The sequence below is a fragment of the Homarus americanus genome, unplaced genomic scaffold (genome assembly GCF_018991925.1).
Source record: "Homarus americanus isolate GMGI-L3 unplaced genomic scaffold, GMGI_Hamer_2.0 scaffold23458, whole genome shotgun sequence".
NCBI classification, from domain to species: domain Eukaryota; kingdom Metazoa; phylum Arthropoda; class Malacostraca; order Decapoda; family Nephropidae; genus Homarus; species Homarus americanus.
The window spans coordinates 62,430-190,000 of record NW_024726569.1 but is presented as its reverse complement, the minus strand read 5'-3'; the positions used below and the strand labels follow the sequence as shown (position 1 = coordinate 190,000).

The following is a 127,571-nucleotide window of genomic DNA, read 5'->3' as shown; positions in this document are numbered from 1 at the left end:
CTAAAAATAAATAAACTCTCGTCAGGCGTAGCGGGTCATTGTAGAGTGGAGGGGAAGGCTAAGTATGGTAGATCACCCACACTGGTCTTGTATCAATGGCGTGGGTCGAAACTTCTTCCTTCGGCTACAACACCATCATCCTTAACTTATTCTGACATGTTTGGTGTCACGTTAATGCGGGTTAGGAACTTTCAAGGTGTGTTTTGACGGTCGGAGGGGGAACGTTAAGTACTGTTGATCGCCCCAGCTTATGTTACTGTTCGACACCATTCTAACCTAGCCTAACATCTTGAGCATTACTTTACTTTGAGTCAGATTGATATATTACTGTTTTTATGCGTACAGGATGTCAAGGAAGTTACATTCTGAGCCTCTCTGTAGGGTGGAGATCCCTTTCCAAGCCGAGGTGTTGTAAGATCTGTACCCACAACCTTAGACGCTCACAGATTTTGCCATTTCACGATGCTTTTCTACATTATGACATTCTTTCTTCGTATTTTTTGGGAGGTTAGCTATTGTGTTTTGTACTGAGAAGCTTTTCCAAGTATGAAATCTTTAGAATGAATATAACTTTTTCTTGAAACTTTGGTATCCTATTATCCTTTGTATTGAAAAGGAGTTTGGGGAGTATTTACAAACTTTCCGGTCATGATGGCACAAGTTTCTGAGAACTACAACAGTGAGAACAACTGACTGTGTTCTTAGATTTTTCGCCCCAGATAAAAAACGAAACTTTGTATCTGAACTGAGAGAAAGAAGGAGAAAGAGAAGGGGGAGAGAAACTAAGGTAGAGAGAATAGAGAGAGAGAGAGAAAAAAAACAGACGTCTACTTAAAACCACCAAAGCGTCTTAGAATTTTCGCCAAAGGAGAAAGAAGGAGAGGGAAACAGAGAAGGAAAGTGAGACCATTACAGAAGAAAAGGCAAAGATAAAGATGGTCCAGTCTCTTACTTGGCTCGCAGGTGTAAGAGAGAATCACCTCTTAACTAACACACTAACAAGAGCAAATAATTAAATCGATATGAATTATAAAGTTAATCACCTGAAGGATTGACACTTTTAATTTATTTTACCTGAAGATTAACCTCCCTAACATTTCCTGGAGTGGGGCGTGGGGTAGGGTAGGTTAAGGTAGATTAAGTTAAGTTGTGATCCTGTGAGGTCAGGTTAGGTTAAGGATGAGTTAAAGGGTAGGTGAGGTTAGAGTAGTTTAAGTTAGGTTCCTGTCATTGAAACTGTGTATAAATGTGACTCCCCCCCCCCTCCCCCCCACATCCTGAAGTACTCACTCTAGCTGGTACTCCGAAAATATAGCCGTTTTAGCACGACTCACAGCTAAGTAAAGTATAGCTTCAGAGGTTCACGACTGTGCTGAAAAGAGCAGCTTCTCGCGGAACGTGTGAATAGTCGTGTCTCCCGTGTCATCATTTCCACAGCTTTTGGTAATTAGTTGAATTTGCATAAAACACGGATTACAAACTTCGTTTTTTTATTGTTGCGTTTTATTGATGTTGGTGAAAGGCGCAGCTGAAAACATGTCATATTATTATTATTACTATTTTTATTATTATTATTATTTTATTATTATTATTATTATTATTATTATTATTATTATTATTATTATTATTATTATTATTATTATTATTATTATTATTATTATTATTATTTTACTATAGTGTTATCATTATTATCATTATTATCATTATTATTATTATTATTATTATTATTATTATTATTATTATTATTGAGGTTATTATAATTTATATCAGAAGGGTCAAAGTCAACCTTAATAATCCCCAAAAGAGAATTAAAAAGAATAAATCATCGCTTTGATTTGGTATTTTTAGTCGAAGAAGATATTTTATATTTTGTGGATATTTCGAGACCAACTTATTAGTAAAACTGGCAGCTGAAATTGATGACTGTACAGCAGCATAATGAGAAATACTTGATCAGCAAACTAAAGCGAAAATGAGGAAGTTTTATATTCTAAGATTAATTAATTCTTTTGATTCCGTTTTAACGTTTCTAAAAATATCAGTAATCAATCCTCCATCTTTCGTATTCTGAATATGTCGTTAGTGTTTTGTTTTCCCTTTGTTTTTATTTTTGTTTACATCAAGTGACAAGATTTACAGGGGGTAATTTTCACTCTCATACACCCCAACCTGAGGGAGGGTGAACAAGAAGAACAACAGAACATTAAATGGATGTAACTCTTTAAGTCCTCAGGTTAGGTTAGGTGTGTGTTGACGATGGTGTTGGCCTCTGATTGCTCACAGTTGCTGGGAATATTAACACAGAAGGAGAATTACAAGTAAATATTGTTGACAGACAAAAGATATTGACATTTTATTTAGTGTTTTGATCACATTATAGTGTATTACTGTTATGATGATGATGATGATGATGATGTAGTATTGCACAGCGTCATCGTCAGATCTCTCAACAAAACTGCAAACAATGAAGCTTAGACTCACATTCAGAGCCAGGTCCTACTTAGCCCCTGAACAGATGGCAACCACTTCTGTAAGCCAGGTGCAGTGCCAGATGAAATACTCCTATCATCATGTGTGCTGGGTGTAATACTGTAACACACTATACCTCCGACTAGGTGCAGGAAAAACCACCCAAAACCACCAATAATGACCTTGCCAGAAGAGTTTCCAATGTTGTGACGAGTACCACCACGAAGACATCTTGGAGGGCATTTTTGTTACTATTGTATTTTGTCGAACTTCTGCCTGCCTATAGCTGAAACTAGCATTGTGTGAGGCTCCCTATAGCTGAAACTAGCAGTGTGTGAGGCTACCTTTAGCTGAAACTAACAGTGTGTGAGGCTCCCTACAGCTGAAACTAGCAGTGTGTGAGGCTACCTATAGCTGAAACTAGCAGTGTGTGAGGCTCCCTATAACTGAAACTAGCAGTGTGTGAGGCTTCCTATGGCTGAAACTAGCAGGTGTGTGAGGCTACCTATAGCTGAAACTAGCAGTGTGTGAGGCTCCCTATAGCTGAAACAAGCAGTGTGTGAGGCTTCCTATAGCTGAAACTAGCAGTGTGTGAGGCTCCCTATAGCTGAAACTAGCAGTGTGTGAGGCTTCCTATAGCTGAAACTAACAGTGTGTGAAGCTCCCTATAGCTGAAACTAGCAGTGTGTGAGGCTCCCTATAGCTGAAACTAGCAGTGTGTGAGGCTACCTATAGCTGAAACTAACAGTGTGTGAGGCTACCTATAGCTGAAACTAGCAGTGTGTGAGGCTCCCTATAGCTGAAACAAGCAGTGTGTGAGGCTTCCTATAGCTGAAACTAGCAGTGTGTGAGGCTCCCTATAGCTGAAACTAGCAGTGTGTGAGGCTTCCTATAGCTGAAACTAACAGTGTGTGAAGCTCCCTATAGCTGAAACTAGCAGTGTGTGAGGCTCCCTATAGCTGAAACTAACAGTGTGTGAGGCTCCCTATAGCTGAGTGTTATTCCCATATATAACCTCCAATAGTTCAAAACACATTTTGATTCATATTATCTTCCATCTTTGGTAAGGGAATGACGCCTTGGTTTAGTGATGATGTTTTAATAATTTGTGCTGTGGAAAATGTCAGGGTTACCATTTCTGACAGACGTCTCTCACTGTTTGCTGCAGTGGTGAGGAAAACAGACAAACAGTGTAATGTAACTTAGATATAGAATTAATTGTGTATGTGTTGGCATTTCCTTGATGTATACACCTAACATACACCCGCTGAAACTCATACACTTTATATAACGTACACTCCAGTAGGTAAGAATTTTCGTACACACACACACACACACACACACACACACACACGTTAAATGGCAACACAGTACACAGTTACCTGGATGTGATGTAAGAGTTAAATGGCACCATGGCGGAAAGTTGCCCGGGTATGGCAGGTAGGGCCATGAGGGTGCTAGGTCCAGGTCGCACAGTGTGGGTCGAGGAGGTAAATACTCTCCTGCCGCTCGTTGTGAACCTCTGCCTGCCATAACCCGGAGTTAGTGCACCACGCTGATAGCATTGGACTTCCTCCTTCTCCTCCTATTTCCTCCTCCTCCTCCTCCTATTTCCTCCGTCTCCTCTTCCTATTTCTGCCTCCTCTTCCCTCTTTTCCTCCTATGGCTCTTCCTCTCTCCTTCTCTTCTTTCACCTATTTCTCCACCTCTTCTTACCCTCACGCAGGTAGGGCCATGAGGGTGCTAGGTCCAGGTCGCACAGTGTGGGTCGAGGAGGTAAATACTCTCCTGCCGCTCGTTGTGAACCTCTGCCTGCCATAACCCGGAGTTAGTGCACCACGCTGATAGCATTGGACTTCCTCCTTCTCCTCCTATTTCCTCCTCCTCCTCCTCCTATTTCCTCCGTCTCCTCTTCCTATTTCTGCCTCCTCTTCCCTCTTTTCCTCCTATGGCTCTTCCTCTCTCCTTCTCTTCTTTCACCTATTTCTCCACCTCTTCTTACCCTCACGTCTACACCCATCGCCACGCCCTACGCCACACCCATCGCCACGCCCTTCCTACGCCCATCACCACGCCCTTCCTACGCCCATCGCCACGCCCTTCCTACACCCATCCTCACACCAATCGCACGCCTCCTCCTACGCCCATAACGCCCTTCCCACGCCCATCTCCTCAGCTACTGATTCGAGGGAGGTGGCGTGTGATCTGGGATTTAAAGTTGGGTTGTGTATCTGAGAGAGAGGATTATCAAGGGAAAGGGTGAAACTGTGGCAGGAGTGTTGAGGGAAGGTGAGGGGTAGGAGGTGTCAGGTGGTAAAGATAAGGTAGAAAGTGTTCAGTTGTAGGAATGAAGAGGAAAAGTGTGTGTGTGTGTGTGTGTGTGTGTGTGTGTGTGTGTGTGTGTGTGTGTGTGTGTCATCTTCAGTATGTAGGAAACGCCATATGTTACTGTGACTTAGGGAGCCACGGCGTCAGAGGAGGAGGCGGTAAAGGTATAAGGAAACATAGCACACCTGACTCACTACCTTATACTCTACGCCAACTACGCCAACTACGCCAACTACGCCAACTCTCATTATATCTTGATTTATTTACCAATTTCCACAATTTCCACAGTCTGTTTTTTTGTTCTCTGGTCCCATAAATTCCACGCAAATCCCAATCCAGTTTAGTGGCATTTTAGGGAAATATTTCAAAGCAATTACATCCTCCATTAACCCCGGAAATGAGCCCAAAGAGAACAGATTGACAATTAGCCATGAAAATCGCCCTGAGATTAAATTTGCAAAGATTTCAGAGAATCGATTTCTGCTCTTCTACACAACGCGGCCAGACGACCTCCCGCCCTATACTACATCTCAGGATCTGAACTTAAAGCCACGTTAGTATATGTATAGGTTAAAACCCCTCTAACTGCCACACTAGGAGGGAGGCTGTCCTTCGTCCACCCTCCATAATATACTCTTTTATGTAAGACCTGAATAAAACTTCTATGATGATCACTGACACTGTATAGATGGGTTTAGATACCCTGAACTCGTCCTAAGGGAAGGTTTGAATCCCAATGAAGTATATAGGTGTTTAGATTCGAATCCCCTATACAGAAGAGTGTTGAGTCGATTTTTTTTATCATCGGTAAGGGATGGAAGAGGATCTGCCGGTGGATGAATATAAGGAATACTACTTAATAAGTATTGTGAATAATGAGATGCAGATCCTTTCTCCGGCGTCGTAGAGGCCTTCTGATCCTCCATATAAAGGGTTAGAGATAATGAGATCCCATATTCAGCGAGAGATAGAGATTCAAATTTTTTACTGAGATTCGATATATATTTAGATTTCATCAGATTTTCCTCATAAATAATGCATTAAGAATACATAAGCAGATCTTGAACCGCTTTTTTATAATTATCCGTTTTGTTTGTGTTTTATACAGTACACACACACACACACACACACACACACACACACACACACACACACACACTTTCTTGTCCTACCCTCATGCTTAAAACATTCTTCCTTAATCCCAAATTTCTAGACTGTCTTCCATCCATCTTCTTCTCATTTTGTCTCTAATTCTTTACTCTTATCTTGTATCTTCTTTTCCGTCTCCACTTCTTCTGTCCTTTTACCCGTTGATCTATCCTCACCATCTTTCTCATTTTATCTCTCTCCCTTACACAACATATTTTATCTTCTCCACTCCCCTGCCATCCTAGAATCCTTCCCACTGCCATCCTTGAATCCTTTCCACTGCCATCCTCCACTACCCTGCCACCCAAAAATCCTTCCCACTGCCCTCCTTCACTTCCCTGCCACCCAAGAATCCTTTCCTTCCCATCCTCCACTACCCTGCCACCCAAGAATCCTTTCCTTCCCATCCTCCGTCCCGCCCTGAGCCAGATACCTACTTGCCTGCCATCACAGAGAGACAGTACATATAACCTCCCGGGTGAATGTAATCAAAAGATCATTTAGTGACTTGAAGACTAAACGGGCGGACGTAAATCTCCCTTCACATCTTGGTGGAGTTATAAAGGCAAGTCGAGGAAGCTGTGTGAGTGTGTGTTTGTGATGCTCTTTTGTCTGACTAGATTAATTTTTGGTCTCCAGCGTGACAAAGTATGTACGTTTAGGACGGCGCTTGTAAGGGAGTTGGATTATGGGGGATGAGATTTTAAAGGGTTTCATGGCTTCGGGGGAGTGCGAGTTTATAGTTTAGTTGTGGCTTGACTGTGAGAAATGGTCCAAGCTCTGTGAGAGAGAGAGAGAGAGAGAGAGAGAGAGAGAGAGAGAGAGAGAGAGAGAAAGAGAGAGAGAGAGAGATTAGCTGGAGAACAAGAGAAATAAGAAATATAGAGAATGACGTTTGAATAATAAATAAAAAAATAATGAGTAGTATAAAGTAGATGATCTTACCGAGTAAATATTCAAGGGGAGGTGAACAGAACACCCTTACTACCACCGCCACCACGCCTCACCATTTCCAATTCTATCACCACACCTCACTATATCTTCCCCCAATAACACTACCGTCACCACCATTTACACCACCACCACCACCATCACCACCATCACCAACACCAACACCACCAACACAACCAAACACCGTCGGGTCTCACCATCTCCTAATACCCAACATGTAATTCCGGCTTAAACCCGCCCACCCACATCCTACCTCCTGACTCCCTGGAGATATTTTGGCACTTCAAACATCATTTTTGACATGTGGTATTCCAGAAAAGTTGAGGGAGACATCAGGTTGATTTGAAACTCCCATTTCATCGTCCCCGAAGCGTGCAGCGCCGCCCTGGAAGTTTGGGTATTGGGACATGTAGGAGAGGAGGCTGTAAGGCGAGGCAGGATATTTGGGTGCACTGATCTCTGAGCTCTCAATAATCTCCCCTTGATCAAAGTCTGGCTCTCTGGAGGTCGTGCAACGGGCTTATCTTACGGTCCATTTGCGATATATATATATATATATATATATATATATATATATATATATATATATATATATATATATATATATATATATATATATATATATATTCTAGTTGTGTCCGTGTATATTGATGAGAGCATGAAATTGTAGTTGTACGTGATATGCATAAGCACAAACAATTTAAAATGCTTTATTTGGTCGTTTGCTTTAAAGCATAGTTTTACACACACATACACACACACACACACACACACACACACATCCTCCTAGTATTATTGTTATAGGTGCAGTCTTCAGGGTTCTCAAAGCCCTTGGAGAGTGGGAAATAATTTTCCACCTTGGAGCTCCTTCCCTCCTCTCACATCACCAGTATGGCTTCCCGAGGACACGATCGACAAGTAATCTTTTTCCTCTCTTTCACGTCTGGTCGTTCTTAACTGCCAACCTTGGGTGAATCTTTTGCCATCTCTCCTCTCGTTTCTATAACCATTGACAGAGTCTGACATGAGGCTTTGGTCTCTAAGCTATTTTCATTTGGTAGTTCTCTCCGTGTTGTAACATAGATTAGTTCTTTATTTATAACTCTTCCATCTCTGTTGTTTATTAAGGATGTGCCTCTTCAATTTTTTAGATCAAACTTGGTCTTCTGGAGATTTTACTATTACTACTAACACAATTATTTTAGGCTTTTTCTCTTACCTTTTATATTATATCTTTAATTTTCTTACTGATCAACTTTGGTATATCTCACAGACTCCACATCATCCTTATTATACCCTCTTCTGTTTCATTTATTCCCTCATCAAGGTTGGTGTTCCGCTGGGTTCTGTTCCACCACCATCTCTATTTTGAACTAATTTCCTTCCCTGGCAGTATTATATGTATATGTCCTCGTAACTACATTTTGATGGGGATAATGTTTTTGTTTAATAATATTCTTCTCCGGTATGCCCTTGAGGTAATTAAAAACTTAGGTACTTAAAACAGAAACTCCATATAGGCGTACCGTAACCGTAAGTAGCAGTAGCAGTAATAGTAGGTGCGTTTGTTAGTAATAGTACGAACAATAGCAGTAGTTTCCAATTTGCTGACTTTGTTGTTGTTTTGTTTTTGGTTTTAGTGTTGTTGTTATCGTCGTTGCCTTCACTCTACGGCGATGATGATAGCGTTCACCAATGACGTTGTTTGTGATGGTAGAGTGTAATAATACCATCAAAAAGAAGAACATCAGTAGCAGGATTATATATACCACCTACCACTACCCTCTACCACCACAACCACTACTCCCCTACCACCAACCATTACCCCCCCTATACTACCACCAGTACCACCAACCATTCCCACTATTACCTCGACCACCACCACATCTACTACCACCACTACCTCTACCACCACCACTACCTCTACTTCCCCCAGCACCACAACCACCATCTCTACCACCACCACAACTACATCTACCACCTTTACCACCATCGTCATAATTTACGCAAGGGTCAACAAAATACCAGTATCATCATAAATCAACCTCACAAACAGAGCCATAATCCGCTTACAGTAGAAGCACAGTATTGCACCACTCACCTTCCCCCACGGGCGTAAACATGAAGCCGTGATTTTCTGGCATTCACCTCACTTCCTCAAAATTCACTAATTCTGCCAAAACTGCGGAATGTAATCTGTGTTCTGTGTAGCAGGTAAATTCTAACCACAGTAGCCTTATTAGTGCTAAATCTCCACCCCCCGAAAGGTATCCCAGGTGTGTGTGTGTGTGTGTGTGTGTGTGTGTGTGTGTGTGTGTGTGTGTGTGTGTGTGTGTGTGTGTGTGTGTGTGTGTGTGTGTTTAGTCATTATCCTTATCTAATCGATTTACTTTCCATCTATTCGTCTGTCTGTTAGTCTTCCGTCCAATGTTTTCTCTGTCCGTCCGTCATAGTGGAGGAAAAAATATGGCGAGATCTTTCCTGGTATTGGAGACGTGTTGGCTCTCTCTAATCCCATTAAACATTTACCTGGCCACTGAACAAGAATTTTAAAGACCTAATTAATGTTTTAGTTCATTTTATTTTATCGTTTAGTTTATGTATATTACAACACAATTAATTTACAGCTGTAAAAACTTAATGTCTTCTCATGAATTAAGTTCCACATACATTAAATTTTGATCATGTGCACTTTAAACCCATCGAAGTAGCTCTGGATATTATACACACACACACACACACACACACACACACACACACACACACACACACACACACACACACACACACACACACACACACCAGAGGGGGGGGAGGAGGATCTGTTGGGGAAGTTTCCAAATATCATTCACCAAACTTTACAAACTCAACGGGAAACATAGGGTGACGGCGCGCCACTCCTGCCTTCTCTTTGTCCCTCCCCTACACCCTCTCTCTCTTACCCTTTCCTCTCCCTCCTCTCTATTCTACCACCTCTCTCTCTCCTCTTTATTCTACCCCTCTCTTTCCTCCTCCCCTTCTCCTCTCCCTCTCTCTCCTCCACCCCCTCTTCTCTCCCCCTCTCTCTCTTGCCTATTATACTGATACTGTTCTATACGCCCCTTTCTATGCCACTCCCTTACACACACAAACACACACATATACATTTAAGCACACACACGTTAGCACAGGCGCCTTACATACATACATACATACATACATACATACATACATACATACATACATACATACATACATACATACATACATACATACATACATACATACATACATACATACATACATACATACATACATACATAGCTACAAAGAATACACCCCCTCTATATCTGTACATGATACACCACTCAGTGTTACTCTCACACCCGGTTTATTTTTCTACACGATTCTAAAAAATTAGACACAAGGCGTGAGGAATCATATAGGAACAGAGGATAAAAGACAATAAAGAAGATGAAGAGAAATAGATAGAAAGAATTAAGATTTTTTTTTTTAAATGTTTCAGGAAATAAATATAGAGGAAAAAGATTAAGAAAGATGAGAAAGAAAATAGAAATATAAAAGAAAATAAGAGAGACATAAAACAGTTTGAGAAAAAGTGAAAAAAGACAGATAAATAGACAAAATGAAAGTGTAAAGATAACGTGGGCATAAAACTTTTTACATATTTTTAATTAAATTTCAGCAACACAATTATCATAATAACAGTAACACATAAACATATCTTCTGTATATTAATGATCATGGAACACTACAATAGCACTGAAATAACTGTCTAGTTTGTCTAACATTAATAATTATTTTATAGAATATATTATAATTTTTTTGTCTAATATGTTATGATTTTATATACATCCAGTATTTAATTATTCAGTAACTGCAGCTCAGTAGAGAGAGTAAACTGACACATGCAGAATATTATTTCAAAAAGTTAATCACGAAAGTAGGTATAAAACTAGTATTAATAATTTTTTTAAATGCAAAACTACGAAGAATTATGAAACGAGATCTAGGAAAAGTGTCAATAAATACAACAAACAGGTAGATAATGGAAAGAAATTATCATAAAAATAAAGTATTGCAAAAGTGTCAATGAATGCAATATAAATATGCAGTTCAAAAGTTAACTATTAAACGAGGTACAGCAGCAATACTGGAGTAAATACGGCTTTTGAAAGTTAACAATAAAAAAAAAAGGTATTGCAAATTGGACGATAAATTCCTTTCACACGCGCTGTCAGGCATTTTCTCATCTTTCTTGGTCAACCTTTTCAGCGTGGAGAGTTTGAGTGTGTTGGGGCGGTTCACTGGCCGTAACTCGTGTCTTTGTATGTAAGACTGAAATATGAACAGTGATATATATCTATTTTAGTGAAAGTAGTTAATAGGGGAACATGGTGGTGCCTAGCGGGAAGAGCTGACTTGCCTAGGATACTTAAAATTACTGTACATGAAGGCTGTCAAGAGTTTTTAGCTGAAGTAACGCGTTCTGGAAAATTGGTGGTAGTATGAGTGGCCGTGAGATAATTAGATGAGTGTGTGATGTTATGTAGATAATTTAATGTCTTTTTAGGTGAAGTAATGCTGGAAACTAAAGTACGAGAGGATGATTTGTGAAAAATTTATTTGTGGGGAAGTTAAAGTTTAGATTTCATAAAGTTTAGGCATCTTGGGGACCACCGGGAGCTCAAATTTCAGACGGATTAAGCTGGGTGTGTGGATCTTCACGTGAGTACTGAGGTCCACCGTCACGTTATTATTCAGGCAGACACCAACATGGACTTTTGTAACATAAAATAAATTCTAAAACTTGCCATAGCCAGAGGAACTGAACGATGCATATTAAAAATAAGAATAGCTATGTATTGAAATGCCAGACTAAAGACTATCAGAAGTACACACTACCCAGCTTCGATAAGGAGTGCAAAACATTATTCCTTGTCCCATGTGTCACTTCAGAAATAGGTCCATATAATACACCCGTGGAGCAGCAGCCGTCATGTAAACATTTCCTGAAAACGATGATTGACTGCTCTATTTTTTCTCCCTCGGGAAGTGTGCACTGGGCATTTTCAACTAAATCCAATGCAACTCGGCAGCGGTCCCGGGATTTTTGTGGAAATGGATGAATCTTGTTTTTCTTATAAACACACTGGGGACGACCACCACACACTCTTCAGCATACATTACCTACAGTACATTGAAATATCCAATGTAATAATATCTCTTTAACTTAATGTACACACTTTTCTATTTTTGTAACCTTAGTGTGTATTTTTTGGGGTTCACGTGAAGATTAGACACACTGGGTAGCGATGGGGTGTTTAAACTTCAAGTGGGTTACGCTGGGGTGCCGAATCTTCAGGTGGATTCATTGGGGTGTTCAAACTTCATGTGATTCTAACTTTTTTTTCCCAAGCTCTTTGAGAGAATTACTGTCTGACGTCGAGAAGCTTGTGTGTTCCGAGACTACGGTGGAGTGAAGGAATGAAAGAAATAAAGGTAGAGGGAGAAAGAGAATACAAGGAAATGGAAGAAACAGAGGAGAGAGCATGAGGGAAAGAAAGGAGAGAAGGAAGGGATTAACATATATAAATTTACGAGTCATATATACACACACACACACACACACACACACACACACACACACACACACACACACACACACACACACACAACACACACACACACACACACTTCCGAAGACACAATGGAAAGCAAAATTACGGAGGTAACTAAATTATACATATATCACATAACACAATATACAAACACTATGTTTTTGTATTTCATTAATCTGTCGAACTCAGTAGAGAAACAAAAACATATAACGCCTCAAATGTATAAAAAGAAAGAAAGAAAGAAATATATATCCAGCAAGGACTGAGAGACATATGTGAAAAAAAAATTACTCAGTAGTGGGTAAAACAAATTTTTAAAATATCAATTCCCCAAAAAAGTTATATTACAAATAAAAAAAAAATGAATATACAGTTGAGAATTGGGAACCATATATGAAAAAAAAGTTCTACTATGAAAGTATAATTTTTTGAAAGTATTAAAAAAAAAGGTTTATGTCAGCACAGCGATATGCATGTGAGGAGACCGCGTCTATAAAGAGTTAAATAAAAGATTGAAATGATATATATATATATATATATATATATATATATATATATATATATATATATATTCCTATGTATTTAAACACGTGTTGTGGAACAGTGATCAAAGACTTGTATCGTGTAGGGAGAGTCAGACAGAGGTGATGAACTTTGTATATAAAATAATCCAGACAGGGAGAGCTATGATTTCAAAGAGTGAATTTGAAAACATGGGAGTGAATTTTATTGAATGGTAATTGAACTGTATGTTGTGTGTGTGTGTGTGTGTGTGTGTGTGTGTGTGTGTGTGTGTGTGTGTGTCGCGTATTTATTTATCTGCATCAGTCTCTCTCTCTTTAGGCTGGGTGTGGTCTTGAGTCACCAGATTAAATTATGTTGTTTCAAATATCTTCAGCAGTGTATTATTATTATTATTATTATTATTATTATTATTATTATTATTATTATTATTATTATTATTATTATTATTATTATTATTATTATTAGTTATTTATTCATTTTTTTATTACCCCACATAACATGATTTGAGTTGAAAAAAAAATCAGTAAAATTAACTTTATAAATTCATATCGTCTCATTAACACTTAGGATATTTAGAGGACTAATTACACCCAGAAAGAATAACCAAACTACCAAATGGTCATTATAATTATCCTCATCATACATCAGAAGACACTCAGAACATTTACCCGGACTGAATGTACAATGATAAATTTAACCGACCCCTAATTACACTCAAAATAATTCTTCCTAATACATTGAAAGTCTTTGAAATATTCTTTGGAAAGTTACCACACCTTGCAACACACGTTAATTATTTAAGCGATGTGAAATTTCATAATATAACCACGAAGAGATTTTCATGTGCTTCGATTCGCTTAACAACTGTGTAAGGGGATTAGTTATATTCAGGGGTGATTCATTATAATATACATCATTGTAATTAATATCATCATATATGGACCCACACACCCTTGTTCCTCTACGAATTTGATCCGGTACACATAAAATAACATACACACATGATATTACATACACAGTAACACGCACAATACATACAACGTAACTTCTACAATACACACACACACACACACACACAATCAGTCAACTTATCAATACTAGATGAGACTTAATGTATCTTACTTGTTTAATCGCGAATCAAGAGCACAGCCGCTATACAAATGGAAAGGGACAATCCCCCTTTCCATCCCTTCCTCCCTTCCTCCCTTTTCCTTCCTTCTCCTCTCTCTCTCTTCGTGTCAAACAGTTCCTTATCTTCTAATCTCCTTCCTTCCTCTTCCCAATTTTCAACTTCCCCTTTTCTCCTTTTTTCTTTCTATTTACTTCCCTTCCTTCCCCCCTCTCTTGCTCCTCCCTCTTTCACATCCCATTTTCTTTCCTCTCTTCTCTCCTTTTCCTTCTTTTTCTACTTTTCTTATTCCTTGTCAGTCTCTTCCCTCCCTATCTCCCCTAATACGTCTTTCTCCTCATTTCCTCGTCCACTTTTCTTTCCGACTCCCTCCCTCCTTCCCTCCTCCTTCTCATATCCCTTTCTTCTTCTCCTCTCTCATCTTTCTCCCTCCCTTTCTCCCTCTTTCTCTCTTTTCTCTCATATCCAGCTCCCTTCCCTCCCCCTCTACAAAGTGTGTGGGGGGGGAGAGAAGGGGAAATGGTATACAGGATTAGTGTAAATTATCTATGCAGCTGAGTGAGTTAAGTGGTTGGAATTTAGGGAGGAACCAAGAACTAATTTATGATCGTCACCCATTTAGAGAAGTGGCGGGGGGCGTGGGTTGATCTGGAGGTGGGTGTGGGTAGATGTGGGCGTGGGTAGATATGGTGGTGAGCGTGGGTAGATGTGGTAAGAGAAACTACAAGTGATAGTGGAACGAGATACAAATAATACTGGATGGAGCTATATAGCAGTCCTGGGAGGAGTCACAAATGGTACTGGGAGGGATAAGCACCTTTGAAGGACTCTAGTATAATTTGCATCATCGTGTTGCTGTATCTGTGCATTAGCTGACCATGTATTATTCTGTCTGTCTGTATCTCAGTCTATGTTGCATTATATATCTGTTGCGTTTCTAGTCGCCACGTCTGTTTATAATTCTCCTGTTGATTAATGCTTTTCGTTGATTCAATCTTTTTCATCTTGTACACCTCAGAGTATATTTAACTCCCCTTTATAAAACCTTCTTCTAATTGTGACAAGAGCAATTAGATTATTAGACAGACCAGGCTGCTGACCGTGACCAATATCAGGTTTGGAGCTGTCAGGTATTGTCTAATGAACAGCCACCAAGGTGTTTAAGTAATCAGGGGACCATTATCCTCTAGAAAGGCTGATATTTGGAAGTTTTTAAGCTATCTCTTATTTGTGATATATATCATTGGGTCTTAATTTACGAAGATATATTTATATCTAGTTAAGACATTGCAGTTACAGTCAGACTATATTGCCTGGTAAATATTTAAAAACAGCAGAAGTATTATATATTCTAAAGTCACCTTAGTTCCCTGGTATTATAACCTTAGGTGACAAACAATACGAGACACCCACTCACTCACCTGCCGTCACCTGCTTACTCAGCCACCTCGCCAAGCTCAAGGTGAACAATACAATTATAGTGACGCCAAGGGAACCTGAATACCCGAGAGGGAGGGGAGCATAATTCAATTATTAGCCTCTGTTGTAGAGCTTCACTGCTCAAATGTATAATGACGTAGTGGAGACGGTAGGTGAGAATTTAAACACACTGTGACAATATGGAGGAAGGTGTTAGTATACTGTGTGACACCTGCATTGAAAATACAAACTATGCTTAATTGTATAGCGCTAATGGTGTTACTATAACGTATACCGATATACTTTAATTTGTGTATGAGCTACAATATATCCTGCCATAGAGAATAGCTGTAACTGTATTACGTGATGCCAGAAATGGTGTGCTAGGTTGAGTACCGACGTAATGGAGGTTGACTGTGATAAATGTACAGTGTTGAGTGTACAGTGTTGAGTGACAGTGTTGACTGTACAGTGTATATAGTGTTGAGTAACAGTGTTGAGTGTACAGTGTTGAGTGTACAGTGTTGAGTGTACAGTGTTGAGTGTACAGTGTATACACTGTTGAGTAACAGTGTTGAGTGTACAGTGTTGAGTGTACAGTGTTGAGTGACAGTGTTGAGTGTACAGTGTATACAGTGTTGAGTAACAGTGTTGAGTGTACAGTGTTGAGTGTACAGTGTATACAGTGTTGAGTAACAGTGTTGAGTGTACAGTGTTGAGTGTACAGTGTATACAGTGTTGAGTAACAGTGTTGAGTGTACAGTGTTGAGTGACAGTGTTGAGTGTACAGTGTTGAGTGACAGTGTTGAGTGACAGTGTTGGACTTGAGATAGACTCACAAACACATCTTACTTAGATTTACGATGCTGTCAAAGAGATTGTACGAAATATAATGACTTATTGACGTTGTATAAAGAGAGATGAAATTTTAATACATTCCACCAGAGCCTTGAAATTGCACTACAAACATCTGGCCTTACATGTATAAGTATAATGAAAGAATGAAGCTTACGAATAATTCAATATAATCCATAACTAATATAGCAGTTGAGAATTATGTTATAGATATTATACAAATATATGATATATAATTTACGAGTGACACAGCTGGGTATTGAGTGTTGAGAGTGAGGTAACGAAAATTTGATTACACAGGTAGATCACATCACCTGAGTCGCTTTTATTATTGATACGAGAAAATTAGGTGTGAATGTTGATGATGTATGTGTGTATGTGTGTTAAGTTTCGCTGTATTTTAAGGCTTTCATATTTTTTTTAAACTTGTGTCTTATCTTTTGTTTTTAAGGATATTGTACTGTTTTTGAGATTAGTTAGATAAAAGATACCATTGTGCTCTCTCTCTCTCTCTCTCGTCTGTGTTCTGTAAATTATTCTTGGCAGGAGTTGCATACGATCCATTGTCCCACCCCAGCCCATCCCCCCCAACCCACTGCCTAGTCACGCCCACGATGAGTAGGAGGAGGGAAGGGGAGAGTCAGTGAGGAGGGAAAGAGAGGATGGTAGGGAAGGGAAAGTGAGGAGGTTCGTAAGGGAAAGGAGGGAGGGAGAGGGAGGAATCAGGAGAGAGAATGAGAGAGTAGAGCAAGGGTGGTGGAAGAGGAAAGAATATAGTTGGGGAGGTAAGAGGAAGTAGGAAAGAGACGGGGAGGAAGAGGGGAAGGGAGACGTTAGTAGGGTGTAGGGAGAACCAGGGAACCTATGTGACAGAGAGACAGACAGACTAAAAATGAAATCGAAAGAGAATGAGAGATAGAATGACAGCTGGAAAAAAGAGTGACAGAGAAGAGAGGAAAAACAATTTTATGATACACGACTGACAGATTGTGTTTATTTTTCCCCATAACAAAACAAACACGATTTTTTTTACATTACAATATCCACACACACACACACACACACACACACACACACACACACACACACACACACACACACAAATCCCAGTAGCTGAAGCAATGGCTGAGGAAGAAGGTGATTGCCTCCTCTACACTGTTCACCTGCGTCCCAATGATCATTATAGGCTAAGTTCATCTCTGGGATACTTAACATATAATTTTACTGCATTCCTTTCCATGTACAGTCAACCACTAAAGTCCGCTCGCCTCTCCCCCTGAACTACGAACCCCGAGAGATTCAGAATCGTGAACCCAAAGCAGTAGATTGATCAATTATTCTGTCCATAAATGCTTCAGATTCATGAGTCTGATGAATCTCGGGGTTCGTTGTTCAAGAGGAGAGGCGAACGGACTTAAATGGTTGACTAAACTGTAACTTAGTTCCTTCTAGTGCTCTTGATGGAGTAATAAGTGTGGAGTGGTGGAGTGAAGAGTGTGGAGTGGTGGAGTGAAGAGTGTGGAGTGGTGGAGTGAAGGGTGTGGAGTGGTGGAGTGAAGAGTGTGGTGTGTAAATCCGAGGCAAAATTAGAAGCCAAACTAGAAAGCAAAGAACAAGAGAATCACTCCCTAAAACAAGTTCATCTTAGAGGAGAAAGGAAAGCAAACAACTGGACGAGCGAGATGCAAGGAAATGGAAGGAAAGGCAAAGTGTGGCGGATCTCCCGAACTTGTGTGGAAAATATTTCCTGGGTGAGATTACAGCGAGATTTGAGAAACGAGGGTTCCCGCCGCATTAACCATAAGATGTTACGCTGACTGGCTTCTGCTGCTCTGTTGTTGGGAGGTGGCCGGGAGGACTAGGAGGAGAAGGTGAGGCAAGGATAGGAAGTAGGAAGAGTTGGAGGAGAAGGTGAGGCAAGGACAGGATAGGAAGTAGGAAGAGGTGAGGCAAGTAAAGGATAGGAAGTAGGAAGAGTTGGAGGAAGAGGTGAGGTGAGGAGAGAAAAGGAAAGTAAGCGGGAAGAGTTGAAGGAAGATGAAATGACCGGGAGGATTGGGAGGAGGAGGAAGAACAGGGGGAGAACGTGAAATGAGGGAAGATGGTAAATTAGAAGGAATTGAAGGAAGAGGAGGAAGAGATGAAATGAAGAAAGGAGAAGAAGCAAGAACAACGTGAATGGAAAGGGAAATGGGAAAGTGGTAACGGAACATAAGAGAGGGAGGGAGAAAATGAAAAGGATATGAAGAGAAAGGCGAAGAGGAGGATGTAATTGGACTACTGGAAGGGAGAAAGGCAGACACAGAAAGAGAATGAGATAGAGAGAGAAAATGTGAGATATGAAATCTGAACCTCACTTAGTATATTATATAATCATGTTTCATACGGAGAGCGATGAATGTTTTAATAATTGCATAAAGAGGAATATGGATGAGCGAGGGAGAGAAGAGAAAAGAATATGAGAAAGAAATATAGGTATTAAAACACACACACACACACACACACACACACACGAGGTAAAAATACGAGGGACATAAAACACCTTAACATTTTACGCTTACCAGAATAAACTCATCACTTTCCACCTTGTTATAAATCTGTCACTGCATACAAGGAGATTATCTCTCTCTCTCTCTCTCTCTCTCTCTCTCTCTCTCTCTCTCTCTCTCTCTCTCTCTCTCTTGGTTCTATTACGACATTCAACTCTTACTAATTAACAAATGCTTTCAGTTTCGTCTTGTTATTTTTTGTTCTTCATAACATTTATGGCCGTGAACAAAAGACAAGTGTTATTGGCGGACGCACAGATGATAGTGCTGACAGCTGTAACATCTGCTGGCTTGATAGCGCTTGCAGGAAAATAAATGCTTGCAATATGACGGTAACATGGGAAGCAGGGAATATATGGTATTATATTCTCTAATATTTGACGCCATAACACGGGAGGCTCTGCAACATTCACACGGGAGGCTCTGCAACATTCACACGGGAGGCTCTGCAACATTGATACGGGAAGCTCTGCAACATTGATACAGGAGGCTCTGCATTATTGACACGGGAAGCTCTGCAACATTGACACGGGAGACTCTGCATTATTGACACGGGAAGCTCTGCAACATTGACACGGGAGGCTCTGCAACATTGACACGGGAGGCTCTACATTATTGACACAAGAGGCTTCGCAACATTGACACGGGAAGCTCTGTAACATTGACACGGGAAGTTCTGCATTATTGACACGGGAGGTTTTGCAACATTCACACGGGAGGCTCTGCAACATTGGCTTCAGATCCTCAAAGGTTCGACGATGAATATTCTCCATAGATAAAGACGTATAAAGGTAGGAGGTAGCTACCAAACAGGGAGGTACTACCGCCTGGGAAGATATTGGAAGCATAATGTGTTGTCTAATGGTAGACCCTGCTGCCATATGGCATCACGAAAATTGTGACCAAGTCCCAAGTTGCTGATCTGACTTTCTCCCTCATTTACACACAATTGTAGGGTCTCAATTGTTTCTCTTACTTTGATAACACACCATATTTATCTTTTCTCATCCTCGGTCTGTTTTATTCATTTTTGTATTTATTAATAGTGTATTTTTCTCTTCGGCCCCAAGCCTCAATGTGGGTCAGTTACCTAAGGCTGGGTGGTCTAATCCCCTTAAAAACATAAAATATTGATTGATATAATTTTAAATAGAAAAATTAAATATAAAATTAGTCAAAATTCTCTCTTGAGATTTACCTTAACTAGATTACGTAAAATTGATATCAATTAGGAGACAAAAGCAAGGTTAAGAATCTTAAAAAAAAAAAGTCTATCTCAATTTCGTCTCTGAACTGATGGTAATTAACCGTGATGATATTGTCTGAGTCTATGTCCCGACTGCTCCGTTATCACCTACCGTTGTCTCGTTTCTGCATGATTCATACTTTAAAAGCGTTATTATATCCAGTATTTATTGTTATTATTCATATTAGAATGTATTTATGTGTAATTGGACAGAGTGTGTAAAATGTTCATGATGCAGGTATTAACATTTAATTGGAGATAATGTTTATAATGTGTCTGATACATATGGAGTTAGAAAAGCAGAGAGTTTAATATAATGAATTCTCTGCTTATTAACAAAATGAAATGAAATCCTCGTACAAGAACAAAAGAACAAATTTACTTTGTACACAGACCAAAATTTACTTTGTACACAGACCAAAAATTAAATAAATTTCCCTTTCATCCTTAATTAGATATTCTGACTAAAAAAAATACAACACAAGAAAAAAAAAATATATAATGTAACATCCTCTAATACAAGGAGAGTGGAGAGACACCAATTTATTTCACTCTCGTCTTTTACTTTCTCGTACTTGAATATTCGAAATAAATTATATGCAAGGAATGATGATCGTGGCTACATCTGTGCGTCGCGTCATAACAGTCTCTCGGGTGTAAAGGAGAGAGAGATACAATACTTTGATCTCTCATGTCTCTTAGAATTGCCTCTCTCTGGGTGTGAGGGCGTGTGATCCTCCTCCCTCTGTGTGTGCATCACTGAGACAAGTACCGTTCAACATCAACTCGATACCTCCCAAACTAGAGAAGAACCTCATGAACAATATCTCTCTTAGTCTCTGCCAAACAACCTGCCATTGAGATCTTTGTGTAGAGTCATACGACGAATAATTAACCGGTATTCATTAAAATACACGAGTGGATGGGATCGGCTAATGGGTCGCTTTGTGCGGGTGAATGGGCGGCCCGAAAGTAAACAGCGGGGGGGAAGGGAGGCTCAATCACCGGCACCCGGGGGAGACTCGTGGGTTAAAGGCCAGTAGCTCAGAGGTAAACACGCGGGGGATACGGGCGCAGTCTGCCGGGGTTTGTTGAAGTCTTTTGTTGTTGCCTCGAAAGGAGTAGTGAGGATGAGCCCCGGTGTTTAAGAGAGTACGAGGAAACAACACCATGGCTGGAGGGCCTTCACGGTACTTAAAATTACCAAAGGATTTGTGTAAAGTATTATGAAAGGTAGGTGGCTAAATGGGCCCCAGCCAAGATTGTTACAAGTGCTGATACGCCCCACCCCCCACCCCCCAACCTAGCCTAGTTTCATAGGTCCCAGATTATCCTTTATAATTAATTAGATCTCTGTATAAACCTAACTATTCGGATGGGGCCCAGTTAGAGTAGATTATGTTGGGGCCTGTTAGTACTGGGGCCTATTTGACATATAACCTCATATAATATGCTATTGTCGAAATAATACGTGCTTAATAAAATGTTTTACAGGTAACTTGTCATATTATATCATAATACAATGACTGACTACATTTGCATTGTAAATATACACCCTATTTGGGCTGATATGACCAGTGTGTTAATGCAGAGTAATATTCATTCCAAATGGCACTGTTATTAGTGATGATAATAATAATATATTTTTATAATCGTTATTATTATTATTATTATTATTATTATTATTATTATTATTATTATTATTATTATTATTATTATTATTATTATTATTATTATTATTATTATTATTATTATTATTATTATTGGTTTATCTCCAGGTGGACAAGTTCACCTGAAACACAGCATCTGAAACATTATTATCTTATTAATAGAATAGTTATGGCAGCTTTGTCTAAGAAAGTACATTATAAACAGTATTAGTAAAGTGTTTAGTGATAAAGTATATACAGTTTAACTCTAAACTTTCAACACGATGTATAAATTCTACTACAAATTTACAGTGAACAACATAAAATTCAAGTTCAAATTTCCCATAATTGTTTGTAATTTAACTACAGAAATTAAAAAAAAAATCAAAACAAAATGGAATTCACTTTATGTTATAAACAACTTGTCGATACTTTCTGTCCCTCAAAAAGTGGAACTCGTGGGCGGAACAATTTCTTGATATATTCCCCACAGGTGAATCAAATCAACGAGTCGAGTTTGCATCAGCCTTTTGTGTTACTCTCCTTTGATGTCGTATATGTAGTTATGTCTCCATCATGTGGGTAGAGAGAGAGAGAGAGAGAGAGAGAGAGAGAGAGAGAGAGAGAGAGAGAGAGAGAGGAATACCCTTCATTTATAATACTGTCACTAATAACTAGGACTATCCTCTGCCTCTAGGATTGCCACTTAGCAAGGTGATTTAGTTCAAAGTATCGTTTACAAGATAGTTAGTCGGAAGAGGAGAAAACACGAGGTCTCTATCTATATTGACTACAGCATATGGAGAGTTAGATAAGACACAACAGAGCATCATGGAGGTGTTAAAATTACATGAAATAAGAATGTTGGAAAAGTTTGATTTCTTCTTACCACCATTTTGTTTTCTCTCCATTATCGAAAGAAAACTACAAAATATTCAGTTTATTAATTACAACCAATCCAGATTATTCACCTGCAAAATTAAGACAGTTCTAATTAGGCAGCGGCAAACTGCGCTGGAAGTACTATTCAACGACCATGCAATCATCATTATTTAATACTTATTCATAAAGCTTCAGTACGAGGAGGAGAGTGAAAGCTTTCAGCCTTATTGGAAATTTGAATATAGTGTTTTAGTCTCACTCTATGAGAATAACTCTTAGTGCAGGGAGCGTGTGGTCTTTACCGGGTCTGTTTACATGGCTGGCGGAGAGGAAGGTAGAGGAACAGTAAGGAAGGGGAGGAAAGAAACAGTGGATGAGAGAAGAGAGAGAGAGAGAGATGGGATCGAAGAGAAGGTAGAGAGGCGGAGGAAGAGGTGAGGGTGAAAAAGAAGGAAGATAGAGAATGAGATAAAGGAAGCAAGAGAATAAACTAATGGGGGAGAGGGGATAGATGGTTAAGGGACCATCACCACCACACAGGACCTCCCGGCTGACATTTGTGTTTCAAGCAACAACAGAAAAAAACACAAGAGGCGATACCGTGACTGGCGGAGCTCCCCTTCCGCCAGTCTTTGTAAACGTCACTTAGGGAACATCAGCCTCGGCTATTCTTGGCGTCACAGAGCCAGACTTCACCCGTCACAGCCTTCACCCATCACAGAGCCAGCCTTCACCCGGCCTCCACCATTTGTCGCACCAATACTTAAGTCACTCATCATCTGTCTTATTTACATTATCTCCACGAAATCAATCAATGAGGTCAATACAAACACGTCCATTACCACCCCCCCTCCCGACACCCTGATGACGTCACTCACCAATAACGGGTTGCAGTACATTGTTATTTCATACCTATTTTTTTATCATATTATTTATTTATTAGTTAGTTTATTTTATATTAGTTATTTTTTTATGATTATTTACTCATGAATATATTTTTATTATATATTATTTTGCATCATTGGTTAGTCAATAAAACCTAAGTTGGGTGGACGTATAAACCACTTGACTCTCCAACACTGTGACTCTCCAACACGATGACTCTCCAACACTGTGACTCTCCAACACTGTGACTCACCAACACGATGACTCTCCAACACTGTGATTCTCCAACACTGTGACTCTCCAACACTGTGATTCTCCAACACTGTGACTCTCCGACATGATGACTCTCCAACACTGTGACTCTCCAACACTGTGACTCTCCAACACGATGACTCTTCAACACTGGTTAACTTGTCAATTAAATAAGTCTCCTCCTTAATTCAGCTTCCTGTTACTCTCCTCCTCCTCCATCTCCTCCTCCTCCTCCTCTTCTTCCTCCTCCTCCTCCTACTCCTCCTCCTCCTCCTCCGCCTCCTCCTCCTCCAGGCAACCCTCTTTCTCCTCATTTCTTATTGTCACTTTCCCCCTCCTCCCCTTTCGCACCTCTACCTTCCTTTTCACCTTTATCCCAATTTGCCTCTTCTCATTTCCTTCACACTTTCCACCGTTCTATTTTATCCACACCCTCTTTTCCTACCCTCTCTTCTTCCTTCTTCTTTCCCTCCTCCTCAACCCTTTCCCTTCCCTCCCTTTCCTTTCCCACACTCTCTCTCCCTTTCATCCAGGTCCAACGTCTGCAACATTGACTCAGATCTTTAATTCCTACACAATGGAAGCTGATCGTCCAAGTGAGAGAGAGAGAGAGAGAGAGAGAGAGAGAGAGAGAGAGAGAGAGAGAGGTGTAAGAAGTAAATCCTCTTTGGCGAAATTTAACTCTAACTCTTCCTCTCTCTATCTCAACTCAACATTTTAGGTCTAATAGTTTTTCCTTCGTCTCTTAGATTATTAAAATTCGCTCTTACTTATCCTACATTTCGTCTTCTTCTTTTCTTCTTCTTCTTCTTCTTTCTTCTTTTTTCTTCTTTCTTCTTCTTCTTCGTCCTATTCTTCTTCTTTCTTCTTCTTCTTCTTCTTCTTTCTTCTTTCTTCTTTTACATTCAAAATAAGACGAAATGATTGAGGTCATCTTGCTCTTTTTTTTTTGCCTATATTTTTTCAACATATTCTCCTCCCTCTCCCTCTTCCCCCTCAAAAAAGAAGGATAAAAAAAAAAGTCTGAACGAAACTATTTTGCTTCTTTTTTTTTTTTTGAGTGTGGGAATTGAATTACTTTCTCTGAAGCTGGGAAACGTTCTCTACTCTTTTATTTCAGGAAAGTAATGTATTTCGAAATGTCTCTTTTGTTTCATGGCGTTGCAGACTTTTGTGTTTTTTTTTCTCTTTTTTTATATACTTTTTTTTTGCTTCTGTTTTTTTTTTTTTTTTTTTTTTTTTTTTTTTTTTTTTTTTTTTTTTTTTTTTTTTTTTTTTTTTTTTTTTTTTTTTTTTTTTTTTTTTTTTTTTTTTTTTTTTTTTTTTTTTTTTTTTTTTTTTTTTTTTTTTTTTTTTTTTTTTTTTTTTTTTTTTTTTGGGGGGCTCTGGGGTGGGGAGGAGGTGGGGATTTTTTTTAGGCGTGATTATTGTGAGTATATTACCATTTAGCTGTCCATCGTAACATAGGGCTGTCTAACTGTATCTCTGGGTGTCACTTTTTTTTTAGTTTTATTCTTTCTAGGATTTTTTGTGAGTTTTCCAGTGAATTGGTTTACAAGAATCATTATTTTACGAATATGAGAGAGATTTAATTTTGTTTTGGATATGTGAGAGGTATTATCGCGATTCACTTACTCGAAAAACTGCTTAATCGAAGTAAATAAAGTTCTGTATTCTGACAAATTACTCGGATGTTTATTGCTATCAACAGCATTGTTTTGCATAATTAATCATATATTGAATGCGTGATACAAACAATTAATATTCTTTATATAATTAATGGTCATTTGAATGTGATTAGTATAATTAGCTAGTGTGAGGACAGATGTAATGGCGTCATCAAAGGGGCCATGACATAACGAGTTGGGTCTCTCACACCGTATGTAAAAAAAAAACATCAAAACACCATAGTTAATTTATCTCCTATGGTTTTATTATTGTTGAGTGATAAATACATATGATTTCAAGAGCCATTTTGTAAGTAAATATTTAGTGATGAATACGTGTTAACTTATGACTTATGACGTGTTAACTTATGACTTATGACGTGTTAACTTATAACGTGTTAACTCATGACGTGTTAATTTATGACATATTTGCTACTCGTAAATGTTTGTTTTTAAATATTACTAGTTTATTATTTTTTTTTCAGTTGTTATTGTAGTTGCACTTACTGTTTTATTATAATACTACTAATAATAATGTAATTCTTATTGTTATTCGTATTATTATTATTATTATTATTGGAAACTTCGACCATTTTGACAGCTATGAACTCTTCTTCTCAACAACACACGTCAATCATCCATTTACCGATGACATTCCTGAGTAGTGAGGCGAAAACCACCATTATGATAATCACACACACACACACACACACACACACACACATACACACACACACACACACATACACACACACACACACACACACACACACACACACACACACACACACACACACACACACACACACACACACACACACACACACACACACACACACACACACACACACACACACACACACACACACACACACACACACACACACACACACTGGTATATATAATCAATCACATAACTACTGACAGGAAAGTAGTACAATATAGATGTAATAATTTCATTTTATTTATTACTGTCAATATAAGTGAGTCTCTTATCTTACTCAGTGTGGGGGCAATATGTCTACCTTACACAGTGTGGGAGCAATATGTCTACCTTACACAGTGTGGGAGCAATATGTCTATCTCGCACAGTGTGGGAGCAATATGTCTATCTCGCACAGTGTGGGGGCAATATGTCTACCTTACACAGTGTGGGGGCAATATGTCTACCTCGCACAGTGTGGAGGCAATATGTCTACCTTACACAGTGTGGAGGCAATATGTCTACCTTACACAGTGTGGGGGCAATATATCTACCTTACACAGTGTGGGGGCAATATGTCTATCTCGCACAGTGTGGGGGCAATATGTCTATCTTACACAGTGTGGGGGCAATATGTCTACCTTACACAGTGTGGGGGCGCCATTTCCACGGTCAAAATACAGTCACAGAGAAACACATAAATTAAAAAATTATTGTCCACTGGCTCGTGTGATTCACTTATAAAATGAAATTATTCTGTTTCAATAAAATCAACAGCAAAAATTACGCGATTTAGACATTTTCAATCAGTTAAATAACAGGTTTTGTCAATAGCGTTTTTTATTCTTTTAATCAATACGACTAAAAAGACAATTTTCTGCATATTTGAACACATTTAGAGATTAATTCAAATCTCGGTAATAAAAACAGTCATTATGTAGGAGTACTGAGGTAAATAATGTCTTTTTTGCCTCATTAGTGTTCAATACCTTTTATGTCTCCAGCAGTAAAAGTGAGTTTAAGTTGGTAGGTCTTGTTCGGTATTCATTAATGTAAGATATTCATTAAATTTGTGTCGAGTAGCAGGGTGGTTTCTCTCTCTCTCTCTCTCTCTCTCTCTCTCTCTCTCTCTCTCTCTCTCTCTCTCTCTCTCTCTCTCTCTCTCTCTCTCTCTCTCTCTCTCTCTCTCTCTCTCTCTCACACACACACACACCCACTTTCCCTTTCCTCCACCTTCTGTTCCTGCTGTCACCTCGTCCCGTCTCCCTCATTCTTCGTCTCTCCTGACCTACATCTCACTCTCTTACTTTTCCCTTTCTCCCCCTTTCTTCTCTCATCTTCCCTTATCTCTCTTCCCTCACACCTATCCCCTCCAGACCTTCTCACCCTTTCTGCTCTCTCCATCAGGTTCTTTCTCTTCTCCTTATTCTCCCCTCACACCTGTCACCTTCTTCCCTTTCCCCTTACACCTCTCTCCCTCCCTCCCTCTCTCTTCTTTCTTCCCTCACCTCACCTATCCTTACACTCTCTCCCCTCATGCTCTCCAGTCCTTTCCCCCTCCACCTTCCCCTTTCCATTCCCCATCTTCCTCCCTCAACCTCCCCCTCCTCCCACCCTTGCCTCCTTACCTCTTCCTTTTTCTCCCCCCCCCACCCATTTCCTTGCCTCCACCCCCTGCTGCGTTATGGCATCCATATAACCGAGAGCCCATCCGTTCATCTGTAGAGTGCCAATCAAGTGCCACATCAGCATCAGTGCCGCCTTGTGGACGGACAGCCTGATAAGTTTGGAGATAAATACAGCCCAGGCGTCACTGTGAGAGCCTCTGTTGCCGGGATCTGTTGCAAAGGAGGGGGAGCAAAGGGGAGAGGGAACGGGGGAGAAAGGGAGACGGAAAGAAAGAAAGGAGGGGTGGGGAGAGAAGGGAGAAGAGGGTACGGGGGGGAGTAGGGGGAGTAGAGTCATAAGGGGTGGAAGAGGGGTAAGATAAAGACTCATGATTAGAAAAGGGGAAAGAGAGGAGAGGAAAGTAAGAATTAAGGGTCACTACTCGGAATGAGAGAGACTAAAGTGGAGGGGAGAGATAAAATGAAGAAAGAATAAAATTATTAAATGAGGTGAAAGAAAAATAACAGAAAAACACAGATAAGAGGAAAAATAGTGTAAAAAATGAAGGAAAGACGCAAACAGGTAGAAAATATAAAAATAGTTTCCCTCACCACAAAAAAATAGAAATTTCAGACAGACGAAAAATAGAAAGACAAAGTTCATATAACATTATTGTATTTATGGTTCAATGATCTCAAGTCAACACTGATTTTGAGAGTCTCCAGCTGACGACTTATTGTTTACATTTAATTTGTTGATCTGTAGCGTGAGTGGTCGAGTAGCCCCCCCCCACCCCCTTCCACCACCACCCCTGGCTCCGTAACAGTAAGATGTGTGGTTTAAAAGCAGGATATCGTTACAGGTGCTAAGATGATTTTGTATCTTTTCTTTATACAGGTAGTAATGCTCTCCTTAAAACGCCAGAATTATCTATGTATAAGCCACATTATCGAAAATACCAGAATTACTCAGAAATCCCATATAGAAATGCCATAGTTAATGATAAATGCCACATTGTGTTAAAATATACATATAATATTCCAAGGACAAATATATAGTGTTCCTAGACGCGTCAACTCACCGCCATAACACACCACCAATACCGCAGTCCATCTCTAAAAACCGACCTCGCCTGAGCCACCAGCGCCAGCACATGTCCACAAACCCACGAGTCAAATATCCACCAACACCAACCATCAAAATGTCGACGGAATATCAGATGACAGTGGCAGAGGAGAAGGGAGGCATTTTGGGTATTGGTTGTGGGGCCGTCGAGCACCACTCTGCCGATGAGCGGCGGCGGGGAAGAGTGAAGCCCTAATTGACTCCCCGACTGACACCGCTTCGTCTGTCACTCCTGCCGTGACGTCAGAAATACCTCACATTTTCGCCCTTAATGTGGGAATAATCCGTCACAAACTTTTCGCTTTATACCGAAGAATACTTGTAGATGATGTCCCAGGGGAAATGTTGCGTAATGTTTCATTGGGACGAAAATATCTCCGTTGGGGAATCCATGGTTTGGTTCGGTTCGAAACTTCATTCGAGCATAACTCCACTACATCGACTAATGGAAAACAATACTAGTAAGGTTGAATATGCAATATGTTTTACATTTTCCAGAAGCATCAACCGAAACACAAAGTAGATAACAAAAATCAATAATAAAAGGTGATGAAGAAAGTGAGAGATAATACATATGATAACAAAGTAATTTATAATGAATATAATGAAAGTTTTTGAGGGCAAGAATGATTCAGTATTACATTAATGACAAAGACAACAATAACACACAATGATAACAGTAATGGACTTAGTGAGGACCAACAACAATAATATATAATCAACAAGGCACTTTGGTAGTTTAATAAGTGTTAATATTCATACATCGCATCTCTCCTCCTCCTCATCCTCATCCTCCTCCTCATCCTCCTCATCCTCCTCCTCATCCTCCTCCTCCTCCTCCTCATCCTCCTCCTCATCCTCATCCTCCATATCTTTATACTATTTGTTGCTTATTTATCTCCTTATCTTTTTTATTTATTTTTTTAATTCTTACATTCGTGTTTTGAGTCCGCCCATGTACCAGAACGCCAGGCTTAGTTCTTGCGTTTCGTGTAGTCCAGTGTTTATATACCTGCACTGTATGTAGACATTGTTTCTTTACCTGCAATGTCTGTCTACACTGTTTGTATACCTTCATTGTTTATGTACATTTTTTTTTTATTGTATACCTGCATTGTCTATGTATATGGTGAATCATTATATGTTTGTATTACAATTTTACTATCTTTCTGTCTATCTGTCTGTCTGTCTGTCTGTCTGTCTGTCTGTTAACAACGGTGGGAATGAGTATGTAAACACCATCACCACGTTTTGGAAGCCTCAGTCAGAATGGAGAAAGTTCTGTTTGTGTTGAGTCTTAGTACATGTGGCTCTCTTGGCCTTTCTGCCCCTTTCGAATCTGGAATAATTACCACGATCGGTCCCCCTAAATCACCAGACATCAGTTCCTCATTAATACCACACATTCCAGAGATCTTTTTAAACTATGCCACATCCTCTCTCTCTCTCTCTCTCTCTCTCTCTCTCTCTCTCTCTCTCTCTCTCTCTCTCTCTCTCTCTCTCTCTCTCTCTCTCTCTCTCTCTCTCTCTCTCTCTCTCTCTCTCTCTCTCTCTCTCTCTCTCTCTCTCCTCCTAGACGAGGATATAGACCATCTCCGGTGTAATTGGGTTGTTAACATAGACACCCAGACATTGGTGGGTTACAGATACTAAAGAGACGATCATCCAAGTGGGAGAAACTGGGAACAAATTTGGGGGATATGTTATTATTACTCAATATACCTGACGTAAGACTTACATCAGGTGGATAGGTAATTAAGGTGATCGGAATTGACAGAGAGTAGTGTTGTATCTAATTTTCTTCTTAGTGTGTGTGTGTGTATGTGTGTCCCAGGCTCTGTATCAACTATTCCCTAACTTCACAGACACTTTAAAACATTATTACTGTATCGACAAAAACCTCCAGGATAGGATAAGCGAATTCTGTCCCTCATTCATGTAAGCGGCTTTTTAGAAATGACTTCGGGGACTTGTCTGCCCCCCCCTCCCCGGATTATCTCCCGACTATTCTAGCCTGATATAGAAGCAGCGGTGATTTTCCCTGCACAATGGGGTAAAATAGGAGTGCGGACTATTTCATCCTAATAGTGGAATTTCTCTAAGGAAGTGGTATGATGGGTTGTGTGGTTAATTTCGCGAAGGCTAAAGGTAGTGTCCAGGCAATATGCGGAACTGCGCCAAAATTATCGCCAAATATTGCGGTGTGAGAGGATAGAAGGAGCATTAATAGGACGCAGCATTGTTGCTGGCGAGTTGCTGATGCCTGCTGCCGACACCAATACACTGTGTGATGAAAGTTACTCCTATCTGTACACTTAAGTTTCCGAATGTCGTAAATTAAAGACTCGTCAGCAGTTAATATCCCATATGAAGGCCTTGATAACATGATATTATCAGTTAATTTATAAATATTTCCAAGATATTAAAAGAACACAAATTAGTATATATATATATATATATATATATATATATATATATATATATATATATATATATATATATATATATATATATATATATATATATAAACTTATCTTATAAGAGAAAAGGAGAAGACGAATGAGAGTGCCAAAAAATATCTCGCCAAGGTTCCTCTAATAACCAAAATATACGGCTAAGGACTTGCTATAATGTGGATAATATACAGCCTGTGAGTTCCTTTTATTATGAGAAAGTTATAGATATGACTGTCGACGCTGGAACACTGAAGATAGCTTAAGACGTGTTGTGAGGGAGATGACGGGTGGTGGGGAAGAGCTGTTATAGTGGAGATGAACGGGGCGAGACCGCGAGGGGGAGAAAGGGGGGAGAAGAGACCCAGTGATAAAAGAAATAGTGAAAAATCTTGATAAATAACTCAAAACAAACACTGACAAGGAACGGAAAACAGATAATTGGTTGATAGTAAACAGGAGACCAGGTGTAAAAATTAGACAGGAGATCAGGTGTAAAAATTAGACACAAGACAAGGTGTAAAAATTAGACAGGAGATCAGGTGTAAAAAAATAATAATAACAAAAATAAAAATAAAATCCCAAAGAGGCGTGGAAAAAGAGAAGCGCAAATTCTTGATAAACACGTCGAAAATATAGAGCGGTAAGGACAGGGGAAGGAATCCAAGGAAGAAATAAGAGGCAGGAGGAAGGAAAAACATAAATAAAAGATAAAACATACTAAAAATAAACAGAGCGGCAACTGGCATCTCCGTGCAATGTGCTTATATTTGTGTGACTTTTATTGAGGTTTTTCTCATCTCCTGTGTTTGACCGGAGTCGTGCTTGGAGGTAAGAAGTGCTTGGAGGTAAAGTAAGTGTTTGGAGGTGAGGTGAGTGCTTGGAGGTGAGGTGAGTGCTTGGAAGTAAAGTAAGTGTTTGGAGGTGAGGTGAGTGCTTGGAGGTGAGGTGAGGTGAGTGCTTGGAGGTGAGGTGAGTGCTTGGAAGTAAAGTAAGTATTTGGAGGTAAGAAGTGGTTGGAGGTAAAGTAATTGCTTGGAGGTAAGAAGTGGTTGGAGGTAAAGTAAGTAAGTGCTTGGAGTTAAATTAAGTGCTTGAAGGTGCAGTAAGTGGTTGGCAGTACGAGTAGTGTATCAGTACAAGGAAAGCTTTAAATGTTCTCTGGTGAAAGAGAATGTTAGGTGGTGGGAGGGTAAGGCAGCGATTCCTACTGTATATTGAAATAGGGTCTCAAGGGTACGTCTACAGCAGGGTTAGTTCTTGGTGGTATTCCAATGGTACTAACGTGCTTGGCAAAGAAACAGATACAGATAGCATTTTGAAATGTTTTGTAGGTTGCTTTTGTGAGCTTGGAGGTTAGGTTATTTTCCGTGTGTGGATACAAGGTAGTTTCAACTGCCTGGTACATTAGCGTGTGGTACTCACAACAAGTGGCTTTATACCTGTAATGTAAAGGAAGTCCAACAGGTGTGAGCACGAGAAAAAACAATGCTAACATTTCCAGTCTGATTGTCCTTCAGTTGTATATACCACGAGATACTCTTGTAGTTCTGGAGGCATATCTTTGATGTTTCTTCCGTGCTTTTACATCAAGATATGTTTGTTTCATGCGTGGCTGCTCCTCCCCGTCGTTGAAGCTGCAATACCCAAAAAGATGGCCAACTCGAGGACGAAATCGGATGTCTGGGTAACCGTGTGCCAGTCCATGACAAGAACAAAGACGCCTAGCCAGAAGGTGAAGACAAAAGCCAGGTCACGAATATCATGAAAGGAAACAAGATCCAGATGTGTAAATATATATGAGACCAAAACTTTACCAAGGACGATACTCAAATATAAAATTAATTCATGAAAACGAATTAAACTAGAAGTATTGAATCATAGAATGGACTAAAAGTTCAGGAGTTCAGCGTCAGGATAATTTGGGCAGGTATCTTATAGTATAGGGGTAGATTAAGGTAACTTGACCAGTAAGAAGGGCAAAGCCAGGAGACGGTTGATTGGTCGGATGCTAAGCCTCTGGACAAGAATGAACGACAACCTACGGAGAAAACGAGGCGCTAAAGAACTGTCGGAGGCTGAGGACGACCAATAATGGCATCCGTGGTACAACATCAATGGCCAGAGAGACAGAGGCGTCTCCTGAAAAGAGCGTCTCGCCTGTTACAGATTTCCGATAACAGAAAGGAATCCTTGCACGATATATACGAATGTGGAAGGCGACGCTCATCGATTCATGGCTCGCTGAATACTGGTGGCACTGCTCGCCTGGCTGGTTATGAAGTACTGGGGGGAGCATGTTTACCTCTATACCTTATTCTGTGTTTTTTGTTGGGGATCTTCGTAAGGTCTTCAAGGGCTGGTGTGATGCTCTCTTGTCATCTGTCGTCAGTATCGTCTAGTCGTAATTTTTCTTTCCTTCTGTGTTGCGTATACTTGGAAGTTCTCCTGCTGGCTGATCACAATACACTTTTACCGAATCCATCCTCTCTCTCTCTCTCTCTCTCTCTCTCTCTCTCTCTCTCTCTCTCTCTCTCTCTCTCTCTCTCTCTCTCTCTCTCTCTCTCTCTCTCTCTCTCTCTCTCTCTCTCTCTCTCTCTCTCTCTCTCTCTCTCTCTCTCTCTCTCTCTCTCTCTCTCTCTCTCTCTCTCTCTCTCGACGCCCGGTCCCTCACTACACATCTCTCAACTCATAACAAATACAGAAAAAAACTTTACTAATGATGCTTCTACTTGTCACTGAACGACTCTCTGCACTTACAGCCCCCTGCAGGGGACGCACTCCACTAATTTGCAACGTATCATCCACCGCGTCCTTGGGCTCTTCCATGACCTCCTTCGTGAGCGAGAGGCCCTGGATATCTTCCCTCTTGCTGCCTCTCCCGGTCCTTTTACCAAGGTCCAGATTCTCAGACTTTCATATGTTACATTTTCCCCATAACCGAGGATAAGAAACACCATCTAGTTACTATTAAGTCTCGGTACAATTTGGAAATTATTTGTCCGTCATGTTGGTGTCGTGGCTCAGATAAGATGTATTCTTATTTCTTCAGGTAGACAAGACATTTTACGGGCGAGCCTTTGAGAGTGCGGACCCTGTGGCTTTCCCAGCCTGGATTATACTTAAAATGAATCCCAGTAATATTTTTTTCGCTCCTTAAGTCCTCTAGTGTCGCAGATTCCTGTCGTGTTTCGGAGTCGTGTGCCCGTCGGCGACTCTGTCTTGTTGGAGTATCAGGAAGACTCTCCACCCTCTGCTACTCCCTCAGGCAGTTGTGAACGTGTCCTGGCCAAGCTAACACAACACGTCCCTGAACGAGGCCTGCTAAGACCGTGCCTCTCCCTCCCCTCCCCTCCCCCTTTCCTACCTCCTAGACACCATCCCCTCAACTCTCTCTTTGCCTCCCCCCCTCTGCCTTCAGGACACAGTACCTACCTCCTCTTCCCTACTGCCTTAGGGACACAGTGCCTTCCTCCTCTCCCCTACTCCCTCCTGCCTCCCGGAAACAGGGCAACGCCCCATCTCCTTTGCCCCCCCCTTACCTTCCTCTCCTTGTCTTCTTAACAGGTACCCTCCCCTCTCCCCCCTGCTTTTTCCTCCTTTCCTTCCATACCTTTCCCTCCCTGTCTTCACTGCTTTCCTCTCCTGTGTCCCCTGCATTCTCTCCTCTCTCTCTCCCGCCTTCCCTACCCCCCCGCCTCCCCTACCTTCCATCCCTACTTCTCCTATCCAACTGCCCCCCCTCCCCCCCCCGCTCCCCGGACACGGTACCCTACTTCTTTAGGAAGCTTCGTTCCCTCCAGGCCCTCTCATTCCCATTTCGGTATCTCTCTCTCTCACCGTCTTCCTCCCCGTTACCGTTACCTTCTTCCTAGATGAAAACACACATCTCCCCTCTCGCTTCTCCCCCCTGCTCTCTCCCCTTCCTATCCTCCCTCACTTCCTTACACTGCTCCTTTCCACACACACACACATCCTCCGTCACCGGAAAATTAGCGAGGTTAGCGGCCAGGTCCACGTCACGGTACATCCCCAGACAGGAAGGGCGGAAGGAACCCGTTAATGAGGAGTATGTCTCCTCAGGCTGTATGTGAGACCAACACTGCATATGTGACCGCCAGCTGAACATGTCGTAGTGTTGTCCAAGCCTTTAGCAGTTCCAGGGGGAGGTGAGGTGGTAAACTGAGCTCCTCTTCAGCAGTTTTACAGTCGCACATATTATACATAAATTACCATACAAATGGTAGGATATTATACTACATTTGTTATATTATTGTACCTTGAAATGTAATTGTGAAATGCAGATTATTACTATATATGAGTTGCTCTGTACTGTACATCCCCTACACTGTACCTGTAACCCGGTCTCTCAACTATTCTGTACCATCTGCTGTAATCTTATATCATTATGCTTTAGCTAGATCCGTCACTGGTTCGAACATGTCTCAGTGTTGGTCGAATATAGAAACATTAAATCGAAAATATCCAGATGTTTTATTGCCTCATCATCTCGGATACAAATTGCACGTTGGCGTGGATGTTTTTATTTATATACCGAATGATCATCCCAACTAGAGGTGGTCACGCCGTGGAAAGGTCAGTGGCTTGTGGAGGATCCTTTCATTGTTCTTGATAGTCTTGTTAAGTATAGTTATATCCAGTACTGAACTTAGAGGCAACTTTCACGAAATAAACTGTTAAATATTACCTTTTATTTACAGCAGGTTTTCTTTTGTCTGACGAATTACAAAGATATAAATACGGTTTCTTCTCTGTTACTTTGTTGTGGCCTTCAGTGTCTTGTAATCATGGGTGTAAATCCACATAGAATTGTTGGGGGGTCCATTTGGGAATTACATCCTCCCGAGGTTGAGATTTTCAAATTTCAATACTAAATAAACAAGTTTGGGGGACATCTGCAGTTTGAATTTAGTATTTGAAGTATAAGAATTAGGGTGATCGTGTATCATTTATAAGAAATATTAAAAAGGTGTTTTCAACTTCAATCCTCGTCCAAGTGTTCAAGAGAATGTTAAAGGCCGAGCAAGCAGGTCTACCATGTGAACACCTGGCTATTTCCTGCTGTGGCTCCTTAACATGTCACTAATTACCTGGTGGTTCCCTGTAATTACACAACAAGATATTTACCACCGTTAGTGTAGTAGCTAATAGACTTAATAATATCCTAATAAGGGTACAAATAGTATCAACTGAACCCTTAAGGAAATGAACACACACACACGCATTGTTGAATAAAACATTCGTGAAGTAGAGAGCAAATACATTTTTTCTCTCTCTCTCTCTCTCTCTCTCTCTCTCTCTCTCTCTCTCTCTCTCTCTCTCTCTCTCTCTCTCTCTCTCTCTCTCTCACGTATGAACCTCACATATTTGTCATACATAAACATGGTAACGACTAGAATACATAAGCCTATTGACCGAAGTTATGATTCTTTTTTTCATCATCAGCTGTAGTTTTTATGTCGAATTTGTCGTAGTGTTATTTTATAAGTTGATTCTACCAATGATAAGATATTGATGATGATCCTCTACGTATGCCACATTACTCCTCTACTCCTCACCACTTGAACACAAGAAATAAATCAGTGACAAAAACACCGTATTTTGGTTATTGAATTTCTATTATGGTTACAAACGAGTCTTTACCACCCATTTCACTGTTCTATAAACTAAATTTCTCCATTAATATTTAAGCCAAAAACATATAATTTCTTATCACATCGAAGGGGATATATAAAGATCCCTATAATAAATGAGTTAGTCACAATATTTTTTCATTTTCTGTATTTACTGTCAGACAGAAAATAAAAATGTTGGGTAAACTATTTTATATGAATTTAATACAAAGGCGACTGTATTTACTTATTTTTGCTTTGCTATTTTCACCACTATTCGGCCTGTTAGCAGCTTAGACAGTCATCAATTTCCATGCTATGCAATATTTACAAGTATTGAGCATTTACTAGCTTCAGAATGTATTTGAACCTACACCCGCCCTGAGTGCTGTTCAAGTCTGGTCTGAAATTAAACTGTAATTGGTTATGTATAGCAGCCAATAAATGCACAGTACTTGCAAATATTCACAAATTTGAAATGACTGACCTTCAACGTGGTTAACAGACCGATTAGTGTCGAAATGGATAAGTGAAAGTAACTATTGTATACGGTAACTTTTGTAATAAATTCATATAAAATAGTATCCCACTAAATGTTTTTATTTTCTGTTTTAAACTAAATACAGAAAATGGAAATAAATGACTAACTCATCTATTCTTGGAATGCTTATAGAGTAATAATGATAATAATATTTATTCAGTAACGTTGTCATGCAGGTCAACATGAGTATAGACAATGCAGAAGTAGACCGTGGGCGTTTACAGTTTTCTATGTGCCTAGACAGTGCAAGTATCAGTAAATAAGTATAAAATGCTTCATATTATTTTACTTATTACAGCGTTATGAACTTAGACGCCCCAGAAAATAAAAAAAAATAAAATTGATGTTCTACATATTGACCTATATAAGAGACGGGGAGGGGCAGTGGGAGTGTACAGTAAAAAGATGAGGACTCAGGTATGGCACCTCAGTATCTCCCTATCTCCACTTTCTACCTCTCAGAAACGGTAAAAAACACAGTGGTTTATGGGCAAAAAATGTAAAGTTTGATTTGAAATGCATCGTAGCGGAGACAATAAAAGAAACAAATCCAACCATAACGAAAGTCTTGTCCTACTTTCCCTTTCCTGACCTACTTTACATTTTCTGTTGGCCTGGTAATGGCGCGGAGGACTCAAGTGGCAGTACAATAAGTTTACATGGTCGCTTATTGTCGATAATAATTGGTCAAATGGCTCGACTGTGGACACCCTCGACATTTTTGTTACATGATGAAGATTGACTGATAAATATCTATCTTCCCTTTCAATCATACGTAGCGTTAAATGAAATAATAATCCAGTAGGAATAACAGTAACTCAGTAAATTATTATCTTGAATTTCCCTACGTGTAAGTGACTGTCGTCTTAGTGGTATAAAGGGCATAAAAGTGCGTATCCTCTGTCTCTAAGTGCCATAAACATAACGGTACCTGACCTCCCGTTTTTTTTTTGGTGGGGTTTAATAACAAGTGAACGAGAGAACGAGGCTCCTTCCCACAGTGATGAACGGATCCCCAAAACTGAGTGAGAGCTGTAGTCTTTCTTTTATTTAACTTAGATCACTTGAAAATTAACCCCTTTCCCCCAAGCTTATTTCACCTAAAGAATAACCACCCTAATGATAACTTAACATAATCTAACGTAACATAACCGAACCTAACGCTAATTTAACCTAACATAATCTGACTTAACATAATCTAACTGACCATAACCTAACCTAATGCTAACTTTAACATAATTTAACATTTACATTCAGAAACAGTTGTTATGCTAAACACTGACCAAATACAGTACAATACAATACATGAACTTTGTATTTTAGCAGATAATGTTTAGAAAAATATATCATTTGTGTGTTGCGTCTGTGTATGAATGTATTTGTGCGCATCTGTGTATAAGTGTATTTCTATGTGGCGTCTGTGTATGAATGTATTTGTATGTTTATGTATCAACACTTATATATCTGCCTCTTAGTGGATATACAGTACAGTATATGAGTATAATTGTACATACTCAATTGTAAGGCAGAAGGTAACTGAGAGGTATGTGAGAATGATATGAGAGGGAGATACAGGTGTTTGAGAATGATATGAGAGGGAGATACAGGTGTTTGAGAATGATATGAGAGGGAGATACAGGTGTTTGAGAATGATATGAGAGGGAGATACAGGTGTTTGAGAATGATATGAGAGGGAGATACAGGTGTTTGAGAATGATATGGATGACAAACACCACAAGAGAATAAAAGAAGAAGATTCAGTGAAGAACAACAATAATTAAGCATGAAAGAGTGATGAGTATACAGCAGGTGGCCAGAAAGAGGAAGAAGCAGCAACCAGCACGCTGCAGGAGGGAGGGACAGCTGTAAGCAGAGTATCGCCGGAACCACGCCACCACCATCAACAGGGGGACATAAGGGAGTGACTTAGGTAGATAACCTCTCTCACCCTCGCCAGCCTAATGGCACTCAGAAATTAACAGGTGGTAGCAGTTACCGGAAGGAAGCAGGAGGAGGCAGCAATCAGTAGTAGGAGACAGCAGTAAGCAGAAAGAGGCAACAGTCAGTAGTAGGAGGCAGCAGTCAGTAATAGGAGGCAGCAGTCAGCAGGAAGAGGCAGCAGTCAGTATAGTCAGCACCTCCGCACTGCTAACATCGTATAGGTGAACAAGGGCGCCATGTTTATATTGTGTGTATAAATTGACGCTAACTATAAGTATCTAGTTTAAGGTCGAGTCTCAGCTTAATTTCGAAGCCATTTTTGGTCGTTTTAGATTGTGCATTTTTACAACTTCATTTAGGAGGAATATTATCGTAAGAATATTAGAGAAACTGGTCCAAGGCGGCGTCCCACATCATCCTTAACCCGGTGACGCCATCAGATAAGACCTCCTCCGTTTTAGCACTATCCTTATCGTCTACGCTGAGCCCTACACGCCGCGGCACAGTTCACCGACTTCCCTGATGGAGATTACTCAGGTGCTAATGCTTGCGGTCGGTGAGCTGCCGGGCTGAACAACTGTCTAGAATTAATTTCATGTGAATATTAGTAGAAGAATGAGGTGATGTATTAGGAAGTTGAGTGACTAATAGGGGAAGACAGCAAGATTCGGATACTTAAAACCTCTCACGTCGAAAGTATATTTTATCGAAGAATTAGTTTCAGTTAAGGCGCTGTAATAGAATCCATGAAATCTATTAACGGAAAACAGAATCGAGACTTATATGAGAATCGGGGCATTCTCTCACCCTCTTTCGCTCTCTCTCTTACTCTCTATCTCTCTCCAGGCGATTAGTCACACGGGCATCTGGGAACCAAGGTACAATGAAAAAAACCTATTCCATATTTTATGTTCTGGGCGAAGTCTGTCCATATGCATAAATATAATTTCCTTCTTGAATAAATTATAATTCTCAGGGATCGTGGAAAACTGACGGTGTGTAACTGGATGTTGAAACACTTTATTAAGCAATTGGGTGGGGGGGGGGGGTTAGTTAATAGGAGCTTATTCTTTTATGTTGTGTTGTGTTGTGTTGTGTTGTGTTAATTTATGTTATGTTGTGTTGTTATTTAAGGTAGCTTAAGCACTCTGCCACACGTCTTATGGGGAAAGGAATGGTTGTCCAAACTTTATAAACCGAAGAGATGTGCCTCTTATTTCTAGTTAGTGTCTGGTGTTAGGTGTTATTGGTGTCTGGTGTCTGTTGTAGAGACTAAGACCTCGTGATCACAACCCTGCCAGTTGAACTACTTAGATCAACATTACTAATAGTTACATCTTGCTGACTTGTCTTGCTGAGATCCCTGTAATGTGTTAAAGAATTCAGAAGCTCGCGTAAATCAAGACATAATTAAATTTATAAACAATGTTGGACGGCAGTGCACTAAGGATTAAGTACGTCACACATTTATCAAAATATAATTAAAGTATTTTCATCAGTGGAAGCAGTTCAAGTCATCAATGGCATCGAACAATCAGTCTGTTTTGACAAGAAACTCCCATTGCAGTTTCTCAGCGATCACTCACCGACTCGCTGTCAACCCCATGTACTGAGCACGTTTTACCTTGGGTTTGCCGCGAGCGTAGGAGCATAACCAATGCTCAGTGACCAGAAAGAAACGTGTCAGCGGTGGCTGCCTTGGGCGTTTATGGCCGGGCGCCGCCACAGGACGGTAGCCGAGTCTCATAATCGCTTTTACACACCATAACAAAAGGGGGGACACCCGAGCCTCCTTGTTGCTTAGTAACACCGACCGTCGACCGTCGCCTGCCATTAAAAGAGTTCCTATGTCTATATAGCAGGTGTCTGGGAACTGTCCCGTTGCTTCTTGAAGACAACCACATCTGTTCGAATGTCTTTCGTCAGCAACATGTGTGTGTCTGTATACAAACACAGGCCTTCTTCTGTTCATCTGAGGCTGTGGCTGGCATGTGTCTAGGTCCTCTAGGAAGCGTCTGTCTGTTAGAAAGGGAAGGCACTTTTATTTGGATGTCTCATGTCGATAAAGTCTTCATGTGGAGGTAAGACGAGCCAGTTAGTACAAGTTGTATTGTCCCCATATGCAGGTAGGTGACCTTGCGTGTTGAGTCGTCTCTCTGGAAGATTTTTTTCTCTTTTGAATATTTGCTAAAAACGGAGAAAGTAATACAGGGAAAAAATTATGAAGAAAAAGAGGAAGAAAAAGGGAGAAAGCACAAGAACCTGCGACTTATGATCTCAACCATAAACTAATACAAATCTATTTTCATCTCCCGCGTGTGGGTTGAGGTGGAGTCCCGCAGCAGCGAACTCTTCTGGTCAGGGAAGGAGGAAAACCTGGCCAGTAAAACAATAAATTACTTATGCCTCGTGATGTCCTGGGCTGAGAGCTTAACCTTCCACCACCGCAACCTAAACTGTCTCTCTCAGCCCTACCACCCCCCCTCCACCCCCTCCTCTGTCACCTGGCTGTGTTGACCTCTTTTGCTGCTGAGACTGATAGTGATAATGATGGTGATGAAGATTTGTAGCTACTGGTGATGGTGATAGTGACGGTGATGGTACTGATGGTGATGGTAATGGTACTGATGGTAATGGTACTGATGATGATGATGGTGAATTTATGTAACTGATGGTGATGGTGATAGTGACGGTGATGGTACTGATGGTGATGGTAATGGTACTGATGATGATGATGGTGAATTTATGTAACTGATGGTGATGGTGATAGTGACGGTGATTGTACTGATGGTGATGGTGAATTTATGTAACTACAGCTGATGGTGGTGATGGTGATGGTGATGGTCAAACTATCTGACTCCTTCTGGTGATGCCCCTTTTGTTTTCCTCCGAATTATCGTCTGTGTGTTTCCTCTCCCTTCCTCCCTCCATATTTTCCTCTCTCATCTTCCCTCTTTCCTTCCCTCTGCTCCCTTCCTCCTTCTCTCACGTAAATAACATTAGTCCCTCGCTTATCCTTATACATAGTCTCTTCATCTTTCCTTCTCTCTCTCTCTCTCTCTCTCTCTCTTTCTCCTATTCGTTTATATTCTTTCTTTCTTTTCCTCAGTTCATTCCTTTCCTCCCCTTCGTCTGTACATTCTTTCTCCTCCTTTTTTCTATACATCCCTTCTCTCCGTTCCGCTGTTAACTCCCTTCTCTCTCCTTCCTGTTTAGTGTGTCTCAAAGTTCCGGTGTTGGAAGATAAGCGACCACATAGCTCCCCTCTCACCCCCTGCTCGAAGGTCAACACATTCTGAGTAAATATACCACTTCTCTCTCTCTCTCTCTCAGCGTCCTAGGAGCACCAGAGTATAGGGTCGACATATGGGCAATCTCCACCCATTATGATAAGGGGAGGAGGGCGGTAGATAGACCCTCAAGGGGGGAGAAGCAGCATCATATCACCATCACTGTTAAGGGGCGCGAGGCTGAGGGGTTGGATGGTGACGCTAGTGTGAATATCTTTTTAACTGATGGTCAATGGTCCCTCAGTTCCTGTAGTAGCCTTTAACTCGACTTGTCCCTGTCAGACTAAATTGTTTAGGATTTGAACTCATCAGTTATGAGTATTTTTGTTTACACACATACACACACACACACACACACACACACACGCACACACACACACACACACACACACACACACACACACATACGGACATCCACCTAAAAAAAACGTGATAAGATGACTTTGGGCGGATCGTCGAACCAATCGAGAACTTTTAGCATTTACCTGAAAATAAAAAGGCTATACTTATATAACCTTAGATCTGAAAACCCTACCCTGGAGCTTCTTAATTACGCTCTTAGTGGTTTTATCATAAGAGAGTTCTCCTTCCCCGAGATGCTGGTGTTGGATGGGATGAATAAGGTCCTTCAGTGTTGTCGGCGAGGATGAAGAAGGAGTTATGCTTCGCGCCAGCCAATTACGATAAGGTGGAGTGCCGACTGATACAGCGGCATTATCGACCCTCTGGCCTATTTGGGGCCCTGTCGTGGCAACTCAAGGAGGGAGATATACTGAACAGCCTGTTTAGAAGGTAATGCTGGCGGGACCTCTTGTATGTGGTGGCTCTAATATGTTACTGTCCTCTGGTGATTACTTTCCTAGTTCACATTTGCTCGAGAGTTTGTGGCGTAAGAAGCAAAGGAATGTTGTTTTAAGACTCAAGTACAGAAAATAATGTTAAGTCTTCAAAAAAAAAATACTATTGATTGAGAAATGTGTTGGATATGATCATAATTCTCAAGGTTATTATTTCTGGTGTTCTGTTTCGTTCTATTTCTGATGGTTAATATTCGGTCCTTCTACTGTATACTATCAAAGTTTTAACATTCTGTCCATTAACAAAAATACATTCTATATTAATCATCAGTTGTTGTTTTAACGTTGATTTTATTCTACCATAAGATGATCATTAACCTTGACTCTACCTCCAGATGATCATTAACCTTGACTCTACCTCCAGATGATCATTAACCTTGACTCTACCTCCAGATGATCATTAACCTTGACTCTACCTCCAGATGATCATTAACCTTGACTCTACCTCCAGATGACATTGCCGAGTAGTACAGAGGATCCTTCACCAGTCACCACCTTAACCTCTTGATCTTTGTATCCTCTTCAGCATTAACTTTTACCTCATTAACTTACATGAGTTAAGAAAAATCACTAGAAATCCTGATGTTTAAGAGACTACATAACTACATAACACACGTGATGGAATAAATTGTATCTCAAGCGCCTTATTTAGTCAGTGTAGAATAATCATCAATAGCCTTTCCTTTAGACGTTTTAGTAGCAGGGGGGGGAATTAAGTTTACAGACCACTCGTTTCGTTCTAGTTTACTTTTAGTTTACGTAAAAAAAAATGTAAGTTAACCTCTACGGAATTCTTTGGTACATACCTAAATTGACTTGTACTTGTCCGCCCTTAGTATGGAGGTAATCATATCAATACAATGTTATATACTAGGCCTCAGCTGAGCGTTAAATCGCCCGTCGAATTCACTCACTAGATGTCGTTGGCAGATAATATATATAAAATACTACTTGGTAACTCTTCAAGACTAAGGCATTATCATTTACTCCGGCAGACTATCTCACCTGATTTAATATTGATAAATGAGAGACGTTTTCCGTGTTTAAATCTCAAGTTGAAAAGAGAGTTGTGTGTGTTCTGTTCGCTTGTGTCTCGTGTATCGTGTGGGTCAAAAATTTTGTAAGGCGTAAGTTTAGAGGATCTGGATTGGGGTTGAGTGAGTTCTCTGATATATTAGTACCATGCTTGTACCGAGTTACATCCCCCAAACACCTCACACGAAGGTCAGTTGAAGCGAACACCGAAAGACAATTATCTTGAGTTGGTTAGTGAGAATGATCGCCTGGGATGAGTCATTTACGAAACTACTTACAACCTTCCTCTAGTATACTATTATCATCTCTATGGTAAATGGTGTCTTCTGTGCACTGCTCCACCAGTCACCACTGTACTACACTCACATCATCCACAGGTAGAGGTGATATATATATATATATATATATATATATATATATATATATATATATATATATATATATATATATATATATATATATATTAGTTTTCCTGGTATTGTTAATCAATTCTTGAAGGAATCGTCGCCCGGTGCAATAGGAAGTGAACCGTGACACTGTGGTGGATCAGGCGGTAATTCTGTCATTCCGAGAGCAAGAGAGAGAGAGAGAGAGAGAGAGAGAGAGAGAGAGAGTCTCAGGAGAATGATAACTATAATTAGCACTACCCGGGTACTTCATCACGCTAGCTGGTCATTACCGAGGCATCACAACCCATAAATACCACGGTGGTAGTAATGTTTCCCTCCCTCACCTATCTCTACCCCTTACCCATGTTTCCCCCTCACCTATGTTTCCCCCTACCCACATTTCCCCTAACCATCTTCCGTCAACCATCTTCCCCATCACCCTTCCACCCATTTTTTATTTCTTACCTATCATCCTTATTTCCTTCATCTGATTTCCTTTCCCTCCTCCTTTCCTTCATCTTAGTTTGTTCCCTCTTCCTCCGTCCCTTCATTCTGTTCCCTTCCTCTCAGTGTTCACATCCAGAACCAAATAAACACACACTCTCGTATCACAACAACTAATATTAAACTCAGTGGTTAAATACCCTACTCCAGTGTGTGTGTGTGTGTGTGTACGCGTGCGCGCGTGCGTGTCTTCCATTCATCACTCCAGAATCAGCGGCGGCAGTAATGGGTTCTGATCCCCTTATGGTGGCCAGGGAGTGTCGGGTTAGTGTGAATTAGTTTATTGCTCTCATGGGGAATCGAAACCTAAAGGAGAGACCTGGACTTAAATTCTCTGAGCTTCGTAAGTCGATTCTTTTGAAAAACTCGGGATCAGCTGCGATAACGCCCACACGTGGTGTTAATGTCGGTCGTCATTTGTTTTATAGATGCCGAAAGAAGAGACAAAGGCGATCGAATCCCATATTTGGTCATATGGGAGTTGATTTACGATGTTTTGTAAATGGAATCGAATTAGATCCCCTGTTTAGTGTTTTGTAGGCTATGGCATCTATACTTACATTTACAGAAAGGTAAATTTGATCGTCACATTATGCCTATTTAAGGGATATTTAAGTTATTTCACTTCCTGGGGTCAAGATATAGCGTTTCAATATCTCAGTATGGACGTGTAGGGCTCTTTAAAGTTTGCATTAGTATTTAAATGTGAACAGGAAGATAAAAATTAAATTATATAATGATAAATTAACATAAGTTTTACACTGTTAATTTTACCGTATGTTTAATCCTCTGAAGCTCGATACATATTTTAACATTAACTTGAAGTAGAGAGGTAAAATAGTTGTGGCCTCCTTATATATACTAATTTAACTGTTAAACTGAGATTATCAATGAATAATATTAAATTTGAGGTCGCTGATACCATAGAAAAGGAGTTGCTGATGGTAGAGGTTTGAGTTGTATCCATAGCAAAGACACGAAAGATTACACCAACACCGAAAGGAAGTATAATCGCTAACTCATGAACATCTTGAGTGTATGTCAGTCAACACCACTGTCAGCAGGAATAGAGAACAGTCGGTAATGTGTGTCAGTGTTAATCGGATTTTTTTCTTTCTTCATATCAGATTCGAGAGAGAGAGAGAGAGAGAGAGAGAGAGAGAGAGAGAGAGAGAGAGAGAGAGAGAGCCTCCAGTAGCTGTTACAGGAGGTTGATGGGTGGCGTCTCGTGCCGGGTGGATGGGTGGGTGGGTACACTCCTGTGGGACCAATAACACCCTCGTCATGACCGCTCCGCCCACACTACCCTACAGGTCAACTCCCTCGAGACTACCACCATCACATTTGTGTTCGCTGGGTCACGAGATTCACCCAGCCAGCTTATTTCACCTAATGAATTAACACCCTATCACTAAAATACCTTGGGGTTAGGTTAGGTTAGGTTAGATTAGAAAAGATTAGGTTAGGTTAGGTTAGTGTTAAGGTGTTTAATCATCAGGTGAAATCAGTTGGGGAAGCTATAATCTACAACTAATCCAACTAATTCAACTCTAACTATAATATCGGTAACTCAGATTACTTAGTTCGGTATCTTATATATTTGAAAGTTTTTTTTTTTTTTTGTTGCCGAATGTGACTTCTCAATATTTATGTGACAGACGTAAAATCTCCGTCACTATATACTGAGCGTCTATCGTGATTCAGCAGCTTGTTTTGCTTAGAGAGAGAGAGAGAGAGAGAGAGAGTCAGAGTCTTCAGGTCACACAGCCTCTATTAGACCTTGGTGGCTGGGCTGTGAGTGTCGGTCTCCTTTTGAGCTGCGATCTCCAACTAAACTTCTTTAAACTATACAGTACCGGGAACTAGATCATCGCGCTAAGAAGACACACCCTTACAAGCATAGTTTTTAGTCATACACAGATCAAAAGCATCTTGGGTGATTTTTATAATGAGTCGTGTGTTTTCTTCTGTTTTTTTTTGTATATAAGACATTAGGGATACACATAATGATCTACAGTATAGTCAGTGAATTTTAGTTTGATATAGTACCGTGCATGGAGGACGGTAGGCCTATCTTTGTGTTATTACTCAGAGGGTCAAATAGCTCCTGCCACCTCTTCTGTTCCCTCTATACCCCCTCGCCACACCTCTACTCTTTTGCCTCACCTCTACTCCCTCGCCACACCTCTACTCCCTTGCCTCATCTCTATTCCCTCGCCACACTTTTACTCGCTCGCCTCACCTCTACTCCCTCATCTCCCCTCCCTCGCCTCATCTCCCCTCCCTCGCCACATCTCCCCTCCCTCGCCACACCTTCACCACCTCGTCACTATCTCACTCCATGTCGGGTTTCACTGAACGCAGGCAATAATCCTCGCTGATGGTAGGAGGGCGACGGCGAGGTGGCGGGGGAGAGTGGCGACGTAAAAGCGCCATCACTCACAAGGGAGAGTCAACCACGCCATATTCTCTCTCTCTCTCTCTCTCTCTCTCTCTCTCTCTCTCTCTCTCTCTCTCTCTCTCTCTCTCTCTGTACCTAAGTTCTTCCCGTCGCTTCAAGACCTCGCTCACAATTGCCTCCCCGACACTCATCTCGACTCCCAATCGACTTCTGGTTCACCTTCTCTCTGTCAAGCCAAATTCTTCATCGACAAAATGGTGCAGTCGACATCCCGATCCTTGGAAGGTAGTTTGGGTTTATTATTGACTATCAGGGAACTGTTCGGATGATTACCTAACCTAACCTAACCTAATTTCATGCTAACGCGATATTCTGGGTCAGATACACAGTTGTTCAGATCAAGAGCGAGGAGAAGTTTAATCAGAATAGTCCTATGTTATGGAAGGGGCGGCTAAGGGGGTATAAAGCTCGTCTCTTGTGCTAAAGTAAGTCAAGGTGCAAATTGGTACCTTATTTTACAGTTGGGTAAATGATGGCGGTCGAGTGCAGTCGTGGCTGGGTAGTTTCTTTGTGTACTGAAGGTTTAGTGTACAGTTCACTTATGCAACCCGCTTTTATAGGCTGATGTTAAACAGTATGAGTCCATTACTAGACAAGATGTCGTTTTAATAGAGGTTAGTGACTAGCCTAATCTCCACATAATCCTTTCTCATATAAATTATAAAAAATAATATTGTCAGCGCCGCCTGGTGGAAGCAAACGTCGTTCACCAACATCACAACCCGGATACACCTCACTCTGGCGGAAGTGTGTGAACCAGGCTGTTTTTGTATGTCACTCGGGAACTGCTTGAAAACTGAGCTTTTTTATCATTTAGAACACAGCAAAGGATAACTCCAACTGAATTGTTTGTATAGTTTATCTCACGCATGTTAGGAAGAAGTAAAAGTATAAACTATTTTGGAATTGTTTGCTGTTGATTTTCCTGATCTATTTATTGATCACGTGTGGAATGACACACATTGTTACTCATCGAAAATTATGATGAGTCACAAAATAAGAAACACTGAACCTAGAGACAAATATACTATAGATATTTAATCTCACACCTTCAGTAACTAATTCAGAAGGTCTCGAGTTACCTGTCTGTTTTATATTTCATATTCATTTACATTTAAGTAACACAATACCGTTTTTATGGCTTGGGTCCTCGAGGTGAGAGAATCTGACACGTACGTTATAATGACCATTGGCTACTACCAGAAGAGGTTTAATGACCCTCCTCCACGAACTCTTGACCTGACCCTCCAGGTAGCCCACACACCTGTACTTTACCCTGTGCCGGGTTGAGGTGTGGCGCAGCCCTAGATTTTATTTGTATTTCCTTCTGACGCAAGAATGTGATTGTAAAGTCAGTGTTTCTTGGTGTTCACAGATGTTCAATACGGACAAACCTCCCACTATGACCCCTGCACAACTCTCCATTTAAAACAGTCCCATATATTATTTTTTCTTGGGACAAAATTATTCCAGATATGATTACGCTGGACAGAATACCATGACACTGGACAAAATACAATTATAATTCTGTTACTTAAGATCTTGAAGAGTTAGATAGATCAGCCCACATTAGCTTTACTCTCGTGTTAATATTGGTTCTACTTTGACTCATGGATGATGCATAGACAGACTGTGATGAAGGTTGATGTGACATTGGTGTAAAAATTTTCTCTAGTTATTTTTTTTATTTTCATTTTAATTATGTTTGTGGGAGTTCTTTGGAGATATTTTACAGCTTTTGAAGACATACCATACATAATAAAGGAGGTAATTATGCCCTTATACTGATGTTTGTCATTTATGATATCTAATGTCTTATAAAAGTATGAAACATGAGAAACTTAATATTTTGTGTTCAGAGGATAAGAAAATTTCACCCAAGACTATCGGTGAAGGAGGAACAAAACAAGATATATCAACAATAAAATTTTTATTCATAAGTATATAAATAAGTTCATAATAAAATATAAAGCACTGCACAGCACATCACAGGTGACAAACAAAGATAATATAGAAACCACACAATGAGACAAGTTCTAAACTCTAGCTAAAGGTTCATCATCGTAAGGCTTAAAGAGTCTGGGTGTGGTGGTGGAGGGGGAGTTGTTCTTGGTGAAGGTGGGTGTAGGGGAGGCTTCTTGCCTTGGGCTGTTGCTGCTACTGCATGATACTGGGGTGCAGGAACTGGGAGATGAGAGCGGGGAATTTGTTTTGTGAGTCGTCATAGATAGGTTGGGGCAAGAGAGAGGCATGTGGTGGCCTAGGTTCTGTGTTAGACTAGGGTACATGAAACCACAGAGGCAGGCGTCCTTAGGGGAGGTATAGGCTGGACAAGCAGACAGGTGTCCGTGACACATGGATGGGCGTGGGAGGACGGGTGTGGGGGTGGGTAATGTGGGAGACCGTGGATGAGGAGCGTGGAGGTCGGCAGGCATGGTGTACGGTGGGGACAGCATGGGCGGCTGCGGGCGGGGATATGGAGCAAATCGGCTGAGTGAAGGCGGCTGTGATGGAGGTGTGTAGGTCATGTGTGGAGCGGTGTAGGAGAGATGCGGCGTGGGTCCCACACTTGGTGGCCCTACCCAAGGGCTGTCGGACATGGGCGAGGGTGGTAGGTAGGGAGGGTAGGCTCCTGTAGCAGCTGCGGCGTGTAACAAGTAAGCGGCGAGGGTCGGGTCAGCATAGGGCCAAGCCACGGCCATCCTCTGTCGTTTGTCCTTCATGCGTCGGTTCTGAAACCACACCTGCGGAGGAGATACAATAATTTAGTCTTCTTCGTCACACCGATGTTTGAGTTACATTATTGCAGAAGGTGAGTTCATACACTGACAACTATAAAGTTTATTCACTATCTTGACACACATACTATAATAATGGCCATTACCTTGATGGTAGCTTCTGAGAGTCCCAGCTCCTTGGCCAGCTCACAGCGTCGCGGGCGGCTGACATAGTTCTCCCTCAGGAATTCCTTCTCCAGGCGTGTGATCTGCTCCCTGGTAAAGGCTGTCCTATACCGTCTCAGCTCCGCCGAGGGCTGGCTGGCCGCCGTACCCTTTGGAGGCGGTGTTGAGGTAGCTGCCGGAGCCTCCAAGGCCTTCTCAGTGACTGCAAGAAAAATATAATTGTTAACCCAAAAAATCTCACATCAACTTGTAGACAAATGTGATGTAGGCCTATAGTTTGAAGACAATGATCGGTGATGTAGTTCAACTTAATATATAAATCCAACCAAAAATCTTTGAAAAGAAACAGATGTACTGTATGTATGTATTGCACATCATATCACCTCAACACTGTTTCTTCATATACTGTTAATGTGCAAATTACATGAATGTCTTAATTCTATTACTGCATCCCTTAAACAATATTAGTAATGTACTCACCAGAATCGCCGTCCTTGGTCTCTGTGCTATGGTGGTGGGGTGAGGGTGGCGTCAGGCTGCCTGAAGAAGGGCTGCAGGGGGGGCTGACGGGCACCTGTTGCCCCACCAAGAAAGAGAGACGCTCCTCCAATCCGCCCATCATCTCTGATTCCACACGGGAAGACGTAATTTTCTTCAACAGAATCCTCGAGTTTAACTGGATGGTTCAGGTCCTCAACATGACACACAAGACAGCGTGATGATGTGGAATGACTGCTGAAAATCAGCGCCATCAGTTTATGAGCCTTTCGGGTGGCGCGTCGCAGGAGCGTGATTGGCTTACAAGCCAGGTAGGCGGAGCTAAGGAGCAGTAGCACTCTTCTTGTGACCAATCAGAGAGCAGTGTCATATCGCCCTACCTACCTTATGGAAATAATTGTTTTATAAACAAATTCATTAAGTAATATCAGTGTTTGTGTATCAAATGATCTTCAATCGTAAACTATTATTTTCTTGGCAGTATTTCACAAATTAAGAAACATCCCGATAAAATGTTCATAACAGTTTTCAGCTGTATACCAAGAAACTAACATTATATACATATTCAGTAATTATTATCACTACTATGTAATATTTTGACCTTTTGGGAACAATTTCATTTTAGAAAAACACCAAATAAGACTTAAAGATGCTGTGTAAACTTGGCATCACCACGTGGTCGAAGGAAGACTGGACCTGAGAACCCGAGGGAGGGATGGAGACGATACAAGAATATTCTGATAAACAGTTTAAGAAGAGAACCGAGAGAGCAGAAGAACGTGGGAGTTAGACCACAGAATAATAACAAGGATGGAGAGAAAATAGAGGAAGCTAGATAACTAAACAGAAGGATAAAGTGAGATGAAAGAGAAAGAGGAAGCACACACACACACACACACACACACACACACGTCTAAAAGGTTGTATATTAACATTAAAAGTTTGTTGGTCAATTTAACAGTTGAAATAATCTATTTTTTTTATCTGTGTATATATCTATAAATCTATTCGTTCATATATGGGTGTATGTCTCTCTGTCCCTCCATATCTGGTTAGGTTAGGTTAGGTTAGTCTCTTGCTTCGTTATGGCAGTCTTGGTCACTCACAACAGGCGAGTGAGTGATCTTTATGGCCTCTCCCTACGCTACAAAACCTTAAGATGGCCTTCAACACCACTATGGTCACCAGTAGTCCCACTCATTTACATTCCTCTGAATACGTAATGAACTTTATATTCTAATCTACACCGAAGTTCTATGAATTTTCTTTGGTCTCCTCATACTTGGCCGTAATGTATGCTGACGGACGTGACGGTATATTAATAAACTACGGTGGTTGGTGTGGTACGTACGTCTTGGTAAGGGTATTTACGTATGCTGATTAAAAATAGTTATAGTGTGGTGTGAATCATCCATCAGTTACCAGATAAATCATAGAACGTACAGTGTGTTTGGTGATGACGACGATGATGTAAACCCTATAATGCAGGGGAGATAACAGGGAGCGACACACCGCATACATATAGGTAATAAAGTACTGCAGTGGTGTAGTATTTTCGACAATGTTTACACTGAAATACGGGGAAATATTGGGTCTTGTTTTTGTTTGTTTTTTGTTCTGCCCCCTGTAGCACCTCCCTCAGGACCCCCCCTTCCTACTAGACTTCCACTCCTCCTTGAACCCTCTCCATCCTCTCCCTAGGAATCCCCTAACTCACTGGGACTTTTCCTTTCGTCAGGGCTCTCCTTCCCCCTAAGACTTCCCCTTCCCCAAAACTCCCACCCCCATTATTTAGGACTTCCCCTCCTCCAGGAATCCTCTCTCCCAAGGGCTCCCGCCCCCCTTGGATTCCCCCTCTTTCAGGACTCCCTCTCCCTTGGAATCCTGTCCCCTAGGACCCTCTCCCCCTCCCATGGACTCTGGACTCCCCTTCCTCCAGGACTCCCCAACCCCGCCCTCCGCCCTATGTTTAGCTCTTCTCGCCCAGTAGTCTTCCCTCTGACACCAACTTCTCCTCAGCCTCTTGGTGTTTGACAGGAAATAGATGTGTTGACCCGACCGGTACCTGCTTTTATTGTACCATCAAAACTGTTTTATCAGAAATTATCATGTAAATAGATAAGAAATTACCATTGCAATAAACATATTTGCCAACTTGACATAATCCTGACAGCTCTGTCCTCTTGTTCAACCTTAATACTGTACAACCCATGTTGTACTGCTCCCCCATTATACTTATGTTTTTAAATTCTACTGTAATTTGTGCATATATTTATAATATGAATACAAAAAATTAACTAAAAACAAATAAATAAATAAATAAATACAATAAATAAATAAATATTGATGTGATGACCGTGGTAACATTATGAGATGTTCTTATTACCACCATGCTATTGTACTATTCCAGATGATACTAAATGTTACATAATACTTCCTTGAAATAAATGTATAGTATATATCAGGTGCCTAAAAGAGAGCTCAGGTTCTCAACTGGCTCAGCCATGTTAATATTGTTATTATTATCCACTCTGTATCTGTGTTTTTCTGGTTAAATAAACTGTTTCAATTCAATTCAATTCAATATCAGTAATAAAAGAGAAGGTAAATTTATATAAAAAATAACAATAAATGGGACTCAAAAAACAGGTGAATAATAAGACAATATGTAATAAGCGACCAAACAATAGTAGAGAGAGAGAGAGAGAGAGAGAGAGACTCCACTCAAGGTAACAGAGACTCTATGAACAAGTGGTCATGAGAGACTCTGTTAGATGTTTGTCTCCCACGGTGAGGGGAGGGGAGGGAGGGAGAGGGGAGACTGACACTCATACAGTCGTCGTCAATAACATCCGTAGGTACAAACATCCCCCATAAGTCACCAGACACATGAATATATTAGCGAGAGGTGACCACACAGGAACCGGTGGCGACGGCGGCTTCTCCTACAGATACCCAGATGGCGGCGGTGGTCAGTGAGGGAAGGAAGGAGGAGCCGCTATCACAAAGGTCACAAAGGGAGCCGCACCTTAAGCGATTTGTCATGAGAATTGACTTACTCTCTAGTGTGGAGACGAGATGTCGCTAGTGTGTATGTGTGTGTGTGTGTACTACCAAGTCTGACATATCAACCCAAGTTGTTCCTTGAGTACGTGCCAAGAACATAAGAATGGAGGAAACTACAGCGGGTATATTGGTCCATAATGGGCAGGCCCGTTTACACCCAACCCCTATTGCTCATATATCCAGCCAGCCTATGTTTGAAGTTATCCAGCGTATTCGAGTTAATGATGATATTTGGGGGAGAGAAGGATGATTAAAGAACCAGACGGAGAGATGGAGTGAGAGGAGAAGATAATAAGGAGAGATGAGAAAATAAGAGAAGCTAAGAGAGAGGAGAGGAGAGAGATGGAGGAAAGGGAGGTGAAGGAAAGTGAGAGGAGGAGAGGGAAGAATAAGGGGAACGGGGGTGAGGAGAGGGAAGGCGAGATGAGGAGACAGGAATGGAAGGGAGGGAGTAGAAAGGAGAGGAAGGGAGTGAAAAGAGGGAATGGTAGAGGCAAGGAAGGGAGGTGAGGAGAAGGCATAGAGGTGCCAAGGCAGGTAAGGGGTTAAGGAAGCCAGGTATAATGGGCGGTGATGGCTACTTGCTCAGCTAATCACCTGGTAGAGAAAGGTGAACGACCTCGCACCAGCCTGCCAAAACACCACTCAGGGCCCACCAGACCCTCTCATGGGTACTGACGAGTGTGTCAAGTGGGTGTTTTGTGTGTGTGTGTGTGTGTGTGTGTGTGTGTGTGTGTGTGTGTGTGTGTGTGTGAGAGATTCATATCACATGTAGATTAGGCACTCCAAAATGTTCACCCAGGGTGTTTAATCTTCATGTGATCCTAAAGTAATTCTCAATCAAGTTATTAAGATAGTAAGGCTACAAAAATACAGGTGAATACACAATAAGTTCAAGAAGTATTATTACACTGAAATTGTTTAAGTTATCTGGTTACAAAAAATAATAATCTGGGCATAACGATCGGGCTACATATATTCCTGTAGGTAAAAATCGTTTAGTTGTAGCTTTTACGTACTCACCGGCAATATCGCCCTCCAGGTCAAGAAGAGGTCAGGGTTGAGCCTCAGTACCCACCTGAAGTCAAAGCATTTCTAAGGTATCCTGGTTAAGATCTTTATATTCTATACAGAAGTTTTTTGGGTATTATAAAGTGTACACGTAAAACAAGTTTCGTTTTAATTACATGTTCTTAAATTTAATTTTCTCATTCCCCAGCCAAGAAAAGTTATTTTACTAAAACGGAGAAGCCGATACGGTATACTACTACAAACAAACAAACAAATAATAAAAAACGAGGGAATAAAAGTTTCTCTAACAATATTTTGTGGGTTGTAGTCTGTGTGTAGTATTTCACTAATAATAATAATAATAATAATAATAATAATAATAATAATAATAATAATAATGCTTCTAATGGAACAATATAATAAAACTCATAAAAGGTGATATCTAAATATATATATATATATATATATATATATATATATATATATATATATATATATATATATATATATATATATATATATATATATATATATATATATATATATATATAAACCAGTTAGGTTTGGCTGGGCTGGGTAGGTGAGACAGGTGGGGGTCACACGAGATCACAGGAGGTGGCGACAGCACGTCAAAGATCTAACGCGAGGGCTGGGCCCCTGACGAGCTCATGATTGGTAACACTTGCCTACCTTGGCGGTGACCTGATCCTACCCACCGCCCTAATGAAACCAGGTGGAGGCTGGGAGGTCAAAGAAACAGATAGCAATGAGAAAATTAATGATACCGTAATTTACAATTCAGAATGGAAGAATGCAGCTAAATATGTAGTTTGAGTCTCAGTATGGGAGATGTGTTATACTTAAGTTCAGTTTTTATCTATTGTGTTTATTGTTGCGTACAAATAGATAATTGGTAGACTGATAGATAACGCGGTACAGCAGCTGGGAGGAGGACTGGTACAAGGTCTGCGGCTCACACGTACCTGTTCATGAGATCATTCTACTTTGACACTTTTCACAATGATCCTTAATGAGTTAGCGGCCGAGTGGGAGGTACAGGTAATGTCTTGGAGGCCATGTGAAGGGCGGAGGTCAGGTCACGTAAGGTGTGACCAGGTAAGACAGATTGACCTCGCCTCTAGAGGACCGGGTCGCAGCCAAGGGTCAAAGGTTATCAGGTTTCATTTGAGGGGTGACTTAGCGGGTGAATAAACCGGTCATTCAAGAAGTATTTAACTACGGTTTAAAGGTTTCACGAGTGAGTTTTTGGAGACATTATCTTGACCATTAGTGATTTTCGCCTCCTACTGGATTACTCGAGGCTTGTGAGTCCCTAAACTAGTGTGTCTTTCCATATACATCCTTTTCTGCACAATAGAATGATGTTTTGGTTGGGTTTTTTTCGCATAAAAAATCTACGAGGAAAGTTAACACAAGAAAGTACATGAATTACTATCAGTTTGTTATGTGGTTCCTCATTACCTCTACATTTTTACTCTTCATTCGATTCTTTCCCCCAGTGTGTATGAATGTATGATCCATCAATATGTATTGCTGTAGGACCCATATGACTGTAGGACCCCTTCGGTGTGTATGACTGTAGGACCCACCATTGATCGCTCCACATTCTTCCCTTCACCTCAAATCCTCCGCCGTCCTTGCCAATCCCGTCTACCAATGTCGTGTTGTGACAGACGGAGATTAGAAGAGACTTTGGGGGATTCACACCCATAACTCGATGGCGATTCGGGCAGACAAGATTAGCAGAGATTAGAGGCTACTTAACTCCACTACACATACCAGGAGTCGTGACCGTCTCAATACCTCAACACTCCAATGCTCCCACGTCTAGGTCCTGCACCATAAAAAAAACCCACTCCAGTATGAGCAAATCACAGCGCCAGGCATTCACTCACCTCACAACGACTGGCTATTTGTAGTCTCCTTCTGTGTGCAGTGACGCTCTTTACGGTACAAATATAACTCTGCCGACCGCTCAGCAGTACGAGGAATGGCCTTAAAACCATTGATTATTGTACAGGGTAGGCAGCTAACTTGATAGCCAGATCTTAACCACCTACATTACAGTATCAGTTTAGCGCGTCAGTACAGTAGCAAGTCCACCAGCACCCTTTTGACCACTCATCTTCTTCCTCCATTTTCTCTGCGAAGAAAGCATCCAATCTCCTCGGCGCCTCTGCTGTTCTTTTCTCACCTCGTCAATGACACCATGACGAAAGTTACATCAGGTGAACATTCAATCTCCTTCTGGTAGCATTAACATTAACCTTCTCTTAAAAAAAATGGAGCTCCAGTCCTCCTAGCTTTAACACCCCAGCGCCTTGACATCTTGAAGACTTGCCATATATGCGTGAGGGGATCAGATAGAAACTGTGGACTTGTGGTGAATAGATGGTGTGAAAGTCAACAGAGTATGGAGGGTCTGACCGCTAGCTCCTCTGAGACATCACGAGGCTACTTAATGTTTTAGTCAAGAGTGTGTGAAATACTTATAGTATAGTGGGGTCTAGGGGTGGAGCTTGCCGGTGAAATGACTCATGATGAACTTTTAATATATCGATTCAAACTAAAAAAAAATAATAAGTGATTGTGTTAAGAAGATACAAAAATTCAAAAGATGGTGAGGTTGTGTATGATAAATGAGGTTGTGTTTTGATGTGTAAAATCTCCTTCGCTGTGGGCAGACAATGTAGAAAAGAGGTTCTGTCGCCTTAATTGGGAGATTTAAGTCGTAAACGTGTGTCTGAGGCGAGGAGGAGGAGGCGGCAAACCCCATCTAGCTACCATTAAGACTGACGCACAGCTGGTTGGCGTAGACACCACACGTCACCCACAACACCTCATTGATCGACTGACTCGTTCGTTCATTGTCGGATTGTAAATTACGAAAATAAAATACATTCTGACACTGAAAAGAAGCACGAATAAATACACTTATACACTCGTACACACTTCCATACACGTAAACATAAACTTTGAAACAAAATAACACAATCAAACGTATACACAATCTCATCATACACACACATACACAAACACGTCCACATGTGACCTCCAAGACGATAAACATTAACTTTCCATCAGTGTTACTTACTTTGTTATTTATACCCTGGGAGCGCTTCTTTGTCTCACGATTTGTATCTGAAATCTCAAAACTGTAGAGTCTCAAGACCACGTAAGAGTCCCCGATAAAGTCATCAAAAAATATTATTCATACGTATTAAAATGTTTCTTGGGGTAATGAGCTACTGAGAAGAGTGAGAAAAAAATAAATTACCACACAGACTAAACTCGAAGCGTTTATGAGTAAGTGAAAGTTTAGTATTTTCAGGCGCAAAGAAAATCCTCTGCTCAACTTTCAACCTGATTCCCCCAGGGTACGAACATTGATACAGACAGACAGACAGTTGACCCAAGGCACAGACAGTCCCGTAGCATCAGGACTGCGACAAACAGGGAGGAGGACCTGAGGGAAGGACGATTGGGCAGTAAATCTGTATAATTGTCCACTTTATGAGCGAATTGCCTCGTTCATGATACCTGGCTGGCTGACTGCTTGGTTGGCTCTGTCTCCAGGTAATTGGTTTGTTTTTAGTTAGTGAAGAAGAAAAGCCGTGATTGGATTATCAAGATCTTGGGGTATATACTCTAGTCACCTACTTGAGCATTTCTGATGATATCCTTCTGTTTCTCATGAGCTGTGATGGATATAGTTGGATATTTGATGTGATGTTTGTGATACTTAGCTCCTGGTTGGTCTATTGTTAATTAGTGATGTAGAGAAACCGAGACTGGATTATCAAACAGGGGAGGATCTTGAGTATTGGAGTCACCTCACTGAAAACCCTTTAGCCAAGTCCTCTCGAGCTCCTATAGTAAACATGTCAGATTTTTATGTCATTTATCATACTTTTTTCCTTGCTGGCTCCTCCTCCTCCTCCTCCTTCACATTGGTAATTAATTTGTTATTTAGTAGAGAAGAGAAGTTGTGTTTGGTTATTGAGCGAGTAAAGGATCTGAGATACTGGAGTCATCATCCTGAGCACGTGTGAGAACAACATTTTCTATACATCCTCTTGAGCTGTCGAATTTTCTCACGGAATGATTTGTTTGGATCATCTCAGTTCAATATATGTGTGTGTGTGTGTGTGTGTGTGTGTGTGTGTGTGTGTGTGTGTGTGTGTGTGTGTGTGTTATAATAATATACACACGTAGTACAAGTTATAAACAGCATCACCTGTCGTCTAGCAGTAGAGGCAGTGAACTATAAGCGTCACTCAGCGGAGCATGAACGAGTGTTAGGTGAGATACAGATCTACAGAGGGAGGGAGGAACTTGGGAGAACATATAGGGGGCCGTCGCTCCCCCACTCACCAGACTTCTCTCCTTGCCCACTGGCCCTACCCCCTGCCCCAGGTGTCCACGGGTCCCTCATAAAGGTTACCTACCGTTGCTGAAAACTACACAATGAGGCGAAAATGTGCGAAAATGTAGGTGAGTGGTGTTGTAAATCTGTGTGCTTGGAGAGACTCTATAGCCCACCCCCGCGAGGGATGGTAATGTACAGTACTCTCTCTTTTATTTTTTATTTACCTTCAGTCCAACCAATTTCTTTGGGGTCTCAATCCAACAGAGTCCTGACGTTATCATACCATTAGGTTCAGCTTACGTCAATATAGGTTTAAAGTTTGTCCTCCATAGAATATAAACATTCTTCTATCATCAACACCAAACTTTGGTCCATCTCTCGACCAGCCAGCGGGACCAGCCAACAATGGACCCACCTCTATTGTTTACATTTCATCGCTGTGCTTCTAAATCACAACTTATCGTCTCCTTCATCACCCTGGCTGTAGGCACACACACACTTTCCAGAGTTGTCAAATTAGCAGTGAGTTGGGGGCGGCAAGTGCGGTGCTCCCGGCCAAGGATTATCTCGTGTTTACTCTATATATATCGCGTGTTTACATGTAGATCAGCTGATAACCGCCTCGCTACCATCCTCTTGCTTTCTCTGTGATGGACCAAGAGTTATACCCTCCTCACTTACAGTCTTCTTAAACCTTTTACAACCGACTGAATATATATCGGGAATTCTCAGATCAACTTTATATGGCTTGATGAAAGTTAAAAAAGGTAAATGTCTCGTGATAGAGTATACGTTTGGGCGCTTTTATTCATTCAGTTGGTATATTATCAGAGGGTTCGTGTTACTCCTGGAGAACAATGACCAGGAGACGTGGTGAGGGAACACAACAGGTCCTGGGGCGGAGGTTCACCAGCTCTCCACACCTCTGCGGGACTCCAGACACTTCCTCGAGCTATCGCCGTGTAAGAGGATTTGAACATATATTTTCTCTGTATCTTTGGCCCAGAAGCCGATTTTAAGACCGAGTACACCACCCCCGTAACTATACGTGCAGCACAGGGATTTCAACACCTGTTTATCCTGTAAGATATGTCAAGGTGGATTGTAACTTTACCTGTCTACTATCTCCCGTAACCACAAGAAGTAAATCCACAAGAAAATTTTAATTCTGGCATATTTTATCTTCCTGCTGCTGATATTTACAACGTGTAAACCTCACGGGGACTCGCTAATCCCCGGAAGATACGTGGACCCGGAACCTTAACTTCTATACCTATCTAACTTACCCCTCAGCTAACGTAACCTGACCTAACTTACCCCTCACCTAACTTAACTTAACCTAACTTACCCCTCACTTAACCTAACTAAACTTACCCTTCTGCTAACTTATCTTAACTTATCCTTCAGCTAACTTATCTTAACCTAACTTACCCTTCAGCTAACCTAACTTAACTTACCCCTCAGCTAACCTAACATAACTTACCCTTCAGCTAACTTAACCCAACTTACCCCTTAACTAACCTAACCTCACTATGTTTTATTTCGAGTCCTGGGATTAAAATAATTTATACCTGTAGGACGTTTAAAGACGGAACTAATAAACACTCTTACTGAAGCATCTGTAAATTTCTGGTGAACTGAGAAAACTGTTTGATGATACGACAAATAGCTTGTTGATATTCTTGTTAATAGTATTGTTGTCATTATGTGTTGATGGTGTAGTCGCAGTAGTGGTTAACGATGTCATCTAACAAGGGTAGTAGTTTAGTGACTACACCATTTGCCTCTGTCTACCCAGCAGTAATTAGGAACCTGGACTTCAGTTTGAGATACCCCTCAGTTTCATCTTTACTTTCAGTTATATTTCAGCTGTAGCTTCATCCTTAGCTTCAGATTCATCCTCAGATTCACGTTCATCCTCAGATTCAGTCTTACCATATGTGTCGTGACGCAGCCAGCAAGTATAGTGTGTTTACGATACCAAGCGAGGGTCATAGACTGTTTTACGGCGATAAGATGAACCAATAATCCTTGTGTGTCTTCCTGGAGTGATTGACGGAGTTTAATTCACGATGTTGACCGCTGGTGGGCGAAACGTGAAAATTATAATACTTTCACATTTTACTTAATATTCAATGATCGCGTTCACTCTCCATACATAGATTCGTTTCATGGAGTCGTTTTTTGTTTACAATTATCTTTCTTTTAAATTTCCGGATTACCTGAAGAATCACCACTCAAGTTTATTTCAACTAAAGATTACCCACCTTAACGCTCTTTAGGGAGATGGAGGTAGGTTAGGTTAGTTTAGGTTAGTGTTAGGTTGGGCCGTCAAAAACATTCCTTCCTTCAGCTGCTTCGTTGATTCAACCTCACGTGATTCGGACTCACACTGTGGCTGGTTGGTAGAAGGGACTTGTGTGCATAATAATACGTCTCAGTCTGGATGACTGTATACAGGCATGAAAACCCTACCTCCAGAAAGATCTAACATCACTAGAAAAGGTGCAACTAAAATGATTCCGGTACTATGTCATCTCGATTATCCAAGTAGACTGAGGGCCTTAGTACTAACAACCATTCAGACAAGGCACAATAGGGCAGATCTCATTGAAACATTCAAAATCCTGAAAGGGATGGAAAACGCGAACCCGGGACATTATTTTGTGATGTCACGCACCACCAACACGAGAGGACATAACTACAAGCTCGCCAAGTTATGCAGAACGAATATAAGGAAATATTTTTTTCACACAGAGGCTGGTAGACCTATGTAACGGGCTACTAGCCCAAGCTGTGAAATCAAGAACAGTATTGGGCTTCAAAATAGCCCTTGACAGGTTATCAAGAACAGTGTCCTCCTTCCCTCGGCATGGCCATCTTTAGTGGGTGGCCAATAGTTAAAGGTAAATAAGGTAATACTTAACTACATCATCATCATTATAATGGCTGAAGATATATTCGAAATATTTGGTTCACTTCTCTATCGAGCACCGCCTCACTTCCCTATAGTTAATCCTTTCGCTGCGTTTCCCGCACTTTATGATAACTTCCCCCAGCCAAAGTGTTAAAACCTATCTCGATTAATCCACCTAACAGCTAGTCTTTCTGTGGATGTTTTCTTATCCCCTGGGATCACGTCGAGGATCATCTTGGTCAAGTTTGAATCTGTTCATCACGCAGTGTAACTTGTCTCTTATCATCTCCTCATAAGTTATAATGACGTTTTCTAATTTGAGATCTTAACGAATTGTGTCATTGTCTACCTCTAGTTTCCGTGCGTTTATAACATTCACCTGTCATGATTCTTGGGCTGTTTTGGAGTAACTGACTGAAGCATCTTAGCATCTTCAACACTATTTTACGTACAATGATTAAACACCAGGCCTCTCCTTTAATACAGTTTTTTTACCAACACACTCCAATGACTTTTAATTCGTCCTTTTTATTATTATTTTCTGATGTTCAGGTGTTAACTACAGGTGCTCTTAACTTGTACTGTATATAACGTGACTGCCTCTTAATGTGACTTGTTAGTCTCACTATGCTGATAACTGAATTTTGTTAGATATTGATGTTCGTTAAATTTACGTTGTGTGTGTGTGGGGGGTGTTATAAATCACCTTTTGTCTATAACTTTTTATTAGTGAATGAAGCCTCCTCCATGTATGTGTGTATACCATGTATTATTATACCGTATATACATGGTATACACACACGGTCTGTAAACAAAAACATCTCCATTACGTCACGACCACCAACAGTGCCAGCGTGTAGCCAGCGACTCAGCTATCATCATCCCCACAGTGTCTGCCCCTCAGCCAAGCCGACGGCTTATTTTAACCCCCGGCTGACCCTCCCCCAGGTTAAAATCTGTAATTATTCCGCTAAACACGCCCGGCTTGGCTACTTATAACCCACTCTCTGGCGCTCCCTGCTGATTTATCGCCAGATAACGCCGAGCTGTTTTCCAGGCCTCCTCTTCTCCATTACACTGTTGGTAAACAAGAAGGCAATAAAGGTCTTAATGAATCCATCAGCTCAGATCTGTTATCCGAGGATGGACGGCCGCTCCTCCCGCCACCCAATACACCTTCCAGCTTGTGCCTTCCATTTTTTTTTTTTTTTAGTTTGGGGAAGAATAGAGACGTCAAAATACGACTATTTTATGCACTCGGGAAGACTCATGCAGAGGGAAGAGTGACCTATGGGTGACCAGGGTAGTGTAGTGCCGACTTTGTTATTTCGACCTCTCACCTTGTTCCTTTTTACCAGAGTTACATCAGACTATTACGGGAATTACCCAGGTGTATGACTGCTTGCACAGGTGTATGACCACTCGCACAGGTGTATGACCACTCGCACAGCTGTATGACTGCTTGCACAGGTGTATGACCACTCGCATAAGTGTATGACCACTTGCACAGGTGTGTGACCACTCATACAGGCGTATGATCACACATAAATATATAAACAATATAGTCGGTACCCAAGTCTGTCCTGAAAATTTATATTCTAATTTGTGTTGTTTGAGTATAGAAGTGATACTCGACTACTGGAAGGTGTTGCTGCCGTTGTGACAAGTGCCTGACGAGAGCAACAGGCCTGACGTGTGGTGTTGTGTGTGAACAGCGATGCTCATTAATTCTTTAAAGATGAAAATATGCAGAAGTTTAGCCAAATTATTATTACCTTCCGTCATCTTCATCAAGTACACATATTTTTCTTCATGATTAATTAATTTCCTATTTTTCCTATTATTGTTTTCTATTAGATGTACATTTAATATATTTTTAACAATGATTTATTTTAATTAGTTGTTCTTCATATTAAGTAATCCCATATTATTTTCATAACTTATTGCGTATTCGTCCTCCCTCCTATCAGCGAGGGTGGCGGAGTGACGCGCTTTTTGCTATCCCATTGGGTATCAGGGCACAGCATCTGGTGCCCCCCGGGGTCTACTGCCTCCCTTTACCTGCTGGGGGAGTTGGTGGTGATGGCTGGGGGGGGGGGATGTGGTGGAGAGGGGTGGTTGTGTGATGGTGCAAGGGGGATGGTGGTGTGGTGGTGAGGGATGGTGGTGTGGTGGTGCAAATGGATGGTGGTGTGGTGGTTGTAAGGGATGGTGGTGTGGTGGTTGTAAGGGATGGTGGTGTGGTGGTGCAAATGGATGGTGGTGTGGTGGTGGTAGGGGTTGGTGGTGATGGATGGAGAGTAATGGTGGTGTGGTGGAGACGAGTGTTTGATGATGATGATGAGGAATGGTGTTGTGGATGAATGTTTATTATTATTATTATTATTATTATTATTATTATTATTATTATTATTATTATTATTATTATTATTATTATTATTAAGCCTTGTATACTAGGAAAAAAAATACTATCCATGAGCTATAAACAAAGGCTACCATATCTGATTTTGTTTCTCAATCTACGCTTCAAATCATATGTACATTATCATAAGAAAGAAAGCGAATATAACTTTTTTCTCTACTTGTAAACAAAAACTCGGAACGGGATAAAATAAATATTGGGTTTAATCATCGTTCAGATATCAGAATAACTACAAATATGTTAATTTTCTCGTAATCTGGACGATAATTGGGGTGATGAACAGATTGGACTTATGTTTAATAGGGTATCAGGATGGAATTTTGGGCCCAGATATCCAGCATGATAGTACACCGTGTTTGCCTAAATGGCGTTGAGCTGCTGGTGGTGTTATCCTGTAGGGAGCGGTGGTGTTCATACGTCACCAACTTGTAAACCTGTGTTATGAGATAGCTTGAATGTCTTGTTGTGTGTGTGTTTTCATGTATCTTGTTCTGGTTATCGCTGATGTAAGTTATTATTGTTGTTCTTGTTGTTGTTGTTACTGTACGTAGAGGGCAGGAAAACCTTCGCCTGGCGTAGGACTCAGAGGTTTTGCCCATCAATGCATAGTAAGAATGCCTGTACAGACGATGATAAAACAGTACTGGCCATACACAGCTCTGGCACACTCGACCCCGCTCCTTGGCGAGGAAGAACGCTCTACTCTCTGCTCCCGAGGACACCATGATCAACTGGAACCAAGTGAAGGTGTACCCTCTAACCTCTACACTCCCTGGAAAGCTAAACCTCCTCGCCCTGAAGAGGTTTTCACCTCCGAAGGGATAGAGGAGGTTTCTAGGGATGTCTGCTGGCCGAGTGGTGTGGACTTGTGGTCACCTTCTCGGACTGGGGACGACGTAGTAGTAAATGTGGTAGTGTAGGCGTAGCGGGGACAGCAGCAGCGATAGTAGTAGTAGTAGTAGCAGCAGGAGCAGTAGTAAACAGCAGAAGTACTCTAGTGGTGGTGGTGGTGTTAGTGGGTGAGGTTGAGTGAAGGAGGTCTTGAGGGTGGTGCCTGAAGGCGTCATAAAGCGTTATCTTGGCCTCGTGTCCGCTAATGGTGGCCGCTACTGTGGACTCCGGGCGGGGGAGGACCTGACCACCTCGCATATCGCGCCTTGTAATGGATACTTAAGGAATATTACCCGCCACCTACACGATCCCACTCCAGGGGGGTATAGTGAGGTGACCTGAGCCAGCCAGCGGCCACCACCTCCACCTCATGCTCCTCGTCTCCACTGGCCTCCCTCTTCGTTTGTGAATTATCCCTTTTTTATAATTGTCTTCGTATTTAGTGGTTCATTTATATATTTCTTTATTTTCTTTCCCATTTTCTTCGTTATTTTTGTCTTCAACTTCTCCCTTTCTTCGTCCATTCAGTTACATAAAGACTAATATGTGTGACCTCTTCTGTAGCTTCACATTGTTAGTATTTATAGGTCGAGGTGAGTAAATAATCAGCACTGACTAAACTTTATTCCCCCTTGTGGTTAACATTCACCTTAAACACATCAATGGAGGGGCCGCTATATCGTTTTAAGAGACCTCTCTCTCTCTCTCTTCTCTTGTCTTCTCTCCCTACCCGCTGAGGGAGGGAGGGAGGGCGGAGACACTCCCTCATCACCCGTCTCTGACCTCCTCACCACCTATTTGTCTTGTCTCTCTCGTCATTAGTAAAGAGATTATGTGCCGAGTCGATCATGGTAATGACCTTCCTCGTTAATCAAAAGACGATGGCGGCTTCCCTTGTCACCTGCTGATTATCATAAGGTGTTGTGGCGCTTTTACCTGTTGTTGATGATGAGTGTTCTGAATGAAGTCTCGTTTATTTATGTATTTATTTATTTTGCAAAGGAAGATTTGGTGGCCTTTTATTCTTGGTTGGTTGGGTGGGTGGGTAGGTAATTGATTGGATGGTTGGTTGTTTGGTTGGTTGGGTGGGTAGGTGGGTGGGTGGGTGATTGGTTGGTTGGTTGGTTGGGTGGGTAGGTAATTGATTGGATGGTTGGTTGTTTTGTTGATTGGGTTGGTGGGTGGGTGGGTGGGTGATTGATTGGTTGGTTGATTGGTTGATTGATTGATTGGTTAGTTGGTTGGTTCATTCAGTGTCCACACATTCTTCTGGCCCTTTTGTGATATAGAAACCGGGCATCAGCACCATCAGCACCATCAGCAGCAGGCAACGTCACGTGGTAGCCGCCCCTGACAGGTGCTCATGACAGCTGACACCCAGATATTGTCCACAAATGACCTGTCAGGCTATGATGACTCTGTTGCTGCGGCGGTAGGTCAGGTCAAAGGTCAGGGGCGGCATACACTGGTAATTTAGGGTTGTGGCCGGTGAGCAATATGTGGAACTGTGGCGGGCGGGCTGACTGGCTGGCTGACTGGCTGACTGACTGACTGGATCCTCCTGACTTAATGTAGAGGGAGAAACGCCTCACCCCAGCCAGCCTCCCTTCACCCGTGGGACGAACTATAATGTTGTAAGTCTTAATGAAGTATAATACTCAATTTACCTAATGAGTTCACAAGCTCGGAGTAATAAATAAATATATTGTGGGTAAGAAAGTTTATATTTCAGGTGTCTCTTTGGAACTTCTTGTTAAAAACAAATTAGTGTAAATCTTAATAGTGCGAGCATACTACTACTACTACTACTACTACTACTACTACTACTACTACTACTACTAATAATAATAATAATAATAATAATAATAATAATAATAATAATAATAATAATTAACGGCGTATTGAAAGAGCATGGCAGCCGGGAGGCTGAAAATATAAAGTTACAAAATTTGGGAAAGGGTCTCTTGATTTACAAATAATATACAAGTAACATAAGTGATACAAATATGATATCTAATATATTATAGAACTAGGCGTCTGTCTGTCTGTCTGTGTGTCTGTCTGTGTGTCTGTTCTGGGCACCCGAAACGGCACAAACGTTTTTCATCAAACTTGGTGGAAGAATCGCAAAAAAATCGTAAAGTGGAACAAATCTGGTCCCATGTCGATGGTTTCTTTAGGAAGGCATTAATTAATTTTTTTATTTACTATGGAAAACGATGCAAGTCTACGGACTTGGCCCACCCTAATTACCCATGCAAGTCTACGGACTTGGCGCACCCTCATTCGCTGTACACTGTCACGAGCGTTCAAACTTTCACAAGGGCACGAAGGGCCCACGATCACTTGTATAATAACTGGGTGGGGAGAAGCTCAAACTACAGGGCATTTCAACATAGTGTGTGTGTGTGTGTGTGTGTGTGTGCGCGCGCGAGCGTTTTAGTTAATCCACTCAGAATCTGTTCGAACGTTGATATCGTATACCTAAATTTTTTTGTAATTACTTATCAGAAATCCAGGCAGACTGAATAATCATAGATTAATTACAATGTTACATAGATTATACTTATCATGCTTCGATTAAACACATCAGTCATTACTAGATAACCCCTCTGGCAACACACAGGGAGAGGGGGTGAAGATGATGATGAGATGAGTATTCACAAGTCATCTGCCAGGTAGGAGGGATGACAATTACCTGCCAGCTGTCTCCTACCTGTGGTCACTGTCATCAGCTTCACCTGCATGCCCTCAGTGATACCAAGTGTGTATTGTAAGGGTGGTATCATCTAGAGAGAGAGAGAGAGAGAGAGAGAGAGAGAGAGATAGAGAGAGAGAGAGAGAGAGAGAGAGAGAGAGAGAGAGAGATCCCTCATCACAATACTAATTCTCTAACCTCCCTCCCCCACGTCCTAGCTGAGCACTCCTCACCCCGCCCACACTGAATGACCGCCCACCCCACACAAATCACTGTCTACTCCGCCCTCACTGATGGCCGCCCACTCTCATAAGAAACAACCCGTATATATTATTTTACTATTAATTCACGACTTAATAACCCCTTACTCAGAGCAGGGCAAAGGTCATGTGGCTGACCTCAAATGACACAGTATTGTTCTCAACCACTTGTCTTATAATTAGAACTGACGTGACAGTAACTTTTGGTAACTGTCACATGTCGAGAACAAAAGTAGTTAGTTACAAAACGATTAAGATACCGTTAATATTTTTTTTCTTTCATTCTTAGGTTTGGTTAGGTTAGGTTAATTCAAATTAGGTTAGGATAGGTTAGGTATTTACTTCTTGTTTTTTAAGTTTTATCCATGTTCAATATATTACTGCTTGCATTGTGTTTTTGTCCATTTATTAATATATCTTTTAGTTCGTATATTTTTCTTCTATTTAAAGGGAAGAATTAAGTGTAGACGGGAAGGGAAATGCGACGTGGGTATATGGACTAGGGAGGCGAGGCATGGGCAAGGGAGATAAGGTATGGATAAGGAGACGAATCATGGGCAGAGAGAGAGAGAGAGAGAGAGAGAGCTGTAATAAATAAATAAATAAATAAATAGAGGGAGATTAAAAATGGGTAGGATGAGGGAAAGTGAAAAGGAGTAAAAGGGGCAGGGTAAGGAAGGTTAGAAAAGGATCAATAAAGGAGAGAAGGAAAGAGGATGAGTGAGAGGAAGAGAACTTCGGGGTATAAGGTATTGGGGATAGGGTGAGAGAGGGAGGGTGGGAGGGAGGTGGTGTAGGAGAGAGAGAGAGGTACAAATAGTGAAGATGAAATGAAAGAGAGAGAGAGAAGGAGGATGAGAGAAAGAGAGAGAGAGAATCATCAACAGACACATGTCCACGTCGTCACAACAGTCGTGAGTTTAAAAGGTTCCGGACAAGATAACATCGTGAGGACTGGGTGGGGTGGGGTGGGATGGGGTGAGGCGGTGAGGGGAGGTGATGCAGGGAGACTCACAGGAAATGGCGCCGGTCTCTCCCTTCTGGGTTTTAGAGAGGAACCCCCCAAAATCTACCCATGTTGTGGTTATTTATCGTGGAGAGTCGTGAGAGGGGTGAAAAGGGGTGATGGAAGGTCGTGAGGGGGTGAAAGGGGTGATGGGAGGTCGTGAGAGGGGTTAGAGAGGTGGTAGGGGTTCTGATTCGAAGTAGAAAGTCGTGAGAGGGATGGAATGGTTATAGTGGAGAGTCGTAAGGCGGTAGCTACTGTTGGTGTTAGTAATGTTGGTGGTGATAGAAGTGATAGTAGTGATCTTAATGGATTTAATGGTGGTAATGGTGCAGGCAAAGTTTGTCCTGATGGTGGTAGCGGTGGTTATGTTAGTGGTAGTGACGTTGGCTGTGGTAGTGGCGATGACCGTAATAATTGTGGTGGTTGATGGTGGTAGTTGGTGTGTTGGTATTGGTAGTTGTGGTGGTGATGAATGTTTTAATAGTGGTAGTGGTATTGATGCTGGTTGTGGTAATGGCTGGTGGTGATTGATGTGTCGATGGTGGTAATTGTGTGTATGTGGTGATGTATGCGTCAATGGTGGTAGTGACGGTAATGGTGGTGATGGAAGTGTCGAAAGTGGTAGTGATGATAATGGTGGTGTTATTTGTGCCGATGGTGGTAGTAGCACTCCTCTAAACTTAGGTTGGTTGTGTAACATGACTCAGAGAAGCAATACATCACCCTTAATGGAAAGTATCACTGAGGCAGATAGGTGTGACACAAGGCAGGTGTAGTATAGCGACTGCTGAGGTCAACTGCATCTGACTCAACACACGTCTCTGTCCTCGCCTTTGACCTAATTAATATAGCTTCCGTGACGTAATTAATATAGCTTCCGTGACGTAATTAATATAGCTTACGTGACGTAATATAGCCTCTCCTGTGACGTAATCAATATAGCCCCTCTCGTGACGTAATTACTATAGCCCCTCCCGTGGCGTAATTAATATAGCCTCTCCCGTGATGTAATTAATATAGACTCTCATGTGACGTAATTAATATAGCCTCCTGTGCCGTGATTAATATAGCCTCTCCCGTGACGTAATTAAATATAGCCTCTCCTGTGATGTGATTAATATAGTCTCCTGTGACGTAATTATAATAGCCTCTCCCGTGATGTAATTAATATAGCCTCTCCCGTGACGTAATTACACCTAACTCTCTTTACCCAGGCAATAAGAGCAGGACAGTTCTTCTACCACACTTGGGTGGGTAACTAATGCCAACATGCAGTTAATGCTCGTCAAATACTCTTGGTACTAACTTGGCAACTGGGTCTGGGTGTTGTTGGAGCCTCAACCAGCTGTGGGTGTATAGATAACGGGGACAATTAGGATTATCATCTAATAAGTCCTCTTAGGGATATCATCACCCTAGCTTATTTCGCCTAAAGATTAAACACCCTATCGTTAACCTTACCTAACCATAAGCTCCTCCATGTATACTCACACCTCTTATCACTCTACCAAGAATCTTCTCTCTTCTTCCGTATTATTTCTCTTTTCTCCAATCTCCCTTATCTTACTTTTCTCTCCTATTTGCTTCCCTTATAGCTCTCAATTCTATAACTCTTTCACGACCCTTTATTTCCCAACCTCACTTCTTTTATCACTTTTTTCCTCAATCTCTCTTCCTTTATCACTTTTTTCCTTGCCTCTTTATCTCTTGCCTCCTTGTCCTATTCTCTTCTCTCGTGTCCTCTTTCTTCTCCTGCCTCCCTCAAAAAACTCCCAATAAGCCCCAAGAACTTACCACCCAGCAATATAAAACTCGACACAATCTCTCCGCTTAAGGGGGAAGACCATTTGATGAAATTACACCGTCGGATAACCATCAAGATCGATTTAGGCCAAATGGGTTGAAGGGAATTAGTCGCTATTCTGATGTAATTGAACCAAACTGGTGGAGCAATGGAAGCCCTGATAGCGTTGGGTGGCCGCGGCAAGAAGCTCTGGATCAAATCTGCCTTAATGAAGCGCTAATTGGTCCAGGGTTCTCTACGAGGCCTCGGCCCCACCAATAATGTTTACGTGCTGTTGACAATTGACTTACCGCTATGATCCGTTTTCTTGTTCTTCGTCGACTACTCCGTCTCATCTTGCGGGATAATACTGTTCGAAAACAACCATGGTCGATTTTAAGGGCTTACGGGGATATACTGAGTGCAAGAAACTTTAAAGGGTAGGAAAAATATCTCATTATATCACAATCAATTCTGATCAAAGTAATTCAACAGAGCCATTAACTCCATTCACCAATAGAAACGTTAAACCTCTCTAGGGCGGAGCGTGAGGATGAGCGAGAAGCTGACTGGCTACTTGTGGCTCGTGGGAGGGTCTTGGCTCCGCCCAGTAGACTCCAGCCAATCAACGTACGGATGTTTGGTGACGGCCATTCGTGAGCATCAGAGCGCTGAAGCATCTTCATTCTTCATGATATAGCTGAAGCGTAAGCATTAGTGCCGTGAAATCGTGTCAGTTAGACAATATCCTCTTCAAAGTCGTCAGGAAGCCTTCAGCCGCTACGTGTTGCTGCTGTCTGTAACTCTGTGGCCTCCGAGAATGTACTAAGATTCTCGTCAACATTGGAATAAAAAGTGCAGGACGGTGTGATGCAGCCATTCCGTGTGTCACCGGAGATGTTGGACGGACTTGAAGACAAACTGCAGCTCTTAGGGGGCCACCGGGTGCCTGTGAGTCCCCCTTGTAGCCCACCCGCCCCCAGCATCACACCTCCGTCACCCACACCGTCACCAGCCATCCAGGACGAGAACAGCAACATCAAGAAGGACATACCTATAGGTAAGCAATTCTCCATGTATGAAACAATGTGCTGTGTTAATATCATTGTAGATGGTGAAAATAAATGCATCTGGAAGTGTTTCAAGTATGAGTCAGTTTCGTGTCAACAAGTCTGATATTTAATCTGACATTTTTCTTTTAGGAGCCACAACGCCGATTATTTCTGAACCACAACAAAAGATTCAACAGCCGGAAGCGTCGTCATGCTCCGGAGGACAGTCAGCGGCGGAGCTGCGGCGGTACAGGACAGCCTTCACCAGGGAGCAGATCGGTCGCCTGGAGAAGGATTTTTTGAGAGAGAACTACATCAGCCGCCCGCGACGCTGTGAATTGGCGCAGGAGCTGGGACTGCCTGAGGCCACCATTAAGGTGCAGTAATAGCTGTTGTCTGAAGAACTTGAGAAATACTAAAAATATTTTTAGACTATCATTTATCTATATTAGTTTGATTATTTTTATAATATTACATGTTGGAAAGTCAGTAACGAGTAGAAATATAGTAACACATACTGCTTGTAATGGTAGTGTGTGTAACCATTTACACACATTAAATATAACTTTAGAATATATAATTCAGTGTCCTTGTGTCCGTTTCGGCAGGTGTGGTTCCAGAACCGGCGGATGAAGGACAAACGTCAACGACTGGCACTGACTTGGCCTTACGCTGACCCTGCCCTCACGGCCTACCTGCTGCACGCCGCCGCTGCCTCGGGTGTCTACCCGCCCTACCTGTCGCCCTCCTTCACCCCTGTCTCCCCCTGGGCTGCCGCTGCCGCCCAATTCGGGGGTCCGCCGCCACCAGCGTATACCTCCTCGCAGTTACGGTTCACACCGTACCCTCGCCCGCACCCTGCGTCCATCCTCTCTCCGCCTTATGCTATGCCTTCCGACGTTCCCATCCCGCCAACGTCCGTCATGGCGCCCTCACCCGTAATGCCGCGCCCTAGCGGTCACCTGCCTTCCTGTCCCGCCCGCGACTCTCCCAAGTTGGGTGGTGATGGGTGTTTGTGTGGCCTCTTCTACCCCAGCCTGGCCCACTCCCTCACGCCCACCCTGCCTAGTCCACCTGCCCACCTACCCTCCACCGCCTCTGATTCTGTGCACTCTCCCGTTCCCGTCAACAACGACACAGCGGGTCGCTGCAGCCCCGTCAACAGGCCAGCGACGTCCCCACAGCGGAAGGCGCCGCCACGCTCACTGTTCAAGCCTTACCGGGATGATCTGGTATCATGAGGCTGCTCCGCCCTAGTCACCCTCACCTGTACAGTCTGTATCATATTTACTTGTATAAACTGTTGTAATAAACTTGTTAATGTATCAACTGTTTTGTACACCTGTGTCATCGCTGAACCTTTGATTAAACTCTTGATATTTACAGAAACGTTTTTATAATGGGCTATTGTGAAATATTTTGATGGGTAAAAAAATCCAAAACTATATATTTGTTTCTGGTCTGGAATACTGGTGAAATATTAGAATAACTCAGACACTATAACCAGAGTTGTCACAGCAGACATAATAGATAACATCAGTGAGCTGTTATTGTACACGATGATAGTGAATGACCTTATGTATGGTGCATCGTGAAATAAATGCATTTCCTGACCCAGACACACACAGTATTGCATAATTATGGCTTGGGAGTGAGTGAGCCTGTACGGTCGGCGTTGAGGGGAGGACAGTGCAGCTATAGGCTATGTTAGGTATTTTGCCGAGATGTTGCAGATCATTTCACACTGTATATACCATTACAGTACATATCAATAGTATTTTATAAGTCATGAGTAGAGTAAACACACTACTGTCGTAAATAGATATATTATTAACTCATTATATAACTCAGTATTATTTAGTAGTACTCTTTCTGTGACGATTACAATAATGAATATAATTAAAATTGTTTTTAGGCAAGTATGATTAATGGTAGTGGGAGAGGTATCAATATTTTAATTACTGTTGATACCACATACACACATGTGCTTCTTTAGGCATACATATAACTGTTGTAACGCTTCTCCTAATATAAATCATTACTTCAACATTGCGTTAAGTTTGGTCCTATTGTTCTTGTCCAGCCTCACCAAAGACAGAGGGACATGTAAACCACTACACATCAGAGAAAATTATCTCAGTTTTCCATGAACGATTCTTACTAAAAGGTCTTACAGTTTTTTAGTATTGTTATTAATCTTTTTCATTCTTTTTCTTTTATGATTTAATGTGATCTATATTATTATTACACTATTTATTACTCTAATACTAATACCATTTTTATCACTGTACCTTCATGACTGCCAATGTAACTGTGAACACAACTACACTAACATATGTATATCAAACAGAACAACGTTACCATGCAAGACGATAACTAGCCCCAAATGCAGCAACAACATTAATAATATTAATAATGTTCCAAACACATAACCATAGAAAAAACAAGACCTATTGTTGTACTAGAGAGGCCGGAGTATTAGAGTACACATTGTAGAGCCACTATAGCATAGGGTAGCAGAATACTCGCATAAATATCATATTTGTTGAAGCGCAGTAATGAGTAACCTGAGTTAAGTGTTATGTTCCCATACAACACACGAGAGTTTGCTTCACTTGGTTCAGATTCTTAAAGAGTCATATGATAGTATTTTAACTCATGATTTGGGACGAAAAGTGCATCCTGTATAGTGAAGGATGAATCTGACTGTAATTTGGACGTCATTTTGTCATAGTTATAGTGTGTCAGTCATGGGTGTTGAATTCCAGCTGCGTGATAAAGTGATGTATGGTCTGTTGAGAGTCGGGGTCATCTGTACTGAATTGTCGACACTTTTTTAATCACCATCTTTGTTTCGTAGTTAATATGAGGCAGTTAGTTGCTTCCTACATCTACAGTTAGAAGAAAAGTTTAACATAGAGTTCGTGTTAGCTCTTCCTTGTGTTGTAACTTAAGTCTAGTGAAAGAATTCTCACATCTACAGGTATATGGAAAAAAATCAACGTACGAGTTAAATGTATCCCCACAATTCCATCTTGGTGTTTAGCCCTTGAGAACATGACCCATTACTTCTCTGGGGTAAGGCTGAGGCTCTACAACCCGGAACTCACCCCCATGGTAATGGTGATGTTCCGGCCCGCCTGGGAACCGAACCCGCACACCGACACTCACTCACGCCTCATTCACCCGCGGCAAACACAATTTGAACGCTTTTTGTGCCCAGGTCCTGTAGGAGGGTGTTTGGGTACACCTTGACGGCGGGCTGGACGACCTTAAGGGTAGGGGGCACTTTTTTTTTAGCTGTGGGTATTTCCAAAGGTTTTTCTTCAGTAACTGTTGGTGAGGAGAAGCTATAAGGAACATGAGCAAGGAAGTGGAAGAATGGCTGTTGCTGTTGTATATAATTTTAATAATTTACATATATATGGAATAAAAACAAAATCGATTGATACTTATACAGTTAATACACCTTATAAAATAAATAGATACACAGTTAACACAACATACGCAATAGATAGACACTTACACAGCTAATACAACTACACATATCTGGCAGCAGCTGACCCCTGAGAGGGTATGAGTCACTCCCTCCAGCTGGTGTCAGGCACGTCACTTCTTGATCCTGTCAGGTATAATGTATATATTTACCTTTTACACACGTTAAGATAATATTAGGAACAATTAATTTTAACTTCGATTTTTTTTCCTGTTGAGAAATCTGTATGATCTTGTTAAATAATAATAATAATATAACAATAATAATAATATAATAATAATAATAATAATAATCCTTGGATGATTTGATATTGTAATTATATTTTCGCAGCAAAACTGGAAAGTGTTATTGATTTCAGCAAGCTAAGAGCATAATTATGTGTGTGTGTGTGAGAGAGAGAAAGAGAGATCCTAAGCTGCTTCTCTATCTTCTCTCCCTCACCATTATCATCTGTTTACCTATATTCGTTTATTCTTCTGTCTTTCTCTGTATCTTCAATTCTCTTCCTTTTCTTATTCTTAATTTTACTTTCTTTCTTCTCTTTCTCAATACACACAATCGTCTTCTTTTGGAACAAGAGAGAACTAACGACGGAACACAACAAACTCTTGGTAGATGGTCCCCCCACCCTCCACCCTGTCGACTACGGCAACATCCACACCTTGAGGCAATGATAATAAACTACCTTACTAACTGCCCTACCTGTTTCCCCATCATCTGACAAATACACACCACCTTGTTTAAAGTCCTCCTCGACCTATGCCTTAAGGGGACACCAAGGATTCCGGGATCTATATTGTCAGAGATTCTTAAGCTGTTATTATCCAAAAGAACCAAATATAAGGGATTTTGTTTATGGTAGTACAGGTGTAAGTTTGATGCCGTTTTAAACCATATTGTTGCGTCAGAGTTAAGTTGCATCTGTTAGGGGAAAATCGGAATAAGAAAATCTTAACTTAGGGGAAAAAAATGACCGTGTGAGTTTTAGGGAATAAGAAATGTGGAGGTGTAGCGGACCTGCCTTAAGCTCGTAGTTTTATGAGGGTTAAGTGACAACAAAGAGCCGAGACTCGAGTGGTGGGCGTGTGGAAGCCGGTGGGCAGCCGAGACACAGTCGTGGTCACCCAGCTTGTGTTGGTGCCTGGCAGGGGTATTGGTGAGCCCCCAGGGTGGTGGTAGTGGTACTGGTGGGTTGTGGTGGTAGTGTAAGTGGTCTTTGTGATGGTGGTTGTTGTAGTAGTGGTGGTGGTCTTTGCGATGGTGGTTGTAGTAGTGATTCTTCTAATGATGTTGTGATGTTAGATATGTTAATGGTGTATGTGTCAAGTGGTATTAGAAAAGTGATGGTGAACCCCGTGATGTTGGTATTTTTACTAGTAGTAGTAGTTATGGTGTTTGTGGTGGTGATGGTGGTGGTAGTAATGATGGCGAGGAAAGAGTAAAGATGGAGATGGTAAAGAGGCAATGATATAAAAATGTTGGTGGAGTGTGAGAGGGTAATGGTAGTGATGGAGAAGAGGGTAGTTAATGGTGGTCGTAGTGGTGATGGTGGTGGTTGGAAGGACAGGGAATTAGTAGCGCTCGGTGGTGGTGGTGTGGTGAGGGAGGTGACCCCCCTCACACACACACACACACACACAAAGCCCCGGGGTGTTGACAGTGGAGCGTGACGTACCGACCTTGTTCTGGGATAGTGGAGAAGAAGATACAGGGGTAGTGGTGTTCCTCAGGGTCTACCACACCAGCTTACTTCCCTGTTTGTTTACTAATATGATAACATGATACTTAGGTCCATTATGTCTTTCTCACGAAGGGTTCTTTCTCTTCCTCTCTTCTGGTCTTTCTTCCTATTTCAGTTATGTTTTGTTCCTTCATCTGTTTTTTTTCTTATCCAAGAATTGTCGGTATCTTTGTATATTCTTTCTTCTGGTAATCTGGATTTTTATTTACATAGATGTGTCTGTAGATTACTTTGGCATTCACTGATTACACAAAAGGATTAGTGTAAAAACAGTATATAATATATTCTTTCCCTCCCCCTTCCCATTTTCCCCTACCTCGTCCTTTCTTCTACCTCCCCGTCCCATCTTTCCCCTCCCCGTCCCTTCTATCCCTCCCCGTCTCATCTTTCCGTCCCTCCTCCCATCTTTCCCTTCCCTGCCCTTTTTTCTCCCCCCATCCCTCCTCACCGCCTCCGTCCCTTCTTATTTCCCTCACCTACCTCTCTTGTCTCCCCCGACCCTTCTTTCCCTCTCCCGTCCCTTCTTTTCCTCCCCCCGTCCCTTCTACCCCTCCCCCACACACCCCACGGAGAAGTAAGGATAAACCTCCCCCCTCCCTCACACCCCACAAGACCACAGAGGCCCAGATACCAACATTCACGCCTCACCACACAACATACACCCTCATGAAGCTGTAAGAGGCCGCAACCAACTCTAGAATTTGTTTTAAAAAGAGAAAGTTGAGGTAATACTCTTGGCTTGCCTACATCTGTCATACAAATCTTACGGGGTTTTATTACTGTTTGGTTTAGTTTGGTTTACAATTATGTGCATGGATGGGTGTAGGATTTTTCTCTGTTTTTGAATGGGATTTTTAACGCATTTGATTTTCAGCTGTACGAACCATTTCATATATTCCTTTTCGTCTCTCTCTCTCTCTCTCTCTCTCTCTCTCTCTCTCTCTCTCTCTCTCTCTCCCTCTCCCACAACAGTAATTAAGGGACAAAGCTCGACGGGTTTAGGATCTTGATGTATCTTGACTCAGGTGTATAAATCAGGTGGAGTGTTTGTTGTGACGTAACCACTCGCCAGCATCAGACATTACATCATCACCCTCTTGTGCTCGACTCACCAAACATATAGTGTTTAAGGATGGCATTTCTCGAAGGTTAATACGATAAAGTTTGGTTCTGTTTCGTTATTTAGTTGTTCGTTATTTATTATCCGACGTACGATAGTTTTTTGGAGTTCTGTTTCGTTATCTCGTTTCGTTGTTCGTTATTTCTTACGTACGATAGTTTTTTTTATTCGGTTTTGTTATCTTGTTTTCCATCATTTCTTACTTGATTAAAAGTATGTTATTTGTGTGTGGGATTTATATTTATTTATTTTGTAACTGAGGATAAAATAAATGGATATTATTAGGTTAAAGTCATGGTTCAGGTCCGAGGTCATCTTTTTCGTAGTCTTTATATTGGAGTTTAAACGACCACCGAACTTATTATATTGTACAGTGTTGTGACTTTAACACACACGAGAAGATGTTGTTGTCTCCTCAGAACCTGTTAGATCCACTCAGTTCATCAATAATGTGATCGTTATATAAAGTGACAGTTATAATTACAGAGAAGATACTGAAATATATGCACAAATTGCTCTTTATACGTCCGTTTCAGAACATTACAGCTGCGGTAGTGATGCTTCCGTTCATCCGTGTTCAACTGTGTTCACTTCTAAAGCATAACCCGGAAAAAATCACCTCCAAATAACCTGGATATTTTTCTGATATCCGAATATTCTGCTGCTGAGCCATTCCGTGTTCATTCAAGTTCACCTCTTAAAGTATAACCCTATTCTGAGCCGTTCCGTGTTCATCCATGTTTACCTCTTAAAGTATAACCCTGAAAAATCACCTCTAAACAACCTGGATATTTCTCGGATATCCAGGTTGTGTTGTGAACCTCTTCTGGGCGCTGGCTGTAAAATGGGAGATACTAGGTCGCTATTTTATCTCCTAGACACTTTAATGTATCTGAACGTAGTGGAGGATAGTGCTGTGTGTCTTTCAAATGGTTTATCCCCGTCACGAGTGTATTATTGTGGTGTGTGTGTGTGTGTGTGTGTGTGTGTGTGTGTGTGTGACGTTTTAGTAGTGTGTACAGGTGTATACTGTATGTAACCTATGAAGTATTATATTGTATACGTGTGATGTGTGTGTATGAATGCGTTAATAAGTCTTAAATATATGCCTCAATGTATATGTCTAATTTGTGGTGTCTAAATAAGGAGAATATGAGGACAAGCAGGGAAAATATAAGGATAACTAGGGAAATATAAGATTACATAGGGAAATATAAGGTTACATAGGGAAAAGTAAAGATAAATAGAGAAATATAACGAGAAAGAGGGAAGTATGGGATAAATAGTGATATATAAAGAGAATAGGGGATAAAAGAAGGAGGATTGGGAGAATATAGGAATAAATAGGTTATGTTGGTGTAATAGGAAAAAATAATGGTTTAGTCCCCGTTTAATACATAAAATAGTCAGTTGCTTGCTACAAAAATATCTCCAACCTCATGATCTGTTTATACCAGCGACTTGAAGGACGATGTATGAGTTAAGGGTAGTCGTCTTCATTGTCATTGTCAGTCATCGTCATCACCAGTTTTTATGGTTGTCAGGTGTTGTAGTCGCAGGTAACCCTCATCGTCACGTATCGTCATTTTCATTATCTTCGTAAGATTTCGTCATCTCTCTATCACGTCTTCCACCGTCGTCTTGTCCTCTCATCGTCAGTCATCGTCAGTTTACACCATAAACCTCACCTTTATGGCGTGATACAATATTTCCTGAGGGTGGAGGAACCGAGGTGTTGTCCCGTCATCTTCCGAGAGCACCTTCAGGCATGAGAGGCGGTCGTCGAAGAATAAGCATATATTTAAATCAACATGTGCGGCGCGACTCTGAACGTCCCCCGACCTATTGTGCAAAAATATCTTCCCTGGAACCTTGACCATAATAGTCTTGCCGAAAGTTTATGCCGCCGTGGGAGAGAAAGAGAAAGAGAAGATATGGGAAAGAGACAATGGAAGATAAAGAGATAGGCAGAGCAGATAAGTCAACAGTATCAGTGTATATGACAGGGGAAGAGAGAGACAGAGATGTAACAGGAAAGAAGGATTGAGTTTGGAAAGGAAGGAAGGAAGGTAGGAGGAAATAAAGGGAAGGATGAAGAGAATGGAGGTGCAGGAGGTGAGAGTGAAAGAAAACAGTGAGGGGCGGAGCAGGCAGGTCACACAAGGACAGGGCGAGGTGACCACCCTCACCACACGGACCTGGGGACACCCGCCGTAAATCATAGTGCCAAATAGGTCCTGGACGTCAGACTGTCAACAGGGGAGCTCCAAACAGTCAAATAAGCCCGTTGGGTGTTCCTCTGTGCGGCTCTTACTGTCAGCACTCACCAATACCCAGCAGGCGAGAGTTGTTGAGGAATTTACCTAGAAATTGTTCTTAAAATTATCCTGGAAATAAGCATATAGGGGCTTTATTGACTCCCCTTAGTCGAATTGATTTCCTGTTTACCATTGATTGTATACCTGTACTAGCCATGTACATTGTTTGTATGACTATATTGTCTATGTATATTGTATCTGCATTATCTACATACTGTACATGCTAAATCATTGTAAATTTGTATGACAATTTTACTGAATATATATATCTATATCTCTCGGCTCAGAACGACATTTTAGAACTGTGATAAATTCCAAAGGGTAATAATGCCCCGCCATTTACCATAAGCTTGACTATAAAAAAAAGTAGTATTTAACTTTTTTTATTTATTTCCGTCTTTTTTTTATTTTAAGTTCACATTCATAACAAAAACATCAAAGTATTTCAGTAAGAAGTATTAAATAAAAACAAAACCCCTAACTCACTACTAGTCCTTGGGTGATACTTCCCCTCAGAGACAGTAAACAATAGACGTTCTTTAAGACATTGTTGAGGTTAGTACTTGAAGGTGACCAGGTGAGTAACTCTGGTCTACTGTCTCAAAAAAAAAAAGTGTTCGAAAGTATCTCATATGGGGGCTATTTTTAACCCCATCCATCTTGAAGGTCCTTAGGTCCTTTGGGTTGTCAATTGTCAACAAAAGAGTGTCTAAAAGATAAGTGAACTGGACTTGTGATTTATGAGTCATCTAGACTAAACAAAATAACCTCAAAGTTGTTCCTTCTAGAGTGAGAAACATTTACTGAGACAACACATTATACGGACACTGACACAAACATGTATTATAATGATCATCGTAAGAGGGAGGAAAATGTGTGGTTATTATTCTCTAAGATAAATATAATAGAACGAGACTAGCGGTAAAATATTTCTGTAATGGCCAAATTCTCTCTCTCTCTCTCTCTCTCTCTCTCTCTCTCTCTCTCTCTCCCTCCCTCTCTCTCTCTCTCTCTCTCTTTAATGACCTTGACGAGTGACCACCCTAAAGCAAAAACGTTTTACAACACCAAAATAGCCGCGAATATTTAAAGTCTCACACACACACATAAAAACAAGGCAAGTGACCACACTACATTTACATAATTTTTTGTCCCTAGGGTCGTTGTGACGTCTTGAAGTGATTTAAAGCACTAACAATAACATCTTGTGGTGATTTAAAGCACTAACAATAACATCTTCGTAATTCAGTGTTCTATTTTATCACATATTCAATAAACTTTCAATTGATGACCTGGTTATATTGACGGAGTTTAGAGAGAGAGGAGGAAGAAAGGGAGGGAGGGAAGCGGAGAAAAATAACAGAAGGAAAAGGAAGGGAGGGACGGAGAGAGGGAGAGGGAGGGGGAAGAAAGTAGGGGAGGCGGAGGGGTTTTTCAGGTGTGTACATAGATTTGGACCCAAGTTGTGTACTTAACGCGGCGCGACGTAGCTAATGCGGCCACTTACCTGAATGGAGACGGAGAGGGAGGCTGCCCCCTTTTCCCAGTCCCCCCTCTTACCCCCTCCCTCTCCCCTCTCTCTCCCCCTCCTTCCTCCTACCCCTCCCCTCCTGTTTACCTATACCTGTACTGGCTCGGGTGAAAAACTGGGGCTGGGATGAATGATATATAAACACATCATCGGTATTTTCGTTCCGTGATACTGAGTAGATTAGTAACCTGGGTGGAGATCGATGACTAATCTAATCTAACCTCACCTAGCCCCACCTAACCTAACCTAACCAATAAGACTCTTCCTTCAGGTAGTGCAGGTGTAACAAAGAAATACCTGTTCAGTGATTAAAATGAAAAAGAAGACGCGTCATTTCTCTCTCTCTCTCTCTCTCTCTCTCTCTCTCTCTCTCTCTCTCTCTCTCTCTCTCTCTTCTTTAGTGCGGGGCCCTATTCGCGAGAACCGTGACGCCTGCTGGAGCCGATGGCGTCATCCTGGTGGAGGCAAGACGGGGATGGCCGGGTGTTTATGGCGGCCTCTCTCCTGCTCCTCCTCACACCGGGAATGACTTTGGGAAATTCCTCCTGTAACCTAACCTAACCAAACTCAACTGGTTCACATATATTACGTAGCTAATATTAACAGTATCCTTACATCCACACCACCAACTAGTCTATTAAAATCATCTAACACACTAAATAAGGACATGTTTTTATCCTATGTTTAGTTATGATTATAAATATATTTCCTTCAGCTTGTAAATATTTAGCTGCTTCACAAATTTCTAGACATGAAAGATGATTTTTTTTTATGAAGTCGTGTGTTTTAAGTAGATATATTTACTCTCAGTAACTTGTATCATATTATAAGATGTTTAGAATTCTTTATTAATATTTTGTTACGTATCGACTTGTCTGACTTGCTGTTATTTTTGTTGCTGTTTGTGTTGTTCTTCATGCTGTTGTTTATGCTGCTACTGCTTTTGCTGATTGTGCTGTTATCATTTTTGCTGTTATTGCTGTTTTTACTACTGTTGATTATATTATCGATCCTGCTGCAGCTCCACTAGAGGGCACCGCTACACTATACGGAATATCTGTACCTACACACCCCTTCACTGCTATAACGACGTAGGACCAATAACTCATATTACCTGTTCAATAAGTATTTTAGGTAATTTTTTTTTCATTAAAATTTACACTGTGTCTAATATTTTCTGATTCTTCGTTGTTTTTAAGAGGTTTTGTCTCCCTCCCCTCCGCTCCTTTCCCTTCTCCTTAGTCCTCCTCCCTTCCCTCACCTCCCTGCTCCACTGTGACCATCTATGCTTCCCCCCACCTTGAGATAATGAAGACTAACACCTGCCGGACCTCTGGCTGCCTCCTCATAATTCCCGCCACCTATAAACACCAAAGTTACAGTGTGGGCAGCACAATATGGGCGAACAGGAGCTCGTAAAGGTAGGTGGCGCCCCCTGACCCTCACCTACTTAAGTCAGGCGGCCCTTCATGTACACCTACGACCCAGTAATTGGACCTGATCCCCCTGTCTATACCTGTTCATACCTTATACTTTATCCCCATATACCTGTTTCCTTATCCTCTCACCTGTGTTCTGTCTCCCTCTTTATTATCATCTTCACCTGTTTACTGTCTCCCTCATTATCATCCTCACCTGTTTACTGTCTCCCTCATTATCATCCTCACCTGTTGCTGTCTCCCTCATTATCATCCTCACCTGTTTGCTGTCTCCCTCATTATCATCCTCACCTGTTTGCTGTCTCCCTCATTATCATCCTCACCTGTTTGCTGTCTCCCTCATTATCATCCTCACCTGTTTGCTGTCTCCATCATTATCATCCTCACCTGTTGCTCCCTCTTGCTTAAATGATGAATTGATAAAATAGAGTAAAGAATAAGTAAAATTTAAGCCATAGAATTTATCTGAATATTAAATTATTGATAATAGTAATAACATTGATAACAGCAACAATAACAACAACAACAGCAAAAATAACACCACCAACAACAACAACAATAACAACTACAACAACAATAACAACAACAAAAATAACAAAATATAGACGCTAATACTGTCTAGGCCAAACATTAAGGTCATTGCAACTAATATAAATATAACTTCTACATATAATAATGAAAGAGCAATGATTACACCACACATTTCTACTACGACATAGTCTAGTTCAGCGGGCAGACTACACGACGCTTTTGATGTGTGTGTGTGTGTGTGTGTGTGTGTTTTGAAGGGATAGGTGAAAATTTGAGGAGGCTAGAAGGAAAAAGAAGGGGAGAGGAATAGGAAGTGGAAGGGGCTAAGGGTTGGAGAGAGAGAGAGAGAGAGAGAGTACTCTGAATTCAGAGAGGAGAGTCACTAGCGGCGGCCATCACACTCTGCTGCAGGAACCTAAGAGTTACAGTAGGTTCGGAGTGACGTGTGTTGGGGCAGGCATTCACCCTTACTTCCCCTAACAGTAGTACTTGATGCTACGACTTGACGCTACAACTTGACGCTACGACTTGACGTTACCAGATAAAAGTCATCTCTTATTTTCTCTATCTGTCTCCTTGAATTTGACGTACCATTTAAAGATCTTATGGTCTCTATGTAATTAACATTTTAATTACGATATTAAAAAGAAATTCGGCTTTTGTTCTGATAATAAACTTTTACAACACATCACTGATATATCTCCCTATAACACACACACACACACACACACACACACACACACACACACACACTGTATCATCCTGTTCGTTTCGTACCGTTTACGACTTCGCCAGAACGAGCAATCAGCATCGTCTGGCGTTCCCTTCAACTTTGCAATGACATGCTTATGGATGCCACACCAGACGAACTTTCGCCTGCCGTCAATACATCCAGTTGCACTCTATTATAGCACCGGGATATATATATATTTTTTTCCTAGTGACGCCTCCACTTTGTTTTTCTTCGGCAATTTTTTCCCAGGAATTCCTCCACTTTCTTTTTATCCACCAGGTTTTGTTTCCTCTCTTTTATTCATTTTGTTCTGGTCTTTTGTTATTATTTATTCTCCATCTCTAGTATTCATTTACGGCAATTAAGTTTATTATTATTATTATTATTATTATTATTATTATTATTATTATTATTATTATTATTATAATTATTATTATTATTATTATTATTATTATTATTATTATTATTATTATTATTATTATTTACTTTTTACTCTATTATCTGCCTTTTCTCTTCCTTATAATTTAGTTTTTACCCTTCTCTTCCCTTTCCTTACTAACTTTTTTCCCTACATTTTACTTTAATTTGTTCTTTCTTATATATTCCCAGGTCTCTTTTTTCCTTGTTCTAATTCTGTTCTGTTTTATTCTTTTCTGTCTTTCTTTATTTTGTTTGTATCATCAGCACCGTGTTTTCCTTTTGGCTCTATTTTCCCTTCAATAATTCCCCTCACCCTCTCCTTACCACCTCTCACTCTTTCCCTTTCCCTCTCATTACCTCTCCTCATTCTCTCCCTCTCATTGCCTCTTATCACCCTCCTCCCTCTCACTCTATTTTTCCATACTACTTTCTTTTTGTCTTTTGTGTCTCCGTTTTTGTATTCTTTCTTGTTTCTCCCCCTTTCTCCCCTGAGGATCTACCCGACTCTCCCTTTCCACCATCACCCACCACTCTTAGCGCCCCTAGACCCCCTCCTGACCCCTCCCCCAGAACCCCTCCCGACCCCTCCCCCAGTAGCTAAACCCCCACGATCCGTCTTGCGCTAATATCCCGTCCTCCCGTCTTCCACCTAATGGTTGTTATAGGCCAAATTGCTTCCATAAATTGCCCTCTAAATGGCTCCCCCAGATTGTCAGCTTATCTGCCGCGGTCCCCACTTTATTTTCCCGTGCATGATATCGCAATTATTGTCAGAATCGCCGTTATGAAGCTGGCTGAGGAATATGAACGGCCAATTTGCCACTGGGAAGAGTTTTCGATGGTTGTTTATTTAGCCTTGTGATCTCGATGGTTTTGGTGGTGAGAAATACGTCATGCTTTGGGGAATGATAAAGAGAAGCGTATTTCTAACGCTCAATTGTTATTTGAGAAGGAAAATGAGTGTGTATCTCGAGTCGCGAAGTTTACATCCCCCAAACTTGGACCCTCACTTTTAAGATTAAGTCGTTCCCATCCGTCCCTGGAGCCCGCGTGATAACAACTTCAGCTGCGCTCCCATTGGTTGCTACTCAATTAAATCTGAGCCTGTGATTGGTCGAGGCGGGAGGCGCCGACCAATAGAAGATGCTGGAAATTTGGCTCGCATTCTGTATGGAAATGTGAAGATACGATCTCAAGCATTGCTAATAAAACATAATTGAATAAACGCTTTGAGATGAACTGATGCTCCATTTTGAGAACGGTTATGAAATAGACTTTTAAAAGGATAATTCTTTTAGAAATTATTAAAATATGTTAATCTTGCGGGAGAATAAAGATAAGACATTACCGTAGAGTGTCTTTAATGGCGGGTCTTATGTACCTTTATCGAGTTTATTAATACTGTTGGCGTAACAGCTGCTCCCTGGGGCCCGGTGATGTGTTTTTGCACTTTAAACGCCCATTTCTTTGTGTTTACACTCGTAATGTTTGTAAATACAGACTATTAATCATGTCTCTATATGGAATTTGTGAGGAGGGGACGCTGGGGGGCCTAAATATGTCATCATGTGTGTTAGTGTGGGGAAGGAGATGAGGGTGGAGAGAGACAGAGAGAGTGGGTGGGGGAGGAGGCGAGAGTGGGCGGGAAGAAGAGAAAGAGATGTGGGAGGATGGTAAGAAATAAATGCGGAGATGGATGTGCGGGAGAAACGTAATGTTGGAGAGTTGGTGTGTGTGTGTGTGTGAAAGAGAAGCTCTGTTGAAGGGGGGGTGGAGGAGAAGGGTGAATGGGGTGTGGGAGTAAATGGGGAGGGAGTTTCGTGAATGGGATATTTAGAGATGGGTGATGGGGAGGGAAGTAATGATGGAGAGAGGGGGGGTGTTGGAGAACGGGGGAAGGGGGTAGAGGAAGGATGTCTCCAACAGTAGTACACATAAGTCCATGTTTACACGTCTTGGAGGGATAACTGAGGCGCGTGTCACAATATACAGCGAACGCCAGCACAGGCATACAACCATAGCCTGACTGCGATAGTAGCTTATGGAAACAACGCCAGACGGACGTTCGACTTCCCTAACTCTCTACTGGCGCTGTGTTATGGTACGGACATAAAAAATGAATATAATCTTATCTCTATTTATTGTCATTCTTCTTCCACTTCTGTGTTTGGTGAAAGAAGGGTGAAAGAAGGGGGAAAGAAGGGTGAAAGAAGGGGGAAATAAAGGCGACAGAGAAGAGCCATGAGAGGAAAAACGAAATAGAGACAATCAAAGCTCATACTTACTCATATCCACGACATAATGATTGCTTGAGTGCGCCTGGATGATGACAGCAGTATACCAGTGTGTCTCATACTAACACAGACACCGAAACACCTCAGGTATATGTGTGTGGGAAATTGTGCTGTAGATGATCTGTCTCCCCCATACCTTATGACCTGTTGTTAAACGTCACTACAAGATAAGGAGACATTAGGTTCCCTTCACTAAAAGATGATGGTGGTGTATAAATCGCAGGTGAAATATGTACCAGGTGTGACTAACTACCAGTATTAATCTATTGAAGAAACTCTGCCTTTTGGACAGAATGTTATTTACTGAGTCACTCCTCTACATCGGCAGTCAACCACCAAGTTTGTCAATGTAATGTTTTCTTTACATGATTTTTGTGAGGTAAAAACAAACTCATATATCGGGCATTGAAAAGAAATATGGTCGTTGAATTATTTGACGTCAAAGCTAGATTCAGTAACCAATATCCAAGGTCAATTGACCTTGCCAATATCCAACCATCTTCTGCGAGTTTTGGTGTTTCTGGGGAGACAAAGATAATACGAACATACAGATAATGAGAGTTAAACCAGGTTCTCAAACATTCAGACGTTAAGGTTGGACCATTATTTGTGTTTGTGTGTGATTTGATTGGGGAGTGTATATTATTATTATTATTATTATCATTATTATTATTATTGTTATTGTTGTTGTTGTTGTTGTTGTTGTTGTTGTTAAAATATACGATCCATATCAATCGGTATTGATAGGATGATGTAATATAGCCACTGACCAATGAGGTGTGTGATAAGGTGTGCCAACCTTGGGGAATTTAACCCTTAAATCTCGCCACAACTCAGTCCTGACTACAGCCTCTCAGATAAGGATGATTTAAGGCAGCAGTTGGCAACACTGTATTGAGGGCATCTCTTTAACATAGCAGTATTACTTGACGTAACAGTGTAGTCTGACATGATAGTATCACCTGACATAACAGTATCTCTTAACAAGACAGTACTTCTTGACATGACAGGGTATTCTGACATGACAGTACCCCAGAGGTTTTATCCCACCCCGAAGATCTTGCCCCACCCCGGAGAGCTTGCCCTACCCTTGAGGTCTTGCCCCACCCCGGAGGTCTTGCCCCACCCTGGAGGTCCGTCTACGAGAAGCGCAGGGCAATAATTGGCGGTGATGGGGTACAGGGCAGGCGCGTGCCCTCTGTAAACCAACCTTTTAGCCTCAGACCAAACAGCAGTTGCCGCCGCCTCAATGTCGTTACGAGCACTCGACCGACATCTTCCCGTCACTGGCGAAATGACACAACCTCTTGAACGTCTTCATTACCTTCTCCGCCGGCTTTTTATGGCATTTTACATGTTAAAGGAAAGTTTTATTTGATTATTCGTGGATGGTGAGGAAGAAATAGAAGGATTGATTGGCTATTAGTGGTAAAGGGAAGTGGCCACATAGCCCAGACAGACGATGATGGCGACTAATGGCAGAGGAAGCCAAGTGGCGGCGAGTGGGGAAAGTGTTGTTGGTAGCGGCGCCTGTGTGGCCCAGCGCTGCCACTCCCTCACTCATACCTCAGTCACTATCCTCTACTGCCACCACATACCAACAAACATCAGTGTTTTATCATTCTTCCCAGATCTATTCATAGGTTTATTCTAATTAACTGCATCCGATACTTGATAGTTCGTGTAGAAGGAAAGTAACAGAGAGGGAAAATTAGAGTAAATAGCAATGTGGAGTGGAGTGAGCAAACCCCTGTTAACCCTGAGTGTGGCGGAGGTTCGGCTGCCCAGGGAGTAGGCCAGACCACAGCAGACAGGGAAACACACTCTCCTCCCTCGCCACAAACCCACGCCTCAGACGCACTTCTTGGAGGGTCTCTCAAGACTACCGCGTTGATTTATTGTCCAAGATGTCAAACAGTTTATTCCTCAAACTTGGTAAAGGAAACTTAGAACACGGCCAAACAGTTTATTCCACAAACACATAAGAATGGAGGAAACTGCAGCGGGCCTATTGACTCATACTAGGCAGTCTTGTTTACACCCAACCCCTATCGCTCATATGTCCATGCAACCTATATTTGGAGCTACCCACCGTGTTTGAGTTAATGATAATGTTTGGTAAATTTTGTTCCCTTCATCCACTACTATATTTCCAAACCAGTGTTTACCTATCTCGCGTCTAAATCTAAATTTGTCTAATTTAAAACCATTGTTACGAGTTCGCTCCGGGTTGGATAGTTTGAGTACATTTGTTATATCACCTTTGTTTAACTTTGACTTCCATTCAAACACCTCGATCATATCGCCCTTCACTCTACGTCTCTCGAGGGAGTGCGAATTCAGATGCTATAACCTGTCTCTGTACTCAAGGTTCCTAATGGCCAGGATTAGTCTTGTCATTCTCCTTTGAATTCTTTCTAGGGATTCTATATCAATTCTGTAATACGGTGACCAAAACTGAACTGCATAGTTCAAGTAAGGTCTCACAAGCGCAAGATATAGTTTTAGGATGACTTCGCTAGTCTTGTAACTAACACTTCTTAGTATAAACCCAAGTGCCTTGTTAGCCTTGGTCCGAACAAATACACATTGTTACCTCACACACACACACACACACACACACACACACACTTCCCCCCCCTCTCCCATCTCTCCCTCCCCTTCCTGCGGCGCCCAGTGTCTCTCCGGCAGTCACAACACTGCACAGGAAACATTATCTGTGTGCGTCTCTATCTCGTGTCTCCATCTCGCTCACACCATCACCATCTGACTCTGTGACGGCTAAGTGGAGTTCTCGTGTATAAAGATGTGAGTTCTTGTGGAGATATATGGGGGGGGGAAGGGGAATTTGTATGTCTTGAATGGCTGGTCATTTCTGTTTTTTTTTCGACTCTTTTTTTTTTCTTTGTTTGTTAGGTTAGGTTAGGATGATTAATCTTTAGGTGAAATAAGCTAAGGTAGAGGTTTTTCAGATGATTCTCTCTCTCTCTCTCTCTCTCTCTCTCTCTCTCTCTCTCTCTCTCTCTCTCTCTCTCTCTCTCTCTCTCTCTCTCTCTCTCACAGCCCATCACTCACCCCTCATCGCCCCCTCTCTGCCTCCCTCCTCACTAAGATAAGCTGGACCAAGTAACACCATCAGAAAGAACTTAAGAGGTGAGGTGGGTAGTGGTGACGCAACTTATACGTCGTGTGTGAGTCAATCTGCCACACCAAGGGGCTTTCTGGGTCCTATGAAGGGTGGAGGGAGGGTGGAAGAGTGAGAGAGAATGAGGAATAAGAAAAGGAGGAAAAGAGAGAGAAGGGTGGGAGGTGGGGGGGAGGGAGACTGTTGGGGGAATGGGGGTAAGGGAGATGGAGGAGAGAGAGTAATGTGAGAAAGAATAGTGAAGAAAGAGAAATGAAACGAGGAAGGGGGGGAAAGGAGAGTAGAAACGAATGGAGGAGGGAGTGTAAAGGGAGAGAAAGAGGGATGTGGAGAGATAGGGAGAGAGAGCGGGGTTAGAGGAAGTTGAATGGATGGTGAGTGAGATAATAACAGGGAGAGAGGAAGAAATATCTAAAGAGAAAGATGAAAGAAGCTTAGATGATAGGGAGAAAAGGGGAAACAGAGGAGAAGGGAAGATAAGACGGAAAGAGAGAGGGGGGAAAAATAGTAAAGAAGAAGATAAGAAAGGAAATATGAATACAATAGAGAGAGGGAAGGAAAGAAAGAGTGAGAAAGATTAAAGGAGGGTGAGTTGATGCTGAAGGAATGAGAGGAGAAGGAGGAGGGTAAAAATAGCATAAAAGGGAGTAGAAGAAGAGAGATAAGAGAAGGAGAAGAGAGACAGTGAAAATATAAGTAGTGTTAATATAATCTGCACTTGCATCTGTATCTGTGTTTGTATCTAAGCGGGAATAATTGATAACGTGTCGCCTCACAACCTTAAACTGATAAGGTCACATTGAAATTAATCAAACCAAATGATACAAATGATATAATTCCTTAATAAAAACAAATTCTTTTACTGATGTATCCTATGTATAAACAAGGAATCCCAACAAAGAGAACGATATTTAGTTTGAGAATCAGATAAAAAAAAAAACACGGGCATCAAATATTTTCTTCCGAACACTGAGGCTTCGCTAAAACACGCGAGATTAGAAGGATTAACTTAAACCCTCTTGATGAGTCATGTGAGGAATGAGGGGCGGAGGGAGAGTGGGGTTTAGAGGGTAGGGGGGGGTAGGGGGTGGGAGGAGGAGGAGGGGGATGTGGGGGATTAGCGAGATATCTGCCAGGTGATCGTGGAGGCGTGCAAGGTTCATCAGCTGTCACAACACGGACTTAAACCAACTCCACTGAGAAGATGATGGAAGGCGGAGGGAGGGAGAATGAAGGCGAGAGACATAGAGGGTTAGATAATGGGAAAAGGGAGAATTGGGCGAAAGGATGAGAGAAGTAAGCGGCGTCAGAAGGAGGGAAAGAGGATAAGGAAGGAAAAAGGGAACAAATAAAGATTGATGGTAGAGATAACCAGAAAAAAAGAAAGGAAATAAAAGAAAGTAGAGAGATATGAGACAGCGGAAGTGATTGCAGGACCTGGAAGAAGAAAACATAAAGTGGATGAAGAGAAAAACAATGAATTATGACGTTAGAAAATACAATCGATCTTAATTCAATTGATGGGGCCCAATCCCTAGGGTATGTTAGGACTCGGGGCCAGTTTGACTACAACTCCAACACCTCCGGGTCATGTGGTTGGTTTAACAAGCTTAGGGGAGGTTCATCCATATAGCTTCTGGCTTAACTCCTGATCCACTAATGCTAATGTCTGGGCAGGAAGATGACCACCATGCTAATCTGACAGTGGGCGTGAGGTAGGTGGGTCGTGGTCTCAAACTGCTACTGCTATGGGTTAGTGTGTTATACAAGACCAATTATTTACATTAAAAAAATAAAAGATGGTGACGTATTATCTGGGTAAAGTCAGGTATGAGGTAGACCGCAACACAGTCAGGTGAACTGTTGGAGGATTACTGATTACTGTACTCGGGTAAACAAACCAGACTAAAGTGAATCAACATAGACAAACATTATTATATATTTTTTTTTCAGGATTACTTCATAGAACACAGGAACAATATATTTATGACCCTATTTAGTGACACTTGATAATGATGATATCAGATATATGTCATTGCTATAGATAGGGAACTTGATAAACAGTAATATAACAAATAGGGGGATTTTGCCCTACTTTGCTTTTTAACTGAGGGTAGTTTTGTCGGTGGGGGGCTTTTGTCCGGACCCCGTTATAATGGCAATGATATATATTTTTAGATGTTCACATAAATATTGGAAACATCAGGTTAATCATTCAAGCTTTGTGTTTATGTTCATGATGCATTGTAGATATACTTTTTATCATTCTCGCCCATGTCATGACACACACACACACACACACAAATACATACACTTGACCTCACTTTGACGTCAGTAATGCGAAGTTTTGGGTTATGTCACACAACTTGGCTTACTGAGGAGGGTAGTGGCCTCACTATAGTTCAGGTGACTGGGGATTGCCTCATCGTGACCTTCGTATATTCTGTAGCTGTAGACGGTTCAGTGTGCCTTGAGCTGCCTTATGCCTGGTACGGGGGAGACGGTTCCTGGCAGTGTAGTGATAAGCGTCCAGCTAACTACAGTCCCAGTGCGGTCCATCAACTTACACCGTCGAATGCTTTGTGAAAATCCAAAATACCGTTGTTATCCAGAAGTGCCGGGGAGCAACAGGTACTGACAAGAATGGGCAACGTGCTGTCGGTTTTGTGGCCAGAAGACGAGGAGGACAAAGACGTAGCTGGAGATGACTCTGTTTTGATCATCATAGATTGTCTGCAGATCATCAGAGATATCCTGAAGAAGGAAGCCACTTTCGGACACGACCAGGTAATAATAACACAACCAAGACACAGACACTTGTTCCTACCCGAGGCTGAAGGGCAAGGAGATCATTATATCCTGGACGATGGTTTGGATGAAGACGATGAGACCAAGTATGGCCCCTTGTGTCTGTGGCAGAACGACTCGGGGGAGGAAGGAGCGGGCTCAGTATAGTCGTGTAGACGTTGCCTAAGTTGAGAAATATTCAATGTAAAGTCGAGTGTTTATTCAATATTGTAGTCAAGTATTACTATAAAAGCACTTATTTATGTTTACTTGTGAATCTAAAATTATTTAAAAGCAACAATGTAGGTTTAGAGGCTGTGGGGTGGCTGATGAGTGAGCCGTGTTGTCTGCTTAACAGGTTTATCCCACTTAATTGTTTATAGTTATCTGAGAAATATCAATACTTATTTTTGTGACAATTTTATGATGATTCTTTATATAAATATAAAATAATATGACGAATTATTTTCTTTCACTTACCATTATTTTTGTGTCTTCTAAAGTTGTGTAAAATGTGTTTTGTCACCGAGCCTACCAAGGTTGACCCTGGAGCATAATTTCTTCATCTCTGAACCATACATTGAAGACTGCTCCAAGGAGACTGATTTTGGTCGTAAAATCCTTCTCCGTCATTCTGTTTTGCAAGTATTGAGTAAATGATGTGGATGTGTGACGGAGGAAGGTCATGTTGATAAACCTCTCACCCACCGGAGACAGGATCACCTTCACCAAACTGTCAAACATCCAAATAAGACGACGTTCTGGGGATGCTTCTCTTATTATGGTACGGGAATGAAGAATTCTGTCCAGTATCTGCAAGTTCCTGAAATGTACAAGATGTTTGCCGATGGCTCATAGGTTTATTAATATGATTTTTATATATAAGTTTTATTTAATACAATTAGTTTAAACACTAATGTACACCTCTACCGTAAAAGGAATGACAGCAAGAGCGCTCCTTGTCGCCTGGCGTAACACCTACTCTGCAATGACATTCTTTTGGATGTTATACCAGACAATGGTTCGCCTGCCATATGCCTACTGTAGCCTTGTTTTATGGGGCGAGCGGCAGGTTCTGGGACCCTAGGCCATGCAGGTGCTGGTAATGTAGGCTTGTGACACCTGTGTTAGGCTCACAGATCAACACCACCGGCGGGATACACAGGTGGTGAGGGGGTGCACGTGATGATGATGGGAAAGGGGGAGACGTGGAGGAGAGAAGGGAGACAAATTGTGCTTAAAGGAAACAGACAGGAAGGTAATGAAGGAGGAAAGAGGTGGTGAACAGAAGAAAGACGAAGAACGAGTAAGATAATGAGAGAAGACAGTAATAAGAGTCAAGGGTGGGAGTTGGTGTTACTGGAAAGGTATAAGGGAGAGGCATAGAGAAGTGGTGAGAGGGAGAGGGAAATGGTGTAAGGGGTTGGGAGTAAGACAGCAGGTTGGTGGAGGGGCTGGTAAAAGTCATCAGTAGTGTGGCCAGGCCGCTGCTACTGTTCCTACCTGCTCGGGCCAGGTCGACGCTGATCACAATCCCGCCGTTTAGATCAGCCCGATTTCACGGCGGTGATCAGATTCGTGGGTGAGCAGCAGGTGTCCGCCTGACCTCTGACCTCAGCAGAAGGGTTAAAATGGGAAGTGTGAGGCTCGTTCTTTTCTTGAGCTTACAGTAATGACAGTTTACTAAGGCAGGTAACCTCTATGTTGTGTGAGGGTGTTTGAGATTCTTCGTCATGCATGTTTTACAGGACGAGGAACTAAAATCATTGAGTTATAAAGGAGACATTAACAACTGATCATTACAGAAACAGATAACAGGTCAAAATGTGATCAAGTTTTATGGGTGTTGGGCATTCGGGAGCGTGAATCTGTTTGCCAGGTGGCGGCCGAGTGTCACAACAGAGGATTATTACACACTGCCGGGGTAATTTATGGCGCCCGGGGTGGGGGGAGGGGGGGTTAAGGGAGTAGTGTAAGGGTGGGGGGAGGTAAGGGGTAAAGGGAGTAGTGTGGGGTGGGTGGGTGTTTCCTCTTGTTAATATGGCCTGGTCAGTCGCCCTCACAATACTGTCGATCATGAAACAACCCCGTGTCCTTCCCCCGACCATGATGTAGCCCTCCATAACTTCCTGTGTCCGCCTCTCTCCACCACCCGAGTCACTCACACCATGGAAGACTGACTCACCTGCACTCTGACCTCACCATAATGGGTAGCAGTAATAACACTCATATCTCATTAATCCACTAAAATTGGTACAGATATTTAATACTATAACTACTACTACTAATAATAATAGATGTTCTTGAAGTTACATCTAGTTAAGGTACTAATAATATCATTAACTAAAGCATAATACTATTTCACAACTTCTTCATTCTCACTTGATCATGTTTTCCCTTCTGCATGAGTAAATATTGTGATCACCTGAAGAATCTCCACCCCAGCTTATTACACCTGAAGATTAACCATCCTAACACTATTTGGGAGATGAGGATTAGGTTAGGTTATTAACTTTTGAATATTCAGTTTAATTTTTACATTATTATTTTTTTTTCACTGATTACCTTTCCAGTTTAATTTGGGTGACGGGTGGTTGGTGTGGAGGAGATAGTGGGCGGCGGGTGGATGACTGGATGAAACAGTGCATGTCAGGTGGGTGGTGCGTGGCTGAATGAGACAGTGGGTGGCAGAAGGAGTCATTGGATGGCGACTTAACTGTGGGTAGGGTGCAGGGGGGGGGGGAGGCGTCATAAGTGAGGGAGGGAAGACTTGGGTTGTGTGAGGGAGGAGATAGTGACATGGGGGGGGAGGGTCAGACCGTGGGAGCCAGTGCCATGTAGTCACTCATCACACACACACACACACACACATGTACACTCTTGTAAGCAGATATTAATGGAGTTTCACCATTTCGGAACACTAAAGAAAACAATATGAATCAGGCGAAATATTAGAATTGAAAAACCAAAAAAACAAAAAACGAAAGAACAAGAGAAGGAAAAGAATTGAAACGTCATTGTTGAGTTAGTGTGAGTTGATTCGTCATGCGTTCATTAAACACCTGTCTATTCTTCTTCTTATTCTTCTTATTCTTCTTATTCTTATTCTTCTTATTCTTATTTCTTCTTTCTTTCTTTCTTTCTTCTCCATACAGTTAATAGTTTAAACAATATTATCCAAGGAAAGATCAAGAGATATCTAACTTAACGACTCACTTCCAACCAACAGTAGAGTTTATTCACTCACACAGACTACTATAACACGTGTAAGCGGTTAACCCTGGGGGCTCCTCTGTACCTCACTCTAGCTCACACATTCCAAGGCACTTATGGAAGAAACACACAGCGAGACTCCCAGAGCGACATAATATACCCAACACTCATTTATATCCTCTAACCTTATCACCAGAGGACTTTAAACCCATCCAGACGCACCCAACACTTCCTCCCTGCTCTGGGGTCCGACAATTTCACACTTAGCTGCGATATATGAGAGTATCCCCTCCCCTCCTCTTTCCCAGACGTCCGCGGCAGCTTATTGGTACGGAAGTATAGGTTTAAAAGATCCCAGTTACCCAGGAAATTGGTTGATGTGAGGGAAATTATATATATTTTACTTTGAGGGAAACTTAATGTGTAGTATCAGGAATTATATAGTTTTATTTCTTTGAGATTGAGATAATTATATACGGTAGTAGTGCAGAAATTGAGATTCAGGAAGAAGGAAACAAAGCTTTATATATCCTTTCAAAAACACACTTCTAATTCGTCTAATCAAGTGACATCCAGTTAATGTTATTTCTATCGGCGTGAAAAATACATTCCATCTATATATACTCCAATAATATTAACACACCCACACACTATATACATAAAGTAAGTGTATAGACCATCCCTCGCACCCTTTATCTTCTCTCCACACGTTGTTGTTAAATTTATGTCTTCAATTTCCAATATGACATAATAGACATTCCAGCCTCCCTCCCTCCCTCCTCTCTCTCTCTCCCGATATCTTTATTATCTAATCAGTACCAGGAGGCTTCAAACACACCGTCCCCTTCTGGATGACTTAGCTATGTTGTCCCAAACCTGACATAATAGGGTCCACAACATTACCCTTCAAGCCGACCTCAAACAAGGGCTCTAACACCCTGAGTCGGCGGTGTCGAATCTACAAAGTGGGTGGATGGGGGATCGAATTTCATCGGATTTTCTTGTTTTCTGTTGGTGGGTCTTCTGGCTTCCCCTGGACATTCCTGAGGTGATTGTCACATGGTGTTCCTAGTGACGTTGTGAGGCTGTGACCTACCTATCTATCTATCTATCCATCCATCCATCCATCCATCCATTTCTCACCCTCCTTACCCACCCCCCCACCACTTTTCCATTCACCGTAACACCTTTCCCACTTCCTACTTTTTGTCTCTACCTAATTCCATTTTTTCCCTATCCATCTTCCTCCTCCATCTATCTCTCTCCTCCTCCATCTATCTCCCTCCTCCATCCATCTTCTTTCTTATCCCTTTTGAAATACTTCCCATCCTTCCTTTATCCTCTTCCCTATTCTCTTCCATTCTTCCCCAGTTCTTCCGTCCCTCCTTTCTTCTGTCTCATCTCTCTTTCATTTTCTCATCCAAAATTCAACGTCTTATCTTTTCCTCACGATTCTCTCCGTACTTTATCTCTCATACCTCTCTCATTTTCCTCTCCGCACAATTATCTCTTCCTCTCTCACCTTTTCCCACACCTCCTTCTTAATCTTTCTTATTTCTCCTTCTCACGCTTCTCCTTGCACCTCTTTCTCCTCTCCTCCTCACTTCCCCCTTCCCCTCCTGCCTCTCCCCCTCACCTCCACCTCACCTCTCCCCCAGCCTTACTCCTCACCCGCATCAGTCCTCACCACCGTCTTATTCACAGTTCAGGTTCATTAAGGCTGGTGGCTGCGTGATGGTCGGGGGAGAGGAGGTGTTGGTCGGGGGAGAGGAGGTTTTGGTCGGGGGAGAAGAGGTGTTGGTCGTGAGAGAGATGGTCGGGTCGTCATGGTCACAAAAAACCAGCGAGGCGGCGACTTATTGCTTCTTAGTGGTCGTTGGTGACCATGATGGTGTCTGGAGGAGCTGCTGGTGGAAGAGGGAGGGAGGGTAGGGAGTGTTGAGGAAAAGGAGGGGGGGGGCAGGGAGTGTGAAGGAATGAGGAGGGGGGGAGGGGGGAGTGGAGGAAGAAGAGGGTTGGTAAGACAGAGTGTAGGGTGATAGGAGGTAGGGAGTGGTAGAGGTGAGAAGATGGAAGGTAGGATGATGGAGGAGTTTTGAGATAGGAGGAAGGAGTAGAGTGACGGGGAGTGAGGAGGGAAGTCCACACCTGGAGACTAGGAAGAAAGGAAGAGGCAGAGTGATATATCCTCCTCCTGTATATGCTCTCCTCTCCTTCTCTTTATCTTCGCTCTTATATTCCCCCTTCTACCCTCATTTCACTCTCTCCCTCTCTTCGTTTTCTACATCTATGCATCCCTCTTCCTCCTCTCCCCGTCCGTCTTGCCACTGAGAAAACTTAAACATAATAGTGACGCTGATTTTTGACGTAATGGGTCATCAACAAACCTCGACAGGTCACAGCATCCGCGTCTTCCCGTCTGCTGGTCAAATAGGCCCCAGTCTTACCGTGCCCCAATAGAAGCTCACCTAACCTCTTTTAGGATAGAAGACCATTCAGATTTGGTCTTATTTGGACTTGGGGCCCGTAGGACTGAGCCCCAATTCTGATAGTTAGGCGAGATTAGTCCAGATTTGACTGGGTCCCTGTAGCTGAAGTTAGGTTAGGTTAGGTTAGGGCTCAGTGAGAGTGAGGCGTGTCGGAAGTGGGGCCCCCGCCACCTTGACCACCCGTTGTCTCAGTCGGCCGTGACCGTGAAAAGGACCGAGCAATATAAATCTACGGATTGAACACGCTGCTGTAGAGGTGTGGGGCGTTCCTTGGTGCCTGGTTCAAATGGGCCCCAGACCTAACAGACCCTATCTACTCTCCTCTTCCTCGAGTCTGTTGCTGAAACTGGTACCTTATACCACAAGAAACTTTAATTGTAATACTATATATGGATCACATTAAGCTTTGCCTCCCCAGCTTATATCACCTGAGAATTAACCACCATTACGCTACTTTGGGGGGGTTAAGTTGGGTTAGGTTAGGTTAGGTTAGGTTAAACTTCAGGTGAAATAAGCTGGGCGGCGAATATTAAGGTGATCCTTATTTAGTTTATATTGAAGCAAGGCTTATAGGGTCAAATAGCCCCCAAGTCTTATTGGGTCACAGCTGTAATAGGCCCTAGTCTTATTGAGCCCCAGCTGTAATAGGCCTAGTCTTATTGGGCCCCAGCTGTAATAGGCCCCAGTCTGGGTCCTAATCCTAATAGACTTTAATCTTAATAACCGAAGACCACCCCCCAAGTTTTAATAGGTATCCAACTTTACGTAACTTAACCTAACCATTAAGTTCGGGGTCCATTATGACTGGGGCTCATTAAGACTTAGTGTCTGTTAGAAATAAAGCCAAAATAATTATTAAATTAAGGCTGTTTAGAAGGTATTATCATTGAGGTCTATTAGGACTAAAGCCAATTATAACTGGTGCTTATTAGGATTTCTACCTATTTAGATTAAAAACCCATCAGGACTAGGGTCCATTAGTGCACTGAGGCCCATTAAGACTTGGACCCATTAGGACTAGGGCCCATTAATATTGGCACACCTCGTCGAGTCACCGCAGATGGGAGGGCGGGAGGACTGACGTCAAGTTAAATTAGGTAATATAAAACAGAAATGTCCGGCAGCCTTGGTCGGTCCAGCGTCTGGGTGATGTTCAGTACAGCTGTTTTTTGTAATGGTGAGTCTCTCTAACCATGACTGTAACTGTAAATACGACTGTCTGTAACCGTGTCTGTGTTTGTAACTTCAACTGCGATTGTCTGTAACTTTGGTTGTAATCGTGTCTATAACTATAGATTTCACTGTAACTGGAACTCTCTGTATGTTTTATGAAGTCTTAGTTCTTATGATAGTAACTGTAACTACGTATTATCCCTGTAGCCTTTACTCTGTCTGAAAAATTAGCTGTGGCAGTTATTTAGCTCAGCATCAGTAGCTGTGGCAGTTATTTAGCTCAGCATCAGTAGCTGTGGCAGTTATTTAGCTCAGCATCAGTAGCTGTGGCAGTTATTTAGCTCAGCATCAGTAGCTGTGGCAGTTATTTAGCTCAGCATCAGTAACTGTGGGAGTTACTTAGCACAGCATCAGTAGCTGTGGTAGTGTAGCCGTGGCCTCAACTGGGGTCAACACAGCAGGAGGCCGTTAATGTGGCCGCCACAAACGTGTTCTCAACTTCTACCTGCATTTTTCTGCATTCCTGGAGGTGTGTGGCCGGGAGCCTCACAGCACCGGGAGGAGGTTGTAAAACACTGCTCACTCGGCCGTCCTTACTACATTGTTGGCTGATTCCTTCTGTGCTGAATACTTCTATGTTACTTGAGATCACTTTGTGTAAGTAACTCTAAACTACATACTTATAGCACTTACTCCACTCTGTATAAGTAACTGACCTGCTTACATATTGCACCTTTTATAAGTAACTAAACTACTTATGCATATGTACCTTGTATGTGATAAGTGATTAAATTATGATTAGGGAACACAAGTGGACGACCGTGTGTCCTTTACTACCTGACTAAATAATATATGAATTTCTTCTTTATAAGTGTTAAGTAACTAAAGTGCTTGTATTGGTCGTCTTATAAGTGATTAGACTACTTATGCATTTGTATGTCATAAGTGACTAAATTACCTTTGTTTGTAGTGAGTAAGAAAAGTTGCTTGTGTTCAGACTACTTATATATTAAAGTTTACATAGTATAAGTAAGGTTAGGTTAGGTTAGTTTAGGTTAGGAAAAAAAAAACACCTCTCTCTTAATCGTAATTACTGCTCTGTGAACATTATCTAGTTAAGGTATAGTCTCAGTATAAATTTGAGGCCATTTTCAACGTTATATTTGTTTTATAGTTAAGGTCTTTTTCTCAGTTTAAACTTAGGTTAATTCTTGAACGTTTTATTTATAACTTAAGTCAACTCGTTATGATAATTCTTGGATGTTATATAAACTGAACTCAGCCAGTTCTAGTTACATCCTCTGACACCTTTAATAGTTTACGAGGATTATCTATCGTAAGAAGCTCTGAGATTCTAACCCCCTTCCCTTGGTCTGGTCTTGAAGGTTTACAGTGAAGGGATCAAGAGTGCCGGCAGGTTTATGTTGCTGTGTAAAAGCCTTATCGTGTAGGCGTTTTTCCAGCCGCCAGATTTTTGTACATCCACATAAGGTACAATTAATTCTTTTCGCGAGTTATGGCCTCGATTATTTTTTTATTTTTTTTTTTTTTTAGTGTTGGCGTCGATAATCTGTTTGTCTGGCTGAAGGTGTTTAGGTATAGAGCTGTGAGGAGGAAGAGGAGGAGGGAAGGTGAGGGTTAATGGAGGTGTGAGGGGAACTGAGAGAGAGAATGAGTAAACAAAAAGGTAAACAGAGAGGAAGACAGGGAAACAACACCAGAAAAAACAAAAAACAGAGAAAGAGATAAAACATATAGAAGGAAAGATTAACATTTTTACCAAATTATGTCGCCTGGGTTATTCAAAAATCAAATCGAAATAACACTTCAACTACAACATTCAATTTAGTACAGGTAGTTTCAATTCATCTCAGGTAGTCATATAGACATTACTAATACTTGCTTTATAAGGTGTAACTAATAATTGACACCTGAAGACTTTTTACAATAATTAACATCCCAACAGAAAATCGACCACATCACACATTCAACATGACAGGTGTACTCAGAAGGGTAATACAACTGACAGGTGAGCCACATTTAAGACAGGTAATATATCTAGTACAACGTGAGTAAGAAAAATATGTAAATACTTGATATAATTGTGTATTAAAAAGTGACTGTATGTTCGTTAATGAGTTGTATAAGTTGTATGTGGATGATGAGACATAAGGAAGGAGTTTCATAGATGAGAAATACGAGGAATGAAGGTCAGTGATGATAAAGTTCGACTAAATGGAACTTGGACAGACTATGAGATCAAGAATAGAATGATGAGGAATGACGTGTGTTGTGACTGCATGGGAATGAAAGAAGTGGTGATTAATACTAGATTTCATTTAAGTTTCGACCTCAGAAATAGCGGTACAGAGGAGTGAGTGAAGGAGTGAAGGAGGGAGTGAAGGATTGGTCGTTGATTGAGTTTTGTCTGTAGTGAAGGAAGATGTATGGAAGTATGCACGAGCTCCATAAAAAAAGGAAGTTGTTTTCTGAATGCATTGTTTGTATAGTGTAAGAAACGTGCAGGTGATTAACGGGGTTATACCGAGACCTGCAGAAGCACTGACGGCGGTGGCTGCTAATAGAATGTGAGTGGGTGTTATACTGAATGTAAGTAAAGAATGAAAAAGATTCGATTTGTAAGTGACAGCGAGTATTGTCCCTTTGTGGCACTGAATGTAACTAGTTTGTTTATGCATCATTGACCTTTCCATCATAAAATTTAATATCACTGTTACATCGGCTTTATGGCTCTTAAATTTGTATTAATATAGATTGCAACTAATTAGGCAAATGAAAAAGGTTTGCAATAAATTATTTCTCCCGACATAAAATTTACTTTCACTAATTGCAGGGTCGTCTTGCATCCTGTTACAGAATTAGTTACGATTTGCTATATAAAGTATACCTAATGAGACAACTGAGAACGCGTTGCAATAATGACATCCCCTCCCCCTCTCCCTTCCACTCCCCCTCCACCCTCCCCCACCCTCCCCCACCCCCTACCCTACCCGCATCCTCCTCCCTCCCCCAACACTAAAGCCAGTTTGAGGGCCGGTGTTTGCTCGTAAGATTAAACCTGTGATAGCTGAGGTTTTTTGATGTCCAGTCTAAGATGGCAGATTATATCCGGCGAGAAGCTGTAATGGCTTTATTGCAGCCTCCAAGACGCTCAGTGGCTTGTAGACATACTGCCTCACACTCACGCTACCTAGACTACTGTGTAACATAATATCCTGACAACACCACCCTACCTGTAAACACTGCACCCCCTCAACCACTACCACCCCACCCCACCACCACTACCACCCCACCACTCACCCACCCCACCATCACCCTCACCATCATCACTACCATCACCACTAGAACATTTGATTAACTGATATAAGTTTTCGACCTATTGATTCTGATAATAACATTAACACACACACACACACACACATATATATATATATATATATATATATATATATATATATATATATATATATATATATATATATATATATATATATATATATATATATATATATAATGAACTACTGTACTCTAAGGTGTATCACATTTAAACCTACATCTCATCACTTCTAAACTCTAATTGAAAGACAAACTGGGATAACTTGGTTTAAAGAAAAGAAGAGAAAAGAGAGAGAGAGAGAGAGAGGTGCAAAGATGGAGTGATGGAGGTGACGAGAAACAGTGAGACGATTAAGAAGAATGAGGTGACAACTCAGAGGCCAGACCATCTAATTTTCTGATGTCATCAACTGGAAGCTAAAACAGCGGCTTAGATTAGAGTTATGGCGGTGAGGATGTGCTCTGCTTCAACACGGCGTCTGGTGCGAAGGCCTGGTGCTGGGAGAGATTAACTGAGATGAAACCCAGTGGACGGGAGGACCTGCATGAGTCCGGGACCAGAGTACGTCCTGGTACACCCTGCAGGATGATCTGTCCTCCTGACCCCTCTCCTACTGTAGACTCACAAGGAAGACTCATTTTGTTTTCCTCTTATTGTATCCGTAATGATGCCGAGTAGACTCAAGAACCTCCTGCATTAAATATTTATATGTCTTGGGATACAATAAGGTAGATGTGGTGAATCTGTAGAATGAAGGAGAGGTGTCGTCGACCCATTTAACATCGCCACCAAAGTCACCACCAAAATCCCTCCAACACCAACACCACACTCACCACAATCATGCGTTTGCCCCACTACCACAATTATTGCTTCTACTCGCACTATAGCAGAACCACCCTTACCAAGCGTTATGTCTACTATCACCAATATCATTACTACCACGCTTTTCCATTTCTATTTCCCTGTCATCCACTACCACCATCACTTTCACTACAATTGCCACTTTCATCCACCCTCACCACCACTTTGACCATCCTTGTCATCCACTTCAACCTTCACCGCACTCTATCATCCACCACCATTACCACCCTTGCCACCCACTACCACCACCACCATCACTGCCATATTCACCACCCCTGTCACCCGGTAAGAACCCACCATGACCATCACTACCGCCTTCACCACATGTGCCACCCACCACCACTATTACAGTCACCACCACTGCCACCCACCACTACCAACCGCCCACCACTCATCTTTGCCGTCACCACAATCACCCCCACCACCTACCGTGTCCACCCCACCCACCTCCATACCAGTAGAGGCTGGAGGTTTATGAGATAAGGGGGAGGGGGCTAGGAGGGTGGGTGGCGGGGTGGGTGGTGAGTGCAGGCTTCCCACCCTCTACCTGCCCACGACAAGGCCGCCCCACTCACGGCCATGGTCCACCCACTGTTTTGACACATGCCTTAGATAATTTCTGATTATTTGAGGCCGCGCACAAATTTTACTTGGATATCGAGGCGAAGGTGTGTGTGTGTGTGTAACCTGGAACTCGCATCGTAAGTGAGAGTCTGAGGTTCCTACTTTATACTTAGAGAATCCTTAGCCATATTACGAGAGTGTTTTGGTGTTTGTCTTTAACCTAACGGCACTGAAATTTACATAAATCTAAGTCCCCCATGAGAAATTGAACCTGATGTGTAAAAAATTTGGAATTCTTGGAAACTTTTGGATTTTACGAAAAATGGGGGTGAGACAGAATGGCAGGTCAGGCCAGGATAGTTCTCCCACTACCTTCGTGATACACTGAACTTGTCGCCATACCACCAAAACTGTGACCCACATACCAGCACTTGTGTGATAAATGCCAGACTGGACCAGAAAGTGGGCGTGGGGTATTTTACGTTCTGTGTTGTGGTGTCTCATAAGGAAATTACTCTTTGTTTCTTTGTTTCTTTCTTTCTTTCTTTCTTTCTTCCTACAATTGTTAACATTACCATAACTTACTAATACACTGAGGTGCGGTGGGTAACTGGATACAGCGTTCACTTCATATACCCTTTAGGTCAATGGTTCGATCTCTGTGCACTCCCAGTCATACCCACCTGTAACCTGTAACTGGGTACCTGACTTTACAGTTGGGGCAGTAGAGACGGTCGAGTGCAATACCAGCTATGGAGAGAGAGAGAGAGACAGAGAGAGAGAGAGCCACAATCATCTCTAACTTACGCTTACTCCCACGCCGACAACGCCCGACAGGAGTCCATTTAACGCAGACGTGTTTCTTTGCGTAATCTGTGCGTTCATTAACACACTGGAGCCGCTTATCAACACCGACGTCTGTAGGGTGTCTGACGCCCCTGTGCATTGTTGGGTGATAACAGGAATAAAAAGAGTTTAATATTGGTGTTATGTAGGTGATGTGTGGGGGTGTTATGTAGGTGGTGTGGGAGGTGTTATGTAGGTGACGTGTGGGGGTGCTATGTGTGGTGTGTGTTATGTAGGTGGTGTGAGGGGGTGTGTGTGGGGGTGTTATGTAGGTGGTGTGTGGGGGTGTTATGTAGGTGGTGTGTGGGGGGTGTGTAGGTGGGTGTGTGAGGTGTTATGTAGGTGGTGTGTGGGGGGGTGTATGCTAGGTGGTGTGTGAGGGTGGTGTTAGGGTGTGTAGGTGATGGTGGGGGGTGTGTGTGAGGGTGTTATGTAGGTGGTGTGTGTATGTGTGGTGTGGGGGGTGTTATGTAGGTGGTGTGAGGGTGTTATGTAGGTGGTGTGTGGGGTGTTAGGTGGTGGGGTAGGTGATGTGTGGGGGTGTTATGTAGGTGGTGTGTGAGGGTGTTATGTAGGTGGTGTGTGGGGTGTTATGTAGGTGGTGTGTGGGGGTGTTATGAAGGTGATGTGTGTGGGGGTGTGTGATGTAGGTGGTGTGTGTGTGAGGGTGTTATGTAGGTGGTGTGTGGGGGTGTTATGTAGGTGGTGTGTGGGGTGTGTGGGTGTATGGTGTGGGGGTGTTATGTAGGTGGTGTGTGGGGTGTTATGAAGGTGATGTGTGGGGGTGTTATGTAGGTGGTGTGTGAGGGTGTTATGTAGGTGGTGTGTGGGGGTGTTATGTAGGTGGTGTGTGGGGGTGTTATGAAGGTGATGTGTGGGGGTGTTATGTAGGTGGTGTGTGAGGGTGTTATGTAGGTGGTGTGTGGGGGTGTTATGTAGGTGGTGTGTGGGGGTGTTATGAAGGTGATGTGTGGGGGTGTTATGTAGGTGGTGTGTGGAGGTGTTATGAAGGTGATGTATAGCGTTGGTATACATGGAGGGTGGTGACTGGTTGTTGGTCTATGATGAAAACCCACCATAACCATCTGTTGAATGTCACTATCCGGACACTTTTCCCACACTCACACGCCTTCCCAGGGATGCTCCATCTGCTGAGTGTTCATCTGGTCGGAGATACACTCTCAGCATCCCGGCCTACTCGAGATGGTATCTGGCCAGCCCACCGCACTACACACACAGACTATTACCTCCTCTTTTTAACCCAAGTTGGTGGTCATGTGAGCAGAATACTTAGTGTTGGTTCTGACTTTAAGAGAATGTTGTGATTGAGGAACTGTGTTGTATGTGGTATTAGATTTCCTTTTTTCCTGATTATTTTAATGTTAGTTGAGTGTGTCTAATCTTCATATTTTTCAACCAAAGACGTTTCCATTTTTTTTTCTGAGATCGTTGTGTCCCTTTTGTAGTAATGATTATTTAGTCACACACTAATAACAATCTTCCTCCTGTTAGGCCACTTTTTTTCTGTTTACTGGAGTAATTTTTCCCTTATTATTACGACGCGGCAACACACTCAGTTCACGTCAACAAGAGTATAGGAGGTGACGCTGTACAAGAACTAATGATCGTCCACCTGACCCAGTTGTATATGCAGTGTCTTACCTGTTGCACCTGTCCAGTAACTCTCATCCCTACCATGCCACTTCCCTAACCACACCACTTCCCTCACCATGCTATTTCTCTCACCATGTTACTTCCATCAGCGTATCACCTCCCTCATCCTATAACTACTACCATCCCTCCAACCACTATACCCTCCCCACCCTCACTCTCCCATAACCTTCAATTCTTTCCCATCAACAGTAAAGTGACCAACCAGCGTGGGTACACCAATTGGGCGTGCTTACCCCCTTAAAACAAGGATGAGTACTTTATGGAAGGGGACCGGTGACCCATGATAGAGGGGGGGAGGAGAGGACATGATAGAGGGGGAGGGGGACATGCTGCTCGAGGTATAAGGCAGTGAGTGGGATTGATTAGGTACGCGGCCCAGTCTAGTGGTCAGGGTGGCATTGGTACTCGGACACGGACCAGCTTCCCAGGGTTGACAGGTAGATGCATTTAGACACGAGTTAACCTAAGGAAAGTGTTTACATTATCCGTAACTGGACTCATCACCAAGCAACCTCCTCTTGTTAACTCTTACTTGTTCTTCCTCTTGGTTGTTTTTCATTGATTATATTGTACATGTATGTGTCTGGGTGGTTTTTTTTTTGTGCTTGTGTTGATTGATTGCTTTTGTTTGATTATTATGTGTGTATGTATGTTTGAGTATATATGTAGGTGTCTATGTATGTTTGGTCATGTGTGTTTTTAATATGGGTGTGTGGTTTGTTTACCTACCTTCTAGGGAATAAATTCAAGGTAACGTGTCATGTAAGCCTTGTTGATCTCCTCCACTCTCCTCCTCCTTCAATTCCCTTACTTCCTCCAGCTCTCTAACTTCTACCAATCCATCCACCTCAACCAATCCCCCATTCCCTCCTCTGCCTCCTCCAGTCCCTCCATCCACCTCCACCCTCTCCATCCACCTCCACCCTCTCCATCCACCTCCACCCTCTCCATCCATCTCCACTTGTTCCAGCTTCTCTAACCTCCTCCACCTCATACCTGGACCCCTTACCATGCTACCACCACGAGCACCGTTCTCAGAGCAGACAACTGGAGTCGTAAGTGTTTTTGCTCGACCAAACTTAACTGCACTGAAAACCCGGAGCGAATACCTCTCTCTCTCTCTCTCTCTCTCTCGTCACCGCCAATGTTGTTCCGCCAGTCTTCGTAATTTCTGCATATAACTTTTTTTGTTGTTGTTGCCAAGGACTGCATTGTAGCACCTTGCCTTCCCCTGTTGTACCTGGAACATACCTAAGCCAGTTATTTCACTCCTGGTGTTATGTTTTTACTGTACATTTTCCGTATAATACCTTAATCTAAACGTAGCAGGAATAATTTGGATTACAATATGTACCCTGAAATAAACACTTGTATATTATGGCACTACAGCTTATTTCACCTGATGATTCAGCACACCTAACCTAATCTAACCTAACCTTACCATAACATAACGCAACGTAACCTAAAATAACTCAATTATTCACTCACTCACTCACTTAATCAATTAATTACTCACTCACCCTTGATCACAACACTCACTGACTGACTGACTCACTCACTCACTGCCTATGGCTCACAACACTCACTCACTCACTGCCTATGGCTCACAACACTCACTCACTCACTCACTCACTGCCTATGGCTCACAACACTCACTCACTCACGTCCGTCTCATTCCCAAACACACCGTCGTAAGCCCTCACTCCGACATGGTGAGGGCCTCGGGTTCAGAGCGTAACGCAGTTGGTGGAGTGAGCGGTCAGGGGCCCTTCCCTGTGGTAAGCTACGGCCCTTTAAGGTTCGTCTGCGGGTTTAAAGTTTCCCAGAGACACACACACGGACGCCGTAACCAGATTGGCTGCGCTTAGTGGGTGACTCCGTGACAAGGCAGAGCGACCACGAAGGACAGGAGGGCGGGAGAGAGAGAGAAAGAGGGCGGGTCTGATACGGCGAGAAGGTGTCAATTGGCTGCCCCTGAAAATTTCCACGGAGTCAAACTTGGCCCTTCGTCGCGATGTGAAAATAACACAAGGTGAGGAAATTTCTGTTTTAGTTTACAGCAGACGAGACGAACAGGATTTATTATCAACGAAGACGTACCTTACAGTGAGGGGGTGGCGCTAAGCATCGACTAGGAAAATTCTAAAAGTAAAATTAAAGTTAACGAGATACGATATTATTATTATTACATTAATTACTCTTAAGTGTTTCAGTGGTAATGGATGTCAACTGAGTGATATCTTCTCAAGCTTAACGTAATGTAAACAGTAATTAGGTCTTAGTCACCATTTACTGAGCTCAGGCATTGTACTTCACGTGATTCTCCCGTATTATATGAACTAACGTAGAATGTTATGAGCTCCTTAGTGGTTAATGTGTGTCCCAGGTTAATATGTGTCCCAGGTTAATGTGTGTCTCAAGTTAATGTGTGCCTCAGGTTATTGTGTGTCTCAAGTTAATGTGTGTCCCAGGTTATTGTGTGTCCCAGGTTATTGTGTGTCCCAGGTTAATGTGTGTCCCAGGTTAATGTGTGTCCCAGGTTAATGTGTGTCCCAGGTTAATGTGTGTCCCAGGTTATTGTGTGTCCCAGGTTATTGTGTGTCTCAAGTTAATGTGTGCCCCAGGTTAATGTGTGTCCCAGGTTAATGTGTATCTCAGGTTATTGTGTGTCTCAAGTTAATGTGTGTCCCAGGTTAATGTGTGTCCCAGGTTAATGTGTGTCCCAGGTTAATGTGTGTCCCAGGTTAATGTGTGTCCCAGGTTAATGTGTGTCCCAGGTTATTGTGTGTCCCAGGTTATTATGTGTCTCAAGTTAATGTGTATCCTAGGCCAGGTCAATGTTTATCTCTGCTTAGTCCCGAAGATCCCACGGCAACCCAAACTTTCCCACGGCAACCCAAACTTTCCCACGGTAGCCCTCACCTTATCAAACTCTAATCAGGTAAGATATCGATGACAATACTCCGCTTTAACAACTAAGGCCTTGAGATGCATGCACTTAACTAGATCATACACGTATCATTAACATTTAGAAATTATAATCAAATACATTCCCCTTCTGTTCCGAGATACATGAGCCATATGCTCTTCCTTCCCAGATTGCCTCAGGTAATTCAACTGGCTGTCAGGCAGTTAGTCAAGTGATATTAGGTTCTTAATTTTTCTACTTATTTTCCCCCAAAAAATAAATGCTAAAACCGTATTTTTTTTTAATTCGATCTAAAAAATAAGTGCTGATTATTATTGTAGCTGTCGACCTACAGTACGTCGGGATGATTATGTCTTCAGTATTAGTAGTAGCATCAGATTTTATAGGGAGGAAGAGACATGAAAATTAATCTATAAAATTTGTGCAGATATTTTGATTACGCGGTTGTTTGTACGTGTGTGTGTGTGTGTGTGTGTGTGTGTGTGTGTGTGTGTGTAAGGGAAGTGTCACCACACCACTTCCGTTCTTTTCCGGCGACACTTAAAATCCACTTAGGTGTGTCTCCAGGAGATGTGGAGATAAAGCGCCACTCCGCCTCAACACCACAATCTACGTCATCTCCACAAGTGCCTTAAAATGGTGGGAACTGTCGTGATTTGTCGCCCGTGACAGAGAGGGACTCGAGCAGACCTTCCCCCCCCTTCAAAGATGTAGCATATTCCTGTGTAGCAACAAGGTGACGAAGATAGAAAAGTAGAGACGGAAGAGAAGTAAAAAAAAAAAAAATCAACAAACAAGAGAATCGAAGAATGGGATTGAAAGAGATAGAGGAAAAAGAAGTAGAAATAGAGTTCGGGAGAAACTTAACTCGTTGAACTGAGATCCACAAAGCGACTCGGATCAAAACATAATCCAATACTAATACAAACTTGATGATTAGAAACTTGTGTTATGGGGGAGTGGCGGGGGGAATAACACCTTCAACTACTGCTTAATATATAATGACAGATACCTTTAACAACATAGCCACGAATTTACACAACCACGTATAAACTTTCGACACGTATCAGACATATGTAACTAGGCCATCATTATGTTGACTTACTAGACATTTTCCTGTTGTGTGTCTGTCTGTATGTCCGATTAGATGTAGTATAATACTTTCTCTACCTTCAGAGTCCAGAAAGGAACTCACGTATTGCTGTTTCTCTCTCACACGGTTGAATCAACGTGGAAACCAACTAAATTGCAGTTAAAAAGGTGACATTTGATATTGTTTTTAGTAATATAGCAACGCTTTTCCTGACTGGCTGACTGATTGACTGGCTGACTGATTAAAAGACCGATTGACTGACTGATTAACTGGATGAATGATTACCTGACTGACTAATTGATAAAGACAGATTGACTGACTGAATAACTGGCCGATTGACTGACTGACTGGCTGACTGGCTGACTGATTGAAAGATCGATTGACTGACCAATTAACTAGCTGACTGATTGACTGAGTAATTCATATCGCCCCCTTCTCTTAAGTTTCGTTAGCAAGCTCTATGAATGCCTCTCTTGACTGATAAAGAGAACAGCTACTCCCATCGTCCCCGGCCACAGTCTCTTCGCTGGGTGCCGGGCATCCCCCCCCCTCCCCCGGACCAAAAAACGAAAAAACGAACAAAACCCACCCAGTTATAGTGCAGAGTAGGACAAATCACCCATGTTAAGGTGTTGTTAAGGCTCCCATGAAGTAGTGTCCTCCGTAAACAGTGTTATAGCTGTGCAGATCGGTTAAAAAAAATTAACAATATTAATGCTTCTTTTTTTACGTCCTTATTTATATGTTACCAAGAGGATACAAGATAGAAATTTACACATCAGTGAAAAATACAGGATGCTGATTACACAATATTGAAATTTTACACAATACTGAAAATTACACGACACTGGATGCACTGTATAGCAATATGGTGACACAAAGTTTCAAAGGCATCATTTGAGTCTCAGGTCATTTAAGGTCAGATTAAGGTCACATGGCAAAAGCATATTGGATCTGGCCTCACCCAATTTAATTTCTCAGGATTAAACAAGTGTTATAAGGAATCCCATGTTTTCCTATTCTGTCTCTCTACGAGTTCATTAGATGCTGGGTGATATACTAACACATTGTGATACACGGTGGGCAGAGACGAGGGGTGAAGACGAGCAACAGTGACACCTACAACTTAATAACCTGGTAAAGAATTCACTATAATGTGATTTTGTCGAACAGTATGAAGTCGTTTTGATGCTAATTTTGTTTTCTGTGCGACTTTACTGTGAAGATTAAAAATCACAACACTGGACACCGAGAAAGAATCAATTAGATGCCGAATTGTATTAGGGTTATGGTATTTTGAGTGTTCTCTATTTTCAACAAGTCTGCAGACCTCTGTGGACATCAAGATGGTTTACTATTTAGGGTAGCCTCACAGCAGAGTGTTACTGAAGAAGATGACCAGCAGCACCAGCAGTGTTGTCAGGAACACAACCTGCAGCAACTTGTTCACCCTCTTGGCCATGTTCACGTCCCGGGGAATCTTGTAGATGGAGCTCCCAAGAGAAGCAGGTAGCGGCACCACAACCGTTATCGAAGTCTTCTTGCCCATCAACCTCAGGTTCTCAACGATGACGAGGGAGACGATCATCAGGAAGGTCTGGCAGATGAGTGCCACGTACCAGACGTCCACCAGCTTCAGGTACGAGGTCTTGGGAATGGACTGGCTAGTCTGAGAGAAGAAGGTCGCCAGCACCAGCAGTGACGTTAGGGACACCATGATGCGATCCTGAGGGTGTATGGTGTGTTATGAGGTCAAGGATAGAAGCCAGAGTCCGGAAAATGTTTCCACTTATCCACACCCTCGCCTTACCTCCTCTATTCCCTCACTTCCCCTTCTCCACACCTTCACTCTCCCTCTTCTACACCCTCACTATCCCTCCTCCATACCCTCGCTCTTCTTCATATACTCCCTCACTCTCCCTCATCTACTTCCTCACGCTCCCTCCTCTACACCTTCACTCTCCCCCCTCCATTCACTCATTCTCCCTCACAAACTACGTCACTCTCCCTCCTCCACACTTTCACTCTCTCTCTCTCATCTACAATCTTTCTCTCCTCTACTCTCACCCTCCAGCCTCCACACCCTCCAGCCTCCACACCCTCCAGCCTCCACATCCTCCAGCCTCCACACCCTCCAGCCTCCACATTTCCCTTCCTCCACACCGTCACCGTCCCTCCTCCACACCCTCACTCTCTACCTGAAAGTCACTGAGGTCGAAGAAGAAGGTAAGGTAGCAGATGAACACCAGCATCAGACTTGGCACGAAGGTGTTGCCGATGTAGTAGCCGTAAAGGTTCTCAAACATGAGCTCGACCTGTAGAAGAGGAAGATATTGATTATCACAAGAAGGGAATACTGCCCATCAGAAGAAGAGGATATTGACCACCATCAGAAGGGGTTTACTGCCCATTTGTGTGTACCTTGGCACGGCTCCATCCATTCTCGGTGTAGACTGTCATGTTCTCTGCTATAAGGTCGTACTCCAGCAGGCGTCGCTCACCCTTCATCACCACGCCAGCATCTTCCTGCAGGCGGGGACCCATTCACAGTGAGAGAGAGATATTATATTTGACTAGATTTGGTCACAACATTGTAGCTTTAAAGGAATATGTCAGGAATTCTGAATGTGATCGGACATGTGTAAATTTTCGACAAGGATAAGGAATGTTGTGTGTACTGTTGAGTCAAATTGATTGATTTATTTCCCCAATAAATACCTGTAATTTAGGACCTAATGATCTTCAGTTATCGACTTCCACTTTGATCATCATCTCTCGCTTCTCCCACCAACAAACAGCAAAGTTCTTACCTAATAGTGAGGAAGGGCGTCACTTAGGTGGTTCCAGGCGTCTAGTGATAGTGTCAGTGATAATACTAATGAGTGTTTCGTTTTATATTTAAGTATCAGTTTTCCATATTCTCTGTTATTTGTTAAATTATTTTTTAAGTGTTTAAGGTTTTTTGTTTATTATTGTTTACTGTAATGTAATAGCTAATGTAGATATAATCTATAAACGGTGTCTCAGTCTTCACCTTCACACACCAGCGTATGCACAGCCGTAACATCATTGTCTGGTTAGTCACTCTACTGTACAATGGAGGCTCAAGGGACCAGTGAGGCATTTGGGTATTGAGTCGAGGTGAGGTGTAGCTATGGGGGGGTACAGAGTGGCTAAAATGTGTTGTGGGGACAGATCTGTGTTGTGGGGACAGATCTGTACTGTGGGACAGACTGTGTTGTGGGACAGACTGTGTTGTGGGACAGACTGTGTTGTGGGACAGACCTGTACTGTGTTGTGGGACAGACTGTGTTGTGGGACAGACTGTGTTGGGACAGACTGTGTTGTGGGACAGACTGTGTTGTGGGACAGACTGTGTTGTGGGACAGACTGTGTTGTGGGACAGACTGTGTTGTGGGACAGACTGTATTGTGGGACAGACTGTGGCCTCGTGATTCTGACGATGTCTATATATGTAGTATGTTTGTTACTCATTATTTGTTTTTCAATTAAATTATGACTTATGCCTAGTTTTTAATTCTTACATTCTAGCAAGAACCTGCCTGATAATTTCTATTGAAAAGGAATAACAAGTTGTTTCACTTTGTTCTGTTGCATTATTTCAGAAAACAAAAATAATTATAGGCATAGACTTATTAATTTTATGGCCACAAACCAACAAATTATTAAAATCAGCATTATAGTGTGTGTGTGTGTGTGTGTGTGTGTGTGTGTGTGTGTGTGTGTGTGTGTGTGTGTGTGTGTGTGTGTGTGTGTGTGTGTGTGTGTGTGTGTGTGTGTGTGTGTGTGACTACCTTTATGAAGACAGCGGACTTGTCCCTTAGTGTTAGTATAAAGGTACACCGCTGCTTGTCCAGCGGGTACATCTGCAGGTGGAAGGTACACATGAACTCCAACGTCAGCAGCTGCATGTTCATCACCGTGTTCTCCTGTCCACTGTACATCTCATCTGCCGGTCAAAATATGTGTTGTACAATGAACGGCGTCTCTGTCCGCCTAGACACAGTGCAGTTCTTGGATGATGTGTATCTAATAACACATGAAAAAGTTAAATTTCTTGCCTTATAATGTTGTATGATTAAAAATATACTACATCAGCTAAAATTTAGTTAAAGGTACAATTGCGATTTTAATAAAAAGCGTATTGTAACATTATGAGCAAAATATTAAATATGTTTACAGTTTCTGTAATAAGTGTAATTCATTTTCCAAAGATGAAAGACAATTTTGTAAATTATTGTTACTGAAGAATACCCACTCACCTTCGATTATCTGAGTGACGTCATATCATCATCCACTCACCTTCTGCTTTCTGGGTGACATCATCAGGTTGTGGTGAGGACTCGCGTATAACAAATATGGCTTCATTGTGTATTGTGGCGGTTGCGGCGCTTCCAGTACCGTCTTTCACCCGGTACTTGGGCCTCCACATGCCCTCCAGGGGCTTGACCTCGTTGACCTGGTGGTCAGGGTGGAGGTTGCTGTAACTCAATCGAGAATCTCGCCACTTGATGGTGATCACCAGGCCGGCCACTACCCGGAACTGCAATAGGTTGAGTTCCCTGATGGATGTGATGCCGAAGGAGATGACTACGGGAAGATGGGCGGTGTTCAGGGTTGGGGGAGGCAGGTCAGGGGAGTAGCCCTGAGGTATCACCAGGGCGTTGCAGTTGAGTTCGTCACTATAGTCAGCACAGTCGGTGACCAGGTCACAGCGACGGTACTTGTCGATGCAAACGCCATTATTGCAAGTGAACTTGTTGCTGCTGCACCTTGTCAATAACAGCCTTACCTGCAACACCACGAATATCAAAGAATATTCCTTCCAGTGATATACACGATGCAGATAAGTTGACAAAGTTAGTTTCTCTTTATATCAATAGAACATTTATGGTCAAACCAGAAGCCTCAGCTACTGTGTGGCACAAATCGTACGATGCCATCTACTGATAAGTGCGCGGAGGCCAAGTAGATATGACACCTGTCTCCTGTCCTTAGTGTCCCTGGTTTGCATTCACTGCTCTCCCGGTTCACTTAGCTGTGAATAGCAATCTAACTTCATAGTTGTGGAAAGTAGGTGGTCAAATGTAGAGTCTGCTCGGTGCAGTCTTGTATACCGAAGGTCAATGATGCAGTAGGTTGTATCCACACTGCCCCTAAATGGGATCTATTTTTACTTACATCTCTTTATGGCTACAAACAGTGACAGATCGCAGTGTTGGAATAAAAGAATATGATAGCCATCTTTGTTAACCGCAGTGAATTGGTAATGTAGTTCAGATGGCATTGCCTGGCGAAGGTTTGAGTCAAATTTCGGACAGAACTCATGACCGTGGTCATGACTCATGCACTCAACAGGTTGCTTATATGTATGTTCTCAATTTAGACTGTGTAATGTGACTGAAAACCTCCCCCTAACCTAACCTAACCTAACCTAACCTAACTTAACTTAACCTAATCTGAATTCTGGATTTCATTTATAATTGTTTAAGAGTTTGAGATAACTTTAAAAAAAGTAATAAGAAAATTTTGTAATCAACGCCATTAACTCTTAACGAGTTTCTTTAATATATCGTCAGACTTAATTACTTTGTTTTATTTTCTGTATCAGACCATTATGAATTTAAATTAAAGAAACAATAATAAGAGATAGATAAATTTAAAATTATATTTTGTATAAAGTTATATTAACATAAAAAGCACGCGGGAGACACTTAAACAAACGTACAGGGACACTGATTTAAACAAAGAATAAATCCCTGCACCAGACTAACTAAGAAACACAATTGAAATACCGATACAAAATAAATAACAAAGTAATGTGAATAATGTGACCCAATGACTGTCCGGTAGGTTTGGGCCTGAGGTCGGCTTAGGGATTTCCGTTGACTGAGGGTAAAGGACAACTAAGGGTGGTAATAAAAGTTTCGGATCTACATGTCTGTTTAGTTTCTTCGCGTTTTTGTGATCATGAAAGCTATTTAGCAATTGTCCAAACATAAAAAAAAAATAGATTCTTCATATATTTTGACAAAGGCCAGAGTATACAAAATGTGAACCTCCCACAGACAGACAGACAGACAGATTAGCACTTCACCTTGGTCAAGAAACCGTCTGTTATCACCAGTCAACACTAGAAGATAAAAAATACCCAAAGAGCTTCATAATAGCCTAAAACTTGGTTAACTTGTTCAGGTACAGTAATATCTAACAATGAATGCATGAACAAAGTTATCATTATCCAGACACAGTATATTATTACCTTTTTTGAGCTGCACTTGTCGCCGTGGAAGGTCCAGATGTGAGAGCCAAGAGGGTACCCCTCATGGCTCTCCTCCATCATCACCCCCAACAGACCTGCATAAAGGGGGCTCACCATCACCCAGTTGGAGTTGTTCCACATCACACGGCTGTGTTCATGACCAATAAACTGTGGTCGCAGGTTCTCATAACCTATTAAGGAAAATGAACGGTCGAATAGTGTTTCCTTGCAGAGGCCACGAAGACGGAATAGTGGATGACTGGTGAAGTTGCATAAGGCGCAGAGTTGAAAATTACAAGGTGTGGAAAACCAGATAAAGGGAAAGTTAGGTCCTCTAGTTGATGCACACTGATACTCTCTCGTTGGTATTTTCCATTCAGGAGCGAAGTTGTCCCAAGTGATAGAAGTATTACCAGTGAGTTTCATCCACAAACTTGTGGAATAATTTCCTTTTGTTCCAACCCAATACAGAGTGGACCACTCACCAATGCACACGTCTTGTGACCATAGAAAGGTGTTATACACCTCAGTATTGACCTCGTTGCTCTGTGGGAGAACCAGAGTTCCCTTCATGCTGTTGCAGAAGAAAAGAGCACCATCAAATGTCCTTTTTCCTGGAAACAGTTGAAGATAACCATAATGCTTCTTGCAGACATCTTCCAATGTAATTGACGTTACAGAAGTGGGTCCATGTGGCTGCAACTTTTCCATATTTTCATCAACATAAATTATCGGCTGATGTGCAGCTGCCATCATTTCACAATTAGCAAATGCTTTTAGGTATTCGCTGGGTAACACCACATCGTACAGCCTGAAGTCTGCTATCTCTCCGATGACGAGTTGGCTATATGAGAAATCTCCTTCGGCGCTGTCGAGGTCCTGACCCACCACCAAGCGCCCTCCACCTACTATTCTGGCAGGACTTCCGTCAGGCAGCTTCAAGTCAGTCTTGTTGATGATCTTCTCTGAGAACTGTTGCCAGAGATAAATAGATTAGATCAATGTTCATAATTTTCAGAGATGGTTAGTGATATCAGGCGTGAATAATACCATGAACCTAAATTATGCTGATCCTAATAGAAGATCGTAGCATCATGAGAGAAAACTTGACATTGTGGTGAAATATATGTATGTACAAGTTACTAGAGGAAATTGAGTAGTCAAGTTCTAGATAGCTGATAGGAACAGGCGACAGCATAGCCCGTGCACCACTAAACACAATCATGTCAGTGTGTGTCGTCCTCGCACCCCGACACTTAAGCTTTACCTGCTGGTTCGTGGCCACTCTGGTGACAAGGGTGGAGGTGTCAAGCGCCACACACAGGTGCTGCCACAAGAACATCTTCACTTCCATTTCCACAGTCATCTCCAGCGAGCCGCAGCATTCCAATGAAAGCGTTCCCTCCTCGACGTTTACAGCTTTCATGTAGCAAGAATTAAGTGATGTACGATAGGAAACATAATTACTTATTATAAGAAGCTCTATGATCATTGTATTTATATTATGGATTATGAACATTTCGTAGCAATTCAGGTAACAACACACAGAGTATATCACAGATCAGTTGAGAAGAGACTCACTGACAAGTAACATGTTGTCAGTGTCGGCGGCGAAATAGCTGACCAGAGGAGCCTTGGCTGCAATGTGGGTCAACTTCAGGTGCAGACACAACGTAAACTGCAATAGATGTTTTTGTGAGCAAACACAATCTCTCTCTCTCTCTCTCTCTCTCTCTCTCTCTCTCTCTCTCTCTCGTGTGTGCCAGCTACCATTTTTTTTAATTTTACTGTTTATTATCGGGTCATATCTATTACATCAGACTCATGCATCATATCGAGCCAATTTATTCACCCTCTTACTTAAAACCTGAGAAGTGCTCATTACGCTTAAGAAACATCATCATACTCAGCACATTTCCTTATGATCATCACCTACACACTCTAAGAGACCGGGACAGTTATTATGGTCAATGCCAGAGTATACCTGTGTCACCTTAGCTAAGAAAATTCCTACGCATGGTCAGCTTTCCCAGGTACAGGTAGGGGATTTTTGACATGTGGTGAGGCTGATAACTTCCTCGCAACAGATATGAAAATTAATTAAAAATAAATAGATGGTCCCGTGAGGTTTTTGAGGAAGAATCCGGCACCTCACATGGCCGAGACAGAGACTTGGAAAAACGAAGAGGGCATACAAGATTATTCTCTCCCCTTCCTATTCCACATATCAAGAAATGCTCAACACATTAACCCTCTCGGCTCTCTCTCATCATCAACACGAACTCATCTGCAAATTTGGTGAGAAGCTTCTGCACTATCCTCGACACCGGCTCCTGCTTCCACCCAAGATACCTCGTCCGCGAATTCCTGCTCGACACCACAACCACATCCAGCCCATACGAGCACCTACTGACTGCTATATGAATAGCCCAGTCTCAACCATTGTTAAATATGTCAATGACTCGTAATCAACCCGTGTGCTCACTCCCAGCCAATCGTACCTTTTGCACTGTTACTTTATTGAAATGCCTTGTAGTAATGTAGTATAACCTTCTTCCCACTTACCTATTACTGTATATATCATATTTGTATCACTTATGTTACTTGTATATTATTTGTCAATCAAGTGAGCCATTCCCCAATTATTGAACCTGTATATTTTCAGCCTTCCGGCTGCTATGCTGTTTCAAAAAACAGTTAATTAATATTAATATTATTATTATTATTATTATTATTATTATTATTATTATTTTTATTATTATTATTATTATTGTTATTATTATTATTATTATTATTATTATTATTATTATTATTATTATTATTATTATTATTATTATTATTATTATTATTATTATTATTATTATTATTATTATTATTATTATTATTTGTATTATTATTATTATTATTATTATTATTATTATTATTACACACACACACACACACACACACACACACTTACCTGCGTCATATTTGGGAGGCCGTTGGGTCCAGTGTCCAGGTAACCCTTATTGGAGCTCCGTCCTTCTGGCGGAAACTGAACCAGCGATACTTCCGTCGCTCCTAAAGGAAACATTTAAGATAAGATCTATAATTTAATATTGAACAAATAAATAAATGAATGAAAAGTTGAATACAGGAAGATACTATTTAAAATAAAAAGACTAAAACGTTCTTGCATATTTACTGCTTATTGTCGTTTGTCTAGACACGACTAAAATACCATGAGTTAACAGGATCAACACAGCAACCTTGCAGTGGAGGTCATCTTCATTTACCATCATCGTCAATATTGAGCTCAGCACAGTCGATACTTCCTATGTTGGCGTTAGATGATACACATTGTTTACATTGTTACGAACATTATTAATGACAAGGCAAACACATCAACCATTACACACACACCGCTTTGACACATGAACCAAGGAAATGACTCCAGAGATCAAAGATTCATGTTAATACCACGTTCCTCTCCCAGCTAGTGTCGTGATGATGTGGACTCTGAGACGACATTGGACAAAACTCAGGGTTAATTTATATTGCACACGTCAGTTCCTAATAGTGGAGGTCACGTTAATGGATGGGATAAGGTGAGACTTAAGTGTGTATAGTATGTGAAAGATTAATGAGGATTGATTTTGTGGTTGTGTTTGAAAGTACCTGACCTATTTATGGTGATTATAGGGTGTGGTGAGTGAGGGTAGGTGGGGCCTGTGGTGGTGGTGGTGATGGTAGGAATGTTGGTTGTGATGTTATCGAGTAGTGATGTTAGTTGTGATGTTACTAAGTGGTGATGTTGGTTGTGATGTTACTGAGTGGTGGTAATGGTTGTGAAGTTACTGAGTGGTGGTGATGGTTTTGTGTTATGGTAGGAATATGGATGGTGGTGGTGTTATAGACGGTAACGGTGCTGATGGCGAAAATGTTGGGGTTAGAGGTAGTATTAGTAGTAGTAGTAGTGGTGGGACATGGTAACATCACGAGGCCCACAAATAGGGTACCACCCAAACGCCAGCAAGTCTTTCCTCATTGTGAAGCCAGAACACTATGAACGGGCAATGGAGGTGTTCGGTGGAAGTGACGTCAAAATAACAAAGGATGGCCAAAGACACCTAGGCCCAGTAATTGGCACGACGGACTTCAAGATCGAGTACGTAACGGGAAAGGTGAATGAGTGGGTTAGGGAAATCCAAGCTCTGTCTGAGATTGCTAACACAAAGCCACATGCGGCTTTTGTGGCATTCACCCATGGAGTCAAGCATCGCTGGAACTACCTGATGCGCACTATCCCTCATATCGGACTCCTCCTCCACCCTCTGGAAGAAGCTATCAGCGTCAATTTAATTCCCAAACTAGTGAAACACCCTCACTTAACCTCAGCAGAAAGATCACTCCTTGCACTACCACCGAGACCGGGAGGAATGGGACTGACCAATCCAAAGGAGATTGCTGCCACCGAACATCAAAACTCAGTTGAGCTCACGGCAGCCCTCACGGACCACTTAATAGCTCAGAACGCAACAGGGGAGGTGGATACCAGTGAAGTAAACAAGATTCGAAGGCCCATTACGACAGAACGACAGCACGGTCAAAATGATAAGTTGCAGCAACTGTTGCTGTAAGTTCCAGAGAATTTGAAAAAAAAGTAGCTATAGCGCAGGAGGTCGGCGCCTCGAACTGGTTAACTACGTTACCGAAAAGGGCAAGTGGTTTCAGTCTCAATGAACAAGAATTTACAGATGCCAATGCTCTAAGGTATGGTAGGCCAGTAGAAGGTTTGCCCTCCCAATGCGGGTGTGGCTCTTCCTATGACGTCGATCACGCCATGGTGTGCAAGAAAGGGGGCTTCATATGCATGAGGCATGACGAAGTAAGGGATCTCACAGCAAATATGTTGAAGGAAATCTGCCGTGATGTCATGGTAGAACCGACCCTCCTTCCATTGGACGGTAAGATCTTCCAACATAGGACTTCAAACACATCCAACGAAGCCCGTGTTGACGTCAGTGCTCGAGGATTCTGGATGCAGGGACAGCGAGCCTTCTTCGACATCAGGATTTTTTATCCCATGGCCGCGTGTCACCGTAACTTAGCCCTCGATGCTGCACACAGGAGGAACGAGAACGACAAGATAAGGGCATACGGGGAGAGAATTCAGAACGTTGATCAAGGCAGTTTCACTCCTCTAGTGTTCACAACCTCTGGTAGGATGTGACCAAGTGCAAGATGTTTCTACGCCAGACTCGCGGAGGTGATCTCCAAACAGAAACAGCAGCCCATAAGTTGTGTTACAGCCTGGATGAGATGTCGACTGCCCTTCTCTCTCCTTCGGTCGGCTTTGCTATGCCTCAGGGGAACGAGAGGTTCGGCCCCAAAGCCGACAACAGTTGCAGATATTGACTATGAGGCTACAGTCACTGAATGCCGCATAGATCTGCGGCTCAACTAATTCAACTCAGCTAGGATAGCTACTTATGTATTAGGATATTTAATATTAAAGTAATAAATTGGCGGCGAAGGTGTGGCTATAGGGGGAGATTGTAGGCCATATTAAAAAATAAATAAAAACAAGTAGTAGTAGCAAATAGCGGTTGTGATAGTGGTGGTAAGGATAGTTGTCGTATCATGGTACACTGATGATGGTTCTGGTGGTGAGTATGGTTGGTTATGGTGGTGATTATAACTGATACATTAACTACTGATATAGAGGAAAGGTTACGGCCAGGTAACTCCCGAGGTTATCCAAGTGGTATAGCTAGTCAAAGTTAAATAAAGATGATATAACTAAGGTACTTAAACTATCAAACTAGCAGTGAACGCTTAGTATTTGGTTGGACAGATGTATGAGTGATGAGAGGTTGGGTGTAAATATGACTACCTTGTATGGGCTGCAGTTTCTTTCATTCTCGTGTTCCTGTGTAAGATAATCTTGGAAGATGAGAAAAAGAAAAAATCAAATGTATGGCTTTGGCTTAAAGGTGTATCATGGAAGAAATTAGGTAAAAGCGATCAAAACAAAATCATCTCACCCGTGAAGAACATTGACCAGACCTCCACCAGGAATACCGTCACTGAGAGGCTTACCGACCACATTCTTGATACCTTTCTGCTCTACCTCCTACGTGCTATCTCGTACACTCTCACAGTGGACGGGGTGTGTACATCTTATTATACTCTGCTTTGTGTTTTCTGATCTCTCTTGAGTCCGGAGGAAAGGTGTTGCACGTCCAGCGGGGTCCTCCACACGACTAACTGCAGCGCGCACAGGTGCAGGGGTCAGCTGAATAAATAATTATAGTTCTGGGCGTCACCTCACAAATATATTCATAATAACTTTACTTTATTGGGAGTAACGATTCCCTGTACTGGTTAGGTTAGGTTAGGTTTTGAATGTTTTCTGTGTTCATTGAGAAAATTAAACTATCGGAAAGTAAAGATTTTTGGACATGTTCAAAAAATGAAAACCTAACCAAATTGTGACTTTTTTTTCTGCATTCGAATCTCCATCCCCAGGTGACGTCGGGGTGGAGCTTCTTCACGTCTTGTGTTTCACCTTCTATTGTTGTATTTAAATCACTTTAAATAAATACACCAAATTAGTGGCGGATACAAGATAGCACAATTTTTACCGGACTTGACAAGTGACTTGGGTGGATATCTTCCTTGGGTGGATATCTTCCTTGGGTGGATAACTTTCTCGAGTGGATAACTTTCTCGAGTAGATTATACGGTAACTGGGAATCGATCGGAGGTGACTACGAACTGGCCAGCCTGGTATGTGGGAAGGTATTTAGATAATAAATTGTATGTTATGGCAACAGTTTTTGTTGTGCCGATGAACATTATATTAGGGAGGGAGTAGTGGTGATTGTGATGTATGGTGTTCGTGATGTATGGTGATGGTGGTGTATGGTGGTGGTGGTGTGTGTGGTGGTAATGTGTAGTGGTGTGGTTGTGAAGCAGTAAATATATTTCAAACCGATAAACGATCATACAAAAGATAAAGTTGGAAATAGAAAAAAATAATCGAATAATTGCCTTTGCTTATAATCTGTAATGATGCCATGCTCAACCTTATATACTAGCTGAACTGAACACACTCTCATCTATGTATGCACAATGTAATGTGTTCTGTGTTTAGATAGGAGACATGTAAGCTTGTATGAGTCCTACACAATCTTCTTGGACAAAAAGAAGAATTGTTGAACGTCCAGCAATGTCCTCTCCCCTAGCTGAGGTATGCGGCTTCAGACACTATAGCATTTAGACTCCGAGTGTACTGTACAAGTCTACTAAATGATGTAATAAATTTGTGTCTCTTAGGCAAACACTGACGATGTTTATCGTTATTGATGGTCCAGACTGGTATTACTTCAGCCTCGCCCTGCCATCCTCCCTGGGCCTCAACCTGGATACTCACAAGTTCCATATCGGAGTTTTTCTCGGATCTGAATGATAGAGAACAATTATTATGGTCAGGTAAAGAACCCTGTTTCCACTGGCAATGATGTGTTCTCTGCCTCCATTATGTCGCTATAACAATCTGTTATTCATTGATAGTTATTGCGAGGTAAGAATATTTGCCTTGTTATAATCTCTCTCTCTCTCCACGTGAGCGTCTACACTAGTTTGTTATTTGTATCCAGATTTTGTTTATGAATTAATCGCATCCCGGGAAGATTGGGCACCCTTGTGGTTTTCTCCGGGTTTGAACAGGTGTCATAGTGGATCCCATAAGCTTGACGGTACATTTGGGATGATGTAGTTACAACACAGTATATTCTTATTCTTCGGTACACAAGGAGACAGCGTAGCTACCACTGTACTCGACGGCCTTCACCTCCCTAATTATAAATTTATTTATCATTTATAGCTGGGTAGTTCCCCAGGTTCGAACCAGTCACCCTTAAAACAGGAGAACACCATATCTACTCAGCCACCGCTCCCATACCCTAGTTACAGCTCAGCCATTAGTGTTCCAACACAGTCTGGTTACTCCATCAGAGAGAAAATCTGGATAAAACTAAAGTAGCTGTGGTTATAATATTAATCTGAATTATTTTATTAATAGTAGTACATTTTTAATATCAATATAGTTATTAATTTTAGTGAAAGTGATAGCACTGTTAACAGCAGTAGTAATGACAAGAGAATTTGAAAGAGTAGCAGTAGTGATGGAGCGTAGCACGGAGAATCCAGAACGTGGACCAAAGCAGCCTCACTCCTTTGGTGCTTACAACATCGAGTGGGATGGGACTAGATGCAAGCTGCTTATATACCAGACTGGCTGAGGTGTTATCAGAACAGAAACAACAACGTGGCCTCGTTGGGGTGTCGCATATTATTCTCTCTGCTCAGGTCTGCTCTGTTGTATCTCAGGGGAACAATATCATCTGCCCCTAAACAACAACCGTCGCAGACATAGACTATGAAGCAACAGTCATGGAATCATAAAAAAAGTAGTGGTAGTTTTAAGAGATGTTGAAGTAGTAGTAGTAATAATACACAAGAAGGAACGAG

General features: G+C 41.8%; 2 protein-coding genes across 2 annotated transcripts; one reads left to right on the top strand and one right to left on the bottom strand.

Annotated features, from left to right (window-relative positions):
- Positions 1–7,180: 7,180 nt before the first annotated feature.
- On the bottom strand, positions 7,181–72,650 carry LOC121865647 (segmentation protein even-skipped-like). The gene is made up of 4 exons (XM_042365174.1): positions 72,479–72,650; positions 51,001–51,221; positions 50,259–50,860; positions 7,181–7,397 (listed from the first exon to the last, which is right to left on the bottom strand). The coding sequence occupies exons 1-4, from the start codon at positions 72,648–72,650 to the stop codon at positions 7,181–7,183; spliced, it is 1,212 nt and encodes a 403-aa protein (XP_042221108.1).
- A 15-nt stretch (positions 72,651–72,665) lies between these two features.
- LOC121865650 (homeobox even-skipped homolog protein 1-like) lies at positions 72,666–74,289 on the top strand. The gene is made up of 3 exons (XM_042365177.1): positions 72,666–73,024; positions 73,167–73,393; positions 73,625–74,289. The coding sequence occupies exons 1-3, from the start codon at positions 72,835–72,837 to the stop codon at positions 74,255–74,257; spliced, it is 1,050 nt and encodes a 349-aa protein (XP_042221111.1). The 5' UTR covers positions 72,666–72,834; the 3' UTR covers positions 74,258–74,289.
- The last annotated feature ends 53,282 nt before the right edge of the window (positions 74,290–127,571 follow it).

What these genes read in the sequence shown, in the direction of transcription:
- LOC121865650 (XM_042365177.1), top strand. Translation starts at nt 72,835, where the DNA reads ATGCAGCCATTCCGTGTGTCACCGGAGATGTTGGACGGACTTGAAGAC. An exon ending in CAAGAAGGACATACCTATAG is followed by an intron (nt 73,025 to 73,166) that starts GTAAGCAATTCT and finishes TTTTTCTTTTAG; the next exon opens with GAGCCACAACGCCGATTATT. An exon ending in TGCCTGAGGCCACCATTAAG is followed by an intron (nt 73,394 to 73,624) that starts GTGCAGTAATAG and finishes CCGTTTCGGCAG; the next exon opens with GTGTGGTTCCAGAACCGGCG.
- LOC121865647 (XM_042365174.1), bottom strand. Translation starts at nt 72,650, where the DNA reads ATGAAGATGCTTCAGCGCTCTGATGCTCACGAATGGCCGTCACCAAAC. An exon ending in TCTCAGAAGCTACCATCAAG is followed by an intron (nt 50,861 to 51,000) that starts GTAATGGCCATT and finishes TCTCCTCCGCAG; the next exon opens with GTGTGGTTTCAGAACCGACG. An exon ending in AGTAGCAGCAACAGCCCAAG is followed by an intron (nt 7,398 to 50,258) that starts GCAAGAAGCCTC and finishes CACGACCTCCAG; the next exon opens with AGAGCCAGACTTTGATCAAG.